This window comes from Sceloporus occidentalis, unplaced genomic scaffold (assembly GCF_023333645.1).
Source record: "Sceloporus occidentalis isolate IW3139 unplaced genomic scaffold, rSceOcc1.0.p SCAF_15, whole genome shotgun sequence".
NCBI classification, from domain to species: domain Eukaryota; kingdom Metazoa; phylum Chordata; class Lepidosauria; order Squamata; family Phrynosomatidae; genus Sceloporus; species Sceloporus occidentalis.
The window spans coordinates 9,149,840-9,261,088 of NW_028316995.1; the positions used below are offsets into that span (position 1 = coordinate 9,149,840).

At 38.8% G+C, this 111,249-nt stretch overlaps 1 protein-coding gene across 2 annotated transcripts; it reads right to left on the minus strand.

Annotated features, from left to right (window-relative positions):
- Nucleotides 1-13,948: 13,948 nt before the first annotated feature.
- LOC149303219 (threonine aspartase 1-like) lies at nucleotides 13,949-101,560 on the minus strand. 2 transcript variants are annotated; one of them, XM_089481592.1, is made up of 13 exons: nucleotides 101,416-101,560; nucleotides 100,217-100,284; nucleotides 96,878-96,946; nucleotides 91,174-91,294; nucleotides 90,133-90,217; nucleotides 85,265-85,344; nucleotides 79,903-80,009; nucleotides 72,420-72,539; nucleotides 70,617-70,695; nucleotides 56,154-56,264; nucleotides 42,946-43,056; nucleotides 41,754-41,827; nucleotides 13,949-14,041 (listed from the first exon to the last, which is right to left on the minus strand). In XM_089481592.1, exons 1-13 carry the CDS (start codon nucleotides 101,558-101,560, stop codon nucleotides 13,949-13,951), a joined length of 1,263 nt encoding a protein of 420 aa, XP_089337718.1. The 2 variants fall into 2 exon arrangements, with proteins under 2 accessions (XP_089337718.1, XP_089337719.1); XM_089481593.1 differs by lacking the exons at nucleotides 79,903-80,009; nucleotides 85,265-85,344; nucleotides 90,133-90,217; nucleotides 91,174-91,294.
- Nucleotides 101,561-111,249: the final 9,689 nt, after the last annotated feature.

Below are 111,249 nucleotides of genomic sequence, written 5' to 3' on the forward strand. Positions count from 1 at the left end.
AAATTGAAGAAACAAAAATTTGATTTAAGAATATTTTATAAATTTACATTTTTTACAGCGCCAACCAATTCCATAGCAATCCACTATAAAAGATATATATAATTAAACAGAGGTAGGAAGTAGACTTGGGCACCAGGGGGCTCTTCGTGTTCGTCTTCGTGCTCGTCTTCGGCAAAAAAAAAAACTTCGTATTCCGCGAATATTCGCCTGGTCCCGTCTTCTCTTCGGGCGAATATTCGCAGACATTCTTCGTGTTCGGGTTTTCTTCGTTTTCCCCGGTTAAGGGGTTAAAACGGGGTTAAAGCCGCTCTGGCACCAGGAGTTTAAATGTCCGTATGAGCAACTCTATTGGTCGTCAGCAGGGGGCTCCCTGCTGGCGACCAATAGGGTCGCTCGTTCAGACTGTTAAACTCCTGGTGCCGTAATTGTCCGGCAGATCCCGCTGCTCTCCCTGTTCTATCATTTATTAACTGATAGAACAGGGAGACCAGTGGGATCTGCCAGGTAAGTTGCAGCATTGGGATTTTAAAAGTCTGTACGAGCGACTCTGTTGGTCGCTCGTACAGACTTTTAGGGTCCTGGTGCTGTAACTTACCCGGCACATCCCACTGGTCTCCCTGTTCTATCGGTTAAATGTCCGTACGAGCGACCAATAAAGTCGCTCGTATGGACATTTAACTAATTGAACAGGGAGGGAGACCAGTGGCATCGGCAGGGTAAGTTGCAGCATTGGGGTTTTAAAACCCCAATGCTGCAACTTACCCAGCACATCCCACTGGTCTCCCTCCTTGTTCAATTAATTAAATGTCCGTACAAGCGAACAATAAAGTCGCTCGTACGGACATTTAACTAATTGAACAGGGAGGGAGACCAGTGGCATTGGCATGGTAAGTTGCAGCATTGGGGTTTTAAAACCCCAATGCTGCAACTTACCCTGCCGATGCCACTGGTCTCCCTCCCTGTTCAATTAGTTAGTATGTGCCGGGTTAAATGTCCGTACGAGCGACCAATAAAGTCGCTCGTACGGACATTTAACTAATTGAACAGGGAGGGAGATCAGTGGCATCGGCAGGGTAAGTTGCAGCATTGGGGTTTTAAAACCTCAATGCTACAACTTACCCGGCAGATCCCACTGGTCTCCCTCCCTGTTCAATTAGTTAGGGGTTAACTTTATTTTTTAAAGGGTTAAGGGGCCGTGCAAATGAGCCTATTGGTCGCTTGCACGGCCCTTTAACCTATGGATTTCCGCTCCCGTTAACCCCTTCGATGCTGTGTTAGATAACGCAGCATCGAAGGGGTTAACGGGAGTGGAAATCCATAGGTTGGCTGGCAGGGGTTACAAAGACCGTGCGAGTGAGCCTATTGGTCACCTGCAGGGTCTTCCTCTGGCATCAACCAATTGGTTGATGCCAGAGGAGGTCCCTGTAGGCGACCAATAAGCTCATTCGCACTGCCCTGTAACCCGTGACGGCGAACCTGCGGATTTCCACTTCCGGGAACTGCCGCGAAGCCAAGGTAAGTTAGAAGAGGGGGGGAGAATGGTAGACGAAGACAAAGACAATCACGAAGATCTTCGGTGTGTGTCTTCGTCTTCGCCTACGTTTTACCGCCGCCGTCTTCTCTTCAGCGTGTCTTCGGAACGAACACGAAAACGCACTCTTCGTGTTCGTTTCCATGTTCGCCCGAAGACGAATGCACAAGTCTAGTAGGAAGTGTGGAGGACCGTGAAGTTCCATATAGAAACCCAGCATTTTTTTTTACCAATTCCCAATGCAAATTTTTATATATCAATAATATATAAATGCAATAATTACTGAAGATGCAAAAATGATAGTCATAGCTGTGAACTCTGTGGGTTTGGCCCGGAGTCTTCGGGTCAGTCTCCACTTTCTCCGGGACAAGGAAGCTTAATTTAGCCCACTTCTTCCTGAATTCCCATCCTACACCTATTTTCTATATGTATACATACGTTCAACTTCAATAAATCTGAAACACCATTAACATAACAGACAAGCGATTATTTTACTTTTTGCTTTCAAGAAATTTGCTGATTTCTTTGGGTTTTTTTGTTTTTCGAGAAATAAAGCTTTTCTGGTAAATAATCGTGATACTCAATTTTTATACTTGATTATAAATAATTCTAGATGAAAGTATTGCTGGAGAGCACATTACAACATTGCATTATTAATTATTCTGCATATGTGCAACCAAGTTATGTTGTTTATATGAAAAAAATAGTTTCTATTAAGACTGAAGCTCCAGATGATTATAATGATGCAGGGAAAATCTTTAAAGAAGATTAGAAATAATAAATATTGTATATAGCATCAAAGGCTTCATATAATTCAGTGCGTCTAATCAAGTCCAATACAGCACCACAGCTGCCTAACATATGCGAAGCAATGATATAAAAATAGCCAAGGACCAAGCCCTGTTTGCTTTCAGTAATAGGTTTTATCTTTTCCCGATTACATAGGCGAGTCCAATAAAATGTAAGTAAAACAAGCCGAAAAGGGCACTTATTTAGATTGTAAGCTCCAGAACCAGGATGGGGAACAAAATCCGGCCCAGGCACTTTAAGGCCCCTCAGTATATAAAGCGCAGGCACATGGGCGTAGGAACCGGGGGGGACAGATCCCCCCCAGTAACTCATGCGGGGGGGACCGATAATTAAGAAATCCCCCCCAGGGCTGTAGGAACCCCCCCAATAGGAACGCCGCAAATGCGGCCCGCGAGACCTCGAGGTGCAGCCAGGGCAACCGATCTTACGCGGTCCGCACCTCGAGCCCTGCCACTTACCTGTGGGAGGGTCTTCTGTACTGCACAGAGGAACCGGAACCCAGCAGAGTTCACGTGACATTACATCACATCCTGCTTCCTCTGTGCAGTACCAGAGAACGCAGAGGGAGGCCGCGCCCTCTGCTGAAGCCTATGAGCGGCATCGAGGAGCTGCAGTGCAGGTAAGGGGGTGGGGAGGGTGTTTGAATGAGTATGCGTGATTGAGGGAATGAATCTGTGAATGAATGAGTATATGAATGAATGAATGAGTGTGTGTGTGATATCATGGATGTGTAAGTGCTGGAACCTAGGCATGATGGGACTGTGATTGATGTTAGCAATCACACTCCTATCATGCCAAGTCAGCCAGTACAAGCTGAAACATAGCTAGCTGCCCCCCTTGTGTATTGATGCTGCCAGCAGTATGGGGTCTGCACATCACTTATAGCCGTGTACCAGCATGTACTGGCTGACTTGGCATGATAGGAGTGTGATTGCTAACAACAATCACAGTCCCATCATGCCTAGGTTACAGCATTTACTGGTTGGATGTGTAAGTGCTGGAACCTAGGCATGATGGGACTGTGATTGCTGTTAGCAATCACACTCCTATCATGCCAAGTCAGCCAGTACATGCTGAAACATAGCTAGCTGCCCCCCTTGTGTATTGATGCTGCCAGCAGTATGGGGTCTGCACATCACTTACAGCCACCCTGTACCAGCATGTACTGGCTGCCTAGGTATGATAGGAGTGTGATTGCTGTTAGCAATCACACTCCTATCATGCCAAGTCATATTGCTAATTTTTTTTGTCCAATTGTGGTGTGTTACCTACTTTTATTAAAAATGTGAGTTTTTAGTATTATTTTTAAGGGTGGGGGGTCATTTTCGGTTTTGGCTAAGTGAACCGTGAATGTTTTGGTCCAGAATTTTCATTTTGGTGCATCCCTAGAATAAATACAACTATTTCATTTTTAATTATCCTGAGTCCTGAATTTGTAGTCACAAAACTTTCTAGGCCCAGAAATCAGTGAGATTTGCTTTATTTTAATCTGCATATTTTATTAAAGGCCCTATTTTCTCACAGTGAAAAATGACTGCGGCCCGCGCACGTATACAATTCTGATGAAGTGACCCACTGCAGAAAAAACTTGGACACCCCTGGGGTAGACAGTGAGAAGGGGGGGGTAGGGAGAGGGTAGCTAGTGAGAAGGGGGGGTAGGGAGAGGGTAGCTAGTGAGAAGGGGGCGATAGGGAGAGGGTAGCTAGTGAGAAGGGAGGGTAGGGAGAGGGTAGCTAGTGAGAAAGTGTGAGAGGGGGGAGAGGGGGTAGATAGTGTGAGAAAGTGGGGATCTGATAGGGGAAAATGCTGTCCCCCCCAGATTTTTAGGGGTTCCTACGCCCATGCGCAGGCATGGGCCGCCGGCTGGATACACACGTCACTATTAGATGAGGTACCGAGCGTGGCCTGTGTATACAACAAGCAGCCACAATGCATGTCTAAATAATTCATCTGCAGCCTTATAAGGGGTTGGAAAGCAGGCTTGGGCAAGCCATCTGGCACACTCAACAAGTGTTTACTTACCCTGCGGCTCCAGCAGCTATTTGGGTCGTAAAATGTGCCCTGAGAATAAAAATTTAAGGTGTAGTAGTGGGTGTCTAGATGGTAGCCACATGTTTGTCACTTAGCGGCCTTAAAGTGCCAAGGCTACATAGTCATGCCCACTCTGGCCTTGGCTGGAGGCATTATTAGTCACCGGCCCACCGAGCAGTGTGATGCAAATTCTTATGTGACGCACTACGTGTTTTGTCCTGTTTACCCATTATAGATCGCTGCAGAATACTTCATAAATTCATTTAACAGATTAATTTTGTGCCTAACTAGATAGTTACATAGTTACATAGTCCATAAGGTTGAAAAAAGTCAATGAAGTTCAACCCTTCTACCTAACCGTCCTACTCTTGAAGGATTAAGAAGCTCTAAAATAGTAATGCTATTCTATTTATAGGCCTGTATGTCATGTCTTTCTAAATAAATATCCAGACCTTTTGAAGGCATCTAATGTATTTGATAACAGCACCCGCCTTGGCAGTGAATTCCATACCTTTATTGTCCTCACCGTAAAGAATCCCTTCCTTTGTCGTCTATGAATGCTGCGCTCTTCCAGTCTCAGAGGGTGACCTCTTGTTCTTGGTATGTTTCTGTTAATGAACAGGTCACTGAAGAGCTCTTTATATTGGCCCTGCATATATTTATATAATGTTATCATATCCCCTCTGAGACGCTGTTTTTCCAGTGTATATTATTTTAACTTTTTTAGTCTCTCTTCATAACTAATATCCCCCAATCCCCTTATTTATTTTGTAGCCCTCCTTTGCACTTTTTTTAAGGACCGGTGCCCAGAATTCTACCGCATATTCAAGGTGAGGTCTTACCATTGACCTGTAAAGAGGCAAGATGATATCCTCCTCCTAAGAATCAATACCTCTTTTTATGCATGCCAAAACCTTATTGGCCCTCGCAGCTGCTTGTTGGCATTGTGCACTGTTGCCAAGTCTGTCTACCATTATGCCTAAATCCTTCTCATTGGTAGTTTCCCCCAGTGATATTCCATTCACAGTATAGGTTGTATTGTTTTATTTTTACCATAATGCATACCTTTGCATTTCTCTGTATTGAACCACATCTGCCACTTGCACTCCCAGTCCCCAACTCTGTCTACATGACATGACTCTGTGACATGACTCTCAATGCAGCTTGAGAGATCATTTATAAACAAGAAGAGGACCCAGGACAGACCCCAGAAGAGGATCCAGGACTTGCGACACTTAAACTGATGCTCTTAAACTCATTGTTGCCTTCCACAATACGTTTTAAGGATCTCTAGTAAAAAAAAAGCCATCCAGTTACTGCCAAAAAAACTAATAAGACATGAGGCCTTCTACATACGCATCCTCTGGCCCAATATTCATTTCAAATTGTTTTTACTTTTGAGTCTTCAAACCGTCTTCGTTATCTTTCAAAGTGATAAACAAAACAAAGTGGTGCAAAAATGTAATATATATTCTTTGAGTTCCAATAAATCTGTTAAAATACTTGCACAGCTTTGAGCAGATCATCCTTAAACTCTAAAAAAGATCACCTGTACCAAATTTATCGATGGAATGTCAGGCGCTCGCTCTTGGGTCTGCTACAGAAATAGCTCTGTTTGAAGAGTTTTGAATGGTATTGCTGGCAAATGTGTTTGGAAAAACAACTGCCATCCAGGGAATTTTACAGAATTGTTCTGCTTTTGAAAGAAGTCCAGCTTTGTAAGAAGAGAAGGGTTGTTTAAGAAAAGCTAGGTCAATGGGCTGGTGGGAGTCGTGAGTAGGTGTACTGTCGGGTTCCTTGGACTAGACTGGATAAATTACTCAGGTTTTCAGGAATACTAAAGGTTTGTTTGTCAGGAGTATAATTTGGGTGATTCATACAGAAAGCTAAAAGAGAGAAGGCATTCAACAAAGTTTTCTAAAATAAAGTTTAAGGGCTGCCAGCCACTAAATGCAAAATCACCAAGCGTCTTCATTTTGACGACCATGTAATTGAATGAAGAGCAAGACTGTTTCTAAAACACAGCAGCCAAGAGAAACGTTGACGGGAAGCAAGAAGGGTAAGATTAAGGCAACCAAGACCGTGTTTTTTCCACCAAAAAATAAACATTGTGTTTGGCAGTACCATAATAAATTACTCCATTAGTTATTCTCCGGTGTGTAAGCCAGCACTAGAAAAAAATAATTATGTTTAAAAGTGTTTTTTTATGGTGCAACCCACTTTAGCACCTACAGATAAACGAGACCTGCTTCGAAAATTCCACCTAACAAATACATTTTATTTATGTTGAACTAAGTGTTGAAAAAAATTTAACCGTCTGGAAATTTTGATTTCACCATTTATATGAACTGTGTGGAACCGCTAAAGCTTAGAGGGATTTAACCAAATCAAGTGGGCATTCTTCCAACGAAGTCCAAGAAATATAAAGATGTCGTCTGCCGTCAGGTTCCATAACCTGCAATATTAAAGCTTGCCATGTAATTAGGATCCAGTCTTGTATGTTGGCTAGCAAAGTCAAATTGTTATGTCATACACTACTTTTTATGTCCTGTCTACCCATTGTACACCTCTACGGATTATGATGGCACTATATAAAACATTAAATAATAATAATGGCCATTAACAAATCCTTAAATCAGGATATAGATGGGATCCTGTCCCCTCTATGGAACCATCAAACCACCCCCCTTATGTGCAAATGACATTGCATATGGGTTTGATACAGCAAGAAGTAAAATTCAGAACATAATTTGGTATTAGGTGGTGAAATGAAACAAGGTGAAGCAATGAAAGCACCCATGTAATTTAATAGAAAACAATGCACAGAAAAACATGAGCAGCTTTACATCTGGCCGTTATTTTGATTACATTCTATCTACAGAGCGGTAAATTGTTTTGTGGTGCTGTTACAGTCAGAGGAGAACATAAATGAATGGTTTTCAACAAATCATATCATTTTCTTTAATCTGAATGATTGTAATAAACTCTCGTTAAATTACTATGGTGTTTGCATTAAGGGATTTGGAAGAATTGTATTTATTTTATTTTTGTGGCTTTATGCTGTGCTTTTTATCCTAAAGAATCTGCATTTATCAGACTAATAATAAGGTCAATGGCTTTGTTTTGAGATCAGTTGTGTTAATTAATGGCTCTGCTTTGGAATCAAGACATTGTAGTCTCTTTATTTTGGTTTTCCAATTACTGCTCGGAGTAACATGAGGTCTTGCCTGCATCTCTGTGGGTAATTGCAAGGAGCTCTGCATGAGCTTAGTGCTTTGATCCAATGCTGCATGTGAAAGCTTGAAAGGAGCAGTTATTGAGAGGTTTATTATTCATACTTTGTAAATGCTTTTGAGGATATCCATACACTTGGTTCTGCTTTCTTTTGATCACTGGCTACGCTATAGTCTGTTCTGGATTTAGGATTTCGAGTGCTCAAACAGTGCACCTGGGAGGGTTCCCATGGCCAAGGAAAATGTCCTTATCTCTTTTTAAACTTCAAGATCAAAGCTCTGCAGCCAACCTCGTTCTCTGCTGAGAAGGTTTTAGTAGCAGATTTCGCCAGACAACGAGCGGCTATCTCGTTTATGAGATTTTTCTCTCTTTCTGTTGGTTTGTCTATCATACGCTTGAGAAATTTTATTGTTCCTTAACCCTTCCAAAATTGGTGTGAGAAGCAACACATTACAAGTCCCATCAACAAGAATAGCCAAACATCCTTTTTTATCTCTTTTTGTAGAAAAAAAAGGTTTAGTACAAAAAAAATTCAAAAAGTATATTTGCATTATCCAAGTGTGGATGATAAATGGAGGCTTGTTTTCCTTACTGACTTCATTCTATTATTCTAGATATTCTAACTGGTAATAATTTTGCGATGACCGTACAAGGTCCTTGCTCTAAATGAAATTATATAGCATTGATCATGAAAAGTCTCACCATAAATTCTCAAGTATAATTTTCAGCTGTGCTTTATTATTATTATTTATTGTGTTATATAGCGCTGTCATATTTTGCAGCATCATACAATGGGATAGTTCTCAAACACTGTCATAAGTGTCATAAATAATAATAAAAATAGTTAAAATAAAACAAGATAAATATATTTTAAAAATAATATATTTAAAGGGTGTTGTTTACATTTTTCTGTATAAAAAAATCCTTTGAAAATGCCATCTCTGCCCAGCAACCAAAAACTATTACAGAAAAGAAGCTATGTTAGGGTGTGTGATTACCTATGAAATATAAAAAAATTCTATATGTGGGGTATTACTGTTCTGGATTTTTTCCCCCCCAAACAGTACCTAGCCTGTGGATGAAAGCCTTAAAAATATCTGGGGGCAGAGTGGTCAGCCTGGGAGGGCAAGTTGGCAAATAAATAAATAAAATGCATTTTTCTCAATCATAGTTTTTATTTAATATTTGATTTAATATTAAAAAAATAGTTTACATGTAAATTAATATTTAATACTAAAACTTTTTTTTTCCTGTAGCGAAGTCTTACATTCAAGCTTTTTCTTTTATTCCTAAATTGATAATCAAATTTTGTGGGGGTCATCTTTTAATGGTGCAAATACGGTATTCCCACTCTCTCCCTATCTTTTCTGTCAACCGTTTCCATATCTCTGCTTCTCTGTTGGCATTCTTCTCACCTCTTAAGAGAACTTCCGCACTAGGTGGACCGTCCTTGCACACCCATTCCTTCCATCGTTCCCTGTGGTGTGCTCTGAGGCTCTGTCCATTCTTCAGAGTACTTCTGCAACAGGACATAGCCTCCACATACATCACTTGGAGAGCCTCTTTCTCCATTCCCCCTATGTGACTGGAATAATGGGGGAAGAGGTTATTCCCGTGGTGTGCGTGGAGATTCCACTCTGATGTAGACATATAAAGAAAACTGCAGAGAAGCGGAGATAGAGAAGCGGAGATAGAGAAGCAGAGCCAGAGAAGGGTGAAAATACAACAAACTCTGTCCGAACCAAAAGGCCAGGAAACTAAATTTGTTGTCTGAAAAAGACCAGACCAAAAACGAGACAGCCCTAACAAACATCATTTTAGTCAATTATTAGGAAAACGGGACTGTAAAACCCTGTCATCGGCTATATCTGTCAGGAAGATGTAATCACCAGGAAAGAAGCAGGCGAATCTAGAGAACCTACACTTAAGCAGGTTAAGTTATCCCAAAAAGCTTCTACGTTGGAGCTAAGATTCGTTTGTAAAAGAAGAACATTTCACTTCTAGAATATATGAAAGTCTACTTGTTTAGAAACTGGAAAGAAGTCAATTGCTTGGGGCAATAATAATGGACCACACACCTGCACTGCTTCTTTTATCCAGCCATGTACTGTGTATTTTTCATAACTGTTCTAAGTATTTTATAAACATAATGAAGCACTTAAGGCAATTTTTCTGATGCGTGAGAACGATCACAGCATGGTTATATATACCTACTTGCGCATCTGTAATTGGAAAGTGAATATTTCTTATATTTTGAAAACATAATATATGTGTAATGCCAGAGATAAGGCAGCCATTCCAACTGAAATCAATGAGAACTAAGGATAATCCGCCTTCAAAAGGCACACTTGCAGACTGGACGGTGATCTGCAAAGTTTTTAATTTTGTCCAGTCTGTTACAACCGGTTAACTTTTAGCTTGTAAGCTAGTCAGAGCAAGGTCTTCCTCACTTTTTGTTTCTGTAAATCCAAATTGTTCTGTGATTGTTATGTCCTGTTTGGCCATCCTACAGTTCTGCATGGAATTCTACTCACTGACCTTTAAGGTAGTTCTACAATTCTTCAGAAGACTCTATGGAGTAAACTAGAAAAGGGGCAGAGAATTTCCCCTGAACAACACCTAATCTTGAAGACATCAGCTTGGCTGAAATGTTCAACAGTTGGTATTGTATGGATTTCCCTCAATGATAGAATCAACAAACAGTAGAAACAAACCCATGTAAATGAGAAACTATGGAGGCCACAGAAATATTGTACAGTGCTGCAGAATAGGATGGTGCTTTATAAATCAATGAAAAAAAATTAATGCAGTTTGGTAGGGATGGCATCCCACTTCTGGTTATGCATAAAACATATAAAAAGTGATTCAGGCACCTTGGGTTTTGGAGAATTTACAACACAAATGTCTGGACAGATGCTATCGCACTATATGCAAGGATGACGCCAGAACTTGATAAAAATATTTATTTTAAAAAAAGTGTATTTAAAACTTACTTAGGTTAAGCAATACAGGTTTCTCATACTGGAAGGAATCTGATTGGCATCCGTAAGTCACAAAAACATCTTTTAACTGACTCAAGATGTTCTACAATCAAGAAGATTCAATTTTAGCGGTTGCAAAGATCATCTAGTGTAATGTAATGATACTTCACTACTGACAATGGTTATATCAAAATGGAATGTAATCTGCAGTGGGGTTGCTACTACATTCATTCACAATGTTATATTGGTTATGCTGTCAACGAAAGGGTTAATTCTCACCTGGCTGTTCTCCCAGTTGCCCCTGCTGAGTATTGTTCCTTCCTGCCCAACGTGTAAACCTCAATGGTACATTTTCTCTACTATAACGGCAGTTTTAGTTAAAACGAGCCATCTTTGGCTTCCGCTTTGTTTTATGAATGTGATACGCCGTCATTAAATTTCTGTAGTGAACGGAGATGCCAACTTTTGATTTAATCCTTCCTTCACGTATACATTTTACAGCCAAAATGCATTCTTGTGTTCAGATCTTGCTCGGTCAGCTTTGGGATTATTTTACTATTTCAGCCTTGGCCAAGAATGCAACCTTTAATCAGTCCAAAGATGAAAAAAGTTGCAAAATAACAAATGAATTTCTGTTAAAAATCAATTGGGGCCAATTAAGAAAACGATGCAAACGGGTTCCAATGCACCTGATTCACGTCAGAAATCGTTGATAAGTCCACCTGCTGCCACAAGGCTAATTCATGTTACAGGGATGGTGTTTACTCACTAAACGGACAGTTGTGGTTTCGGTGACCAAGTGAAAAGCCTTCCAACGCATGCTTACTGATAGACACCAAATCTGTATTAGCATATAGATACCTATAGACCTATTTGTGTCTCAATAGGAAGGTTGCATTATCGATGAAAGTAACAGAATCGTAGAGTGGGTTATTAGAGGAAAAAACAAAAGCCACTTAAATGATTTTGCAATGCCTTTCGGATTGTCTATACACAGCCATCCCTAAATATTCTTAATGCAAAAGCCTTGGCATGAAGGATTATTTAACTCTGTTTATCCAGATAAATGTGTGGAATATTGGAATTTTTTTTTTTTATAATATCTAATATAGGTTTCCCTGTTGAGAAGCACCTTTTAAAACCATCTGTGCTTATTAACTAAAGTGGGAGTTTGCAGGACAGTCGTGGTCTGTGTGTTATAAAGGGCCATCTATGGGGAATTTCTCTCTGGAATGGCTGAGCCGGCCCTGTATAATACATAGTTCAGCCAGTGAGGAGACTTTTTTTACTTATTTAATCATGGATTATACAGGGCTAGCCAAGCTATTTCTGCAGCAGCAACATAACTGAATAGAAGTACAATAGAAGTCAGAGAGCTGCAAGTGCAACTCCCCTGCAAACTGTCCAGGCTAGCATGTCAAGATTTGGCAGTGGCCTTCGGATGTTAAGATTGGCCATTTCAGAAGGAAAGCACTAAAATGCAAGGTGTTGGCTTAAGGTGGGGACCAAAGAGGTGACATATATGTATGTACAGCACAGTTCTCCTTATCTGTGATCACCACAATGTGGCTTTATTTTATGACATTGCATTCTAAATACACAGACATTAATATGTCGTTGGTCCCCCTTTTACAGCTATAACAGCTTCCACTCCTCTTGGAAGGCTTTCTACAAGAAAGGAGTTCCTGTGGGGATTTTTGCCCATTCATACAGTAGAGCATTTGTGAGGTCAGGCACTGATGTTGGATGAGAAGGCCCGGCTCGCCATCTCCGTTCCGGTTTATCCCAAAGGTGTTTGATGGGGTTGAGGTCAGGGATCTGTGCGGGCCAGCCAAGTTCTTCCACTCCAAACTCATCCAGCCATGTCTTTATGGACCTTTCTTTGTACACTGGGGCACAGTCATGGGGGAATAGAAAATGACTTCACCAAACTGTTCCCACAAAGTTGGAAGGATAGCATTGTCCAAAATGTTCGGGTATGTCCCCTTCAGAATACCAAGACATAATATAATAAAAACTGTAGGTTAACAGTATAAATCCACCAGAAGCATTTAAGCATTGCACCATCACACACAAGTTAGTGTGTAATAATAGTTTGCTTTATTTGCAATTTTAAAAAAATAGATTTAGACAAAGAACATAATGCTTAGATTCACTTTATGCTACATAAACTTTAATATACTTTGTGTAGTCATACTACAGTACTGATTTCCTCTTTCAAAGAAAACCACCATGAATATAACAGGAGTGATCTGTACGATACATGTTTTGATACAAGATAAATAGTTTTCTTGGAAGACCAACATGGGTATATACGAATTATATATTTGAACTATATATTCAGGGCCGGCCTTTGGGGTGTGCGACCTGTGTGACCGCACAGGGCGCCACACTCCAGGGGGCGCTGCCGCGGGGTCCGCCTCCGCCGCCCCCTCTGCACCTAAATGAAAACATTGTTGGGTTTTTTTAACTTTATTTAACATCCTCCATGTTAAATAAAGTTTTTTTAACTTTATTTAACATGGAGGATGTTAAATAAAGTTAAATGAAAACATTGGGGGTTTTTTTGGTTTTTTTTATGTCCCAGGCAGGGGCGCCGAGAGGTTGCTCGTGAAGTTCTCAGCAACCGCTCTACGCCCCTTACTCTCCGTGACTCCGTCGCGGTGCCGGGATCTCATGTTGAGCGCCGGACTATTCCGGTGGGGTAGTGAGGGGGGGCGCCAGAGGAGTAGTTCGCACAGGGCGCCGGAACACCTAAGGCCGGCTCTGTATGTATTGAATTATTTTTCTATTCCACTGAAAACAAAAATGCTGCCATCTTTTTTTTTTTTACAGCAATACAGCAAAAGGAAGTAAAAAAAAATTAAAACAAACCATAATTTATTAACATATAATATCAGATTATGAGGGGTTTCAGGTCATGCAAAAATTATATTTTTTTAATTTTAATTTATACATCTTGAAATACACAATTACACCACAGGCTATCTTTTCACAAACAAAAAGCAAAATAAAAATTAGGATATGCCATAAATGAGTATGATTTCAGGAAAAACATCATCCACAAGTTTTAAAATATAAAGCAGGCACTATAATGTGAAGGGAAAAGAAAAGAGAATAAGGGTAATGTTCCATTTACACTAGAATCCGTTAGTTACTGACATTACCGTGGTAGGGTTTTGTAGGTAAGACTATTAGAATGAAACCATCACAAAACAGCACAGGTCATACAACTGGCATGCTGTGTATTTAGTGCATTTACGTTATTAAAATGTTCAAAGCCTGCTGAAGCGAAATACTTTCTTGTGTCGATTGATTATTAGCCTGGAAGATTGAGCTGAAAATCAGGACAGCTTTGTTTTTAGCTGACGGAGCTCTCGAGTCGGCATACTCCACCTTCTATTGCTACTGACTGTCCCGCCACTGCCCCCGGGGGTAACCTGGAAATGTGTGTCTGGGGGGAAAAAAAAGAAAAATAAAATAAGGCTATTAGCGGTTTAAAGGGTAACATTTTTTAAACAAAATATAGTTTTGTTAAACACAATAGAGTGTCAATATGCAGAACATTAAATGACTTCTTTATTGGTCACCAAAACATTCCGTAGTACTATTACAATACGGGGACAGTAACATTCAAATCATTTCGGAGGTTGAAGGGGAAGGCAATAGGAGAGGGGCTGCTTGGATGTGAATGATTTTATTGTTGCAGGAGTCATAGCATAAATGACAGTATAAGGTTTTTTTTTGTTTTTTTATTAAACTAGGGGTGGCCACCGACCTTCACAGCTTTTTTCAATTCACCGTTTATTGCAAAGAAAGAATATGACATAGCACAAAATCACAATAACAGCACTATACAGTCAGAGTGTACTTTAACCCCTTCGTGACAAAGGCTGATTTTACTTTTTGTACCCTTCGTGACAATGGCCGTTTTAACATTTCTGCGCTGCTCGTGTTTAGTTGTAATTTTCTTCTTTCCCGTTTACTGAACCCACACACATTAGATATTGTTTTTTTCAGGACAAGAAGGGCTTTCTTTAGATGACATTGTTTTGATTGTATCATATTATTTACTACTAAAAAAAGTATAAAATATGGTGAAAAATTTAGAAAAAAATGACTGTTTCTAACTTTTAGTTGAAAAATCTTTTACTCATCTATAAAAGGTAATGAAAAAACCTGCTAAATGGATTCTACTATTTGTCCTGAGTTTAGAAATACCCAATGTTTTTATGTTTTTTTGCTTTTTTCTACCCATTATGGGGCAATAAGTACAGGTAGCGTTTTGCTATTTCAAAGCCATTTTTTCCAAATCTGGTAATTCTTCCCCTCATGTGCCATTTCGGGTATCTTTGAACCCGGCCAATGCAATTTACCCCATCAAATCATATATTTTTGAAAACTAGACAGCCCAGGGTATTCCAAATGCTAGTATTTTAACTCTTTCCATGCACCATATCTACCACCAGTTTTTGTCAAACTTTGTGGTAGTCATTTTTTTGCATTTGTTTTGTCACACACATTTTACTTCAGGTATGAATTAAAATGTTCTCGTTTATGTCACTATCACAAAACACCCCAATATGTGTTCAGCAACATCTCCTGAGTACAGCGATACCTCACATGAATGATTTTGCAGGCTGTTTGGGGGCAAAAGGGCCACATTTGGGGCATGCGCATTTTTCAATGTTGAACTTTGGCATTTGGGGATCCACTGCCCATGCCCCATTTGGTACATCTTTGAGCCGGGCCATTTCAGTGTGCCCAATAAACCCATATATTTTTGAAAACTAGACACCCCAGGGTATTTTAAATGCTGGTATTTTAACTCTTTGCATGCACACATTTTACCACCAGCATGTTTTCAAAGTTTGCAGTAGTATTTTTGTGTGTGTATTTTTCCCACACACACCTACTTTATGTATGAATTTACAGCTCCTGGTATATGCCGCTGTCACACAACACCCCATAATGTGTTCAGCAACATCTCCTGAGTGCAGTGATATCCCACATGCATGGGTGTGTCATTTTTGTGGGAACTAAAAGGCCACATTTGGTACGTGTGCATTTTTCTAATTGGAAATTAGGTGTGTGGCCATCCTTCCCCCGGTGTTAATTGGGACGTTGTTGAACCCGACCAATTCAATTTACCCCATCAAATCATACCTTTTTTAAAAGTAGACACCCCACGGGCATTTAATATGCCAGTATTTTAACTCTTTCCATGCGAGAATTGTTTTAAGCTAATATGCTAATTTTAGGACTTGCTCACAAAAATATATTTTTTATATATATATATTTTTTTTTTTCTTTTTAAAAAAAAATTTTTAACATTTTTTTTCAACTTGGAGGTTCCCCTGATAGTGACATCAGTGGGAAATGATTTTTACATTTTACTAGTTTTTTACTATTTTTTTTCTAATTATTATAAATTTTATTTTATTTTTTAATTTATTTTTACTAATCACACTGTGATTAGAAAGCTGGCTTCCATTGACTTGCATGGTGAATGCAGTACCTGTATTCAACCTGCAAGTGGAGCCAAAGTTCTCTAGATGGTCTGGACTGTCTAGCGAACTTTTAAAATTTGTTTGTTCCTGTTACAGGGCAGCGGCCATCTTGCTTGATGGCGAAGATCATCGGCAGCTGCGGCTGTGACCGCTCTCCGGAGCGGTCACAGCCCATCGAAAGGTAAGTGTTTGGTGTCGCTGGATGCCTCCTGATCGAGGCATTCCAGCGACACCATTTAAGTTTAGGAGGCGATCGGCGATCGCCTCCTAAACGCTTTTAATACGGGCGTCCGCCGCCATACAAAGTATGGCGGATGTTGACGCCCCGTGGAGGGGCCAGAGATGGCCCCTTCGTTCCGATAGCGGCGTTGCTGAATGCCTCGAGGTCGAGGCATTCAGCAACGTTTTTTGGGTGCAGAAAGCGAAAACAGATCGCTTTCTGCACCCGTTTAAAGACGTGCCGGTCCTGGCACGTCAATTGTCGTAAAGCACATGCTTTTCCGTGTCGTGCCAGGACCGGCAATTGTCGTTAAGGGGTTAAACAGGATAAACGGCAAGGAACAGAATAACCCTTGCCCGATCGTACATGAGAGTGCGAATCCTCCGACATATACAAACACGTGTCATGGGGAACCCTCAAACATATGTGCTACAAAAAACGGTCGCATCTGGTAGACAACGAGTAAAAGCGGATTGTTACTAATAACAATAACACAACAAAAGTACCTGGAGGATCCATACAGGTGGAGGGTAATAAGAGGCCCGGCCACGAAACCGGGCTGCTCTAAGCTCCAGGTAAATCAGGAACAAGAACATTTCGCGTAGTAACTCGTATATTACGAATATGAAGAACATAGAAAATAAAACAAAATGAAATGATAAGGAATGGACTGACAGTGGAAACCCCACGTAAGTGGTAAAGGCAAACAGTAGCTCAAGGCCCCAAAGAGTCAGGGCTGTTGGTTAGGGAGGAGACATATGTACGCCAGGGATACCATAGGAGCCCAACCGAGTGTTCTTGGCCCCGAACAGCCCCTGTGAGGATCTCCATTTGATAGATAAATTCAACCCTGGCGAAACCAGGCAGACATAGAGGGAGGGCTGGCAGACTTCCAGGATCTGGGAAGGGTAGTGAGAGCCGCATTAATTAAGTGAAATTTGATTGAACCTTTGTAGGATTTGTACGGGACAGTGTTATGGTGTAAAAGCACGGAAGCTGGGGTGGCCACGAAAGACGGGTCCGCCACAGCACGGATGACCGAGGATACCTTATCCCAGAAAGGCTGTATCGCCGAGCATGACCACCAGATGTGGTAGAGGGAGCCTGGGGAGGTATGGCATCGCCAGCACGTGGGGGGGATTTGGGGAAGGAACCTATGAAGGTCAACAGGGACTTTATACCATCGGGTAATGAGTTTAAAGAGGGTTTCCTGCACTCTGCTAGAGACTGTCCCCTTGTGGACAATCAAAAGCATCCGTTCCCACTCCTCGAGGGAAAGGGAGATCCCGAGATCCCCCTCCCAGAGGCTAAAATAATAGGGCTTAGTGTGGACCGCCGGCGCAAGCTGGATGGCATAGAGGGCAGAAAGGAGGTGCGAAGATTCCTCATCCGCCAGACACAGTTGCTCAAACGCAGTAGGGGCACGTGATCCACCAGCAAGCACACCGGAGGACGTGAGGAAGCGCTTCATCTGGTGGTATAGGAAAACAACCTGAAAAGGGTTGGACGCAAGGCCCGTCAATTCCTCCAACGGACGAAAGTTGGAGCCCTGAGATACATGGCATACTCTAAGAATGGAGACAGAAGGAGGGCGGAGGGACGACACTCGACCAGCATCCCCTCCTGGCATAAAATCCGGATGCCCCGAGATAGGGAATAGAGGAGAGGGAGCTGACGAGATGCCACCCAGCCGCACAGCTCCCTTGAATACTTTCAAGGTGGGCGTAATTAATGTATGAGGCGCCAGAGAGACACATCGCTGTGGGTCTGCAATCCAGGGGAGAACCTCGAGGGGACACGAAAGAGCCGCAGCCTCCACCTGAAGCCAGGGCCGACTGGAGCCAACAGTCCACTCGACCACGCGACGGAGATGAGCAGCCCTCCAATATAATTCCAGGTTGGGAAGACCCATCCCCCCAGATGTCTTGGGCCGCGTCAGGTAAGAGAAGGAAAGCCAGGCAGGCTTGCCCCTCCAAATATAGCGGAGGAAGGCACTGTGGCATTTACGAAAATAAGAGCGGGGAATGAAGATGGGCAGCGTCTGAAAAAGATAGAGGAAATGAGGGAGGACGTTCATTTTAAGGACACTCACCCTGCCAAACCAGGATACATGGGGGAATGCCCACTTAGTCAGGTCGGCGTGAAGTGTTGCCAAAAGGGGGTCGAAATTCAGGGCCTTAATTTTGTGCAAGTCCGAAGGAATAAGGACGCCAAGATATTTGATAGAATCCTCCTTCCAACGAAAGGGCATCGTATTGCGGATATGAAGGGAGACGTCCGGCGGGAGGTGAAACCCCATTACCTCGGACTTAGACAGGTTGATCTTATAATTGGAAAGGCAGTGGAACTGCTCAAGAAGGGACAGCAGCGCAGGGAGGGATCGGATCAGAGAGCGTCACAAGGACGTCGTCCGCGAACAGCGAGATCACATGAGAGCGACCCGCAATGTCAATGCCCTTAATCTCCGGGTGGGAGCGCACCGCCTCAGCAAAGGGTTGGAGGTTGGAACCGGGCTAACTTGTGGATAAAGAGGGCCACTCCCTTCGTCTTAGAGGAGGGTGAACTCGCCTAAAATAAGTCTCCTGAATGAAAGCGATATGAGTTTTAGAGGACCGGAGAAAGGAGCACAGTTTTGAGCGTTGTTCTGGTTTATTCAAGCCCCTCATATTGAGGGTAGTTAAGCGTAAGTGAGCAGAAGACATAATAGCGTCTAACGGTTAGTCGAGTATGGGGGAAACCACCTCAGCCCAGACAGTCCAAAAATAAAAACAAAAGAAACTAACAGAACAAAGAAACGTGTAATGTGTGTGCGGAAGTCTCAGACAGGTGAGCAACCCGCCTATATCAGCGACACAGAGTGTCGAGAACGATTGAGCAGCAGGACTGCACAGAGTCCCTAGGTCACTGTCCGTAGAGGACAGGGGAGCTCAGGGGGGTGGCTCGAAGAGAGGGGTGAAAGGTTGAAGGGAAGGAGGGGAAAAGAACAGGGAAGGGGAGGAAGAGAAGTATGAAAAAGAAGGGAAACAGCTACTGCGCCACCCACCCGAAGAGGAGGAAAGTATCTCTACGCCCCTGGGGATTCGTGGGGTAACACAATAAGGCATTGGGGTCTCAGAGGGTGGTACATCGCAAAACATGATCACAAAACACAATTACAAGGCCCCATGTCAAAGAAGCATGTATTGGTGGCCAAGACGATTGAAATAACAATAAAATGGATCATAGATTACCCCAGGCGTGTGGTGTGTGCATGTGTGACAGGCATAAAGGGCTCATCGAGGGATGAACCCTCGAGGCACTAAAGCCTAGTGAGGCCGACGTGGCCGACCGACCACCAAGGAGAGGCATTCTAGGGAGCCCCAGGTCTAAGTTCCCGTACAGGGAGCGGGGCCCGCCCGTAGGTGAGAGGAAGAAAGGTCGGCCAGATTCCCCCATGGGCAGGGTCACTAGCAAGGCAAAGAAGTGTAAATGTGCATCGTGTATGGTAAGTAAACAAAAGAAAAACGAAAGCGCCGAAAACCGTACGATCAAAATAAAAGAACGTAAACTAAAAAATGAAATGGAACGGAATACCCAATCAAAAGCGTAGAAGTCTCGAACCACGAATCCAGCAATTAGTGGGTCAAACGTGATACCGGGTAGCGTCCGAGGTACACACAGCCTAGCAGGAGAGCGTCCGGTCGTAGGCCGACAGCACCGATGACCACTGCTGTAGGGCAACATTAAGAGTCACAAAGAATGTCAACCTGTAGCAGCAGCGTCCGATGGAGCACGACGATGCCTCTTCCGTCTTTTGGTGCGAGGAATCCAGGAGTCCGCCAGATTGGAGAGAGGTAGCAGCGTCGGTGAAGCGACATCCCAGTCGGAAACTTCGATAGGTGGTAAGTCCAGCTCCTCCAAGAAAGATGGTAAGTCGGAGGGTTGTTTCAAGGTGGATGTTGCACCATTGCGTCGTGCTATAAGCATGAATGGGAAACCCCATTGATAGGGGATCCCTGCGTCTCGAAGAGCTTAAGTGATGGGTCGTAGTATCCTTCTCTTCTGGAGGGTAATTGGGGACAGATCCTGAAATATAGAGACCTTGTCTCCCTCATATTCCACACTGCCGGCCGCGCGACAGGCCTTAAGGATCGCCTCCTTGGTCGCATATTCATGCAGGCAACAGACAACGTATCTTGGCGACGAAGACAGAGGGCCTCACGGGCGAAGAGCTCGATCAAAGATGATGGGTGAGCCGTCTGGCAGCTTGAGCAATGAGTTGAAGAGAGTTTGCAAAGACGAACGGAGCTTCTCCGGTGGGATCGTTTCGGATAACCCCCGCACCCGGAGGTTGTTACGTCGGCCTCGATTGTCGAGATCCTCTACTTGCAGCTTCAATTGGTTTAGTGAGTCCGTGAATTGTAGTAGATAGGTGGTCGATCCGCTCGCAAGCAGCCGAGTGGCCCTCCTCCAATGTCACCACCCGGTCTCCAATCTGTTTCAGGTCGTGTTTGATGACCACGAGGTCGGCCCGAACGCCGTGGAGAGCATGGTCCAGCGAGGAATCTATGACAGCCACCAGGTCCGCTTTGGTCGGTAAATATTTGAGGACGTCTCGCCACGCTGAGTCCGCAGGTGGCATAGAAGGTAAGTCCAGTTCTTGTTCGATTGGGCCTCCCTCGGAGAAGTCGCTGGCCTGGCTAGCCGGAGAAGGCGCCATCTTGGCCTCTGAATCCCGGGATTCTTGATCAGACATTCCGTGAAAATAGGACCGCACGGACGGATTTGACGACCTGTCCCGTGCCCCCAGTACGATTAGTTTTCCCCATGAGCGGGGTAGTGCGTAACGGAGAGTAAAATAGGGTGAACGGCTGGCAGAGGTATCGGCTTAAGCAGCCATCTTCTTCAAGCGCTGACTCCGCCCCGACCTTCACAGCTTATCACTTCAAAGAACAAACTATAGGTAGTTTTAATAACATGATGTTAAAAGGTGTGCTGGTGAAAGACTCTTAATGAGAGAAAAAAAGTAAGCAGAATAAATGAGGCAGTCTATACACTTGACTGCCATTAATGTGTTGTATTATGTTTTGTAAGAAACAAGGTGACATATTTACAAAGCGTGCTAAGTCAGCAGATAGTGGTCCACTCAGCAGAACATTTCACGGGATAACATGGTATGCTGTACCACCACAGCCCGCAATAACAATATACATACCTCTTAATATTTTAAATTACCATGTAGTTTAGGGCTGCAACTATCATTTTAATAATCGATTAGTTGGCCGATTATTTTTTCCATTAATCAGATAAAAAAATGCAAATTTTTTTATTTAACATAATGTAATAAAAAAAAACTTACAATTTACACTTTCATCTCTATCACAATGGCATTTCTCTATTCACCTTATTTTACTGACATAATAATAAAAGCTACAAGAACCCAAACACAGTGTTTCTCAAACTAGGTTTTAATACAAAGTTATTGGTGAATATTAATTCATATGTTAATTATTTAACATTAAGTTAATCGTTTTTTGTCAATGATTTTCATTATCGATTATTATCGATTAGTTGTTGCAGCCCTAATGTAGTTTGTTCTGTGTTTAATCACACTATTGTGACTTTTAGTAGAATACCATAATACATTCATACTAGGGGGATATATATATATATATATATAGAGAGAGAGAGAGAGGGGCGCCGAGCGGTTGCTCATGAATACATTTTCAGCAACCACTTGGCGCCCCTCAGTCTCCACTATGTGGAGACAGAGGCCTCGCACTCCTACTGCAGGACTTCTGGAAGTTAATTGAACTACAAAGGGGAGAGGGTAGATAGTGAGAAGGGAGGGAGAGGGGGTAGATAGTGAGAAAGAGGGTAGTAAGAATATTGAAATAAATAGAGGGAGAATGAGTGAGAGAATGAATGAGTGTGTGGATTAATTGTGTGAATGAGTAATAGAATGAAAATGAATGTGTGCATAAGTGAGAATGAAATTGTGTGAATGAGTGAGTATGAATTAATGTGTGGATGATTCGTGTGAATGAGTGAGAGATTGAATGAATTCATGTGAGATTGAATTGTATGTAGGGGCTTATAATATATATATATATATATATATATATATATATATATATATATATATATATATATAGGAAAGAGGGAGGAAAGAGGGGAGGAAAGAGGGAGGAGAGGGAATTTTGAGGGGAATTTAGGAAGCATTAGATTCATTAAAGTGCAGCATTTGCAGCGACAGGAATTTAGTAGCAATTTAGAGGATTGTTGGGAAGCTAGACTATAAATGAAGATTCCCTCTGATTAGGGTACATGGCTAGTTAGCAAAAGTACAGAATGACTGCTTTTGCAATGCTTAATAACAGTAATTTAAAATGAATCAATATCTACAGTAGAGATCAACAGTGCTTGCAAACATTGTTGTAAAGGTCAGTAAACACATAGGTTAATTACAACCCGACAGCATTTCACATGTAGATTCATCTCAATATCGATGGAATGGGAAAAAAAACAAAGCTCAGTATGTTGTGCCTTGGCCACCCATGAATCCTGCGGTGTGTCTTATAATTACATATAATCTTCTGTACAAATACAGGATGCACAGCAATCACACATCAAAAATGGTCACGTTGATTTAAAATGCCTGTTTGAATGTTAACTGATTGTGCTGAATTAGTTCCAAAATAATCCCCATGTGCAAATACCAATTCTTTGGTTTCAAAGGAGTTAAGGTGCTTGGTATACAACCGAAAGTCAGAAGTATGGCCACGAAAAAAAAAATAAAAAAAAAATAAAGGCTTTAGACGTTCAGGGTAGGAAATTTAATTAGTGCATATAATATACAATACAATATATATTTAGCAAATGCAAAAAGTCCTCCACCTTCTTTAGAATGTTTCTTCATTTGATTAAACTGTCTTGAGTCCATTTCTTTCTTAAAGGAAACCTGACAAAGTATCGTATTGGCCCAAATATAGGCTGTACTCTCCCCCCCCCCACATGTTAAGTCTTTAAAGTGGGGGCGCGGCCTAATATTCAGGGTTTAGCGCAGGGATGCGCAATTCATATCGCCCGACACCCGGGACGTGCAGTTAAACAGCAACTAAACCGGTGGCGGGAAAATGCCACATAAATAGCCACCGTGACCCCTCCCTGTAGGCCGGGCATCATTGCCCGGTGACCCTTATGTAACCCCTTAACATGTGTCACTCTTCCTGTCATTATAGGCCCAGTCATGTAGCCCTTTCTCTTAATATTCAGGGCTTTATCACTGCCAACTAATGCACGTTACATCCTGTTAATATTAAGAAACAAAATGCATGTTAACAAAAGTAAACATCTGTTTTGGGAAAATAATTGCCAGGTGCCAAAGGACTTTAAACTTTAAAAGGAACAATCTTGATATGATATAATCAAGAACTCCTTTGAGTGAAACTTGAGGTTAATGCCGATACCTTACAAAGACATATAACACTCAACCGAGAATGGGCAGCAACTGAAAGGGACACGTCCGGATTCAACTTTACACTTGGTGTAAACAACGAGAGATCCTCAAATGGGAGAAATGGTGAACATAGAGATACAAGAGCAGGCAGCAATCTAACAGCCCTACAGTACGTACCTACCGATCATCTCAAATTTTAGCTTACTTGTACTCGGTTGAGTTGTTCTCAATTCCCTTTTTTATGCTATTAACCTCATACCTTATTAGCAAAGTTATTCATTTTTTAAATGTTTCAAATAAAGAACGGATATTTGTTTTCATTGGTTTGAGAACAATCCATTTGTGTTTGTCTGTGTGGATTATTGATTCTGCATGCAGTGATCGGGAGGTATATCTTCGCTGGAGAGGTTATCTAGTGAGTGAGCCCTTATATTACCATAAAAGAAAGCCATTAGGTGGCAGAAGAAATACTTTCCTTCTGCCACTTTATAAGTTCCTGTTATAAAATGTATTTTTTTTTTTATTTTTTTTTATTTTTTTTTTTTTCTCAACCACAATATTTATTTATTTATAATGCACTTGCGATTTTTGTAAATATATTTTTATATATGAGGAAGCGCACTATGCTTCACACATATATTTACTTTTATACTACACAATGTTATATTACATTATAACACTAGAGGAAGTCTCCTCTATAAAAATAATACACTTAATAACACCTTTTTTTTTTTTTTTTTTTTTCTCTTTCTTTTCTGCTCTTTTTCCTCTCTTTTTTCTATACTATAAACAATAATAATAACTTTTGATTATAGGAAGTCATCCCTTTGATTGGATTACAGGATGTTATTCCTTTGATCATGAATAGCTTTCTCCCGTTGAAATTTTTTTTAATGAATAATGCACCGAGATGATACTGGATATTATATATGAATATGAACGCTGCTATGTAACTTTAATTTTCATCTATGTCTTTTTTTATGAATTTATGAATCTGTTTATACTCTCTTCTTTTTTGATACTGAAATATTATATATGAATATGAATATTGTTATGTAATTTTAATTTTTATTTTTTGAATTTATGAATTTGTTTACATTCTCCTCTTTTTCCATCTACTTAAATCCATAGGGTTATAGACTAGAGGGAGAGATAAGAATAGGTTTACTAAACAGAATAATGTAGCCAATAAACATTGCACCCCCTCGCCAGGCAATACCTGTACTTAGACAGGACGAATTTTGAGAAAGAGATTCTTAAAATTGGAATTTTTGTATTTTTATGTAGAATGAATGTTATGAATGTTGTTAGTAATAAAAAGAATTATAAGGTATCTCTAATAATCTATAAAAAAAGAGAACTATGGGTACTTCCCTGATATTAGCCTCAATTAATGCGCAAGGATTAAATTCCCCTCAAAAAAGGTATCATCTATATAATTTGATGTTACAGGAAAAAGTCGATATTATAATGATTCAGGAAACACACTGGATAACAAATCCCCAAAAACTTTGGAAATATAGTCTATATCCTGAAGTATATTTTTCAAATTTAGAAGGGAACAATAAAAAAAGAGGAACAGCAATTATAATTACTAACAAAGTTAAATTCGAATTAATATATCATGAAGATGATAAACAAGGTAGATCACAAATATTAATATGTAAAATTAATGATATATTATACACATTGGTGAATATATATGCTCCTAATAAAAACCCTTCTAAATTTGTGAAAAATTTTTTTACTAGAGTACAACAAATAAAGAAAGGAATATTATATATGGGGGGTGACTTTAATTGTATAGTGGATCCGAAAAAGGATAAAAAAATATCTATAACATCAATATTAGACCCCTATATAATAACAGAAGCAAGAAATATATCCGCCTTTATAGAAAATAACCAACTGTATGATATTTGGAGAATCTTACACCCTAATGAAACAGATTTTACCTTTTTCTCCCAATCACATAGATCCTATTCTAGAATCGATTATATATTAACGGAACCAGACAACCTAAAATCAATAATAAGTTCTAATATAGGGCAAATTACATGGTCAGATCATGCACCGATTTTTATTAAATTTAAGAATAACCAAAATTATAGAACACATTGGAGATGGAGATTAGATGACACATTATTAAACAACATGGAAATATCAGAGGAACTAAAGAAACAAGCTAATATGTTTATTGAAACAAATAACAATGGGGAAGTAACAAATTTAACATTGTGGAATACGTTTAAATGTTATATGCGAGGATGCCTAATAAAAATAGCTTCTAATATTAGGAAGAAATCAGCACAAAGTTTAGCAGATCTATATATTGAATTAGCAAAAAAAGAAAGATTAAATAAAGACAATCTTAATATAACAAATACACTAGAACTTAATAAAATAAGAACAGAAATTAACATAAAACTAGATGAAAGGGTGGAGAGGGGACTCTTAAAAATGAAACAAAGATGGTATTACGGTAGCAATCGAGTAGGTAAATATTTAACTAATAAATTGAAATATGAAAAGAAAAAAAATATGATAAAAAAGATTATAGTTGGAAACGAAACCCATTTAAACCCAACAGAAATTGCTAAATGTTTCGAGAATTATTATAAATCATTATATAATTTAGAAGGCCCTTTAAAATCACAAATCGAAATTAGAAGATATTTGCAATCTCTTAATCTACCGAAGTTAAAAGAACAACATTTTGAAACATTAGTTGCTCCAATATCTGAGGAAGAAATTAAAACATGTATAGAAAATTTAGAAAAGAAAAAAGCTCCAGGGCCCGATGGGTATACAGCGACATTCTATCTAGCATTTAAAGATATAATTATTCCATTATTATCCAAGTCCTTTAGAGAAATAGCAAATGGTTTGGATTTTCCTTCTGAAATGTTATTAGCCTCTATATGTCCAATATTGAAACCCAATAAAGATGCAAGTAATGTATCTAATTATAGGCCTATCTCATTAATCAATATAGATATTAAAATCTATTCAAAAATTTTAGCAGAAAGATTGAAGATCTATCTTCCAGAATTAATCCACCCGGATCAAGCAGGGTTTATTATAGGCAGACATTTATCTGATAACACTCGTAAGATAATAAACCTGATGGATATAGTTAATAAAAGATCAACATATACAGCTTTTCTTGCATTAGATGCAGAAAAAGCTTTTGACCGAGTGGACTGGAAATTCTTGTCTGAAACCTTAGAAATCTTCGGCTTACCCAGCGAATTTAACAGACAGATTTTAGCATTATATAAAAATACTACTGCTCAAATTACAGGATTAATGACAACATCAGATAGCTTTAAAATAAATAATGGAACAAGGCAAGGATGCCCTTTGGCACCATTACTTTATGCTCTCTCAATTGAGCCTTTAGCTCAATCTATAAGAAATTCTAGTGGGATAACAGGCATCAAAATAAATCAATACGAATTTAAAATTACACTGTTTGCAGACGATATTATTTTAACACTATCAAATCCGGATAAATCAATAAAATACGTGCTGGAAATAATAGAAAAATATGGTAAATTTTCCAACTATAAATTAAACATTAATAAAACTCAAATTATTGCTATTAACCAAACTAAAGAACAAGCAGCATTGATGAGAACATATATAAATGTAGCTTGGAATATCGATATATTAGAGTACCTAGGAATAAAAATCAAATTTAACCTCAAAGAAATGGTAAGAGAAAATTATTATATATTAATAAAGAAAATGGAAATAAAATTGAAAAAATGGAAAGATCTTGAAATCTCCTGGTTAGGGAGAATAAATGCTTTTAACGCATATTACTTACCAAAAATACTATACTTATTAAGAGCGATCCCGTTAAGAGTCCCCTACTCTATCCTTTCTCAAATCCAAAAGCTGATATCAAATTATATTTGGCAAAACAAACTTCCAAGAATCCCCTTTAATAGATTAACTAAAAAAATTCAAGCAGGAGGTCTCTCGGTTCCTGATATTAAAGATCTCCATGAAACTTGTATGATGTATCATCTACTCCTTGTGGATAGACCTGAGCATGATAAAACTGCATGGTTTATAATTGAAAAAGGAACTATAAATCTTTTAAGATTTTCAGATATTATCTGGATGATATACGAAACAGATACATATATTAAGACCGAAAGCTCAATTATTAAGGATTTAATTATAACAATAGACAAAATGAAAAAAATAATGAACATAACAAAAGGATTGCTATCCACCACACCAATAGAGATCTTAACAAACTATATAAGGGATCTGGACCTAACCAAATGGAAATATACAAATATTAAATGTATTTCCGATCTATATAATATACGATCCCTTTTATCCTGGTTCTCTATTCAATCGAAGGGGGAGCTCCCCAATTCAGAATTATTTAATTATATTAGGATAAAGCATTTCCTTAAAACAGTTGACTATATAAACCTTCCAATACTTGAAGAATTCTTAAAAAAACATCATAAAACTAGATTAATCCATCGATTAACTATGTTAAAATACAACTTAGAAGCAGATAACAGCATCTCTATTAAAGAAAAATGGGAACAGGATACTGGAGAGATTTATTCAAAAGAAAAATGGTTACATGCTTATACAGAAATTAAGAAATACTCACACTGTTTAGGGATGCATGAACTCCATTATAAAATTATTCATAGATGGTATAGAACACCAGTTCAAATCTCTAAATATGACAAACAAACCTCTAAACTTTGTTGGAGGTGTGGTAAAGAAAACGGTACAATTTTTCATATGTGGTGGGGATGTGAAGAAGTGAGAAAAATAGTAGAAACTCTCTTCAAAGTAATTAATGAATTAGTTGGCTGCAAAATTGAGCCTTCCCCTCAAATTTTTATTCTACATATGGATCTCACGAAATTTAATAAAATACATAGAAACTTTATAATACAACTATTATTAGCCTGCAAATTAGTTATCGCAAGGAATTGGAAAAAGAGTGGGGGAATATCCTGGGATGAGATCCAAGCTCAGATCCACTTTCAATGTAAAATGGAGAAAGGCTACTATGGAAGCATAGCTAAAAATAATAAATATAGAGATATATGGAAACCCTGGATAATCCATAATTAATATGGCGCTAAATAAAGGGAAAAAACTAAAAATAAACAAAATTATAATACTTAAATAAGAGATATCCTTATATTTGTACAAGGAATGTGTGTTATTAGGAATTTGCAATAATCTAACTAATATATAAATTTTTGCCTGCAATTAAAAGATTACGTCTAAATAACATGAGAAAGGGACATTATATATATTTTATTCCTATGTAATGTGCAATATGTTTGTATGTGGAAGTCCTCCGTGGAATTGTGAAATTGTATGTATATTTATGTATATTTATTATGTATGAGTCTATTTTTGTAGTTATATAAACTAATAAAAATTAAAATTAAAAAAAAAATAAAAAAAAATGTATTTTATTATTATTACATTTTCTCTTATTTTTTTTAAACAATTTTGGTTTATCTACAGTAACCTCGAGCTGTGTTGGCTACTAATGTATCTAACACGGATGACATTTACAACATTTGGAGAAAGGCCACAAAACCCCTATGAATGTTGACAGGAAACACAAATTGTCTGGATGATGAATCTTCCCTCTAGTCAATGATGTAAATTCACCGACACCAGGAGACTTCTCATTAAGCATCCTCAATCTGGAAAGAATATACTTGGAAATAATAAAAATGTTAAAATAAATCTATTTGGCATTTCAGATGTGAGGACATACTGTGTACCAAAATAAAATTGTAAGGGCTAAAATGATTGCCAAAATTAGTATGAAACCTAAATCTTTATTCTCCACCAGGACATTCAATGTTTGCTTGGTTCTGGAGCTGTTAGGACAGATTGGGAGGGCACAGAGTGACGTGACTTCACATCTACCGCAATCTGTCAACATTCCATGATGACATCACGCCTCGCCCACATTATATAGAAGCCCCATATACATGGGTTCCAAGTGCCGGCCACTGTCCATACACACATTTCAAAGCAAATAAGGCTCTGTCATACACTTCTAGAGTGTTGGTAAATTGGGGGACAACTGGCTATAAACCCGCTGTTTGGATGGTAATGACAACTCCAGTTGCTAGGCGACCGACTTTTACAAACATGGGACACACATGAAAATGGCACACAGAGAAGTGGATTATACTGTAGTTTTTACAATAATTATATATATATATATATATATATATATATATATATATATATATATTATAGTTTTATACCATGGAAAAATATGCTTGTGCCATCATAAAGTGTAGTTTCCCAAATGGCTTTATTATCATTCACCAAAATAACAGGTATGATATATTTTAACCCCTTCATTACCCTATAGACGTACCGGGACGTCCAAAAAACGCCCACTAAGAAACCCCTATGGACGTCCCGGTACGTCCAGCCCTTCGTGCAGCGTCCCCTGCGGGGATATCCTGCCCTCCGATGAGGCACAGAGACGCTGCGATCTCTATGCAGGTCTGTGAGGACCTGCATAGAGATCACAGTGTGATCGGTGCAGGGGGATCGCGGGGAGGGGAGTGAGAAACCATCTCTCTCACTCCCCCTCCCGTCCTGAAAGAGAAAAGCAGAAAAAAAACGTTACTCCATTTAAAAAATATTAAAAAATCATTAAAATAATAATATAAATACAAAAAAAAATTATAATGTGAGCTGTGATGTCATTGTGACATCACTGGCATGTTCAGGAGGTCCCTAGGAGGACCTCTAACCATTACTGTGTAAAAAAAAATATATAAAAAATACAAAAAAATGTAAAAAATATTAAAATTAAAAAAAAATATATATATATAAAAAAAGAAAAAAAAAATCTTAAAAAACCTTACTTCCCATTGCCCTAGCATAACATCTAGCCAGTATAACCCTCCTGCCCCCGTTCACAACCCCCAACCCCCTTAAGCCATAGGCATAAAAATTATACAAAATTGTACACCTAATAGTATGCTCCCTGGTCCTGGGAAAGTCTGGAAAATCTATATAAATTATGTATTTCTGAAATCAGGACACCTGAATTGATAAACTTGGAGGGGATTTTCCATCACTTTACCTAATTTTGTAAGGATTCAGAGGGAAAATGTAAAAAAAAAATTAGTTTATTTTTCTAATCTTCGCTAGTTTTTACTAAATTTCTCATTCAAAATTTTCAGCTAATCATCCAACTATGGTATCAAACGAAAGCTCTATCTCTCCTTGAAAAAACAATATATAGCAATATATAGCTTACAAGCACCAGTAAGTGTGTGTGGGGGGGTGTTAAATGGGGGGGGGACAGGAGGATCCAGTGGTGCGGGGGATTTGGATCTTAGTCTCATAATCAGACCTCTATTTGAGGTCTGATTAGAAGACGACCCCGATTAGAAGACGAGGGGTATTATAATCGAGCAAATACGGTATATATATATTACATGTTTGCAATAGTGTGCCTATGCCATATAAGGATTTCTATGCATGGGAACATGTATGTAGATTTAGATTATAGGGTCTAGCTACAAAGCATTCCACAAATGCAGATGGCACAAAGTATCGTGATGAGTTTCATTTTTAGATAGAAAACACCTTTTTGATTAATTTAGATTACATTTCAGTAAACGGTAAAATATCACAAAACTTGCCTTTTAAGCCTTAATAAAGATGCGCGCAGAAGAGGATAAAAATCATCTAGCGGAAATACGAAAATGTGTATGTTTTGATGACAATGAGTCAGGACAGAGACAGTCACAGAACTCAGAGTCAAGTACATCCACTTTAATTCAGTTTGAAAGCAAAGGCATTCCAATCGCATAGTGAAGCCTAATAAATAGAAAAATCTGCCCCTTGCAACATAGAGAGCCTGGTTGTATTTTCAGACCGGCATGCCCCCTTGACAATCCATTCTTGCTTGCAATGCACTAAAATTCCTGCCTTTCTGACAGCACAGATTATGTTTTTAATCAATATAAAGCATCGGCCAGGGCATTTGTGAGTTTACACTGGAAACTGCTTCTGGCAACACAAACTCGGAGAAAGAATAAAAGGAGAGGGATTAACTCCCTTGAAGGAAGGTCAAAAACATCATTTTAAAAGAGGACAGAGGGGAGCAGCTGTTCCTGTCATCCCAATTGAGATTACCAGCTGGAAATTATACTAGCAATATGAAAGCAATGTACACCAGATGTCAGCAGACACAACTGGGTAGCAGGCTCGCTCTATGATCTGCGTCACCGTAGTGCTGGGAAACAAGGCGTACATACACAGCCAACACGCTTAGACGATGCGCTACTCTCTGTTATTCACAACAAGGAGGGGTTACATAATGTAACAGGTTCACATAAATACCAATACTTACTTTTCATGGGGGGTTATGTAGCAGTCCCTATATTTGCACACCTGAGGACTCTCGGGAATTGCCCCTAAATTTCATGGTTTCCATCCTAATTCTCAGGGTCACACTTAGCCAAGTCCATAATCTTCTATTATGGCACAGGCAGGCTGCTTCAGGGGCACAGGCAAGCTGCTCCGGAGGTAGTGGGAGCGCAGGCAGGCTGTTTTGGGGGTAACGGTGGCACAGGCAGGCTGTTTTGGGGGCAGCGGTGGCACAGGCAAGCTGCTCCGGGGGCAGCGGAAGCGCAAGCAGGCTGTTTTGGGGGCAGCGGTGGCACAGGCAGGCTGTTTTGGGGGCAGCGGTGGCACAGGCAGGCTGTTTTGGGGGCAGCGGTGGCACAGGCAGGCTGTTTTGGGGGCAGCGGTGGCACAGGCAGGCTGTTTTGGGGGCAGCGGTGGCACAGGCAGGCTGGCTTAGCGTATAGTGACGGGAGTTATGCTGTACCATATCTGTTCAGTAAATGTTATTTATTTAAACTTATTTCATTTAATATTTTTTCAGATTTCTAGTTTTTTCCAGTTGACATAATTTTACAAGTTTGTGAAATAAATATTCATACCAACATTCTTTTTTGTGGGGGGGGCGCCACATTGGTAATAATAATAAAACATTTTATATTCAGTAATATCGAATACACAAAATATTTATGAAATCACTTTCTCTAGACTACTTGAGATCTTCATGGTTTTATCACCCATGTAGTCTGGCGCAGATTCATTTTTATTCCACAATAATTCCCAGTAAATGGATCCGCAAAAGGGACAACCTTAGGCAAGGTGACAGCCCAAAGTAAATGGGATTTGCGGTAGAGGGTTGGCAGATATATGTCCAACACAGAAGAGTAGTCAGAAAGAGGGGAAATTAAGCAGAAGGGAGCAAAACCAACCTAAACCCAACACACTTTCAACTAGTGTTCACTCCAGAGGATCTTATCTAATGCACCGATAATAGCCTGTAATCACAGGGAAGAATGCGTCTTCAAATGTCTAATGTTTGCTAGCATGTATATTAGTTTGCCTCGCGTTAAAAAAAATAAAATGGATTGGGAACCCATTTTAGTAGTTTCCTGAATGTATTTTATAGGTGTTCTTTCCATTTTACAAGACTTCTGTGTAGCTTTATACCACAGATGCAAAAATGTGGTCATCTGGGATTGCCATTTTAGAAGGAAAAGAGTGACGTGTGATGGGAAACGAGGTTTTACCATCATAGTCTCTGGAAGGGCTTTGCAGGTGGAATGGTGCTGTACGGTATGCGGTTTACCTACTGCCCCTTGTGTTTTATGTAAGACAACTTAATGAATATTGTGGATTTCACTTGGCTTCCAAAAAGTATTTTATCTCAAATTACCTCCAGTAGCGTACCTAACGGGGTGCGGTCCGCACCGGGTGCCGCTCATCAGGGGGGTGCCAACTTGCCGGCACCCCTCCAGAGACGGACATTAATGTCCCTTGAACCGGCTTAAAATCACTCAAGGGAGCCGGAGGTCTGTTAAAGACCTCCGATACCGCTCCCTCGCGATCCATGCGGCAACTGCTGCTGTGCGCCGGGGTTTGTTGTCAGATCCCGGCGCACAACACTGAAGCCGCGCCCACCGCCGTCCATGCCCTCTGAACCGGAAGAAGACAGAAGAAGAGGAGCGAAGAAGACAGAAGAAGAGGAAGAAAAGGAGCTTACTGCTGTAAGAAGAAAAGAGGAAAGGTAGGAAATCATTCGGTGAGAGTGACAGTGAGAGTGGATTGGTATGTGTGGAATCTGTGGATTGGTATGTGTGGAATCTGTGGATTGGTATGTGTGGAATCTGTGGATTGGTATGTGTGGATTGGTATGTGTGGAATCTGTGGATTGGTATGTGTGGATTGGTATGCGTGGAATCTGTGGATTGGTATGTGTGGATTGGTATGCGTGGAATCTGTGGATTGGTAAATGTGGAATCTGTGGATTGGTATGTGTGGATTGGTATGTGTGGATTGGTATGTGTGGAATCTGTGGATTGGTAAATGTGTGAGAGTGATGGGTGTTATGCTGTACCATTTCCAGTGTCTTTTTCATTATATAATTATGTTCTAAAGTACATCATAACTCCCATCAGTCTATACTGTTCCATACAGTGGCAGAGCTGGGAGACAGAGGCCTTGCACCCCCACCGCAGGACTCCTGAAAGGTAAGTGAACTTCAAAGGGGGGAGAGGGTAGATAGGGAGAAGGGAGTGAGACGGGGGGATAGGGGGTAGATAGGGAGAAGGGGTAGATAGGGAGAAAGGAGGGTAGCAAGAATATTGAAATAAAGAGTCAGAATGAGAGCGTGAAAATGAATGGATTAATGTGTGGATGAATTGTTTGAATGAGTGAGAGAATTAATGAATTTGTGAGAATGCATCAATGAATATGTATAAATAATTTGTGTGAAAGAATAAATGATTGTGTGAATGAAAGTGAATTAGTGAGTGACTGTAAAAGTGTTTGTGTTAATCATAGGTGTATAGTTGATTTGTCAAAAAGGCAAAGATGGTATAAGCAGGGTGCTTATGGGACAAAAATGGCACAGGCAGGGTGTTTATGGGACAAAAATGGCACAGGCAGGGTGTTTATGGGACAAAGATGGCACAGGTAGCGTGTTTATGGGACAAAGATGGCACAAAGATGGCACAGGTAGCGTGTTTATGGGACAAAGATGGCGTACACTCGGCTGTTTGGGAACAATGCTGACTCATGCTGGGCTGTTTGGGGGCAAAGATGGCACGTCCTATGTGTGTGTAATTTGGGTGCTGGTCAGGTTCTATGTTGGCAATGTGGACGCTGTTTTTTTTGGAGGATTATTAAAGAAAGCACTATTATATGTTCAGTAAATGTTATTTAAACGTATTTGTTTTACTTATAAGTTATTAATTAATTTTTTCAGATTTCTTGTTGTTTACAGTTGACATACAGTTTACAAATTGGTGCAATAAATATTCTTAACATAATTTTGTAGATGTCTTTACATTTGGTGGGGGGGGGGGGGGGCCACTTACAGGATCCGCCCCGGGTGCCAAATACTCTAGGTACGCCCCTGATTACCTCCAAAATATTTTGGTCTACTGCCAATTCAAAGAATACTTTTATCAAAAACTATCGTGCATTAAAACTTTCTGGTTTATGCACTACTACTATAGGATGAAATAAAACATTTTATATTCAGTCAATCGAATACACATAAAATATTTATGAAATTACTTTCTTTATAAAACTTGACATCTTCATGGTTTTATCACCCACCTAGTCTGATGCAGATTCATTTTTATTCCACAATAATTTCATGGCATCTCATTTTATCAGACTAAGCCCTTCTCACTTGTGTGTGTCAAGGATGACATCCCTGCTTGCATACAGATGTCTCAGCTAGGGATATCTTTAAGCTTTTAGTGAGTTAAGACTTCCATAAGTCGAGATGTGTTGCTCCATGTTACAAAACATCACACTCTTGTGTATGTTAAGCAAACAAGTGTTAGCATTTTATGTTTTCCTCTGAAGGTTTAATCATATAAAAACAAACTTTTATTCAGTTTCTATGGCAGCAACACATAAGTGCCTGCTTTTGTGTCATATGAGAATAAGGTCTTTCTCAGAAAAATTGGGAATGAATTAAGCAAGATTTGACTTGATTAAATAATTTTTTCCATGAAGGGTTGGGAATTCTGCGGTACTAGGAATAAAGGTTAGCTACAAAAAAGTTACATTCAGCTTTGTAACACCTTAAGAACCCAGTTACAACTGGTGAGTCATCCACTGAATCCTTGCAATGCAAAAAGTAGAATTGTGGTGAAGCAAAGGAGTTGAAAGTGGATTATGGATCTTGAACCATTTTGGAAGGATAAGTTGAACAGCAGATATTTGTTATCTAACACTTCTTACAAGGGGAGATGGTTATAGTAACTGTAGGTTAAGGCTTAGAAACAATTCACTTGTATTGTTGAAAAGTTAAAAGGGAAGGTTTAATATATGGAGGGATTCTGGATTAGCCTCTTTTTTGTCCCTCAACAATTTGGCTTGCGGGACAGGTGTTCAGCCAAACACATCACCAGCCAGCTCCTGCACCGATTTGGTGATGGTTTTGGCTGGGGTGGGGGGGCACATGGGCATGTGCAAGCCCAATGCAAAAATAGGACTAACGTGGGGGTGTACTGCAGCTATAGAGCATCAGCTTTAACTAAAACTACTATTAAAAGTACTACATAAGAAAGTACTTCACTGTAATATCTTTATTGGTGATGCCATGATAAAAACATTTGTTAGAGTATGGTACATACTGTATTAAAGGATTAAATACATTAAAACCATGCTTCATCTGCATTGCATATAACTAATCAGTAGAATTACATTTAATGACTTCAAAAATATTGGTATGATTACGGTTTTAAAATGTATGGGACTTTATAAGTGAGCACTTTAGCACAGTTCTCCTGTGGAACGAATTGGTGCAATAGAGTGAATAAATGAGACTGATCTAATTCGTCTCCTCCTCCAGCTTCCTCTACTGAAAGAGGGGTGCATACCTTAGTATGCTTCTTACATACGCTCACTAGCATTGCCGCTGAAAACAACAGTAGCAGCAACCAGTCACATGTATCAGTGACGTTTTCTTAGCATGCATGCAACTGACTGCTGCTAGAATGTGCCCATGCAAAATTAAACATGCATTTTAAATATACACATATATATTATATACACACACAACATCTGGGACAAGACCCTTTAATTTTACAAAAATGTCAACGCATTTTGGTAGTAAGAAGGCTAAACATCTTAACACATTCTGATGGTTCATTTAAATAAATATTTTAGATTAGCCAATTACTTTGATGTAAATGCATGCATATAGGGTTGGTTTGATCTAATCTTGCAGTGGTTTAGACTTTAGAATTATCACATATGGTGCTATTATTATGAGATGTTTGTTAATAGTGAATGAGACAGTGTTTGTTCCCTGGGATTTTCAATTTGTGTCCTGTTGATTTGTTTACTACACATTTAGCTTGTCATTTGTCATCTGCTTTTTTCATATAAAGTAATTGAAGTGAGCCCCTATTTGTTATTTGGTCATTACTATTGAGGGGCAGGGTTGCTGGTTCTCCAGTGCCTCCTACACATTTCCCACCCCAGTGAGCTAAAAGTATTGGAAACAACATCTCGAGCTCTATTATTCAGTTTCAGATAACTAGAGTCTGAAAATAAAACCATGATCACCTGAGGAAAAGCCTTGCACACTGGTGAGGCACTGAATGCCCCTGAATTTTAGGATACTACAAATAGGGCCTACTGTAGTAGGGATAAAAAAAAAAAGCATAAAATATTCCTTGACCACATAATTCACTACAGAGCCGCCTCTGATTTTTGTCTCAGAGATGTTACTTTTAGAATCATACTATAGCCTGTATCTATATTTCTGCATAGCGTAAACATGTAACATACACAGGAACTCTCCCGGTTAGACCCGCAGTCTCTGGGTGAAGCAGTACTTCCCTCGGTCTCCGGGTCAATCTTCTCTTTCTCTGGGGCAAGGAACCTGCATTTACCGTGCCCACTCCCAGCCCAATCTTCCTTCTGCCACCAATCTGTTTAAAGGCTTTCTGGGACTGGTTCTTGTCCACAGCTAACCTCACCATACCTTCCTGCTGAAAATACTTCCAAATTATTCACTCACTAAACCCTCTTTTCCCTCCTTCGCTCTCCCCCTCCTGAAAATGCCTGGGCTGGATCCATCCACGGGAGGGAAAAATCAGGCAAATTAGGGCAAGATGGACACCCCCAGTAATGACAGTATGCAGCAAGGTAAGGAGGTCAACTGTAAAAGATTCACAGGTGGTTAAAACAAACTTAAAATTAGTATCATTTAAGTGAATCTTTGAGTGCTAAAAACAGTGTTTCAAGGCAATAAACACGCCACGATAAGATGTTACACTGACATAACACGGGAATTAATTGCGGATTGTAGGGGTTGCCAACAAATTATAAATTCTGGAATCAACAGGGCTTTGTGTTATTGTCAAAAGACAAAGTAAACCTGACTCAATTGATCTAAAAAGCCAACTATATGCAATACTGTAAAGTGTGAAATTCAGCACCTACAGCAGCTGTTCCTAATCCACTCCTAGCATTTGTCCGCACAACAGACTTGCATCTGAACGCTACGATGGTGATTTAAAGGCAAGACACCTTGCAAGCATAAACTTAGTATACTCGTGTCTTTTTGCTTAACATAAATTACTATGTATGTTGCCTTTTCCCCCAGATATAATATAAATATAATTTAGAAAATGAAGCCCATTTATTTTTGGATACTAGTGGTATCAATAGAGACATGCATGTTGTGTATATAATGCCGCTATTTTGTGTTATTGTAGGGCTATGATGTCAACATGAATATGAGTGCAATAATATATAGTACTATATGTCCATCATATGTGGACACTTAAGTCCACGAACATATTAATATTAGTAATTGATCTATTTATACAAAGAACATATTTAATTATTCATATATCAAATATATTTATGATAATTTATATATATATATATATATATATATATATATATATATATATATATATGATTTAGCAATTCCTTATGTATATATTTCAAAACAGTTTGCCATATGTGTGTGTGTGTATTATATATATATATATATATATATATATATATATATATATATACCATAACCACATTGGCTCGAATATAGACCGCACCCTAAAAGTTTGGTGCTATTTTAGAGAATAAAATATATGTATTTTTTTATGGTGGAGAACCAAAAGGTTATGTCACACAAGGTGCTCCACCAAAGAAGCCCCGGCGGAAGCGCTGGCAGCGGAAGTTGTCTACGCGCATAGCGCAGACGTCCACGGCTGCCAGAGAGGAGGATTCAGGTCCCCTGCAGCGCTGCGGGGGATCTGGATCCTAACCCTGCTGCTTACCCACCGCAGGGCTAAAGGAAAAATAAAAAAATAAAAATACCCGCCGGGCACCCGGAACTGCATGTCCCGAGCATTGGGCGATACGAACTGCACATGCCTGCGCTGCACCACAAATATAGGCCGCACCCCAACTTTAAAGACCTAAAGTGTGTGCGTGGGGGGGGGGAGTGCGGCCTATATTCGGGCCAATATGGTGTGTGTATGTATATATATATATATATATATATATATATATATATATATATATATATGATACACACACAAACGTTTCAAAACTGAACACTCAAGTACTTTGATGAAGCCTGTTTGGTAGGTAAAACGTATCTATGAAGTGAAAGTGGAATTCATCATGAGCATTTCATGCTCTATCCAGTGTGAGTGGCTCTATTTTTCATATTAGATAGACAGATTCATATACACAGTGAAACACACACTATATACTCACGCTATGTTTGCATTTTTTCTATATTTCATGTTTATCTGCTGATCATTATTAGAAGACTTTGAGGGATTGTATTAAAGATCTTGTTTTTTGTATTTGTTTGACAGAATAGGGGTGATCTGTGTTTTAGGGTTTCTGTGCATCTTTACTATATGACCCCCCTCTTTCTTTTGAGTATTCTAACTTATCTGTGGCTGCTTTTGTAAGTGTTCCTGGCAAAAAATATAAATTAGCATCAAATTCATATAAATGATGTGTTGCCCTTCAGATTGGGTCTTCGTTTTTCAAGACCATTGCTCACGGTGAATAAGAGATTGGCTAGTGTACCTGTACCTAATGAATGCTGGACAATAGCACTAAGCAAGCGATGCAGGGACTTCCAAGGAAAACAAGCAAGCCGGCCAGATATTGTAACAGCTCAATGTGTAATTGCATTTTAATTGGAAGTGTCCCTCTACTCACTCTACTTCCAAAATTAGGTCAGATTTGGAAAGTAGCAGAACTAGAAACGTTGACAGGTTAGATTAATTAAATTGTACCAAAAATAATAACAAATGTAGCATTTCTAAAACAAATAACTTGCAAAATCATTTTAAATAAAACTTCTAAGCGTGAGCGTGGTACCTCACATGAGAGGCTTCATTATATGGCCATTATTTATAAATACTAGACTTGTTCGAGAGTGGTGGTGCTCTCTGGCACAAGTTTCTGCCGGATTTCGTGAATGAATGTCTACATGGAACTACCAGGAACATGAAAAAGTTTCCAGAAATGTTTGTTAGATATACTGTGGGAACCACTAAGGTGTTCCTGGTCGAAAACATTGTATTCAAGATAAACCACATTCTATCAGCAGCTATTATCTCACGTCAGACTGTGTAGGGCCAAACTAAATTAGCACTCCAGATATAAACATGGATATACATTCCATTTAGGCTTCTGGGCTGGGCTTTGTCTCACCAGGAACATTAATACAACCAAGATGAGGCAAAGATGCTGTAAGTAGACTAAAAAAGAAAGACTATAAAATAGATAAGCTTGCAGGGACAGGGCACTCTTCTCCTTCTGTACCACTATGTTTTAGAATATCTTAAAGATGTTATTCTAAATTTGTATTAACTTTCACTGTCCCCTATTGTAACAACACTATTCAATCTGACTGCGCTATATAAATAAATGTAATTTAATGCATAGAGATGGATAGAACGTCATCCTGTAACCTCCCATGACAAAATATCAATCTTGTCAGCTTTCCACTGTCTGTACTGGAAAAAGAATCCACATTTTAAACAAATATATGAGCCCACTTTAAATGGCTTTAAAAAAGATGTAGCTATAAAATCCATTGTATTTCTTTGCTAAATGGGTTAGGTCGGCTATGAGTTTTTCCTATGGCTTATAATGGAACGATATACATTTTTTGATCTTTTATTTGGAATCTGTTCAATGACCTTGTAGTAACTGAAGAACATACGCTCCATTCTGTACAGTGTTCAAAACTAGCAAATAAACTTATTTTAGCATACAGGGAAAATAAGATTAATGGTTGTTAAGAGCAAACTGTTATCCTTTCTCAAGCTTTTAAGATACAGCCAAATTATAAACACTTTGTAAACATTGGTTTATTCTTATTCATAGCTCAATAAAAATAGTTCACGTCTTCCAGCAATAAGCAAAGGGTTCCACTGATGGCCCACGTAGGCACTGAAGGACACAACCAAACAATGCAGCTTATTCAATAAAGGGACAGTTGTACTTTCATCTCCTTCATGTTACTTTTCATTATGAATTATGCCCAACACTGGCATGTTTCACCATCAAAAAGGGCTGAGGTGGCCCTGTATAATGTATGATTGAATGGCCAAAGAGACTTTGGGGAATTCTCACTAATTTAAATCTACATTACACAGGGCTAAGCAGGCGTCTTCTGTTGTAGCAGCTCCCCGAGGTTGACCCTTCAGAATGTATAGTGAAGTCAAAGCTAAAAGCACATCTCTGCAATACGTCAAATCATCTGTCCCTTTAGTGAATAGACCCCCATCGAGTCTCCACAGTTACTTGTGATTCCCAGAAATGTATAAGTGGTCAATGTGCAAATAATATCACTGGTACCACTACTGTTAATTTCATCAATTAATCATACGTAAAGATTAACAATGGCCACTCTTACCTTAGCTTTGCCATCCTGTGCAGACATGTAACCCACACACATGCTCTCTGTTGTATGGCTCCACAGGAATTCCACTACAAATGTAAAGATTATGATTAATAACTACTATGTCTTATTGTGTGTTAATGTTACTGTCAATTTTAAATAATCTTAAATATTTCCACTGTCCTCTATTGTAACAATGCTCCGGAATCGGTTGGTGCTATATATGTAATAGTTGTACAGAACACCAGGAAGGTAGTCGGGCAACACTGGACAATCCTGCTATTGTAAGACGAAGTCTCACATTTTTGTGTTGAAACCAAAGTGTTTTGTTTATCTATATGCTATTTCTTTTTTCCATTAAAGCATATGCTTATTGTTTTAAAGGTAGACTAGCCATAACTTGTCTAGACGTTCTTTGGCGTTCGGGCCTTTGTGAATTATAGAATAACCTTCATTTTGAATTTGATATACCAGGGTGAAATTTTGTATATGTAAAGATGTTTTACTGAATGACGCTCACACATCATGTATAGTAATTCTTTATAAATATACTTAACGGAATTCTGTTGCCGTTTTAAATTGTATCAAAAATGAAAGTAAAATGTCCTCGATTAAGCAGTGTGCTCAATGATCAGAATTCCTGGTTGTCTACAACTCTCAAAGGGCAGGAGTTCAACAACAACTGTGCCACAACCTTTAAATTAAACTTCCATTTTCTACAAGGAGTGACAAACAGTTATGACATCAAAACAGAAAGCAGAAAATGAGGACAGCACTCAGAAACCCAAAAATCACTGTGCAAAATTAGATTTTCTGGTGCTCAATGCAAAATTCAATCCCTCCTGCTTCCCTTATCTGCTTGTGTGAGTTTTGCTGACAACAAGAATTACAATTAGGTTGCAACAAGAGGGACGCTTTCTAGAGTTCCACAAATTTTAATTAAACAAAAAAAAGTCCCTAAAGCACTCAATACTATTACTGAATTACTGGGCTCAACGTCAGGGCAGTACAAAATAGAAAGAAGCATACATAACACTGTTATACTTTTTCTTGTTTCTTTTAAAAGAGTGATCGTTGGCTGTACCATTTGATTTATACATTGTCCCATTATAATCTTTTAACGTTTCCAAAAAAACTGCAAAACATGCTGGACAAATTAGACGTACATTTGAATATGCAATTCTATATAATGACCAGAATTTTGTACCTAGTAGGGCTTGTTTATCATTTGTAGAGTCCAAATTTGAGGAACACCTGCATGATCGAAGCACAATTACTCCACCAAGAATGTTATCCTCGTTAGCCAGGAAGGGCGAGCCTGAAAAACATTTTACTTTTAATATTAGGTGATTCATAATACCTAAACATTACAACATTATACTGCGCTTTTAACTCGGTGACAATCCATAAAACTTCTCCTCATAAGTAGATATTCATTAAACTGATTGTCTTACTAACCTCTGGTGCATCTCATCTAACTTACAGGAAAAAAAGCTGTGAATGCAGCTAAATTTTCTAAAAATTTCCAATGTAATTTTGTAAGCGTGCCCCACAGTCCAAGTAAATACTACACGTTTCAAAGCAACTGCATCAAGCCAGGTAAAAAAATTGCATTTTCTTTGACTCTGTTTTTTTTTTTTTAGATAACATAGCTGATACATATTAGGCAGATATAGATCTTTCCTTAGTAAACAAAACCTTTGCTGAGGTGGACCACTATTTTGGCCCTGGTAGTACAGAAGGTGGTCACAGTGATCGAGGTACACAAGGGTATACTAATTTGTGGTGTAAAATAGTTGTCCTTGTATGGGGGCAAGCTTCCAGGAAACAATGGTAAGAAGACGGTGGTGAAATAATTAAAGGGAAGGTCAGTACATAAATCACAGTGTTGACAACAAAGTGAACAAACATACTAAAGTATCAGTATGCAAGAAAGTAAATTAAGAAGAAAAGGTCACAGTATTCAATATGCACGTGATCAATGATTTAAATAAAACAAAAGTATTATAGCCAAATAAAAAATGAACCTACACAGTACTTAAAGAGTGGTTCTAGAATGTTTCTAGAATGGTAACACAAACTAATGAGATAGATACATAAGTCCAGGAAAGTTATGCAAGATATTTTAATTGAACTATCAAAAGGGAATCTATGATTTAGAGTATACGTCTACACAGACGTGAAGATTATACAATTACTCCCCAACAATAATCAGAATTCAAGAAGAATGTATGGAAACTATCGTAAAAAGTAATTGATGGTGGCCAAGTAAAAAATTTGACCCAACGAATGAAGGGAGTGTGCAAAACATTCACACACATTGATAAGCCACAAACTTGGGTATGGGAAAGCTTGATAAACCACTAGGAAGTGGGAATTGGTTGGTCAAACAATTGCATTAAATACATTTTACAGAGATTTTTTAGAGAATTACACAGCTAAATGAGTTATTGCCCAGTAACCTCAAGATATTGCTAACTAATGAGGCATGATTTGGGTCATGCCAGCAAAATGTAAGTCTCAGTAATGTTAACTCTTGTCATCAGAGTTCACAGAAGTGGAAGCCCTATCAAGATATGAGACTGGGATATAGTCATCCGGAAAGTCACAAAGTATGACGCTTAACGTCCTGCAGGCTGCTTTTGTCTCAGATAAAGTCAATGTTCATAAATCCAGAGGTAGAGAAGCAACACAGAAGCCACCATAAGACTATGCCCATGTGAAAAATGTAACAACCTTCAGTGCCAGAAGCATGCAACAATGCAGAAGATAGGGGCAAATAGATTTGCACACAAGGTTCGCACAAGCGGACATGCAGCAGTATGAGGCTTGATTGTATCATATGACACAAAACCACATTTGTCTTCAGTTGCAGGAGACATTATTTTGAATGTGAACAGATTTTTTTGAATTAGCTAATTGAGGAAGAAGCAACTTGCACGTTATATGATCTGGAACAGGGCTACTGTTGACATGAGTGATACGCAAGACTCCGGTCTGTCAATACTAGTATCTTAAGGATTCAGTGTTATTCAGTGTTGCTGACCGCATTAGGCGCATAATCAAAGTAAAAGGCTTCATTGTTCTCTTAAAAGGCACATTCTAAAACTTGGTACAAAGAAGTTTGATAGGAGACTCTACTTTTTTGTTTTAAGAAATGTGAAGTAAAAACTGTTAACATTTTAAGCAGCGTTTCCCCAAGAAACTCCATCCTGACATGTTTGCGTAGTGAATGAGCTCAGAAACCAGAACATTAGAGTACACAAACATTTTAATGTAACCCCATGGTGGCACCAATTTAACAAGCTTTGGGCATTGATATCTAGCAAAAGGGAAGAATCAAAACACCAATAGTCATTTCAAAATGGTCGTATAGTTTTGTTTTTTTTACAAAATACATTTTATTTACATAAATATATTAAGTTTCAGGGGGGTTCCACTCTTGTATCCACTATATTAAACATCAAAAATAAATATTTACTAAATATTTTCATAAAAGCTGGGCTTGACTGTGTCTTTAAGAGTTTTCTGTCCAAATGCATTTGTTTGAAGTATACTATGTGCGGATGAATAACAAGCATTTCTTGGGAAACATTACCCCAAATGTCTGGTATGCTCCTGGCAAATCCACTGTTTGGGGATAATGAGATCATTAACAATTTCAAGTGTGGGCTGGAATTTTGCTCTTGGTTCGCAGTAGATGCAATGAATTAAGAAAAAAGGCATTTCTTAGGTCACACGGTTATTATTCAAGTTAGTTAGAATAATTTCATTTGTTGATGACTACAATTGTAAATAGTTATATTTAAACAAAATAGAATTATTATAACAAACCCTGCAGATACATTCAGAATAATCAAAGTTGAATTTAAACTTTTTTTTTTCTACCACTCGGATACCCCGTATTCAGTTAAACCATGAATTAAGAAACAACCTGGTACATCGTTTTAAATATGGAGCCAACAATTGGCTTATGTCAGTTTCCATGGTAACTGCTCCGTATTTAGAATTTTGCCACCAGAATTTGTTTATAAATATGATGCAAGGGTGGTTAGAAATCTAACAACCAATGAAATATTCCCTCTGAATGGACCATTACTGATTGCGACAGGGATAAGACCACTAGTGAACATGTGAATTTCAACCGACTTTTAATAACAGTCAAGACTCTTCCAGTACATCAAAGCAAATCCTTGGATCTCTTACCTTTGATAGGCACGTCACTTTTCTTGTGTTTCTAACTAATTAAATCAAGTAACTCATTTGTAAATGTCCTTGGGAAGAGAGCCAGACCAAAGAGGGGTTACAGCCATCATACGATGTGCATGTATTTTCAAGATAATGTAATAGAGTCCAGTATGTATAGACGAAAACGTAGCTTACAGGTATTTCTCCAGCTGTTGTCAAACAGCCTTCAGACAGGTCAGTTCACTAACATTTCAGTTCTCTGTTGCATTTAAAGTCAATCTGAATCACAACTCGCCTATTCACAAAAACTGTTGTTGAGTGCTATTGAAACGGTCAGTGATCAAGTTGGAATAAGATGCCGACAAGTTCAGCTGCTTTCTAGCTGATAAATCCAGGCAGGTTATTGTGTTATCGATTACTGGTCAAATCCACCAGTTGGTGGAACAGGCAGCCGAATTTGACAGCTTTATTGAGTTTAAAGTAAATCTTAGTTGGCTTTCCTCCTGCGACATAATTTGCAGTCAACTAACAACTGAACTCAAAGTAAGTTCTAAGAATATTATATAAAAACAAAGAATTATCCATTCTGGCATAGGATGCTCTTTGTAGATTAAAAAAAAACAAACAAAAGACAAGGTAACTGCGCTTTATAAACCATATTTTATCAGTTATGGTTCCTTGTCCAAGTTCTTCTCAATGTGTTAAAAACACCAAAAAATTTTGGCAACTTTGAAATTCATAAACTTGGCTCCATATTAAAAGGACAGATCAGTAACACATCCCCATTTCGGATATTTATATTATTGGAAAGGCCATGCATATACAGAAAACCTTTTATTTGTTGTTATTACACTTTTCGATTAACCACTCAACAGATCACAATCCAGTGCATTAACATTCAACAAATATGCTTCACATGCCTAATTATACCATGCATTTTATTTTTACTACTAAATCGTTGGTTGGCTCTATACTGATATACATAAAAAAAATCTACATCTGCCATTGGTTTGTCCATCACCTGGAGCTTAGAAAGTTCCAAGTGTCTAAGCCAGGCATTCCCTGCTTGGCAGAAATCCCAAACTCTTTAGAGTCATTTTGAGATGCTCTTTAAATAGGATGGAAGAAATAGACAGAAATAGCTAAAATGAGGCGCCTCTAAACACAAAACAAGCAACAATTTTGTTCAAAATTAAATTAGCATGAAAAGTTGATAGTGCCTAACCCTTCCCTCTTCATCTGGCCTGAATATGCTGAGTTTTCCAAACGTTTCTAAACTTCATTTATATCATTTCCAGAAAGAAATGAAAAAAAGAAAAAAAAATGCTTTTCATGAACAGTATTTTTTACCTCTTAAACAAGTAATGTGGGATCTTTACACATAAATTATTTTAATTAATAGGGGGATATAGTAAAATAATGGAAGCCCAGGCAAAGTAGAAGACTCGGGTTAATTTATTTATATAAAAATGTACCATAAAAAAATTAAAAAATTTTTTATGGTGGTACATATTTCTATGCAGCAAAGTGAGATTCAGAGATGAAAAAATAAAAAAAGGATTATGTAACTAATAAAACTTTAATATTTTAAATAGTGACTGAAGCTATTCAAGTTTATTTTTTAACTTACCCTGAGGAGTATATTTGACATAAGAGTTAGATACATAATACAAGACTGAAGTAAATATTTAGAAAAATGTACTTCATTATAAAAAATGGCGCCATAATGGTTCAGATACCAATATCATCAAACCTTTTGTTTGTTTTTGTTAGAAAATAATTTGACATCTTTCTCTAGAAGAAGAAAAAAACAAACTTTATGGGTATATAAGTATATGTTCACAAAAAAATGCTTTTTGCATAATTAATTTACAGTGTAAATTATTGGTGAGGCATAATAATGTGGTATATACTGTATATATAATTAACATGAACCTGTAACGTACCTGGCCGGGAGATCCTCCGGGTCCTGCTCAGCAGCCGCCGCCACCACGAAGGAGAGGAGAGGCTGCACGGCAACCACAGCAGCCGCGAGGTAGAGGGAGGCCTCTCGCCTCTGCACAGCAGCCACAGCCGCCGCAAAGGAGAGGGAGAGGGAGACCCCCCCACCTCTGCCCAGCAGCCGCAACTGCCGCGAAAAAGGGGGAGACCTCCCACCTCTGCCCAGCAGCCGCCACGAAGGAGGGGAAGACCTCCCGTCTCTGCACAGCAGCGGCAGCCACCCCGAAGGCGAGGGAGACCTCCCGGCTCTACGCTCCAAACCCAGCAGCCGCAGACTGAAGACAGGTCCAGCTCCGGTGTCCGGACTCGTTCCTCTTCACGCCACCTAGTGGTGCCGGCGTAGATCGCATCGCCTTATACAGGGAGGTTACGTATACGCCACACGCAAGATGGCCACAGAGGAAGTGACGTAACAGCACTTTGAATATTTGGCGGGAAAACGCTAATTGGTGCCTAACTCCTCTGCCTATTTAAGAGACTCAAATACACTCAGTCTTCGCCTTCTGATGGTCGTGCCTATCTCGGTAGTGCCTATCTCAGTACACGTGCCTGTTTACCTGTTATTTGACCTCGGCTATTTCCCACGACGTTCCTGCTCTTCGGTATCCTGACCTCGGCTTATTCCACGACTATCCTGCTCTCCGGTATCCTGACCTCGGCTATTTCCCACGACGACCTCGGCTCTCTGGACTTCTCCTTACCAGTCCTACCCGACTTCGGTGTCTTCTTGTACGCGGTGACATGACAGAACCATTATAAAAAGGGACTGTTTTGGTTTCCAAATACCTAAAAGCCTATATAGGTGAGGTATTAATCTACCTGGGGTTAAACATAAATTGGGTTTCTACATGGCAGTGGTGCTTATCATATAAGCAAAATTACACAAAATCTGATTTTAGAAAATAATGTATTTCTAATCATTTTGTAGGTATAAATATTATTTAAAAGTTAAGTCCTAATTGTCTGAGAAATGAATATATCATTTGCAGGGATACAGTAAATTAGAAACATTTTAGCTGAAGAAAAGCATGCAAAAAAAAAAAGCTTTGGTTTTACATAGAGTATGACGGCAGATAAGAACCATTTGGCCCATCTGATTACGCACATCTGACCATTATTGTAGGTGTACGATAACCCTGATCCTTAAGGGGCTAAAGCCACACTTTAAGGCTACTCTATAACAATAAACCAAATGTTAGCAACACAGTTCAATCAACTACACAATCTCCAACGTTAAATCCCATTTGGACATCTTCACATACTTGTCCAGATGCAAAACAACCCTTAGTCTAGAGCACCATTTATCTACAGTACTGTACAAAAGATATATAGAAAAATGCTGTAAAGTAAGAAAGCTTTCAAAAATACATGTTAGTAGTTTATTTTTATCATTTAACAAACTGCAAAGTTAGCACACAGAAGACAAATCTACATTAAATCAATATTTGGTGCGACCACCATGAATTCTTCCAGGTACACTTGCACAAATTCAGGGATTTTGTAGCCATATGGTAAGCTGTATGATTAAACAATTTTTACCAAACAAGTTCTCATCAATTTAAATGAAACACAATCATTAACTGAAACAAAAGCCGGTGTGGGGGGAATAAAACTGGGTGAGGAACAGCCAAACTCACTAACAAGGTGAGGTTGCTGAACATAGTTTAATGTCAAAAGTCATACACCATGACAAGACTGAGCACAGCAACAAGACATAAGGTAGTTATACTGCATCATCTAGATGTTTCCCAGGCAGAAATTTCAAGGCAGACAGGGGTTTCCAGATGTTCTGTCCAAGCTTTTGAAGAAACGCAAAAAACGGGCAGTGGTTGGCTAATGAAAGCCACGTCATGCTTACTTCCCTTAACAATCGGAAGATGTCCAGGAGTGCTATCAGCTTATCATTGTCGTCAGAAAACCAGGGGATCCCGGTACACCCATCTGCTTTCCAGAGCAGTCAATTGTGGCCAAAATGCCACACTTCCGAAATGGAAAGGGAAATGGAAGGCCAAGCGACCCAACTATTCATGAACACAGGAACTGGGGAGCAGCAGGGTCAAATATTTGGCTGTGGCAGAATGTAGTTTATTTCTCGAAGGGTTGGAGAGTGGTACAAGAATGAGTGTTTGCAGGCAACAGTGAAGCATGGTGGAGGTGTCTTGCATGTTTGGGGCTGCAATTCTGCAAACAGAGTTGGGGATTTGGTCATAATTAATGGTCTCCTCAATTCTTAAAAGTACAGGCAGATATTTATCCATGATGCAATTCCATCCGGGAGGTATGTGATTGGCCCCAACAACCCCAAACACAACCTAAAACATTAAGAACTATCTTCAGCATTGAAAGTGATGTCCCCACAGAGCTCTGATTTTAACATCATCTGTCTGGGATTACATGAAGAAAGCAACTGAGGCTACCTAAATCCATAGGGGAACTGTGGCTACTTCTCCAAGATTTTTGGAACAACCTACCACCCGAGTCCCTTAAAAATCTGTATATATAAGTGTACCTAGAAGTGTACCAAGCAGCTGCAAGCGCCAATAAGGTCTTGGCATGCATAAAACGAGGTATTGATTCACGGGAGGAGGATATCATCTTGCCTCAATTACAGGTCAACAGCAAGACCTCACCTTGAATATGCAGTACAATTCTGGGCACCGGTCCTAAAAAGGACATTATGGAACTAGAAAATGTGCGATGGAGGGCTCCAAAATAAGGGGATTGGGAGATACTAGTTATGAAGAGAGACTGAAAAAGTTAACATTATTTACACTGGAAAAACTGCGTCTTAGAGGGGAAATTATAGCATTATATAAATATATGCAGGGCCAATATAAAGAGCTCTTCAGTGACCTGTTCATTAACAGAAATATACAAAGACGAAGAGGTCACCCTCTGAGACTGGAAGAGTGGATATTTCTTAGACAAAGGAAGGGATTCTTTACAGCGGGGACAATAAAGGTATGGAATTCACTGCCAAGGTGGGTGATGTTATCAAATACATTAGATGCCTTCAAAAGGGGTCTGGATATTTTTTTTAGAAAGGCATGACATACAGGGCTATAAATAGAATTCATATTTTAGAGCTTCAGAAATCTGATTGCCTTTTGGAGTCAAGAAGGAATTTTTCCCCCCCTGATGGCAGAATTTGAAGTAGCTTAATTAGGGATTTTTTGCCGTCTTTTTTGGATCAAGAGTAGGAAGGTTAGGTAGAAGGGTTGAACTTGATGGACTTAGGTCTTTTTTCAACCTAATGCACTATGTAACTATACTATATGAACTATGTAAGAATTGCTGCTGTTTTGAAGGCAAAGGGTGGCCACACCAAATTTTGATTTAGATTTTGTCTTCCGTTTTCTTTTGTCATCTAACAAGTAAGTAAACTATTAACATGTCTGTTTGACGGCATTCTTACTTTACAGCAGACTATATTTTTTGCAAAGTACTGTCTTGAAATCCACAAAATGTTATACTACCTTGAACCAAAAGAAAATGAGCAGGAGCCTTCATTTTTGAGGACTTTTGTAAAATACAAACACAACAGGAGAATAATCAATCAAAAACTATTTTTAATGAACTTTTACGGCATGAGTGATTATTCCATGGGTAGGCATGGACAGTGTGTAGTGTATACTGTAAACAGAAATTAAATGCTTTACTAATAATAATTAATAATACACAGGAAAAAATATTCATGTCCTGTCTTTACCGACCACCATAAAATACATAGCCCTCCCAGAACCAAAGCTACCAGCGATGATACCATCTACCATCAAAGGTATTATCCTAATCGCTTACCTAACAATGTTTTGATGCCTTTTGTGCTGGCATAACTTTTTTTGAATCTTGGTACCAAAATAAAATATCAACCTTGTTTTACCAAAATTAATTGGGGTTGAGATGTTTCATTCATATGAACAAAGTTAATGACCAATTTTCCATTGGGCAGATTTTATAGTAGACCCCAAAAGAATAACTTCATATTATATATAGAGAGCTGGAGCAAAGAGAGCAATGCATCAATAATTGCCCTAATAAACTATCTAACGCGTTACAGATTTTTGCTGGCGCTATATAAAAAAATGTAATGCAATAAACTGGGAGAGGAAGCTTTCTGAAATGTTAAGTTCCTCCAAGTTAATGAAAATGAGAAAATCATTAGCAATATAGTGAACTTCCCAACAGCTGACACTAATGATGGGTTAGACTTTGGAAGACTTTGTTGTGGAAAATTTAATCTAGTTACATCTTGGCACTTAGCAAAAAGTGTGGTATTGAGAAAATAAACCAGGCAACATTCTTTCAGTCTTCCATTGTCCAATTTTGGTGAGCCTGTGCGAATTGTAGCCTCAGTTTCCTGTTCTTAGCCGACAGAACTGGCGCCCGGTGTGGTCTTCTGCTGCTGTAGCCCATCTGCTTCAAGGCTCGACGTGTTGTGTGTTCAGAGATGGTAGTCTGTATACCTTGGTTGTAACGAGTGGTTATTTGAGTTACTGTCACCTTTCTTTCATCACAAACCAGTCTGCCCATTCTCCACTGATGTCAACAAGGCATTTTCGTCAACACAACTGCCGCTCGCTGGATATTTTCTCTTTTTCGGACCATTCTCTGTAAACCCTGGAAAAGGTTGTGCATGAAAATCCCAGTGAATCAGCAGTTTCTGAAATATCCAGACCAGCCCGTCTGGTGCCAACAACCACGCCGCGTTCAAAGCCACTTAAATTCCCTTTCTTCCCCATTTTGATGCTCGGTTTGAGCTTCAGCAAGTTGTCTTGACCATGTCTACATGCCTAAATGCATTGAGCTGCTGCCATGTGATTGCCTGATTAACTATTTGTGTTAACAAGCAATTGAACAGGTGTATCTAATAAAGTGGCCAGTGAGTATGTGTGAATTCCAAAAGAAAATATTCAGAAATGTGTGGACTCATTCTAGAACTTCCCAATCTGTACTACTTCTACTAAGCCCATGAGGTTGGTATAATTAGCTGTTTAAATACACTTATGTAAATCTGAGTTCTGGTTGCATATAGCTGCATCTGGTAACCGTCACCTAGAAATATCCAAATTAGTTTTGATTTCTTTTGCAAACTAAATACACTTGTTTTATCCTGCTTATTCTCCAAGGAAGGAGTGGGACAAGAGGAAACCATTTTGCCAAACAAGTTTATGTATAATATATCAAATACTTGTTTTGCTATTTTAGTATAGATAAAATTACACGTTGTGCATATGACACTATCCAGATCTCGGCTATAAACAAATTCTTTGGTAAGCTGGAAGGTTTCTTTTTATCTGGCAGGCATATGTGAAAAAAACAGCTTTGACAAAATATTCACAAATGTTTCACTTCATAAATCATATATTTATTTGCTTGAAATGTAAAAAAAAATGGGCTTTGGTAGAGAAGTTACCGGGCACGGTAATGAATCTAATGTGAACATCGGAGGCACAAAAATGTTTCACATTTGTTTACTTACAGGAATTATAATGGAATGTCATAGAATCAAGTTTTAGATACTTTTTATACTCGCTACACTAAATACACGTAAAGTTAAAAAGTTACCACTTCAAAAAAGCAAACAAAGGGTATTTTTCTTAGCTGTTTATTTAATCTACTGGGTATTACTTACCGATCAGCCATAACATTATGAGCACTGATAGGTGAAGTGAACAACACTGATAATCTTGCTATCATGGCACCTGTCAGTGGGTGGGATATATTAGGCAGCAAGTGAACATTTTGTCCTTAGAGCTGATGTATTAGAAGCAGGAAAAATGGGCAAACGTGAGGATCTGAGTGACTTTGACAAGGGCCACATTATGATGGCTAGACAACTGCATCATAGCATTTTCAAAACTGCAGCTCTTGTGAGATGTTCACGGTCTGCAGTGGTCAGTATCTATCAAAAGTGGTCCAAGGAAGGAAAAGTGGTGAACTGGCAACAGGGTCATGGGCAGCTAAGGCTCATCGTTGCGTAGGGGGGGGGCTGGCCCGTGTGGTAAAATCCAACAGACAAGTTGCTGAAAAAGTGTAAATTGCTGAAAGTTGTCAAAACACACAGTGCCTTGCAGTTTCTTGCGTATGGGGCACAGACCAGTCGGGGTGCCCACGCTGACCCCTGTTGATTGCCAAAGGGGCCTACAATGACAACATGAGCATAAGAACTAGACTGTGGAGCAATGGAAGAAGGTAGCCTTGTCTGATGAATGAAGTTTTCCTTTACATCATGCGGATGGCCAGGTGTGTGCTAGTCGCTTACCTAGAGAACACATGGCACCAGGATGCCAGTGTGATGCTTCAAACAATGTTCTGTTGGGAAACCTTGGGTCCTGCCACTCATGCGGACGTTACTTTGATACGTACCACCTACCTAAGCATTGTTGCAGACCACGTACATCTGATGGACACGGTATTCCTAGATGGTATTTGCCTCTTTTCAGCAAGATAATGCGTCATGACACAAAGCAAAAATGGTTCAGGAATAGTATGATAAACGTAAGTTTAAGGTGTTGACTTGGCCTCCAAATTCTCCAGATTTTAATCCAATCAAGCATCTGTGGGATGTGCTGGATAAATAAGTCCGATCCATTGAAGCCCAACCTCGCAACTTACAGGACTGATGAAAGGATCTGCTGCTCAAGTCTTTATGCCAGTTACCACAGCATATCTTCAGAGTATAAGTGGAGTCCATGCCTCAACAGGTCAGGGCTGTTTTGGCAGTAAAAAGGGGGACCTACACAATATCAGGCAGGTGGTCATAATGTTAAGGCTTATAGGTGTAGCTGCCCTGTAGAATAGTCAGTGAAGTTCATGTTAGCCTCCAAATAGGAGTAGGATTTGTATGCCTTAAGTACAACCTGCATGCTGAATAAAGCATATCATCTTTTGGTTACAAGACTTTTTTTGTGGTTTATGAACCAAGACACACACGTGCAATGCTCAGAGAAATAGGAAAAAACCCAATACTTGCATTTCAGATTCTACAGGCCTCAGTTAGCAAGTCAAATATTAAAGTTCATGATGGTACAATTAGAAAAAAAGACTGAACAAGTATGGTCAGTTTGGAAGGGTTACCAGGAGAACACCTCTTCTCTCTAAAAAGAATACGGTGGGTTTGCAAAGTAGCATATGAACAAACCACAAGACTTCTTGAACAATGTCCTTTGGGCAGAAGAGATCAAACTGGAGCACTGTGGTGGAGGGTGATGATTTGGGCTTGTTTTGCAGTCAGAGGACCTGGGAACCTTGCAGTCATTGAGTCTACTATGAACTCCTCTGTATACCAAAGTATTCTAGAGTGAAATTTGAGGCCATCTGTCAGACAGCTAAAGCTTGGCCAATTGGGTCATGCAACAGGATAATGGTCCCAAGCACACCAGCCTATAAGTCAACAAGTCATGGCTGAAAAAGAATCAGAGTGTTGCTATGGCCCAGTCAAAGTCCAGACATCAACCTGATTGAAATGCTGTGGTGGGACCTTAAGAGAGCTGTGCAGAAACAAATGCCCGCAAATCTCAATGAACTGAGGCAATGTTGTAAAGAGAAGCAGGACAAATTTCCTCCACAACGATGTGGGAGACTGATAAAGTCATACAGAAAACCATTTCTTCAAGTTATTGCTGCTAAAGATGATTCTGCAAGCTACTGAAATCATAAGGTATACTTTTTACACTTGGTTTCTCCATATTTTTATTGAATAAATCATGACACGGTGTAATATATCATGTGGTTCTGTTCATCTGAGGTTGTATCATTTTTTAGACCCGTTAAGGAACATTTGATTGATATGTCCTCATATGTAAAACCATAGCATTCATAGAGGATGTACTTTTTTCCCACACGACTGTACATACACACTTTGACTATGGTCTACAGGTCCACAAATTGGCATTACCTATAGGCATCCACAAAGATGTGTGTCCTACCTGCATTCAATCATTGAATGAACCAAACAAAATAGTAAAAGGGAGTTTTAATTTTCAGCTCATGCATTAAGGGACATACAAAATATACATATACATACACATGCATACATACAGCCAATCAACTTGAATACAATTGAAAGCGCAAAGCTAACCATCCACATATTATCCAAAATTAACAAAATACTTCATGTGAAACAGAGTTCCTTTTACACATGCTAATAAAATATCTTCCGGAACACAGAGCCGAAAAGCTCTTTTTGTTATGATGTCATGAATATTTTCAGTAAAGTTTGCTTACCAATAAACTTGTTTTGCATAGACTCCAGCAAAGCCTGGTGAGCGTCTTCAGCCTGCAAAGCAAGTGAACATTCTCTGGCCAATATTGTCCGTACAAGGTGCTCTCCACAGCCTATAGAAGAAAACAAAACACACCAATGCTACTAATACTATAAAACTATAGAGTAAACTATTTAAGGGAAATTCACACTTTTAGGGAATTCCAACCAAGAAGATGACAGAGTAAAAACACAATTATTAAAACATCACTGTGAGGAAACATATCATAATAAGACAGACTTGGGTAACTGAGTAACACAGTATGTCATCTCATTGGTTTCAAACAAAAGAGCTCAGCCCATGCTGAGAGGTGGCATGTGGGAGTTGCTTGGTTGGGGGTGGATGGTCCCCCTATCTCTATGCTTTACCAGGAAGGGGGAACAAATTATGATCCCGTCCCACTGTGTCCGCAGTATCGCGGGCTTTATTATCTAGTAGAAAATATACACGTTTCAGGCACAGCCTGTCTTACTGGTTTTCCCCAGTTTTGTACAGTGTCTGTTAACACCCTATTGGAATACTATAATTCAACTTTTATTGACTTAAACCTTGGAAAATAGGATTTTACAATGACGTTCAGTCTTAAAATTAACAAGTTTATCACTTTAACTAGTAATAGTTCGCAAAGGCGAAGGGGAAATCAAATTCACTAAATGTTTTTTTTCTTCCTGTAATAATATTTGATTTGTGTGTAAATGAGAGTTTACCTTTCTATTCACCTTTCTTCCAACAAGTAGCCCAAATGCCAATTCTTCCCTCTTCAAACATCGCAAACTTCTACACTCTGGCCACTTATGGGATACTTTTCCCACTCTAAAGCGTAGCTGAGAAACTACTTGGTACTACATGGTATTCCCAGAAAAGAAATATTTAAAGAAATTTTCAAACAAGCAAGCTAATCATTTACTTTGACTCGCTCACGTTATGTTAACAGGAAAAGGCATTTCTAGGCAGCTACCGGTGGAATGCTGGAAAAGTCAAATACTCTAGCAAGTCTAATACACATTTGATAGAACATGCTTGATTGTTATGTTACATACTACTTGTTATGTCCTGTGTATATAAAACAATAAATAATAATAACATGCCTTTTCCAAGAGTGTGCTGAAAGCCCAAAGGGGCACACAGTGGGATCAGCCACAGGGGCAATACTGCCTGTCCTGTCCTAGTTACATTACATGCCTCTAGATGACTGTGTTATTATAAGTTAAAGAAAATGAACCAGCTGCTAGCAGGCGAGGAGGTACTAGGAGTCTGAGAGGTTATTAAAAAGCCAGCCGGGAGTGCAAGGTGTTCGAAAAGTATATGACTTACTGCCCATTTATGGGCTAAAATGTCAAAAACATTGCTCAAGATTAAATCTGCTAGTAAGACATAAAAAAGAATTCATACTTTGTTTGATATATCAAATAGTAAGCTTTGAGTAAAGCTGTACACCATTTCTGACTACCTAAATTGAGCCTGCAGTATGCAGGTTTATGAAATGGGGATTTACAGCTAATCCCTGACACATAGCGCCCAAGACCGTAACACAGTCACATATCATTCCATACTTTCATTGTTTCAGTATTTCTGGAAGCTGGAAACAATTAAAGGGACAAGCTGCCAAATACAGAAGCTGTATGGAGAGATACAATCTGCAGCCCTGAAAAACATTATAGAAGTGATGATATGCAAACAGAAAAGCCCCATTACTTCTGTAAGGAACATTTCCATTATATTATGTGTGTGTGCATATATTACTAACCAGACACCTGCAAGTCATAGTCTAGGAATCCTTTAATATGTCAACCTCAAAGAAAAGCAAGCCTAGAAAGATGACCTCTTAAAGAAAAAAAACTCATTTTGCTGTAAGAAAAACTGTGACATGAGTATAAAACCAAATATCAGATCAATGATTTATTTAATAGGACATACACATAAATCTAACTATAGGAACAAATATAGTGGAGGCGCAGCAAACTTTCCACCCCTAATATTTAAAAGCTGTCTATTTTTGTTCTGATCACGAAAGGGGAGAGACATTTTCACTGCTAGATTCATTTTCCACTTTAAATACGGACATCCTAACACCTCAATGAAACCTACCTGAAGGTCGACTGTGCTCCTACAAACACTATTACCATTATTAAGTACCAAAGCATAAGCATGTCTGTTCATCTTATCTGTATTAGAAACCCCTAAATGAAATAATTCAGTGTAGTGAACAGAAATTACATAGATGGAGGGGAGATGGATGGACACAAACATAGAATCAGAAAATATATTATGTCAATAACCACTGAAGCCTGGGAGTATCTTGTGGCATAAATAACCGATGTTCCTGCCTTCCAGAGCTGGTAACTTCATTAGTGTTGGGCACACCAGAATCCGCCCAGAGTCAGCATGTGAGACAAACCGCTAGGATAGCATGTTAAAATAGACACAGGCTAAATATAATAGCCCACTAAGTAATATCACGTGTTGATCATCGAAGCCCGTCTCCGGCAGCAGTGGAAACATTAGATGCTTGGTCCTTGCACGACTAAAGCTAGCTTAAAACACAGGACTAAAGACACAATCATCCTTTATATTATCTAAGTGTCCTGTAACAAAATGTATGTACCCAAGCCCAAAAGTGCGTGTTTCAAAGACAAGTGTATAAGAACACAGAGGAGTTTGCGATGTGTCAGGGTTGTATTCACACAATATATTTAGCCGCTGTCGCCTTTGGGTCAGACTGGCCCTTTATGAACAATTTTGGACCAGCAAAGTGAGGTAACATAACCCTGCGGTGTAAGCGAGCAGGGCTGGCCCAAGGCAAAATGCCGCCTGGGGCGAATTTTAAAATGCCGCCCCCCCTTATCTACCCTTCCTCTCCCTCCGTCCCTGCCGCCCCCCCCCCTATCTACCCTTCCTCCGTCCCTGCCGCCCCCCCCTTGTACTTACCTTTCAGCAGTCCTGCGGCGAGTCTCCCTGTTCGGTCTCGGTGCCTGCTTGTAATGCTGAGCACCGGAAATCTTCCGGCACTCAGCATTACAAGCCGGCACCGAGACCGAACAGGAAGACTCGCCGCTTAAAAAAATAAATAAATAAATTAAAAAAAATAAGGGCTTGGGGCGGCAAAGTGCCGCCTGGACCGGTTGCCCCACTCGGCTCCATTGTCGGGCCGGCCCTGTAAGCGAGGCTGCTAGCCCAGTGTGTGAGTAGCCAGAGAGAAAGCTGCCGGCTGCCGGTGAGGAAAGGGCTAGCGAGGGGGGGGAGTTACCGTGTGACGGGGTAAGGGAGGATGTATGCATATGTTAGAAAGACAATATGTTCATTGTGTTAATTTGAATTTGTAAGTGTGTGTGTAAGCGTTGGTGTATGTATGCTTGTCTGTGAGCATGGACATGTATGTGTAAGTGTGTGAGCATGGACATGTATGTGTGTTAGTAAGTGGTGTGTGAGGAAATGTGTGTTAATATGAGTAAATATATGTTTATTTAGGTGTGTATCTGTGTTAGCGTGAGTGTGTTAAGTTTGTATAACTGAGTGTATACATGTAGGCCAGTGCATACGATGGGGAGCCAGGGGCCAATGGGCCCACTCGGCTTTACTTGCCCCCAGGGCCAGAAGGTCCCACCCCTGTGCAAGGTAAAAGCACATCCAATTTAACATGCAAGCCAAAAGGGTAAATAAAAGAGTCGCAGCTGTCAATTTCAAAACACACACAAGCAATTCTTGAAGACTGCACTCAGAGTAGTAAGACGTTGGCTCTTTGAACAGACAGCTCCAACTTTGACCCAATAACTAAGTGAAGCCTTTAAAACGCACCAAATTCAAAGACAACAAATGGCATCAAGCTCCAGAATGTCAGACTGCCAATGAATTCATAGGTAGTTCCAGGCCATTTGATCAGAGACAGCAAGTTGCTTTATACAGCAGCTGGTTAGAAGTATTTTGTTGCAGTGGACCTGGGGCATGAACAGGGATGTGACATTACCACAACAGGTTTAGATAAAAAGCAGAATTCACAGTTCCTTCAATGACTTTACTATTCCCCTTTTTAACCACTATGCAACAGATCTAGAATGAACACAAATTACTTATATACAACTGCCTGAAAACGTTATATTATACAAAACGTAAAAAAAGGCACAATACATATTTTTTTAAATGTATTTTGTACCGTGATGATATTAATAAGCATGTATGAAGTGTGCACCAAGCATAAAGCGTACACAGGAGCCATACTTGTGTCCAGCAATTAGGCTGGCATAATGTGGACATGAAATGATGTGCCCTGTGAAGTGAACTATTTTATTTTGTTATACTGTTCTTTGCACTATGACTTGGATAGATCTAATAGAGGTGAAACAAGCCAGAAAGAAGTGGACAACAGATAAGACCTGTGTCAATTAGTTGCTACCTTATTTAATACGACTGCAGTTACAGTGGCATAATCCTTCTAGTTTAATTGATGAAGCAAAAATATTTAACAAAAACAAGAAAGACATTAACCTCAACTGTAAGCTTTATAATATTTACAGACATCAGTATCCTGTGCTCTGAATTGACTCAGAGTAACCGCGCTCATACAGAGTGCCAGTTACCCTTAAAGTGTTTGGATGCCTGATTCTGTTCAGGCATTCCTTTCCTGTGTGAAAGTTGGTACTCGCAGAATTATGCCTGTGGTATCAGAGGCCCTGCTCGAATCTTTGATGACATCCCTGTTCCCGATCATACATTCTGTGATCAGGAAAGCAGGACTGTAGAGCTTATTGTGATTTGCAGGTACAGCGTACAGAGGAAGAACTGGATGAATTTAAGTTTCTCTTTCTTTAATGCATTTATCCAACAGTAGTCATAAGACCTTACAAGGTTACAATGGGCAGTCGAGTAGCAAATAAGATTCAATACAGAAAAATGTTATGCATTAAAGGAAAAGTAACAATGCAACATAGAAATATGATTTGACGGCATAAAAATATTACTTTGGTTGCAAAACCTATGTTACTTCATATCAGGTTTAAGAAAGGATATTTGACATTTCAAATATATTACCTAGGGCGAGTGTTATACGCCCAGAAAACCACAATAGCTGCATATTAAAATATGGATATATTCCAATGGCTTTGTAGAGGACAGGTTTGAGAATAAGAAGACTAATATGCTATACTCCCATTATAAGCAGCATAATATGCTATTCTCCCATTACCAGCCAAACATAACCCAACCCCTATTCTACTGCTCACCAATCTATTTACATAAAGCCCTTCCAAAGATGGCTCGTCATTCTTGAAATAATGTCAAAAATAGTTAAAAACCACATTAAAAGCTTATTTATTTTTTTTAAATCCAATTTCAATGTTTGCTAAGCCTAAAGGAACCACAACAAAAGATGTAGAAAGGCAGCCTATAATGAGGCACAACCCATGTATTAATTTGGGCGCCACCATAGGAAGCCAAATAATTGACAATTCAGGATGGGTCTAGGACACTGGAAATAAAAAAAAAAAAAAAAAAAAAAAAACCTAACAAGCACAACGGGTTCCTAGATCCATAGAGCAGTCACAACTCGTGGACCTGAAGTGGCTGAAGAGAATGCAACGTCTGTGGAACAGGGCCTACCAGCAACACGTCAGAAAGAAATTATTGTAGTTCTAGTTCTTTTGAAGGACTGCGCTTTTAACTCAGGAAATTAGAAACAGAAGTGCCAGAGGGCATACACATCCAAAGCTGCACACACTGGAACACACACGTTTTCAATTACGAAACATGAAAGGGACTCCTGATGAACGAAAGAAATAAAACTCCAGTCTTATTTCTGGGAGCCATATGCTGAAATAAAGACGAATTTGACATGGGCTCCAAAGATGGTTCACTCTAACTCCTGAGTCAGGTTGTGCTGCAGAACACAGACGTGACTTCCATCACAGAATTCAGATACTGTTTTGTTTACCCAGCACCTCATATGTATACACTGTAGGGCCACCTCTAAAGCCAAATCATAGGCTATAGACTGCAGAATGCTTCCTATGATAGCATACAATGCATGAACCTGTTGGCAACTAGGCACTATTATATATAACATTAACATGCATCTGAGAAGTATCATCTAATGTTATAAGAGTACTGGGCTGCAAAAGTCACATGCCTTTGCTATTTTCGCATTGTATCTTGTTTGGAACACAAGCTTTAAAAAAAAAATGTTAACTAAATTTATGTGACATACGATTTGGGCTACAACACTTGCCCAATGTTCACAAGTGTCGAGGATAGTACTAACGAAGGATCTGTATGCGACTAATCACCTGTTTTATAAACACCGTACAATAAACGTGAAACAGCAGACTGCAAGACATACCGCAACTACAGTTTCACAACTCTGTTCGCTTGTGACATCCCTGCCACATTCTCTTTGTTGTGTTATACATTGCAACTGTGTATTTTTCTGTAATCTGATTCAAATCAACTTAGGTCAAATGTGTGATAGGAGAAAGCAATGTACATTGTTGTTCAATTGGGTTTGCCTTTCTTTGTATGGCAAATACCTGTACAATTAGAAAGAGTTTAAAAATAGTCACTTTATTATGCTGAAAATCCAATTTTGCTAATCCTAAAACAAGAGGAAATCTTAATGCTTAAAATATAAATTTCTCTTGGGAGCCACATGACTTGAACAAGACCCTGCACCTACCAAGAAACTCTATGCTTACTGGATCCCTGTCTCCCATCGTCATTCTTCTACCTAGAAAGGTTTCCGATACACCTGAAGATAGTTAATCAATTGGTGGCCTGTCAGTCACAGGTATTTAAGCACCAACAGTGGGTCAAACAAGTACTCAGGTGATCTGTTCCAGTGACTATCTGCATGTTCTTGCATTATGTTCCTGTTTCTGGTTTGACATGAGTTGTGACCCCTTCCTGGCTTTTGGATTACCCGTCATTTGTTGCTTCAGACTTCAAACGACTCCTGCCTACCCCTCGGATTGGACTGATTTTCTGCTTCTGCCACGACCATGTTCCTGACCTTCCAGTCCTGCAAGTTTTGACCCTCCCTGCAACCGAGTTCCACAAGGCTTACAATTACAAAACAGTGATAAACGTGAACTTGGGATTCTCCTTGTATTTAATGCTTTACTAGTCATTTTACCATATCCTGGTCCACTGATATATAGAGTTTGCTCGTTAGTTGCACATCCCAAGACAGCCAAGGTCAGCAGTGGGCAAGGTAAACGGTTTATAAGAAAGCCTACCACTCTATATACATTATGCAAGCATGCTGACATGTACACATGATCACTTTATTTATAACAGTCCTAAAATATATCGCTCTTAGATTATCAATATACCAATAGCCCAAGTTAATGTCCCAACAAATAAAAAAAAAAATGTTATTTAAAAGAAATACCAAACAGCAGACAAAAGATGCTCAACAGTTACAGACCACATTTATTTGGAAAAATGCCGAACAATACTTCAGAAGTAGAGCCAATGGAACAACATGGGGAAGCAATATTGTGTTCCACAATTCATTATATTAAAACTGCTACTTTATGTCAATATTTCATCTTCAAATTAACACTGTGTGGTACTGTCAAAATATACAGGGGAAACCATGAAGAAAAAAATATTGTGCTGCCTAACTGAATGCAAAACCAGACTGCAGATAAATGCCAATGTTCGTCAATGGAGGTGGCTGCCTATGTGCTTGGGTTTATAAAGCTGTCAGCAATGGATGTGGCTGAAACACCTAAAAATCAATCATTTGAAGGGGCGTCCAGATACGTTTGGCCATATAGTGTCTTAACTTTTGGTTGCTATGGTGATACAAACAATAAGTCAGCAACGCAATCGCTATTTATACATGAATGACTATTATTCCAGAAGTAATCAGAAATTGCTATGGACAGTCTGTCTGACGGTCACCTAGGTTTCACAACTCGACATATCATATATTTCTTATGGCAAGTCAATTAAGGCATCTACTTCACCTGTTAACATATAAGAAATAAAGTAACATAAAAAGGTGTGGATGTATTTGGCGATGTAGTACTCCTAATGATAGAAACCTTGATTACTGATGCCTCCAATCCCTTCTCCAGCTCCTTTGATGTTGTCTGGTTTAAGTTGAATCTCTCTGACCAAAGTACATTCAGCCCTGTGAGTAAAGTTGTACCTCCTTCCTGAACGATGCAGTCTCTGTGTGGGACTATACTTTTTATACTTGTGTACACATTTTTGTACAGTTGATAGTTGTACCTGCAGTTCTTTGGAAATCACTCCTAAGGAGAAGCCGGACTTGTGGAAGAAGCTGAAAGAATTCGATTTCTAATCGATTGTTTTAAAACTACCCCTCGTGTGAACAGTGTAGATGTCTTAATTGACTTGCCAAAAAAAGTATGGTAACAGAAAGGTGTGGAGTTGTGAAAACTTAAGTATGAATTTCTTTAGCCTAGGAGTATGTAAACGTTCGGCCTCAGCTGTATAACTGTGAGCGCTGTATCTCTGTTGTGTATCCTTGTCTTTTCTTGTACGTGTGTCACACACAGAGAAAACCAATGATTGTAAAGCATAGTTAAGGGAGCAGCTCCACATATACATTGTTTCCCCAACTTCATTATTTTCTTATATTATTATTATTATTATGTACCACTATGGTATGCATCTTAAATAAACATATTCCTTTTTAAAATAACATACCATTTTGCTGTATTTTCTTGTTGAAGACATTTCACTGGAGCCTCTTTCCTGTCTTTACTACTCAGACTGCTCGTCTCTGACATAAACTCACTCCCATCACACTTATCACAATAAAACACCACTTACAGTGGTCGGACTGTTGTGATGCAATACATAGAGAAGGGGGCTTCGGAGGAATGACAGGACTTAAAACTACGTTTAAACATTTGTTGAAGAGACAAGGAGCATTAAGGAGAACAACAAAATGATAGGTTTCATTTACTTCTCGCTACATCATGCAGAATTTATTTTAAGAGGCCCCCCTTAGATAGGACATCATCATTGAATACCAAACCAGGGATCTTAATTTTTTGAGAAATGAAAAACAACTTTAGCCTACATAATATTGGACTACTGAATATAGGGGTTTATATATAATGCCAATGCCAATTACCATAGTAACCATGAATATTTCAGCTACCTAGTACCATTATCACTACGGCTTGGTATACTTAAACCCCCTATTATTTTACAGATGATACGAGCAAGAGACTTCATTGTAGTTAAAAAAAAATATATATATATATATATATATATATATATATATATATATATATATATACACACCGTATTTGCTCAATTATAAGACGAGGTTTTTGTCAGAGCAAATGCTCTGAAAAATACCCCTCATCTTATAATCGGGGTCGTCTAATAATCAGACCTCAAATAGGTCTGACTATGAGACGACTAAGATCCAGATCCCCCGCAGCTGCAGGGGACCTGGATCCTCCTGTCTCCCCCAACCCCCCCCCCACACTTACTGGTACTTCTGAGTCCCCGGTGTGTAGCTGGGGCAGCGTGTAGATGTCCATCGCGCAGACCTTTCCCGGCTCTCAGAGATCAGAGTTCCCCGCACCGGTGCAGCGTAAGTGCGTGGGATCTACATGCTGCCCCGGCTACATGACAGGGAAGTCAGAAGCACCGGTAAGTTTGGGGGGTGGGGGAGTGTTAAATGGGGGGCATAAGGCATTTCTGGAGGCAGAGTGCTCTGTGAAATGCCTTTTAACCCCCTTAATGCCACTCTGCCTCCAGAAATGCCTTTTAACCCTCCCTTATGCCACTCTGCCCCATAATATGCCTTTTAACCCTCTAAATGCCAGAGTGGCATATAGGGGTATAAGGCATTTCTGGGGCAGATGTGCATAACTGGGGGGCAGGTTGGAAAATAGAAGGAAATAAAACCAAAATATTTTTCTCAATCATAGCTTTTATTAAAAAAATATAGTTTAGATGAATGAACATTTACTTGAAAAACTTTTTTCCTATAGGGTCGTCTTATATTCAGGCTTTTTCTTTTTTTTTTCCTAAATTAATATTCAGATTTGGGGGGTCGTCTTATAATCAAATACGGTATATATATATTTATAAGTTTTTTTACTAATCCTGTTTAAAATGCATGGATAAAACCAGTAATCACTAGAGTTACTATTTAACACCAAAAACCTTAGTGAAAAAAATAGAGACCTATATACAGCAGTCCTCTATACCTAGATGGTAAAAGGTCTCCTTTGCAGTGATAATTTCTAAGTGTCAGCTCTGCGTGTGTCTGTGTGCGTCTAATTTTAGCACATAATGCTGGCTAATGGCTGAGCCAGTCATGGGTACTGAAAACATTATATAAAAACATATTGGGAAATTTCATGCATTGTAAAAGTATTTAGGGCAATCACAAATACTCAGAGTAACTCTATATACCACAAAGCCACTCTGCACCTGCTGCATCATGAACCATCCAGCCCAGAAGAAGCTCACGATTCCCTAAAAATTCCCTAAAAAGCTGCAGTACAGAAATTTGCAACGCTGTTGGAGTCAGGAAAGGGTATAAACACAGAGGTCAGCCTTAAACATCTTCAATACAGGGAGGGAATTTAACATGCATGGGACAGGCACATGGGCTTTGAACCTAAAATAGAAAATTCACAGCAGGAGATAACGGGCACCAGATGGTCCAGTAGGTTCTTATCCACAGTCAAATTCTTTCTGCCTATACAGGTCAAATTGTGATAAGTCTACAAGCCACAGCTACCTGACTCTAGGGGTTTTGTTGAGCTCAGAATAAAAATAACCGTAACATTGAGCTATGTCCATACTTTTTTCACCCGACATAAATGCACATCTCTTATCGGAACACTGCATAATTGTATTGGACGTGTAATATTACAGTATGAAAGCACACAATATGTTTTGGCATTAGACGGTGACCTCATAGTATACTGATATAATATAAACCTAGCCGGTGCAAATATTCCTAACTTAGACTGGCAGAGAAAGAGAACAGGAAAGTATCTCACCCATGAAGTTAGTGCATTTACAGTCTACTTATAAGACACTAGCCTTCTAATGTCACTAATCTCTCCTGATCCATCCACAATAACTTGAAACATGGGCACTGTATATATCAAAGATCCTTACTACTAGCAACGTATATTAGCCCAATATACGTTGCTAGTAGTCAGAGATTATATATATATAAAATTCAGCAAAGGGCAGTGTAGAACTGCGTGTAATTCATGTAATTAAAGACAATAAGTAGCATAAGAGCCAAATACAAATAAAATCACTTCTTAGTCACCGAAAACGAGCAGGGTACTCATCATATAAGAGGAAGGAGAATTTACTATTATATGCATATTATTCAACTTTAAATAAACAGACTATATTTAAGAGTGATCAAAGTTCAGCCGAGGCAGATTAAAGGGGCCAGACGCAGCAGTCGGTGTGTACATGTTATGTGCTAGACTTGGCTGGCTGAGTTAGAATGATGGACACCATCCCTCGTTCTGGCAAGCCAATTCCCGAGGCGTATTTTCTGTTCCCAAGTAATTTTAAATCCTCACACGCTAGCGTGTTGCTATAACGACCGCATTTATTTACTGTAACTTCAAAGAGAAAAGTTGTATTAAGCGTTCAAGTGATGGCAATATTAAAAAAAAAAAAAATTAAGAAAAGTTTATATTTAATTCAAAATTGTAAGGTCGCCAACCCTGTATTCCCAGAAGACGCAACAAAGATTGCGCAAACTCCTCAAGACAGATGGTGTTAAAAATAAAATACAACAAAAAATACACTTTAAATAATATTCCTACAAAACACAGCATGCCATGGAAGAAAAGTAACTTCCACCTTCACTAAGCCGGAACTATCACCCCCACACAAAAGTGCCTTCCGACATGACTATTGCATTATACCGCGGTTAGCAACATACTCTTATTTCTTGATGGTAATTACGTCCCATTTGTTTTTTTTTGGGGGGGGGACTTCACTTTACATAGGTATTGAACAACATCAGGTTGCAGAATCATTCCATGTTAGCACAGATGGGTATCTAGTTGTCTTTGTAATTCCAGGGTTGTTTGTCCAGCAGCATACAATTTTGGTTTCTTGGTGTATACATTCTGAAGGACAGAAGTTTCTCCAGTAGATGATACTGTAAAGATGCTATAGACTGGGGTTACAGTAACGGCACAGGGGGAGACGGGTAATAGCATCATTGTGATTCACAAATGTAATGTTGGGGGGCTAACACATTTCAGCAAACCACTATATTGGCATGGTTGTGAACAGCTAACTCTTTTTGTAAACAACCATCCAGTAGTGATAATAATAAAAGTCAAGTTTCTTGTTGACAAAGTCACTTCTGCAACAAAATATTCTCAGATATTTATTTAAAAAATGCTCCTTTATCTTTCCGCAGAGATATTATAATTTGTACGCTTAACAATTTGCGAGTCGGGAGTGTGTAACTCGAGGAGGTTACAATGTAATGCCATGTAATTGCTACACATTACGTCTCTGCGATCCTTTGTAATTTTTATATTGTATTAAAGATAAAAGAAATTGAACTGGTTTTAATTACATTTCTAAAGTAAAATTAAGCCACATACCATGTTGTTCTATGATATTCCTGTCCTCAATTATATCATACGCTGACATTTGAGAACCTGCAGTGCCCTCTTGTAAAAAATAAAGCTTTCTCAAAGGGAATACAACATAAAGAAAGGTTACGCAACAGCCTTAATCAGCCCTTCACACCTTAGATTGAGGATAGCTTTGTGTTTATCCCAAGGATGTTTAAATTGCCCCACTGTATTAGCCTCTGCCACTTCTTACTTATCTATCAACCTCTCAGGAAAGTAAAACATATAGAAAATATATTATCCAATCAGAGTTAGAAACTTCTAAATAAAAAGTTACTGCTGAGACCCAAAAGTTGCGTCATCAAAATTCCATAGCTATGGTTTATTGAGTCCTTTAACTCCAGACAATGCTATATTATGTATAATTCAAATTTTATGAGTTGTTTTTTTTTTAATTAATATTGTATTGTCCCACTATCTGCTCGATCCAGGGCTGGAAAAAAAACTTGTGAACAAGTTCTGAGCTAGAAGGAAGTTTTAGAGACCAATATCAAATAGCACAAAAGGTTAGGACAGAGATCTAAAAGTCTATAGCACACCTGGCTCCTGAGATATGTCAAGCTCCATCTTAATGGATATATAAACAAGTTGACAGCTTAAGTAATAAACCGATAAGATTATGTAACATTATGCAGCTTGATCTTCTCTTGTGAGTGTTATCGCATAGAACCTTCTCTTATATTGTTTAATATTACACTGCGCTCAATGTTGTTTTTGAAATTAGGCGATTTCACTTGAATTAGGTTCCCATAACCCCTAAATGCTTAAAAAAAAAAAAAAGAGGATTTAAATCATGTTTAAATGAGTCATTTGGCTTGCAAATCTATAAGGTGTAATTTAAACATACATTTACCGGCCTCTCTCTACATGGTAAGCTTTCCTAATCTTTTGTTTCTGTAAGACAGAACTGTTATGATATCCACTGCTTGCTATGACCTGTTTAGTCATTCTACATCACCGAGCATTATAGTGCTATGTACATTAATACATAATCATCTCTATGCCAGCACAGAGCCAAGGACAATATGGCCACCATCAATTCCCTATGTTGGGTCACAGAATGCTATGTGCACAAGCGCACAGCCCGTTACGTGACTAAAGGGACACATAGCTACAGACAAACCAGAAGTACACTGCTACCAAGATATGGTAAGTGAATCGGGTTTCTTGCCCGGTCATCTAAATTGATGGATGGTCTTCACAATATCAAGAAGAGCACAGGAGAACAATTCACGAGTGGAGGACAGTTTGTATCCATCAATATTCAGCTATAGTAAGGAGTTTTGAACAATTCACCGTTAGGGTCTCTGATGTTTTGATCGTATTAACGTTCGGTTTACAATACCATTTTGGATTCCATATTGTGTTGTGATTGTTGCAGTGATATGCCTGAAAATGTAAATACTTAGTAAGCTTCTCAACAGGAATATTTCATACCTTGCCTGCCAGTGCCAAGAGATTTTGGGATACTGGATAAGCTCTGGCTAATCAAACATTCACTCATTATATTTTGTTTTTCATTTCGTTCTCAGGTACTTTAAAATATCTATATAGTAAAGAAATGTAGTATCCCAGATAAAGATAAATACACAGTGACACAGTGACTTTAATATAAACAGCAGCCATGTAGCGTCCATGTAGAAGCAAACTGGGCTTTTATAACTTTGATGTGAAATACAAATACCATTTCCTGTTTATCTCTGTCTGAGATCACAAATTCTCCAGTAAGTAACATGCCATTTCAGCCACTGTCATTGGGTTACAGGAGTAGTAAGTAAACATGGAAATGAAGCAGCAAATACCTGAAGTACTCACAGCTGTAGAATAAGGATTGTGAACTCCAGTGTTCTCAGCCCAGCAGCCACATCCATAAAGAGCAGCCTGTGAACAAGATATATTAAAAAATATAATTATGTGAACTTTAGGCAGTGTCCAAGAGCTTGCCGGCACCTCGCTTGGAGCACCAGTTACCCTGGGACCGGCCAATAGAGGTTCCTCTGCATGAACGTGCAGCCCACAGAAGAACTTGCACCTTATCAGGCTTAATCATAGACGTAAGATTCCATGATTAAGTCTAAGGTGAAACGTGTGAGACCGTGTTCTACTCATGCTTTTACGATGTGACAATAAAGCTTGAACTTTTTACTCGACAATGGGGGTACTACTTTATGATTTATTATTTCCTTACGGGGTGCGCAAGAATCCGCTCATTTTTTTCCCCAATGAATTCTCCACCAACGTGTTTTAAAACAGAAAAGGAGTTATCTCCCCATTCACCTCCATAAGTGGAAGTGTAGGCTTAGTTTTTACAATGTGTCTACTAGTACATCTAAATTATTTTGGCCAGGGTTTTTTTGTCGAATTTGAATTTTATAAGGATATGCCCAACTATTACTTCTTGATTGATTCATATAGCGCCATCATATTGAGCAGCTAAACATGACAATTTGGACAGAAACAAAAAGGTAATGTGCATATAGCATGACAAGTACCAAGTTGGATTGTAATATATATTAACCTTATTTTATCATCCTTATGAAGATTTTTCTACCTATAGAAAAATATTCTATTACATATTTCATGTAATTACACAACATTCTAGGCCCTATTGACTAATTAGCTGCATTTTTTGCATATCCTTGGAGATAAAGTAAAAGATATAAGGTGCCTGTACCTGCATGCACCAAAGTAAAACAGTATGCCGTCTGAAGCAATTTTCAGCTACTTCTTTCGTACAGTAATTGGGTTTATGTAACCTTTCGACTACCACATTGCTATAATGACAGTTCTACGGGTTACGTCACATCACGGCATTATTGAAACAGAACCCATTTTCGATCCGGTGGAAACCGAAAGGAATTTCATGCAGGTCGACTTCTGTATAAACAGAGACCGAAATGTTGAAAAATATGCCAGTCAAAAGTTTCTACATTGACCTCATCTTATACTGAAGATAAAAAGCTCCACTTATTTGAGATACAGCAGGATCAGGTTTGATCTCCGCAAAAGATATGAATGATTCATAATGTCAAAGAGACAAATAGGCAGTAATCCCGATTGTGATCTGATGACTGGAAGGCTATACATAAGCCTCTGTATGCTTTCATTATAGCAAAGTATCTATTACAGGTTATTTCTATTATACTTCATTTATCTTGAAAACATAAACCAATGTCTGTACTACTTATAGATGAGACCTAGTATTTACATAAAAAGCTATTTAAATGCCAACTCCGTACTGCTGGAATGAGTCCTTCCAACACCTTCTGATGCCTTCATCAGTGCGTCTTTCTGCTGACTTTGGCCACTTAATGGATGTGTCGCATTTTAAACATCCCGTATTCCTACACTAAATGCAGTGTAGTTGTCTTGCACTACATTTATGTATAGGTGCATATGATTGAAAAGGGCAATAGATACATATTAAAAATTCATCCTAAGTGCTGTGTGCACTTTAGCTTTTTCTTTAGCTAGGGTGGAAAAAAGGGCAAATTTAAAGGAACCACACAGCCATGTGCATTTGATGGCTGGAGTGTCCCTTTTTTTTAGCTTTAGTAAATATAAGAAGAAAAGAAAGGTTCTTAAAAACAACATATAAAGGTCACCTGGCCAACTCTTCCTGGATGCTTCATGGCTAATCCACCACTGGAGACAGCAGCAGCTACATTCCCGTCTTGGTCAACAACAATGGCTCCAACAGTGTCCAAAGATCCTGAGTCATTCTCCTGCGGAGTAATAACAGCATATTATTAACAAGGCACCGAGGCAGCCTTTAATGTAAACTGATTCTACTATAAATACAAGAGAGGAAATATATGCATTTAATTGGAGTTGAGAAGGTCACAAGAAATACGTAATATTTCGGTATTATTTATAACGGCATAAATAGAGCGCAGCTTATTAGATGCACACATGCAACGTGTTATCATAACCTCAGCGAACCATTGTGTTCTCAGCGTTCTGTTATGCGGTTCTTTTTATTCTATGCCTATTAGGCAAGGTCAAGCTTTATACATCAGTACATCAGCAATATCAATTTCACAGTAATGAAATACAGCGAACGGATTGAGTGCCTGCATTTAAGTCAATGTTGCATGCTTTGCTTAACCCCATAGAAGCACTGTTTGCATTGAAAAAAGCAGGGCCAAAGCAGAGAGCCCACATCACACCCCAGCAGGGCTATCTCTTAGGGTGCTGCAGGCAACAAGAAGTGGGGGCTAATGGCCCCACTCCCCACCATAAACAACCTGCCCGTCAGTCAGGCTCTTTCTCCAATATTTCCCACCTTCAAGCCTACTTACATTTTAAATATACTTGTAATGCTTGGGAGCTGTCTGCTTGTGCTTAAGGACACTAGGAAGGACTATGGAGTTTTCAAGATAGATGGACATTACTCTGTGGCTTCACAAAGTGAACACAAAGTGAACATGTATGTGAGCTGAACAGCTAAGCTCAATTATTTCTCTATGGATTATGAAATGCCAAACTAGTGAGCTTCTCTGCATTAATTGTGTTATGCAGGGCAAGAATGTCATGTCTTTGTGCTCCATATAAAAGGCTTCACCAGGGTTGGCCTTTCATAATGCATTCCACAGTCAATGATATATATTATACATATATAGAGATATATCTATATAGATATACACACACACACACACATACATAGGTGTGATTTAGGTGGTGTCTGAAAGTACGCATTTTCTTTTCTATGCAGTTACAACTCAATGGTTGACCCACATGATTACCAACTAAAGATATGATGTCATAAGTGCCATAAATTCGATTCTCACTGTGCATAACCTAACAGTTATAGAGTTGTAGACGTAAAATTTAATTTCGATAAATAGTTAAGAAATGGTGATCCACACTGGCCACAGGACATACATAGCAAAGCCATGTGGGCACCTGCAAAGTGACCTATTTTTTTCACTGCAAAGAACATGTAGTAACAGGACACGAGGTCAGTTATCCTGGAAGTTCTACAAACCCAAATTTTAAAGTGAAATGTTTCCAAAGACTAAACAATGTTTCAGATACATAAATATATAAAACAAAAAAAGGTAACGCAGAATGAAAAGCAACCCAAAAATGATGCAATGGATAGAAAGAAAATCAATTACCCTCAAGTAGTCATGAAAACATGCAGATGTGGCAGACACTTTAAATATGTTACAGGTCAAGTGTGGTGCCGCTGTAGTATTTATAGGGGAAGGAGAGAACCAAAACCAAATTACATCTTTAAACATTTAATAATTGTGGCATACAATCATCTCGCCTAGCAACTCAACCTTTTGCGGTTATAAACATTAAAGCGCATCCAGGATTTATATCGCATTTTATTAGGAAGTTCTTTTAATAACACAAACTATGGAAATGGTTTCTGGTAAAATGTGCTTGTGAATAATGCCAGATGATTGCTTGTTTTCTTTTTTTTTTTTTTCTTCTTCTGGAAACGAAGTTGCTCAAGGAGGAGAAATCACATTCGGGGATGTATTACTTCCAGCCATTAACGGAGATGAATACGATGATGTCATTAAGAGTTATACTGGTAGTAATCTTTTAACTTGGTTTAACGAGAGACCATCTTCTGAAGGACTGTTTACCATGAAATACGATTTTTGGTGTGTTGATTGAAAACATGGATGTTCCTATAAACATCCAGGAAACTCTGGGTTCACGCCTCATTCTTTTGCATTAAAATAGAGGGATGTGAGTTTATTGATCATATACAGCTTCATCCAAAAATGCGATATCCTTCATGTGAACGTCATGGGTCATTGACACGATGTCCTAGGCTAGATTCACATTTGGCGTAAGAATAATACACGTGCATGTGTTCTAGAGATAAAACAAAAAAGGTTCATCGAAGAACACTGCAGTAGAATGCTTACTTTGTGTTTAATACAAAGACATGTTCCCGGTGTTCAGGGTAAACTTTATTAACTTCTCCTGGGAGAGTAGCGTTTACAAAGAGGCTTAAAACATAAAACCCATGTTAATTAAAAAGGACTTTTGACCCAGATGACTCTTCCTTTAATTTAAACCGGGATAAGCTTTAGCAGCTGTAACAGATAAGCATGTGTTTGAAATAACAAATATAACATATCCTGCCTGTAACATACAGTGCTCATATGTGGGCATCCCAAAGTAGAGAATGGTGCAGAATAGCTCTGCATGCAGGGGGTAAACTCTGGATGCAGGGGGTAAATCAGACTGAAGTAAAACTACAGGCAATTAATAAGGAAACATAATGGTGCAAGCAATAGATTTGGTGTATGGCGATAACATACTGCAACACTTCCCATTTATTTTCTGAAGGTGACAGATAAAGGTGCCATTAAAAGTCCAGACTATCTTGAGAGAGCAGTTCCTTTTATTTAGCGAGAGTTTAAGCAGGTTAGTATTGAAGCCAAGCAAACATTTGCTGTCTATGGCATTAATAGAGGGGGTAGAAGGACCACGTCTTCTAGGAAATGCCCAGACTCTCTGAGATGGAGATATTAACTCAATGGAGTTTATCTGCCAAAGGGAGAGATGTCAGGAGACTTTCCAAGAGAGTCGATGTTTTAGCTCACTCACTTTTCATTGTGAGGGGTCAACACTGACAAGTTTCTCCAGTAAGGAGGGCTGAGCTGGCCCTATGTAATGCATAACAATGCGTGAAGAAACATCACTGAATAAACTATTCATTATACAGGGCCTTTCCTGCTGGGGTTGGCCTTTTATAATGAATAGTGAAGCATGTTTCTACAGTAAGAAGGGCCAGACTAGGATTGTGTAACACATTGTTAAATGGGTGAAGAGACTCAATGATAATACATTATACAGGACCAGACAAGTTCTTCCTGGTGCAGAAGCTCAATGGAGTTGGTCCCACATAATGATTAGTAAATACGGCAGGTAGAGAGAGGCTGTGTGCTTAAAGGATGTGTAGTTTCAGAGCATGAGATTTTAGTTTAGTGTCTATGAACTATTTGGGTGCAGAAAAGATTTGTGTTCGGCTGTTTATATTCTGTGAAAGCTTGCTTTGTTCTTTCAAGAGCATCAGAACTCATCCGCAAGCATGTTGCAGAGTCGCTTATAATGAATCCTTAACGACTTCCTGATTTTAACTGACCAAAAAATGATTGTGATAAGGTTTGATGGTCTTGACAGCAGCTTGTTTCAATATGGTAGCAAAACTACTTAGAAGACATCTGGAGGAATCTTGGATCTCTGGATGGGGAAGAGGTAGCATCTAGTTACATAAGCTGAAAAAACACATGCGTCCATCAAGTTCAGCCTTTCCTATATCTGTTAATTTGTTGCTGTTGATCCAAAAGAAGGCAAAAAAACCCAGTTTCTAGCTCTACCCACTCAGTTCTTCACCCTTCCTGCAGTTGCCTTGTCTTCTTTGGTGTGACAACACCTGACACCACCCCAATGCTTTTATATGGAGCACGAAGACAGCCATCCAAAGAAACTGGCCAGGAACATTTTCTGGGATGTAGACCCAAAAAGAGATGGCCATTTTCTATCAAAGATTGAGGAATAGCCAAAAAAATAAAAAAAATAAAAAAAAAATACGTAATGCCAGTAGGAATTTTAATGGTGGTCTTTCTAGTTCATCACTACAACTTAATCACCAATTGGCAAAGCCCAAAAACTACAAATCAGTCAGAAGATTGCTTAAATTATACAAGAAACTATTAAACTCAAGCTCATTAAATATTTAGCCTCAGGCCTTTAAACGGTTTTCCTTGAACCATATGGTAATGACACCATTTTCCAAGAATTCTAGTATATCAAGCACAGGAGCAGACGAAGGTACAGAGCCTGGAAGGTACCCAATAAATAATATATACGTCTACATTTCTAAAATGGCTAAGGATGTTAAAAATATGCAAGAGGGATCAAGAAGCCATACATTCAAGTTTATATCTCTGTTAAAATGTGTAAAAAACATCATTCACATGGCTGAATAAAACAGACAAAAGTTCATGGTGTCTAGTAAGTACTATCGTATTTGTCCAAAAAATGACAGTTAAATAAAAAGGGTGCTGTAGGGCTTGCAAATGGACACTTATCCGCAGGCTGTCTGTAGGAGACAGATTAAATATTTACCATTATTTGCATCCTTATTCAAACATTTGAAGTGCCTATCACATCCGGCTTTATGGCATGACTGCAGATGCCCATGTGTGCTGCTGTTGCCACACCGGAGGTTCCCGATACCTACAGACCCTGGTTGAGTTGCCCATTTTGCCTTATTGTTACGTGCGGAGAAAAGTATCAGGCTCGGTCATAGAAGCTCATGACCTGGGAGCAAAACTCTGAAGATAGGAAATGTATCATTTGAATCAGCAGATCAAAAAAGAGCCATTTATATTCTCTTGATAACGGGAGTGTTACTTCACATTATTCTTAGCGCTATTTGCGAGGATAGTTCAAAGCATTAAGGAGAGCATGTGGTCTCTGGACAAGAACTACCAGCATTAACTTAAAACTATATAACGCGTTGGTCTGTATATTTTATTTTAGTCTCTTAAAGGTTCAGATCCACTGAGACAAAATATTAATGACACTCAGGTAAACCCTCGCAGAAAACCAAAGCAATTGACAAGTGTATGTAACTGAAGAATTATTTGTAGCAAGGTTTCTGGGCAGTATAGGACTGACATTTCTAGTGCTGCCTTTGGCTACAAAAGTGTTTATGGGGCAATAATGTTTATTCCATTATTCCATTTATTCCTAGCTCGGCCAAATGTGGGAAGGCAAGCAATTACTATATGGAGTTAATACGTAATTCTGCTTTGCTGGTCAAGGGTGCTTATTCTGTAGAACAAAAAGGAAACAAAATATGACGGTGTGTAATTTAGATCTATAAAATGAGTTCTCAGAAGTGCAAGCTACAAAAACACGATTACGCTTTTAAGGGCCTGAATCTATCTAGCGCCTAAACAGGAGTATTATTAAGTTGCATCGTATGCTTCGCACTGTTTTTAACTAGGGTACATAAAACAAAATTGTGCAACGTGTCCACAAATAAAAAGAAAGTCATGAAAATAAAGTATGGCAGCAAAACCTTTTACTGTTTCTACATTGAATTCCAGTTTTGCTTGAAGGTAGTTAAAAACTCATTCTTTCCACTTAATGTGAAATACCATAGTCAAATCTTGACGAGGGCTCCTTCTAAGCCACCAAACGGACAACTGAAGACAACTGTAAAATAACTTACTTTTCCACTGCTACTGTAAAAGAAGAAATTAACCGGATTTCAGCACTTTATAATAGGTATAATCTTTTTGTACAGTCTTTGGTTTTTGCACATTCCTACTATGTATTACACGACGAGAAACTTTAGTCCTCTACCATGAATAGAAAATAAAAAGCTAGGTGAGCTGGTCCTGATGTGGTGCCCACCCAATACGGCATGGACTCAAGTGGGGAGCTTTTTGAGTGGCTCCCTGGATCCCTGATGACAAAATACATCCATGTGTTTATATATGTTACTTATTATTTCTTTCAAGTATACTTTTATCAAAGTTTTGTAAAATTGGAAAGGGGGGTTCAGTTTCCCATGAATTCCATTACCACCTTTTTAATTATAAAGAACATTTCACTGTAGTTTGTACTTTCATCATGAGATGATCTTAATTGATTTGATAGAAGTCCAAAAACATATAACCTAAGGACAAATAAATACAACTTGGTCTAGACTGATTTTAGGTTTTCTTGCTACTTTTAAACATGGTCATTGGAATAAAGTTGCAGAATCCCAGGAGAATCCTTTCCTACACTTATTCTTGCATTAGTTGTAGAAACGCAAGAGGATAATAAATGCAAGAGGATATAACATCTCGACATTCCTGATCACCCCAGTTCTCAACCTGGCTTTGGCTTTCGGTAATAAGCATGAGACAGCTGCCAGAACAAATTCTATTAAAGAGCCAAGAGCAGACGCATCAAGAACCACTATCGGCTTGGTCAAGAACAGAGTTTTGTTAACTTGAACGTCCTCTTTGCTTCACACGGTGTGTCGTGCCCTTTCTATTGTTACATTAGACGGTCCAATCTGTTCTCACTTTAACTATGAACAGGTTCCAAACAATCCATTGGACTGGACTTCACATGTTTTCCTGCCAGAGGGTCCTGTAACACATCATTGGATTGTTTGCCAGAACACAGGACGTGAGATAAATGAGGGTCTGCTGGTTTTTAGCACACATGCAATGCCCAAAATGGAAAGTCTGAGCCCCTACCTAAACGACTAGGTCATACCCAGAGGAACGTGAATATCCTCGGATAATGAATACGTTGGATACAGATTTTGTTTCACTATCTACTTTTAATACACATTTGTTTTAATGATTTGGAAGTTATAAAAGCAACTTTAACAAATCATAAAAAAATCAGTGCTTTCTAAAAATAATAGTGTTTAAGAGGAAGTAACCAATTACATCATGTTATGATTCAGTAATAACCAATATTGCGATTGGAATTATATGGCTGGCCAACAACAGCTATGTGCGCGCCAGTCAAGTATAGATTAGTAAAACCATACACTGAAAATGTCTGCTAGCTGAATTGCCGGTGACAAGGGATGAGTGAGGTATTCACGCAAGAAAGTGAAAAATATGTCAGCACAGTGTATTATATATATATTATACATGTACACACACTAGCATGTACACACACAATGGCTAATTATAGCCACTAGCCAAAGCTAAGGGTGGCAGGTAGGGGCCACCAGGGAAGATCAGGCTCCGCAGTACACCACTTAGTGGGCTGGATGGGAAGATTAGAGACCTCCTTTGTAACAGATGAATAATACTATGGAGGTCTGCATCTGGCCAGCAGATCATCCATAGCACATTGTATCTACACACATTCACATCCTCTCCTTGACCGCCAAGTTTTACTCCTTCCTACTTTTTTTTGGATGTTTCATTTTTAAAAGTTAGAAGTACGCGGTTTCAGAAATTGCAATATATTTTCTTAAATACTACAGATGATCAGTTACTTTTTATCTGCAAAGCCAAGAATATTGCTATGGTACTTATTTGGTTAGGAAGCCGTAATGCTTTAACGAGTGATAGTAACACCAACCTTTTCACTTGATTGTCTCCTCTTTTTCAGCTGAATGAAATCCGTTTCCACCTTCTCAGCCAGCTCCAGTTTTCTTTTATTGCGCTTAAATGCAGCAAGGCTTAATTCTAGAAAACAGAAATAAACCACAGTTATGTAGACAGATTAACAGAACAACTCACAACTAATCAAACATTACGTTCAAAATCAAACAAAAAACACTAGTGAAGTCATGTTTGTTAGGTGAATGTTAGACACAAGAAGCGAGTACAAATGTCCCAAGATCCGCACCATAATAAGATGCCACTGCAATGACGCGTCTTATTATTTGTTTTATATAGCGTTGTACAATGGGTAAACAGGACATAAGTAGTGTATAACATAACAATTTGACCTGCAGAAACAAAAAGATAAGGAGGGACTTTCAATAAATACCATAACTTTCACCTCCAAGATAAAATAATCAAACGCAAGCCGACCAAATTCTAAGAACATTTAACTGGACTTTAAACAGCGTGTTCAGAATGAAATATCACTCATGAAGTGAGCAAATAAATGAATAAAAACGGATAGGGTTTATAGGAAAAAAATCTTATCGTTTATAGGAACATGCCAGCAAAAATAAGCCATCTTCCAAGAAGTTTCATGCCGTGTGCAGTATGCACGTCACAAACGGACCAGGCGGTCACTGGGAGACGAGGGCTGTTCTATCGCTGCCCGAACATGCACGCATGGTCACAGAAAGAGCAGAGTCCTCTTGTATGTATCCGTTTGTCTTCATCAATCCGTTTGTCTTCATCAATTCTAGGGTTTTGTCATTCCCTTTGAATGCACTTATTGTAAGAAGCACTACTGAAATTGTTGGGGCTATATAAATAAAGCATAATAATAATAATATTATTATTATTATTATTATTAATAATAATAATACAAGCATTTTATCCAGAGGGAACCCAAGCTGAGAGGCTAGCTAAGGTGTTAACTAGAGAAGCTGAGAGACCTTTCTTCATACCCTGTGCATACAAACGCCAAAAAAACTTTTCGATGCCAATTATATAAAGAAGGCTTTTTGGGGGGGGTTTTCATGATAGTGTCATGAGTGGGGTTTCTTCTGGATTGCATTTTGAATGTTAACAAATATGCTTTAGTCGCAGCATAAATGTCGTGTATAAGAACACACATGGAAATGCCTGTTGAGAACATTCTGCAAAGCTGGGTAAAGGGACCCCATACACAGAATGTTCAGACATATTTGTTTAGTAATTATAATCTGCAGAAGGAAATTAATAGTTCTCTCCGTCTTCATCACTAAGACTAAACGGAGACATAACAAATGGAAGGAGAATACAGATGAAAGCAATGTTACAACTATCACTCCATTTGGCAGACCTTTATCAAGATTGTATTCAACAATACAGAGAGCAACATGAGTTGGGATAATTGTTTTCAACTGCCTAAATGTAAATAGATGTGAAGTCATTTTACGTCCAGAGTTCCCAGTTGGGAGTTCTAATTTATTTAATTGCAAACCCATATGTTTATGTCATTTAAACTAAAAAGAGTGTGTGAGATACCACAACCTTGCTTTAATGGCACATATTTCTATGTATTTATATATATATCTCAGATCTTAAAGGATCAAAAGAGCTGGACCTAAATTCTTTGAAATCTGTGAAGTCATAAACAGCATTCCTGGAAACATCCCATCTGTCTGGGATCGTATTATGCGGATTCAGGGTGGACCCGAACAAGTCTAAAAGCAATAGTAACTAATAACCAAAATAATGTTTACATTAATGCAATCACAGCACACATCTATACCATGACAGTAATCAGTGTTTCGCGTAATCGTGCAAAGGAGTTGTCTTGCGCCACAAGTTTGTTCTGCATGCCTACATGCTATATTCATCCACCGATAGAACCGGACTATTTGTTACAATCTTCCTTGGTCATCGAACTTACTGGACTTTTCATGTCAAATCAGAAATAAAAATAGAGTTTATTGATTTGGCAAAGTCTCCTAGGAATGACCACATTGTAGGGGCTACAGAGAATAGCATGGCAATAAATATACATGAATACGAGAAACCCACTATGGTAACTAACATTTATACCCCAAATCAGGTCTCAACAAACCCTAGGTGAAAGGTTCATCTAGGCTACTAGGAATGGCTTCTTAGACCGCGCTTGCATTGTGTTTCTATGTATTGCCAGAGGATGGCTGCGCAGCGGGGTCACATAATGACTAGTGGTAGCCAGACAGCTCCTGTACTACATGGCTGGCCCCTATATCCAAGCTCGGTCTTTAAATGTTATTATATATAAAACTTCTATACAGCTAAATACAGGCGTCTGATGAAATAAATTAGCCCCAGTCTGTTTTGCTGATTTTAATTTACATTTTAAACATTTGAGCCTTCACTTAAGCATAAGAATTAATTTCCCTTCGCTAAGGCGCCAACAAAAATAAACCACGCTATAAAATTGCTTACACACTTTGCGGTACATACCAAATGTCTGAAGGCCTTGCAACATACTGGCTTCCTGTGGAAGACACTTTAATTTACATATGTTTTGCATTTTAATCCAATGAGGTGGTATAAAAGCTAAAAAAAGGCCTGCTTTATCATTCCCCTCCTACACAATCTGTTTTCAGTCAAGATCTCACCATCTCTTTCTCTAGTTCACTATTCTTTGGCAATTTTAAACAATGACAAAACCATAGTGAAAAAGATTATCAAATATTGAACCCAAGCTTAACTATTCTACACACATTTTTAAAAGACAGCATAACCTCCCGACACCCCGCTAAAGAAAATTGTATATTAAAGTACTCTGTATTTTAACATGGACATCACTTCTGGGCCTTTTGATAAGCACACTGTAATCACCTTTTGATAGCCTCTTGATGCCCTTTCTTATTTATATACCCACCCCTAATGGCCCTGGCCTCTGGCTGGTGGTGGAGGGGGATTTTTTAATCTTACCAGCTATTGGCTGGGGCCTGTGATACACTCCCTGGCGGACAAATGATCAGAGGTTTCAGACTTAAGGTGATTCAATGGTGCTTAACTCAAGTCACAGTGGAACTGGGTCCCTGGAGACTCTGTCCTGTATTGGTGGAGGGAGTGGTGTGTGCCTACTGGCCCTCACTCCTCTTTGAAGACTTGTTTCGTAGTGGACGTGAAGACTTCAGTGGGTCTCCTCTTGGGAAGATCCTAGAAGATCTGGCCCACTCAAGGCTTCTGCCTGGGTGGGAAGGAAGGGGCTGCATATCCCTTGGGGGAGTGCAGCCCAGAAGACGAGGACTGGGACTCGGGTCCACTGTGGCTCACACAGTTTGGATCACCGGATCATTTTCTTCAGTATGATTTTGCACACAGTAGTAGAAGACAGAAGAGCATGAACCTCGGACTCTCAAAAAAATTAAAAAGCAGCTGCCTTCTCCTCTATGGTCTAACAACTCTTGCTGCTGAATGGCAACTTGAATCAATGGCAGGTAAATGCTCCCACTGAAATCCAAGCACTTTCCACACATGCTCACGAGTGTCTGAACAGACCTTGCACGCAGCGTTCACCCGAGCCAGCGCTGCAGATAAGTGGATGTAAGTATTTCGCATGCAGGGAGACGTGTTCGGCTGAGCAAGTCTCCCGCAAGGCATTTCAGCGAGAGGTGTGAAAAGGGGCAAACACATATGGGAAGATTCTGCATCAAACTGCATATGATTGTTGGGAGTGACCCTTTTAAATTTTCTATTGCAAATCTGGGTTCAAAGCAACCTCACATTGCGGGATTGTCCCCAGGGCATTTAAATTAGCGAGCAGCAAAACAAGGCCTACGAGTTTATCCAAGGTGACAATGGTTTCCTCCATTGTTACTTTGATCATTCTTTCAATGGTTCTTCTCAAGGTTTTCTTATCAACTTATTATGTTGTATTCATTTTTTCTTGCCTCTAAAGGTCTCAGAATTACCATGGCTCCATTAACACCCCAAGCCCATATTACCAACCTCTTCATAAACTTGCTCCACATTATTGGCCTGTCATTAAATGAGAACAGCCACTACGAAATGCATGTTCCATATAAAAAATTAGCTGTAGAATCTTCACCTCTGTGGTTTATTTCAAGATGAAATTAATTAAAAGGTTCCAAAAGTAAATTTTTACGTTAGAAACACGGTTATAAAAAATGAATGTTTTCTTTATGAAATATAAAAGGCTGTCACACCATTGTTCTTCAAGGGAGTTCTGTTGTATTTACAAATCATAAATATTAAGGTACATTCTTTAATCAAATCCTACAGAGGATCATCAGAAAGTATGCTGAAATCAGAGCAAAGAAAAGGACAAAAAGAAAACAAACCTTACGAATTGTATAAAGATTCAATGCTTATCGATTCATGGTTCACATACTTCCCATTATGTAGAAGAATTGCTGATTCTTATAACATTCTTCTTCCTTTACACAAACATCGCATTGTATATGTTACAGGAGTGTGTCAGGAACCAATTTTTCACTGCCTGAACCATGGCTTTTTTTATACCTGTGGCGTTTACATCTGCGACCACTAGTGGCCACCCTCCGCCCTCTGGAGCACTCAGAACTCAGGTGTGCCTTGTTACCTGGGTTGAGCCCTAGTCCATACATCCAGCTGGGCCTTGTTATCTGGATTACCCTGCCTTTATGAACCTGCCCTGCCCTTCAGTCAGGGCCTTTGTATTGAAGTCTATGGACCTTCCTGCTGTGGCTCTGCACCTGTACTGTTCCTGGTTCCCTGCTTTGTGTCCTTCCAAGTGGACTCCCTGCTTTGTGTCCTTCCAAGTGGACTCCCTGCTTTGTGTCCTTCCAAGCGGGCTGTGTGCCCTTCCAAGCGGGCTCTCTGTCTGTTGTGCCCTTCCAAGCGGGCTCTCTGTCTGTCGCGCCCTTCCAAGCGGGCTCCCTGCCAAAAGACTTATTACCTGTATTTTATTTTGCCATACGTCTGGTTACTTGCTTAGACTATATTACCCTTATTTGCTGGTCCTGTTATATACATGAAATACACTGCATTACCTGGATTTCTGTTTGTGGTGTCTTTGTTTGCATAATCATGCACCGTGGGTTACATACTGAACCCCAAGTATCCCCTGCGCATGGGCTCCTACCTGACCTGATCACCCGAGTCCTGACAGAGTGTTTACCCCATGGAGAACAGAGATAGCCTTATTTTTTCGCTGAGCACAAGTCTATGTTATTCAGAGCAGAAAAGACAGAAGAATTTGTGTTCAAAACATGACCGTCCCTCCATATATCATATGGAAGATGCATGTTATTCGGAACGACACACTAACAAATCACCAGAATGTCACACATTGTTTATTAAATGCGCCATCAACAACTTACTTGTAGCCATGATATTTGGAGGACAGGTAGGTATTCCGTGATCCACAGCCCATTTAAATGCGCCATCTCCAACTAGGAAGCTATACACAAAGACAGAATGGTTTTACTTCAAAACTTGTAGGAACATTAAAATATTATTTATTGGGATTATTTTTCTCCAAAATGTTTTGGTTTAGACAGCCAGAAAAAATATGAAAATTGCCTGCCAGCAAGCCAAGATTTAGTGTTACATGAGATTCCGCACTCTCCTTCACCTCTCACATCCAGTCACTCAACAAAGACATCTCTCAAAGGTATCCTGAATGTCTTCCTGAAATACTCCAATCTATCTTGAACACCCCTGTCTGACTCATTTTCTTATCCCATTTTCTGCCTTCCCAAACCCTGTGTAATTAAATGGAATCTCTATCACTTGTCTTCAGCGTAGTATTGCCTCTGGCCACAACTTGCTTCTCTTTTCCACCATAATCCCCTCTTCCCACTTATCCAGGACTTTACCTGGTGCTCTCCTTATTCCATGGAATTCTCTGCCCTGTTCTGTCAAACTTTCGTCTACTTACTCGCACTTTAAATGCTTACTAGAAACCCTTACCTTTCAGATCGCCGCATCACTCTAACCCTCCTTCAGTCTCATTCCTCCCCAACCTTCTTATTCATTGTAAGCTCTCACATGCAGAACCCCGCACTATAATCATAATATAAGGTATTATAAGGAATTACAGTGATCCTGAATGGGTAGGTAAAAAACAACCAACCAAAGAAAACACAAACACTAAATAGTGAGTAGCCGACCGCCAGCCTTTCGCTACACACTACAAATATTTGTGTGTCCAAAGCTGCCCACCTCCTTGAACTAAATGCACAGTCTTTATCAGACCTATATGGCGGAGGGACCAAAGCTTGGAGGCCTCTCCGCAAGTGAAATAATGAAACCTGTGTTAGGTGTTCCTTTCAACAATTTTAATAACCATAAAGTATGCTTTCTGGCACACGGGCTGCACATTTTTGTTGATGACCCAAGGAAAGTATTTTTTTTTTTTTAAATAAAGATATATTATCTGTAAAATATGCAGAGATTCAGGACATTGGAGCTAAATAGTGCTGTTGAGAGCCGAAGTCTGTCATCTAGCTGGCAAAGCAAGGCTGGTTGGCACTTCTACTCTCCTGGCCTGAACTCGAAGTGATGAAATATTAAGCCAGTACTTTTGGAAACAACCTGGTCTCTTCGGACACAAATCATGCTCACAAAACGTGAATTGGAAGTATAACAGAGCTGTCTAGATCCTAAGAATAAATTAAAAAAAGCGATTGGAAATGTGGGCTTTGTGTAATTTAAAATCTACAGTGAAAGGTTCTTGATCGGTAACAGACATCTCAATGCTGAGGCTCTACAGGTGAGTCAAAAATGACAACTGACAGCTCCAAAGCATCTTTGACTACTTAAAACAAAGATGAATACAGGTAATAGTAGAAAGCAGTCACCATTTGCATTCGCATTTTCACATTGCAAACACAAAGAACACAGACATATTACTTGTGTTACTGACCGTAGTAGTAGTAGTACAGCACCTGTTGGCATTCTATTTATAATCCAACACTGATTGTGTATTGTTGAATGTTAAAATAGATTGTAAACTCACAAGGTCAGGGACCGTTCTGTAGCAGTCGTTCTCGGCATATGATGATGTTACTGTCAAACTGTACATATGTATATGTATATGTATATATATATTATATATATTAACAGCAACTACAGATAGAAAGGCACTTCCAATACGTCCTGGCGCTGTGATGTGAGGATTTTGTGCAATAGAAATGCTAAAGCTAGAAAAGCTACAAAGATAACCCACTGGAGAACTATGTTTCAAGAATAACTAAAATACATTTTATGGGATAACCAGGGTGTACGATTTGATTCTACGATTAAAATGTATGCCATATGCACTACCATTCAAAAGTTTGGAGTCACTTAGAAATGTCTTTTTATATCAAAGCACATTTTGTCCATTAAAATGACACCAAATGAATCAGAAATACAGTGTAGATGTTAATGTTATAAACAACCGTTGTAGCTGGAAAGGCTTTTTTTAATTGAATATCCTCATAAGTGTACAGAGGCCATTTATCATGTGTTCCAATGACACGTTGTGTTCACTAAGTCAAGTTAATTGAAAGTAACATGTAACTAAGTAACATGAAAACAGCAAAGTGACTCCAAACCTTTTGAGCGGTAGTGTAGGTGTGACAGGCAGCTGAAACACCATGTAACTTCTACTTCCTCCATCATGGAACGCCAAAGGCCGGCTTTAAAAATATACGATGTTATTTGTCCACAGAGATAACTATTAAACACATGTATGTCCTCGCCATGTATAATGGATCTTCAGTAATAAATAAATACAAATTAAAGCTATGCCTAACGTCATAAAATGTAATTAAACATCTGTATTAAATATTAATACGGTAAGCACGCTTATATATCTGCTACTGTAACTTTCTCCTTTTTTCAATGTCCTGGGCTCACGAGAGCCTAAGGCAGGGGTGTCCAAGTTTTTTCTGCAGTGGGCCACTTCATCAGAATTGTATACGTGCGCGGGCCGCACTCATTTTTCACTGTGACAAAAAATATGGCCTTTAATAAAATATGCAGATTAAAATAAAGTAAAATGACACAAAACCTTTACTCTTCCTCTCACTGATTTCTGGGCCTTGAAAGTTTTGCGACTACAAATTCAGGATTCCCTAGATTTATTCTAGGGATGTACTAAAATGAAAATTCTGGACCAAAACATTCAGGGTTCACTTAGCCAAATCCAAAAATGGCCCCCACCTTTAAAAATAATAATAAAAACTCACATGTTTAATAAAAGTAGGTAACACACAATTGGACAAAATTAGCAATATGACTAACAGCAATCACACTCCTATCATACCCAGGCAACCAGTAAATGCTGGTACCTAGGCATGATGGGACTGTGCTCGCTGTGATTGCTGTTAGCAATCACACTCCTATCATGCAAAGTCAGCCAGCACATGCTGGTACAGGGTGGCTGTAAGTGATGTGCAGACCCCATACAGCGGGCAGCATCACTACACAAGGGGGGCAGCTAGCTAGGTTTCAGCATGTACTGTCTGACTTGGCATGATAGGAGTGTGATTGCTAACAGTAGTCACAGTCCCATCATGCCTAGGTTCCAGCACTTACACATCCATCCAGTAAATGCTGGAACCTAGGCATTATGGGACTGTGATTGCTGTAAGCAATCACACTCCTATCATGCCAAGTCAGCCAGTACACGCTGGTACAGGGTGGCTGTAAGTGATGTGCAGACCCCATACTGCTGGCAGCATCACTACACAAGGGGGGCAGCTGGCCAGGTTTCAGCATGTACTGGCTGACTTGGCATGATAGGAGTGTGATTCCTAACAGCAATCACAGTCCCATCATGCCTAGGTTCCAGCACTTACACATCCATGCTATCACACACACACACACTCATTTATTCATATAATCATTCATTCACAGATTCATTCCCTCAATCACACACTTATTCAAACACCCTCCCCACCCCCTTACCTGCACTGCAGCTCCTCGATGCCGCTCACAGACTTCAGCAGGGGACTGCTGTGCAGTCCAGAAGACCCTCCCACAAGTAAGTAGCAGGGCTTGAGGTGCGGCTCGCGTAAGATCGGTTGCCCTGGCTGCCGATCTTACGCGGGCCGCACCTCGAGGTCTCGCGGGCCGCATGTTGGACGCCCCTGGCCTAAGGGTTTCTAAAGTTAGAATTGGAATTATTGAATATATCGTGCTAAGTATAGACATTTCTTTAGATCTGAAGAACTGGGTGTGAAAAGTTATTCTCCACATGTTCAACATTTATAGAATGGAGAAACGCACAAAAAATAAACGCGTAACAAATAACTGTTGAAAAACTAAACACGGAACAAACAAGTCGTTGATAAAGAACCCCGTTTGGCACTTAACACGAGGATATAGTAACACTTAATCTTTGACTCGATTATTACTAAAATCAGACAGTTGGAGCCGACCTTAAGATTGGTGGAAACATGAGCATGACTTACAACGTGCATAGCCATATTTCCCTACATTTAATTTTGGAAGCTTAAGATTCTGGTCATGCTCTAGAAATATCAAATATCAAGCAGTTGTTACAAGGTATATGAGCTGTGTTTTTACTGGCCAAGTAAAGAGCGCTGAATCACAGTATTAAAGAGACAACGCCAATAGTTTTTCTGAATAAACCCATTAACCAAAAAAAAATTCTCTGTACTATTTAAAAGCATTGCTTTTTGCTAATAATTTATTTTAACGTATTATTTCTGGAAGTTCTTTTTCTGTCAGGCAAATGTTTTTAAATTGCATTATATGCCTTCCAAGGTATTCTAACATTGATCCAACATCTTCCAAAAAATAGTTTTTTCCTTTGACGGAGATAAAGACTCAAATTAGAAGAGTTAAAAAAAATAAAAAAAAGTTTTCCAAGAACACTACATAAAAAGAGAAACCCAAATAAGACTAAGCCAAAGAAGGACACAAAGGATCATTACTCAAAAATATCGTGCATTTCAAATTGGACATTGAATGTTTTGCTGCCTACGGCAGAAGACGGAATAAAGAACATGTAATGTCCAAAGTATTCATACAAGTGTCAAGAGAGCAGGCAATTAATACATTGCACATCAACCACTGGACAAGACGTTCCCAAAGATTTGTTCACAAGTGTCCTGCGAACAAACTAAAAGTGAAAAGAAAAAAGAAAACATAGGTCATGGGAAAGGGATAATGGAAATCTGGAAATTATACACATATTAAACCTTGAAGTCTAAACCTAGAACATATGAATTACCAGGGAGGAATTCTGCCTGCTGAGAGCTTTCCTTTCTGTCCTTCACAGAGCAACTTGTTTGCCGCCAACACTGGATTTTTGATTCCTTTAGGAAAATAAGATTTAAATACTATAAATACTACTATATGGTTTTCTTATATATGCATTAACATTCATATATGTTCATAAGCAATTAATAGGCAATTAAAACACACTTGTACAGCTTATTGTATAATCACATTTACTCAAGAATGAAGGTTACTCTGCTAAACATCTCACTTTCTAATCCTTTAAAATCAAACGTAACCAATGGGAAGGAACGGGTTAACAGGAAGGAAGAGGGTTATGCACACCTGTGACAAATAAATAATTATGATGGCTGCTCTCTCTGGATTCTTTAATACATATGTTCCATGTTTTATATATATCTCTCAAATCCCATTTCACAGGTTCATAACTATAATGATTTGGTCAAGAGAGTGGAATTCTGTCCGGATAACAGTGCAATGTGGGATATACATAGTTAAATAGTAATTTAGGTTGAAAAAAATAGGAAAATCGTCCATCAAGCTCAACCCTTCTACCTATTCTTCCTGCAAAAGAAGGCAAAACCCTCAATGAAGGGAAACTTCCTTCTCTACTCCAAAAGGCAGATTTCTCCTTGAATCCAGAAGCTCTAAAATACAATGGCATTACCCAAGCGATGCGTGATCAGGGGACGGCTGGGAACATTAAACCTGGCACAGTAAGTACAGCAAGTAGCCCTGTAAATAAGATACGCAAAACACATGTGGAAGACCACACATTAAATGTCTACCATCCAATCCCGTCCAAAAAACATTTACCAGAAAAGAATGCAGAGAAACCCCATACAAGAACACAGAAAAGAATTTAATGCTTCATAAAATTCTTGTTACTCTAAGCACCCTGGAGATTGTATGAGGAATTACATCCCAATCAACTCCCTGTGTCAACTTACTAACTAGCCCACAACTTTTTCTAATTAATACGGATTACTCACAATGGTGCGATTACGCAAAATAATACATTTATTGGTCTTACCACTCAGTGACCCCACTGCTCCAAAGCTTAAAGATCTGCCGTCCATTATGCTCGCATCACATTCTATTTTACCCAAAAGATTCAAGTTTGACCCCATTCCTGCATTTGTGAAAGGAGAATCCTAAATGTAGAGAACAGAGTAAATTTAACATATAAAACAAGATAGATCAATTATTATAATACAACTGTGCTATAAAGCCAATGTTTAAAATGATTCAGATACAGATTATATATATTACATACACACACACACACTTTGCTTATAAGAATACTTTTCCTTATTTGAGGTCTTCATGAACCCAAACATGAATCCCAACACATTTTGTGTTATAACCTGTCCTAAGCCATCGCTGTTCAATACATAACGCGATGTGGAGAAACAATTAAACCACAGATGACATCATGACTCTTGGTATGAAGATCTTACAAATACCTTACAATATAAATCTGGGATAAAAAATTGCCGTACATTACATATGGCAAAAATTAAACATTTTAATCTCCCAATAGAGCCATAACCTAATGAAGAGTGGCCAATTTTAAAGAAATGCACAAATCAAAGAAAACCAAATACATAAATCTTTCTCTGCAAACAAGCTACTATAGAAAAGTGACAGAATCTTAGAAGCAGAGAGAAACGTAATGAAAGAGGGTCTCCTTCTGAAAAGTTATTTTTTTTATGAATATCGGAAGTACGTTCTTTAATTTCTTCTCCTCCCCGGCTGACTCTACTGAAGGAGTATGCCGTACACTTATTTGGAGATCAGAAATCTCCCTTGTAACCGGCCAATTGTTCAGCGGGACACGGGGGGATGATCTGCCAACCAGTTTGGTACCAGGGGGACTGGTGCCGCTCTAGGCCCAAAGTCATTGCATGTACAAGATGAATGCTCCCTACTTTTAAGGTAGCTGGTGGATTAATTCAAACCAAAGTCTCATTCTAATTTCTACAACTGAAGAATTCCTGCAAGAAATACATTTAGTAAAATGCACTGCAACCCACACGGAAAGGACTCCAATATTAAATGTGAAATAGGGTTGGCGTGCTCTTTATGGCTTTACAATACAGAATCATTCAGAAGGCACTTTTTAATTTGGCTATATGATCTAAATCATGAACCTTTAATGCATAGGTTTAGCTGCATGCAGAGTACTTTAATATGCATTCTTCTGCAGTGGGGGTGCCAGAGACATTAAACTGTCCCTTTAAATAATTACACCATGCATGGCATGTTGGAGCAATTCTGTTACAATTGCAACATGTAGGTCCATCCCCAGGAAAGAAGGGGTTGGCTCAACGGAATGCTTTTATTGACAAAAATGTAGCACTTTTCACCAGACCCGTACCAGGGTTGGCTTTATAACTAACACAATATGTTTTTACTGACTATTGTATGAGGAACGCAATAAAGTGTCCGTATATCATGTTTTCTAAGCTTTCAAAATTAATTAGAGGTGATGAATGCGGTCTAGAAATAAGATTATATAGTATATATAGCAGACAATTCAAAATGTTTAAATGCGCTTTATTTTAATGTCCTTGTTTAGACTCGAAGGATCGTGCTCTTCCACATCGAATTCGTAAATGGGATCATCTAAAAAGATTAAAAATGAGACTGTGTATGAAATAGAGCTAACCGAACGTTCTTTAGGTCCTCAAATGAGAAACAAAGGCCATACTTCCTCTCCCGCAATTGCTGATTAACAGAAAAATAAAGAAGCACAAAGTAATCAAACAAGAAATACACAAGCTGAGGCTTCCCAACAGCAATCTCTTCCCCGCTGGATGCACATCTGAGGTCGCACATGTGAACTATATATATATATATATATATATATATATATATATATATATATATATATATATCTATCTATATTATGTAGTAGTTGAAGTCTTTTTGGACCAATCGGTTCATTCACTCTATATACCTATGTCTGAAAATCTGTTTAGCATGTGACTAACAAACAAGATCTCAAGGTGGGGTTCATTTATTTATTAATATTAAAGTGGACAAAAGGCATGTTTTTAATGATGTATCATAATATAAGTGATGTATTAGAGGGAAAACAAAGGATAGAGTTCCCCAACGGTTTATGTTTGTGTAGTCGGTACACAAGGCAACAGGTCCCAACTATAAAGTTATAATGAGGGAACGCATAAAGAACATTAGACAGTATGTGCATTCCTTTGGTTGCTATAGTGATTGCTTCACATTGCTCCAGAGTTTACTATTAATACATAATTCCTCATGTGCATATGTATATATGTAGATAAACTGTAAACTGGACATGTTCTGGTAAAACTGGAGAAAGTAGTTTTAAAATAAATTGCTCACACAGAGGAGAATGTGGGGATGAACCCCTAAGATAATGTTTTAACATTCAGGTAGTGTTGAAGAGGAGTGTGAAGGTGAAAGAATGAGCATGTAGCCCCTAAGAGTTATAACAAAAGCGATACTTTTACATTCAAGAGCAAAGGCCTTGATGGTAAAATATTTTTCTGTTGGAACAGGACCATTAGGTGTACATGAAAATATATTTACTTCATTCATTCAACACAAAAATGTGTTTTAGCACTCAGTGACGCGAGTTAGAAAAAGGCCTTTCTACAGTACAGCCATTTTGTGAGATTGATTTTCCTGGATTTTTACAAGCGTGGCACAAGCCTCCTGCTCAATAGTTAAACAAGATTTCTATTAAAACATTAAAGAAGCATCTCAGCATTCTTGCACAGAATATTGTGAAGGTTCTAAGTCTTAAAACCAAACTGCTTCACAGAACTCAAGAAAGGGCTTTGCAATCGTCTCTTTAATGGAATTATTTCTAATTTAGCGACTGGCAGTTTTGGGAAGAACAGTTGTTTTGAAGATAAACCCCATTTCTCCTACACTGGCAGATGTAGGATGTATGGCCCGGGGCTTGGCTCCTTATTAGCTGCAGAAATACAACAGTGAACCCACAAGTCCCAGACGGCTATGTCCACATGGGGAGAAATAAGGCATTTTCTATGGCAAATGTCTTTCCAAAGTGTGGCATAAGCAGCATTTTGCCAGCCATTAAAAACACAATTACATGACAATGTCCGTATTCCTTAGCTTTATTATCAGCATGTCCGGAAAACCGTACATAAGTTTCAGCACCATAAAAACGTTTGCCAAGACTAGAGACTAAGACCAAGACTTTACCTGATACAAACACACCATGGATTGCTTGTCTGAAAGATTTTACGAAGATACAAAACAAAAGTTTGGGTTCACTTAGAAACCTCCTTGTTTTTCAAAGAAAAGCACATTTTGCCCACTAGTATCGTATTTGCTTGACAAATTGCTCTGAAAAACACCCCTCATCTTATATTCGAGGTTGTCCTAATACAACCTCAAATAGAGGTCTGACTATAAGACTAACAATCAAATCCCCTGCAGCGTTGCAGGAGACCCGAATCCTCCTCTCTGGCAGCCAGTGGATGTCTGCGTGATGTGCCCAGACAACCTCCGCCGGGGCTTCTATGACGGAGCGCCGGCGTGACATGACCTTCTACGACGGAGCTATAGAAGCTCTGGTGGAAATGCCGGGCAGCAGCAGAAATTGCAGACGCACATCGCGCAGAAGTCCACCAGCTGCCCCACTACACACCAGGGAGTGTGGAGCACGGCGGAAAGTCTGAGGATGCATTGGTAAGTCTGGGGGGGGCAGAGTGGCAAATAAAAACAAGAAATGCATTTTTCTCAATCATACTTTTTATTAAATAATAAAAAATAGTTTACATGTGAATTAATATTTACTAGTAAAACTTTTTCCTATAGGGTATTCTTATATTCAGGCTCTTTTTTCCCCCTAAATTAATACTCACATTTGGGGGGGGGGGGCTGTCTTATAATCGGAGAATTAAGTAATATGAAATCAGCAATATAGTGTAGACATTGATAATGTTGTAAATGACTACTGTAAATGAAAATGGCTGATTTTTAATCTTCATAGGCGTGTGTGTTCCAATGGCATGTTGTGGTCGCTAATCCAAGTTTAAATTTAAAAGTTTAATTGATGGTTAGAAAACTTTTGTAATTATGTTACAGCTACGAATTTCCTTGCTTTCAATTAAAACTGCTAAGTGACCCCAAACTTTTGAACAGTAGCGTATATGATTTTTGGGACCTGCAAGGAGAGGGCAGATTATATGGTCACTTTCAAACAGGACAGATTAGATCAGAGAATTTTAATAAACAAATCCACAATAAACTTTCAAATAAGCAATTAATTGCGTCATATCGGTAGGTATAAAAGATGTTCGAGAACAGTTACAAAAATGGAACAATTTTACAGAAAATAAAGGAAAAAAAATATGAATTGAGGATTTTACACAAAAATACAATTTAAATGTGTAAAATCAATTAAACATGATGGCACGTAACTGAAGATTGTATACTCTATTCCAATGCCTATTTCAGCTCCATGTATCTAAATCACAATGGTTTTAAGTCTTTTTTTCTTTTTCTTTTTTTAAATAGATCACTGGATCCTATGATTGTATTGTTTATTAAAAGAGTATGTCTGCCATTAAATTGACATGCCAAAAAAAAGAAAACAAAAAACATTTTCTCCTCTGCCTAAAGCAAAAGGGCAATTAAGCCTCATCCATAGCGTCCATTATTAAAAAAAAAAAAAATAATCCACAGACCCAGGTCGTCATTCCCCAGTAAGCAAACAATAAAAAATTTACAACTATGGAATGCTATAGGAGGTTACTAAGATGCCAAGTCTTCTGGAACAAATTTTGCCTGACCACAAAGACAATTACACAACAAAAACATAGAAAGGAGTCGCCGTGAAATGACTCAACTGCACATCTTACGGCATTGGAAGTATGCGTCTGCATATCTGCTGTCTTTGGTTATCTTTGTCCTAACCAGGAATTAAATTAAGTGCCCACATTTCTACTACGCAGAACATGACTTACACCATCAGCCCAGGGGGTCTGAGTACAATCTATAGCTTATTATGCTTTAGTGATAACATTTTACAAATAACCATGGCTCAAGACAAGCCTTAACATGTTTGTACAGTCCTGTAGGTTCACAACATGGATAGCATATGTAACCTAATCAAATAAAAAATTGGCATTATAGCCAATCTTCATAAAGATTTTCTGGATATATACCATATTTGCTTGATTATAAGACTAGGTTTTTTTTTCAGAGAAAATGCTCTGAAAAAATATCCCTCGTCTTATAGTCAAGGTCGTCTTCTAATCAGACCTCAAATAGAGGTCTGACTACAAGACTAAGGTCCAGATCCCCCGCAACGCTGCAGCCTCTGCTGCTGCCGTCACTTCCTCCGGGGGCTTCTATGATGGAGCGCCGGCATCACATGACCTTCCGGAGGCAGAGTGGCATATAGGGGGTTAAAGGGCATATCAGTGAGGCAGAGTGGCATATAAAGCATATCTGGGGGGCAGGTTGGCAAATAAAAGGAAATAAACAAAAAAATCATTTTTCCAATCATAGTTTTTATTAAATATGAAAAAGTAGTTTACATGCGAATATTTATTAGTAAAACTTTTTTCCTATAGGGTCATCTTATATTCAGTTTTTTTTTGGGGGGGTGGTCGTCTTATAATTATGCAAATACGGTATATACACACACACACACACACACACACATAAATCACATCATATTCTAGGGATGAGACAAAGCACTTTATACCAACCTCTAGCTCAACTAGAGCTGCAGTCACTGCGTCTGTAGCAAGATCCCCAGCCTGCAGTTTTTCTATTGCCTGTTAAGGAAAAGACAGTAGGAGTTATTCTCAAGCAATAAGCACAACTTATTGAACATCATAGAATACTACATATATATCATTACCACAAAAATAACAGACAAGCCATCTTGTTTGTTAATTCCTTGTTTGTATGAAACGTAAATACTTGGATATAAGACATGGAAGGTATGCAGGTGGTATCATGGTGTCATCTTTCAACCCAAGGTTCTGCCAAATAGAGAAAAGCAGAATAATATTCTGGAAGTCAGTGGATCAGTTTAAGCTCAGCTACCCAGGGTTTCTTTTGCACTTTATACATTATCCAAACAACACAGGATGACAGCAAAATGATATGTCTGGACGGTCAGCCAATGTCATATGGATAACGTGCTTCTCTTGCAAGGCGAGAAGACTTCAATACCCTGTAAAGGAGGGGAATGTGCATTTTCTCTGTTATGCCGTCAGGTGCGGTAATGCTTTTGGCCCTAACAGTGACCTTTGCTATGAACCATAAAAAAGGTGCTACGAACATTAGGAAAAAAAATGATAAAATCCACCAAAGGAACAAAAAGTGACCGCATCACCAAATTATACGCGCATAAAACAAAATGAACCCGAAACGAGCACTCAATTATTCTTGAATAAAATATTCCATTTGGGAAACCTGCCCTCCAAGCTCGATGGGATTAATAGAAGTCTGGCATGTTAACATCTTGATTTAAAGTTCTGATTCACTTTCTAAGTTATCGCAAAATTGGACGGATGTGGACTGAGCGTTCCATAACACGAAGGTCAAGCTGCTCACACATTTGCGAGTATGAACAGGAAATATTGCTTTAGTAAAGAATGGCCAGTCTAGTAAAAAAAAAATAGTTACTCATTACAAAATTTTTCCCCCGATTCCCATAAATATTCTTCTTTATGTCTTCGGTGCCATAACCGTCTCCTCATTTGCCAAAATTACAATTCTCGCTGGCTTCCGAAGCAAGGCAGAAACTCAGACTTCCTCAGAAACTTGCTTTAGTTCTCCCGCATCGGCCAAAAGGACATATTTTTCTCCACGCTGAGAGAGGCGGCACAGGTTATGCAATAAATTGCTCTTGTAAGACAAAAACTAGTACACTGGTGTCTCGTTCCTTCCAAAAATGGAGCCGCATACTTCTCTAATGTGTAATGCATGTGTGTGCAATTTAAATTACACACAGAGAAGAAAAAAAATCACTTAATAAAAGATACTCCTTTACTGCCATCGGGAAACCGAAAACATCTTAAAGAAAAACATTTGGTTAACTATTTTAATTCAAAACTTCATTTGTCCCTAGGTAGAACTTGAGATATTAACATGGAAAGGAACGCATAATGATGACAGTAGATAAACATGTGGACCACCAAGGCTACATTATTTTTAGGCCTGTTTTCTTGCGCCCCTTCTGATGCTTTTTCCATTGATAAATATAGTAGGTAAACACACAAGATGCCAAAATAAAAAAAAAGGCTATTTAACCCCTTAAGGACAATGGGCAGTCCCTAAACCCATTGAAAACAACGCATTTTGAGCCCGTACATGTACACGTACATTTAATTGATGGTAAACCCTTTCATGTAAGAAATAAAATGGTAAGCACATAAACACAAGGTGCAAATACATTTACAGCAGGTGACGGCATAACACATTAACTAGTCTGACAGTGGGGTCTATTCACTAAACGGGTAAATGTGGTTTCTAACCCCCTACCTTCACTACTCATCATGAAGGGCCAACACTCTTAATAGCCTGCAAAAAGGGCTGAGCTGACCCTGTATAATTAAGTGAGTAAGGAGACAGAAGAAATCATGCCGATTTAACTATACATTATAGAAGGCCAGCCAAGTTGTTCCTATGACAGAAGCTCATTGGGGTTGGCGCTTCATAATATACGATGAAGTCGAGGAAAACCACAACTCTCCCTTTAGTGAAGAGACAAAGTGTAACAACGTCTTTTTTTTGGCCAGGAGCACATTTACACACACACATATATATATATATATATATATATATATAACATCCACTGTATATAATATATGTACAAGCACCTCTTGTTCTTGTGTCACATGGCACTCAGGCTTTAATGGATCATGCAATGCCAGCTGCCCGATATTCAGTGGTATACTATGGTGGCTGTGAATCAAGGAAGGGGCATTTAGCGGAGTCACATGCCCCACACTCCTAGCGATGCACCCTATGCAGGAGGGAGTGGAGCCAAGCTCCGCTGACAAAGGTAAGCTGGCCATGGTTAGGTAAAATCTGTGAATTCTTATACTTCTTTTCCATTTTCCCCCCCAATTACTTTCACATTGTAAAGGCCGTGTGCGGTAGAACAGCACACAGGGATATGGACTCCTAGGGTTTTAGTTAGAGACAATGGCTGGAAGTGGTGACTTTATACCAACTGCGAGAATGACGACGGAGCAGGCATTAAATCCCCAGGAACCTAAACTGTATAATTGTGCTGGACTGCTCACTAAGGACATTTCATGTTTCCATCCTAATCGTATACGTTATTTCAGCAGCTCATAATCTCAGAAATGTCAGCGGGGTATCTTAAAACATTAAACCATTTCCATTAACAGCAGCATGCACCGAATTTAAACAAACACGTCTGGGATTACTATTATTATATTCCTAATACGTATATACTCTTACTCGGTTTTCAGTTAACTAAAAGATGGACACCGTATCCACAGCATGATACGGAGAAATAAAACCAGTCACTTTACCATTTTTAGTGTCAATGATTTAAAATAAAATGTCCTACAGAATAAAATTGCAATGGACGGTTTGTACTTTAGTAATGAGAGTTGGCAAGAGGGATTTATACCTTTGCAAGTCAAGTATGTATATTATACAGCATACCCATTACATTTATTTTATTGTAACTAGTTAACGTCTGTTACATACACGTGTGTGTGTATATACCGTGTGTATGTATATATATCCGATATTACTCCATCGAAACTTACTAGTGGCATAATTTATTTTTATGACACATGATGACCTACAGATTCACTTTTAAACATAGTATTAACTTGGGTCTGTAGAGGTCTAAAAGTGTATCTACTTCATTTCAAGCAGCGTATCAGTAACAAACTAACTCATCTGCTTTCATGCTTCAAATCACAGTACTGGGCAAAGCTGACAACAAAATAATCCCTGTGGGACTCCAGCGCAGCCACGTCCCAGTCTCCTGGTACTTTGATTGTTAAGCAGCCTTATTACCCAAGTTCAGTTGACTACATGTAGAAGAGTACCTTTTTGCACGCTCGTTTGCATACATGTTTGTATTCCTTTGCTTTTGACTCTGAGTGGTAACCGGCACCTGCGGCAAGAAAGAGGAAAAAAAGAATAAAGAAACAATGATTTAGTAGAACAATAGACTCATATTAGTTCACAATACCGGCTTTAAGTTTTATTTAGACAGTTTTCCATGAGAATTAGGATTCTATTACACAGAAACAATGAATTTGATGACAAATAATAACTATTTGGCCCATCTAGTCTGCCAATTTCTCATTTTTCCTGCTGTAAAGACTTGTGTTTTGTTTAAGCATGTTTAAACTCCTTCAATGTATTAATTTCATAGCATTATATAGATATGTTCTGCATTAGTTTGATACTTATTTCAGAAAAATAAAACCCTACATATAAAACAAAAAAATATTTTGGCATTTATTTCACAAATAACTACTTTTTTAGCGTGTGGGAAATTTTATATATGAAAAAAAAGTGAGAACGTTAATGCTTCAAGAAACACAGTGGTTGTTGAAGTTTAACACAAGTTTAAAAAATAAAATAAATAAACCCATGTGCTGGTGTAGGTGCCTGTGAACATGTGCCCAGGCTTTGTCTGGAAATGCACACATACATGTATATTTGCATGGTATTTCTGACTGCTTGGATTTCTTCACCAAGCGAGGGGGGTAACTGAGCGGTGCCTACAAGACAATCTGCTTTCAGTTCATTAGCAAACATAGCCTTCAGCAAAATGATGATCCAAACTACATTGGAGCAGCTCAAGGACAAAAAGTGGCACAGTGAAAGTACCGATCTCAGCCCCACTATTCAAAAAAAGCCGTCCACAAGCAAGATCCAACCATCGTGATCGACCCGGAGCAAACCTACCAAGGAGAAGGTGACAAAATCACTCAATCCACGAGTGCAAGCTGCTTCCTACTTAGTCCAAAAACGCCTACAAAAAAAGGCAGCTCTACGAAATATTACCGTGTGTGAGAGTGGAATATTTATGCAACCAATGGGTTTTCAACGTATTTTAATGATGTTATAACAAAATAAATCAAATGTCACTTTGCAATAACCAAATCAGAGTTAGGCGAGATAAAATATCACACTAAATTGAAGTGTTCCGTTACATAAGCGAACAGATAAAAACTTCTGAATGGTGGAAACTAGTGCAGTAAAGCTTAACATTTCGGCGTCTGCGCCATAATACCTGCGTGCACCAGCACAAAGCCCACCCGTTTCTGGCCCTGGGTTTTGTTGGATTCCAGTTCTTTGGCTGATTCGGCTTCCTTTCTGCTTCCAACCTGAGATGATTTAGAAGGCAAAGTGTCGGACGAATTGAAAGCCTTCTCCATGGTGATTGTCAGTTATCACAGAACTCCAGGGAAACGCATGATGATACCCAGGAGTCGGATTTTCTAGCTGCGCACCTAAAACATAAAGAGAAATAACTATTTTATGGTTTACTACAAATAACTGACATTACATAACCTAAAAATACATTGTTGTAATGTCTTATTACTATTGTATCTAAGCAACTAGTAACTTTTTATGTATGTGTAGTCTATTTAAAGTTCCCTCTACAAATATTGGCACCCTTGGTAAATATGAGTAAAGAATGTTGTGTAAATTGTCTATTGTTTAACATTTTGATTTTTTCTTCAAACAATACACAAATATATTCCGTTCTCATGCATATCAGATTATTGTAAAAACAACACAGGTTAATCGAAAAAAAAATAAAATTGTTAAATATATACGTGTGCCATAATTATTGGCACCTCTATCAATTCATATGAGAAACACATGACTTCCTGTTTCTCAGGGGTATAAATATTAGGTAACACACAGTCCCAATTCCCTTAGTCATTCATCACAATGGGCAAGACCAAAGAATAAATCTATGATGTGCAGCAAAAGGTTGCGAGCTTCACAAAATGGAAAAGAAAATAGCAAAAGCATTGAAAATACCCATTTCTACCATCGGGGCAATAATTAAGAAGGTCCAGTCAACCGGAATTGTTATGAATCAACCTGGAAGGGGACGCATGTCTATACTGTCTCAACTCACTGTGAAGAGGATGGTTCGAGACACCCAAAAATCTCCAAGGATCACTGCTGGTGAACTGCAGAAGCTGCATCTTGGGGTGAGAAAGACTTTGAAACTACAATCCAATATCAACTACGTCAGCACAAGCTGTTTGAAAGGGTTTCATGAAAAAAAAAAAGCCTGTACTGGAACTTCAAATGGGATCGAGTTCTATGGGCAAATGAAACAAAATTAGAGTTTTTTGGAGATAAGCACCGGTGGTGGGTTTGGCGCACACAGAGAGGAAGCTGTATGGAAAAGTACCTCATGCCCACCGTTAAATAAGGCGGTGACTCTTTAATGTTTTGGGACAGTTTTTCTGCCAGAGGACCTGGACATTTTGTTAGTGTGCATGATGCCCTGTATCCTATCAAATATCAACAGATATTAAATGAACATCTTACTGCCTCAATCCAGAAAGCTTAAAATGGGCCATGGTTGGATCTTCCAGCAGGACAATGATCCAAAACATACATCAAAATCAACACAAAATGGTTTACTGACCACAAAATCAAGGTCCTACCATGGCCATCACAGTCCCCTGACTAGAACCGCATATAAAACCTGTGAGGCGAACAGAAGAGGAGAGTCCACCAGCATCAGCCTCGCAATCTGAAGGCTCTGGAGAGATGATCTCAGATCCCTGGCCATGTATTCTCCAACCTCACCAGACCTTATAGAAGACTCAGAGCTGTTATCTAGGGAGGTATTGACTAAAACGGTGCCAATAATTGTCCCACACATATATTTAAAATTTTTGGATAAACTTATGTTGTATTTGTAATTGTTTGATATCCATGAGAGCAGAGTAATTGTGTGTACTGAAGAAAAGATGAAAGTGTTAAACATGACAAATTTTCCAGCCTTCTTTTCTCATATTTACCAAAGGTGCCAATAATTGTGGAGGACATTGTACGAGTATTTTATGTGTATGTAGATACTGTGTATGTATATTATGTCCATTATATATATATATATATATATATATATATACATATACATATATACACACACACACAGGTACATCCTGCACTCAAACTAAATGTCTTCAAACTCTCTAATGGCCCTGGTGATGTTGAGCCAAAAGTCACGTGTGAGTGTGTGTAAACATGTGAGTAACAACTTGGATTTAACACTCGGTTTTATGATTCCAGGTGGAAAAGAATATTATACGCACATGTTTTATTTGTTTTCTAGGACACCTCCACTCTGTGAATAAATAAGGTTTGTTTCATTCTTCATCGTATATAACAGCTGGAATAAAAAAAATAAAAGTAATTGAATAATCCACTTATAAGTAACATACATCAAATGAACCTGTGATACATAGAATCGCTTTTGTAACATCCACGTGGCACAGAGTTTTCCAGATTATTACACATTTCATAAATTTAAGAACAATAGAAACTGTACACTGATACACTGTAGGTTCCACTTATTTACACAAGTTCAAATAGTGCGAAACAGTACTTCTCGTGTCCTGCTTGTCCATTGTACGGCTCTACAGAATATGATGGGAATATTAATAAGGGGACTAGTGAGCCCCGCATCATGCATTATCCAGCAGATGAGAAAACGGGGGGGGGGGACACCCTCTGATTTAACTATACATTATAAAGGGTCAGCCAAGCGCATTCTGTGGCAGAACCTTATTGGGATTAACCCTTTAAAATGAATGGCAAAGGCAAAGATCTGAAACAACTCTTTGGCAAACTCTCCCTTTAATGAATAAGCCCCGGGGAGTTGCAATCAGATGAACTTCAATTTGCTATCAACTGGGCTTTAGGGAAGATTCATCCCTGCAGAAGCATGAGCTACTCAGATTAACCTCATAGCAACTCAGTTCATTAATTACCCCCACGCAAAAAAAAGTCATGTGATTCACTTAAGTTCATCAAAAGATGAAGATTTGTATTAATGGTGATGACCGATTTCTACAGCCTGTATACACCGGCATAGAAAGGACACCATAACGAGAGAATAGCTGCTGCCGCCGCTTAACCGAATGACAACACGTTATGTGACACGGTGACAATCCGCCTGCAGGATGTAACATCCCGCACACACACGTCTTCATCACCGTCTACCTGATACATATAAAGGGGGAGGGGTTACACGGGAAAACCCCGTTTATACACAAGCTACTCCCGCTCAAATATAACATTATGTCCAACTACACGACCTGTTATCGCTAATGATCCTGCAAAGAAGCGGATGTATGTACGAAACTGACGTATCTAAAGAGCATTAACACCAGGGTTTCACATACACCAGTAGCCTGGAACGCCGCACTGCACCAGACACCCCGAGAGCGGGCGGAAGTGCCAGACGTGAACGTAAAGGCGGACATTGGCAGGGTGGGACGGTAAAACACACTCACGGGAAGCCGGCGACTATTTCCCTCTGCTCCCAGCAGGCCCCGCTCTCCTATAAGTCTGTACCGAAGCCGGGCACTCACTGCGCCTGCGCACTTCTGATTGGCTCGCGTCAGTGCATGTGATTATACGAAGCGCGCTGGCCAGGGGTGCCATGAACTTGTACGGTTCAGGCTGTCAATTAGTCTCATACCTCATAGGAGCTGCGCATGTTTGCTGGATAGGAGTCTATCACAGCGTTCCTACAGCCTTAAAAGCCACAGTAACCGCTTTATGGTACTTTTACACAACGTTCATGAATAGAATGGTGGGCTTATGAGCTTACAATCTAAAAGAATAGTATGGGTAATTGAAACAAATTCTTCTGGTGTTTACAGAGGTAAACAAATCTGAACCCCCAAACTCTTTATTTTTCCCTATTTTTGGGACCTTTAGGCTGGTTTAGTATTGCTGTCATTAGAAAAAAAGACTCAACATTTTTTGAATATCATGAGATCTGTGGAATCCAATTCCCTAAAATTAAATCTAATTGTTCTGCCCCTATTAGGTGAAGAGAAGTATGATTTTTAGGTAGATTATAGTATTTAATATTGTTACATACACTAAGGGTTAGATCCAATGTAAGGAAGATTTACGTTTACGTTATCATGTTTATACTGACTCCGGTTCCAGCATCTTTCTTAACTGTTTTGTTTTCCGGTGTATGTATTATAATGTCAGCTTTAGGATGAATCCAGCATGAAGAGAGATTATTTTTTTAAGATAAAGACCATTGTTTTATTAGACGATGTCGCTTATGCACCAAATATTTTAATCTTTATATTAATATGGACGAATAATATCAAAGATTTGTGGAAGTGTTACAGTGCATTAAAGTTTTCATATTTTATAACCGTCTGTTTCATAAATCACTGCAATTATGTTTAATTTGAACAATCACGAACATTGATTGTATTCATTTATCCTACAGCGTGATACACGTATCGAAGTTCAATGAAATCTCGGAAGACCTGGCCTAGTTTCTTTCCCAATTGATGTAATCTCTGCTGGCAATGTGGGATAAGTCAGAGACTTCCCAGAGTAACCAAAATCTAGTCATATTGATTTCTGCATTTGGATTCAACTCCTGCCTGATGGCTATCGAAACAAAGTCTTTTTGATATGTGAGCCCTTTCCTTAAAAAAAAAAAGTTACTCTCTTTTGTGCTACAATAAAAAGCAGTAAAGGGATTATGGAGGGTTTTCTTGTTTCATTGCAAAGAATTGCTTTTATTAAATTATATTTTGTTAAATCACAAAACTGTTTATAACAAAGTAATTGCTATGAGAACAATGTTCTAACATAGAACTTGATGGCAGATAAAAATCAGCCCATCTAGTTGGCCATTTTTCCTGATGTAGAGACTCAGACCTTAATTGCGCCTTGGTCTTCTCTTAGATTCAGGATAGTCATATGCTTATACCATGTTTAAATTCCCCACTGTATTAACCCCTACCACTTCTGCCGGGTGTTCCCTGTTTATCCATCACCCTCTCAGTAAAGCGAAATGGACTTGCATTATATCCAAGTCTCTGAACATCTAGTTTTGGATTATGGCCTCTTGTTCTAACATTTCTCCTTCTTTAAACTTCCATTCTCTAGTTTGTTAATTGCAGTTAAATGTTTTAGGGGAGAACTGCATTCCGTCCTGTTATCTCTACAATTGTGACATAAGTGTCAAAAATACCTTAAAGAAAACTTGCTTGTGTGTATTTAATATAAAGGCTAGTTGGTTTTGCCAGATATTCTCATTTATAGAAATGTGTTTCAAGGAGGGTTGTTCAGAAAAATGTCTTAATGACCAAAGCAACAAAAGAAATGTTTCATCTGGTTGGACCATATCATTTATTCCTATTGTAATAACACGGTACCAATATCCATTGTAGAATTCACTTTAAAAATGTCAGTGAAGTCTAGAACTAGATTATCATATTCCTGGTCAATGTATGCATTTACGTTTTCGCCATGTATTCGTAAAGTTTCCGTTCTCCCTATTCTACCGAATTTAACCCATTTAAAATTAAATGTTATATAAAAAAAAGCATCGTTCCTCGTGAAGCTGAATGCCCAAACCCTTCCCAAAAATAACGTAATCAAACTCTGCAGGCACTGCAGGGAACATTAACCCCTTGACAACAATTGTCAAGCCAGGCACGTCATGGAAACACATTTCTTTAATGACAAATAAAAAAATAAACAAATAAAAAATATAAATAAAAAATGTCAAAATATTTACAAAATAAGTACAAATTTAGTGTCGGTTAAAGATAATGCTCCAATAATGTCCCATTACATCATAAGGGAAATCACACAGTTCCAAGAAACTTTTATAATCCTAAAATTGACCTTTTATCCAAGAATAAAAGTAAACTCAGGACAAATATTAGAATTTATTTAGCAGATTTTTTCATTAGCCTTTGGAGAACAGTAAAATATTTTTTTAAATAAAATAATGGTATCGAAAGAAAGCCCTAAAAAAAAATCCCGGTTCTTAAGGGGTTCAATAAGAGCAATATAGCGGTTTGATGCTATCATTTCAGACGGTTATCACAAGATTGAGTAAGTGAAACATGTTTTTCTTTTCAAACAGCAAAACATGACTTTTTGATTTTTTTCATAATAAAACTAACATTTATCATTTCTGATTTATAATTCATGGAAACAATGTAAAGCACACAGTTTCATGATACTCTTCGGAGTGAGAGCCAGCACTTAATAGCGTTCTAAAACATTTTGTTTCATTGTTTGGTTCTTAAGCAACCCCGGTTGTTTAAAGCATTTGTCAGTATGGTTTCAAAATGTTATTTTTGGATGATGCAAACATATGATGGAGAAACAAAAAACTGTCGTTTTTGATTGGAAACAATAAATTTAATTTCAGAAGGCAGAAATAATCAAAAACAAACACAGTTGTTCATTGTGGGTCTTCTGATCTTTATTTTTTTCCCCAGTTGTTAAATAAATCAAAAACCTCTTGTGGTTTTGACGTGTAATCTTAGATCTCCAAAATGCCTGAACTCCACTTTCAGTAATCATTCATAATAATGTGTCACTAATAACAGCCAGATCAGGATAGAACTGTTATACACCACTTCCAAACCTTAAGAGTCTTTAAAAGACGATTTATCAGACACTTTTTTGTGTACAGCATATTTTGTGTATTTCCACTTACTTCCTGGAATAACTACAGAAGGGATTAGAGGGCTTTTGACCAAATGCTTCAAAAAGGCATTCAAATCCTGTCAGGTTACATGGCAAATCCATTCATGCTGCATTCCATCCAATAACAATAATCAAATTGTGCTGAGGCATCGCAACTCATGATATATTAAGTAGAACCTCAAATGATTTGTGTCCTGCTAATTTGGTTACTGACATAACAAAATAGGAAGGTCCCAGGTGTATAATACTCGACATGTAGAATGGTAGCAGGTCCTCTGTGGCACCCTAACCAATAAAGAACATGATCATTCAACTACAAGCTAAAGACTTCATTTATAGGTATAATATAGAATTTCTGACGCGAACGGCCTATATCCCGATTGGGTACACGGGCCAGGCGATCCTTCTTCTCCCCGTGGCCACCGGGAACACAAAACTTTAACCGTCAAGCAGGACTAGCGTTGGAGACACCAGGAATCATAGCTCTTTGGGAGCCTCGGCGGCACTGTAGTATACAGAAGTATAGCAATACAATTCTTTACCTCCCTGACAAGGGCAGCACCGAGGCTTACCCCAATAACAAGACAGGACTCGTATCGGAGTAAGACAGGAACTGACTTTATTGAGGAAACAATCACCACCAGCCTCCAAGAGCCTTTCAATAGCCTGGGTTACGTCCAGAATGCATCATATCATATGGAAAATGCAATATGCAGATCATATGCAAATTAGTAATAACAGAAAACCACACCAACTTACACAATCCTGCCCTCAGAACCAATAAAATTGGTCAGACAGGCAGGAGGAAGGGGAAAACTGGGATCTAGAGAGCTTAGGCTCTCTCACTGGTGCCACCCTGTACCCCTAATCAGGTACAGGGTGACAAACATAAATCCAAGCAAAGGGACCAGATATTGCACCGCAATTAGTGTCCACTGTCACCTGCTGGAAGTATGCAATCCAAGGGTCCACCATCTATAATGGAAAATACAGCCTCCAGGATCCCCCCAAGTCACAGAGGTTTCCGTGACACAATTAAACAGCAGCTCAGAAACATTATACAACATGCATTGAACTCAACATGATTTGTATGTGGAACAGCTCTTCAAGTGTTTTGGGTCTATTCACTAAATGGAGAGTTTGTGGAAGAGCTGCGTTTCAGCTCCTTGAGTTCACTATACATTGTGAAGATCCAACAAGGTGCAGGATTCCCTGGCCATGCGTACTCAATCAAGTCTCTTCACTCGTTGAATTATGCATTACACAGGCCAGCTTTTGCTAGAGAGACTTGTCAATGTTGGCCCTTTATAATGAATGAAGTGAGGGAGTTCAACTCACAGCTCTCCCTTTAGTGAATAAATCACCCTTTGTGCCTATACACTGTTTTATAGTTTGGTCACTGTCCTTAGAATGTTTCTGAATGTAATCATTTTCTATAAACATGATCTCTTTATTAAACATTTGTGACAACTTCATGCGAGTGTCAAGTATCCCTATACAGCAGCTGCCACCTGTCTGCACATTCATGCACATAATGCTGTGAATATTATTTCGTACAGCTTCGGACTTCTAAGTCAGCCCCATGAAAGTAGAACCTCTAAACTGAATTAAACATTTGGGGTTTTTTTGTTTGTCATCTCTTTTCTCAGACACTGGATTCCAGAGAACGTTTCTCTCTGGTCCCAAACATCTCCTGAGTAAACGGTACACGTATAGGATTTCTGACTTTTTTGGCCCGTATTCCTTGTGTCTTTTCAAATCAGAATTTTGTTTTTAAAACAGCCCATTGTTGACAGAGGAAAATATTTTTTTTTTTGGCACGGACACTACCCAAACTAAGTACATATTCTATATGAAACTAGTAAACCTATATATCAAGACATGAGTAGCAAGCATCTTTCCAGAAATCTCTGGGTTACGACCGCTAGAAAGATATGTTTTATGGCAGGTTTACAAAAGAAAACAAGGTGTTTGATGCCTTTCAATAGGATCAGCATAACTTTTGGAATATAGGACACAAGGAATTAAATATTTAAGCGTAGACTAAAGCACTCAAATTTTAAAATAAAATAAGATTAAAACAAATGATTAAAAAAAGCATAAAAAATGTTTGGAATGGCAATTTAACGATCAAGGTTTGTACCACTTACATGCACACTAACCCTTGCCACTCCAAACTAGTTTGCTATATCATCAAGGGATGATTTCATAAACATTATGTTGTATTTTGTTTCAGTGTTTTATAAATTTAGGAGTTTAGACGCTTGATGTGTTCTAATGACTCCAACCCCACAATCCCCAGTATACACTGCTCGATATCATGATATTTTTATGGGATACTTTGCGTCTTACTGTCCCTCGCAGGCGTTAGTCCCTTATCGTATTTGTATTTATAATGGAATCACTGATAATAAAGCTCAATGCTACAAAAAACAATCTATGTTTTCATTTATAAACATTTCAGTAATTTTTCATGATTTGCTTTCAGTCAGTTTCCTGCTAATCAAAGAATAATACATATTAAAGTACTCCATGAGCTAGAGTTGACTGGAGGCAAATATATCACGGCTGAACGAAGCTCATGCACAGTAGATACCCCGGGACGGGGGAGAAGGGTAAGTGCATATGGAGGCATTCTGCCGAACTCCCTCCATGCGTTTGCAAGGGGGACAACATGAAATTTTAAGGGAACCTCTCTGCTATCATTAGACATTAAAGTGTATATGATGGATGGAGTGTTAGTTTAACTGATTATTCAGTAAACAAAGTGGGTATATTTTTAACTAGAGTTAAAAGATAATTCATTTTTTCCCCCAATCTATAGGTTTCTTATTAGATGTATAATACAATAACGAAGAATCTTAGTAGTAAAATAATGGAAAACATGATTACCTTTAAATATATAAGTCGGTGGTTATTCCATATTGTTCACTAAACTGGAGATTTACAGGCAAGCTGGACATTTAAATTTCATTATTTCACTACGCATTATGAAGGCTGATCCATTTAACCCCCCTCAGTAAAGTGAAATTTCCTTACATTACCAAGTAGTAGATGTGGCCACTTACACATAAAAAACAGAAAAAGAAAAATCTAACTTAAATACTGATACATTGGAATTTGCAGCTACAGCTTCAACTCATGGCGCATGGTATTTATATTGCCTATATTTATAGGACCCTTTAGTAACTTTGGGAGGTCTCCTATACCTTTTTGCACCTTGCCTGTTTTTTTCCTTTGGATTTATTGACGTGCACCGCCTGTTGATACGTAGAGACAGCTCCGCTCTTGCTGATTTACAAAATCTGTATTCATAATGCAGCTCAGATGCTTCTTGAGTGAAACCCAACTTGAACCAGAACTAGGCTGGATTTACCAC

Bases quoted from the DNA above. Each gene is read 5' to 3' on its own strand.
- LOC149303219 (XM_089481592.1), bottom strand. From the start codon at position 101,560: ATGGAGAAGGCTTTCAATTCGTCCGACACTTTGCCTTCTAAATCATCT. The intron at 100,285-101,415 runs GTATTATGGCGC...TTCTTGCCGCAG, and splicing joins CTTTGTGCTGGTGCACGCAG to GTGCCGGTTACCACTCAGAG. The intron at 96,947-100,216 runs GTACTCTTCTAC...TTTCCTTAACAG, and splicing joins GCAAACGAGCGTGCAAAAAG to GCAATAGAAAAACTGCAGGC.